General features: G+C 46.6%; 1 protein-coding gene across 1 annotated transcript; it reads right to left on the bottom strand.

Annotated features, from left to right (window-relative positions):
* Positions 1-22,080: 22,080 nt before the first annotated feature.
* Positions 22,081-118,733, bottom strand: GPC4 (glypican 4). Its single transcript, XM_090061609.1, has 9 exons — positions 118,449-118,733; positions 68,694-68,852; positions 51,500-51,891; positions 35,956-36,121; positions 28,658-28,788; positions 28,282-28,428; positions 27,593-27,729; positions 25,512-25,687; positions 22,081-24,871 (listed from the first exon to the last, which is right to left on the bottom strand). Exons 1-9 carry the CDS (start codon positions 118,597-118,599, stop codon positions 24,666-24,668), a joined length of 1,665 nt encoding a protein of 554 aa, XP_089917735.1. The 5' UTR covers positions 118,600-118,733; the 3' UTR covers positions 22,081-24,665.
* Between the last annotated feature and the right edge of the window lie 25,446 nt (positions 118,734-144,179).

Consider the following 144,179-nt stretch of genomic DNA (forward strand, 5'->3'; position numbering starts at 1 on the left):
TTTGCACAGCACCTGGTACAGCAGAGCTCCAGTTTTGGTTGGGACTCTTAGGTATCGCCATCGTAAAAAAATAAATAAAATAATAACAAGCAGTAGTAAAAATACAGGCGGGTTTAGGGTGAATATTTGTTGCTTGTTGACTTACATTTATCTGTTTTGTAATAAAAAATGAGCAAGAGCCTGAAGCTGAGAGAGTCATTTCTTTTGCGTGCGACACTGGAAGAAAAAAAAAAAAGCAGCAAGTTAGGACTTGAGCAGAAAAGAAAAAGAAAAGCTTCCCAAACCATCTGAGCTATGGAGAGGGGCTTCTCAGTCAATCAGGATAGACTGGAGTACGGGATGCTTTGAACCCAATCAGGAAAATGTCTTGCGAATGCTAGCAAATACATACGGTAGAGGGGCAAATTGTTCATTAAAATCAGCAGAGGGTGATTGATTCCTGCTCGAGGAGAAAAGGTTTCAAAATCAACCTGATTTTTGTCGGGGGGGGGGGCGGGGGTGAGAAACAGGCCTGAATCTTAGCAGAACATGAAGAACTCCATTTTTTCAGCTCCCAAGATGAACTAAGTCAGCAGGAAACCAAAAGCACATAGGTTATTATGGGCCAACGCACATTAACTATTCTCTTTCTGCGTACTGTGAAACCTAGCAAAGAATTACAGTTTGGGCGCCTAAAAACAGCTTTCCTGCTGGCGGGCTGCGCTGACTCACCTGGCATGCCCTCTGTCCGGGTTTAGCATTTGATTGTTGCGATAAACGATTGCTTTCTATTTACAAGGACCTCTTGCTATTTCGAGACCGTGTCTGAGCTCGCCTCCCCGGCTGAAAATGTCCCTCCATGCAAAATTGTAATCTCGTGGGTCAATATCCATTTTGGTTTATAAAACAGGCACGCAACACGTTCGGAAGAAAAATTGCACCTGTCAAATACCGTCCCCCCCGAGCTGCCTGGGCAATTTCACTTTTCACCTAGTAAATAGCCAATCATTTTCCAGAATAGCCCCTTTCCAGTATTCAAATCTGTTTCCATTAATATTAGAAGTTAGACGGGTTTAGAAAAGGAAGGGACTGATTAAAAGCAGATGGTGTTCATTATCTTGCTAATCACAATCCTTCAGGGTTGTTTTTTTTTTTGGGGGGTGGGGGGGGTTCCCCCTCCCCTGTAAAGAAAAAGCAAATGCGACATCAAGTAAAGGTCACGCTAGGACTTTTCAAATAAAACATTCAAAAAATAACACTTCCAAGGATTTATTCCTCTCTCACGAGAAAATAATCAGCTTGTTTCACGTAACAATTCAGCTATGCTGGGAAAGGGCCTCCCCGGCACAGCCGCGGTTCTCACACGTTGAGCCGGGACTGCCCTTCTTGCCGAACGCTTGAGAAAAATGCAAGGAAGGCCAGACGCGCAACCACGGCTGCCACGGCCCCGGCACCAGTGCCGTCGGACACGCCACGCGGGAGTCTGCCTAAATGTTATCATTGCGCCTCCGAGGAGAAATAAAGCAAACGGGCATTTTATCAGTCAGAAGCACAAGCAGCAGCAGGAACTATGTGCATTGCCTGGTTGTAGCTCCCTTGGAAAGCCTCCGCAGGGAGGATTCGCAGTACGAACGCCTGATCCCATTGCCGTTCCAGTCAAGGGGAGATTTGCCGCGGGCTGCCTTTGGAGGCAGGCGTTAGCCGGACCGATGTAATGACTTGTCTCTGCCCTGCCCCGTTAAACCCCCTAATTTCGGACAGTCCTAGCCCCGCTTCACTCCAAGATGGTCTTGGAAGAAGAGGACATGGCTCAGGAGAAGGTGGTGCATTGAAACAAATGAAGTAGGAGACCTTTCCATTTGAAGAGTGAGCATGCCTGTTCAAGCTCTCCTTGATTACATTAAATCCAGAAGCCTCCGACAAATCCCAAATACTGCTCATCCCAGAGTCAACGACCGACAGCCCTCCGTGTAGACTTAGTCTGATATGGGGTACAGGCTGAGTTGGGCTAATAAAAGACATTGGATTTGCTCAAAGAGCCTCGTCTGGTTGATATAGGGGAATCCTGGCCTGACCATTAACATTGCTGTGCAATGTTAAAAAGCAGCCATATTTCTTCCAAAAGGGGCCTGCATCACTGTTAATTTTTATCCTTTTATAATCCTGCAGCCAGACCCACGCAGATGGATTTGCATTTACCAGGAGCCTCCTGTTAAAGATCAGAATTTTTAAAATCCATTTCAAAGATACTTAGTTAGCATTGCCAGAAAAGATCCCGGGAAAGCATTTGCCCGTCATCTTTCGAAAGACAGCTCAATCAGCCAGACTCGCATTTCTTTTCTTTAGGTAATTTAGGAAATGGTTTTACTACCTGCAGTTAAAATCTTCCACATGTGGATTCAGAGCAACGCGAGCCCAAAACAGCGGAGTCCGTGATCACTCTCAAGCATCGCATTGAGGTACTTGGGGTTGGGTTTCTAGGCAGCTGTCTAAATGATAAATTTTTGACCACAATGACTCAAGATTACCCTAAATGGCAGAAGGTTGCTACCTGGCTTTGTGCACCCAATTTCTCGATAAACAAATAACATGGAATCAATTCAGCTATATTATAGGCCTTTATACCAGGCCTAGAAGAGAGGTCCAAAAAAAGATGGGATACCCAAGGTCTCAATCCCACCATTTAACTCCGTTTGAGAAGACCCTTCTGCCCGTAGAGTATCCTGCCAATTTCCAAGGAAAGCTAAATTGCGAGGATGGGTTCAAAAATGACAATATAAGAGTCACAGGCAGACAAGTTGTTTTTCGGGTGACTGTGATATCTTTTATTAGATCGACTGATAAGTTGGAAAAAATGTTCTTTACAAAAACTTTCGGCCTGTTCAGTCGATCTAATAAAAGATATCATATTTACCCAAAGACCCTGTTCTGCCGCGGTCCTTAGACCAACATGGCTACAACACCCCTGATGTAAAAGTGAGAAGGGGGAATGGAGAAGAAAGAAGATGGATCCTGATCTCATCTTCAGAGGGGAATCATGGGGAGCAAGGAAAAACCTGGTCCTAAGACCTTGCGAGTGTGCGATTAGTGTCTTAGCAGCTGCTATCTTTAGTGATTAGCGATTAGCACCTGCTGTGGTGAGCCTGACGAATTGAGACCGTGTGACAAAGGGATGCAAGATACTTCCCCCAGGATCCCTGTTAAATGCAATGATGTTCATTACAGGCTGAATTCTAGTTCAAAATTATGTTTTAATTGGGAAACTCACGACTATAGCAGATCTTCGGGGGCCTAGGGAATTGCAAAAAGACTCTGGGTCAACCCAAAGCAGTAGCCAAGTGCTATTGGTAACATCCCACCACCACAATCAGCCCAATTGTTATGTCTATCCATGGTGTTTAATTAGGAAAGGCAACGGAAGCCCGCCAGGAGAGCAGCGCTGAGAAGAAAATGCACGGGCCCATCCCTTCGTGGATGGAGCCAGGGGCGAGCTGGCTAAATAGCAGTAAAGAAACCTTTCATAGACCAACCCCAGCTTCCTCTGCATTGCCACATCACCTGGAACGGGCTCCGGTTTCCTCTGCATTGCTCTCACTGCAGGAGGACACAAAGTATTTGCATTCAACTGTAAGGGTCCATCCATCGAGCTACAAGGCCGCTGTCCCAGGGACGCATGGCCAACCCCACCAGGACCACTAAAGCAGCTCAGATTGCGAATCCCCATTTCTGCTCACTCCAGAGGAAGCAGCACGCGGCTCCAGCATGCCCCCGGCTACACACCGCTCCATAGCAGGTGGTTTTGTAGTTGCTCCGGTCTCCACAGCCAGCGTTAGCAGTCCAGAAAAGCAGCTAGCATTGGTTGTTCGCTGATACAGCTGTCCCATGGAGACCGTAGTAGCCCCACAGGGTTTCCATCCCTCTCCACTCATGGGTAGTTGATATTAGACGGTTAGTGCTGGTCATACCCGCTCTCAGCCAGAGCTCCTGCAACATCTGGGAGTCCAGGTCCTGGCCCTTTAACAAGCGGCAAAAGGAAAAACAAAAAAGGGGGACCGATGTTCAGCACAAGTCTTTAACAAGCCGGAAACAAATGCAAGAGAATTAAAGGTGGTGCAAGAGCCACCTTCTGGACTCTGAACGATGCTACCCAGTGAGCGGCCCCACCCCCAGCACAGGTCTTTGTGATGCTGAGCCCACAGAGAGTCAGCCAGAAGAGGCCAGCACACCCAAAAGCAGCAAAAACCCTCAAGGTGGTTTTCATTAACACGATTGTTTTAGTCATTTGTTTTGGCCGCTTCTAACCGGCCGCGCTAGCAAGCAACGCCTGCCGCGCCTGGTTCACCACCTCCCAAAACCCAGAGCCAAAAAGCTCCCCGCCCTTCTGTTTGCATGGTTCAAAAAACACGATGAGAGACATTTTCCAAACCAGCTCATGCTGCCTGTGTACGAGCACACGGTCGGGCACAAGCCAGTCACAACCACCACTCCCAAGACTCGTCCGGGACTATCGGGTGCCAGCGACGTACCTTGTGCTTGTGTGAAACCCCGTCATTTGAAACACCGCGTGTGATGCTCAAGCCCTGTTCTCCTTCCACATATAAAGCAACACGGCTGGGATTGTCAGGGCTGGCAGGTCGTTGCAGCACGCATGGAAACCCACCGGGCATGGGGCGCGCGGCTTTCCTCCCTTTGAAGAAAAAGGTCACTTCATCGTCTCACTGCAGAAACAGCATTTTCCCCCCTCGCTCTCGCATGTAAGAATTCATATGGCTGGATTCAGATCAAAACCGCAGAAGCTAATCTTTTGGGCTGAGACCAAGCCTGGGAAAAGTTCAGCCAAAAGGGACAACTTTTCGGAGGAAAGCCGCCCACCGTGCAGTAGGCGCGGGGTTGTGCGGAGAAAGGACAACGACCATCACGCAAGGATGAATGTTTGCTAGACTCGCAAGCCGTAGAAACTCAAGCAGGAGGCGCTTCCGGCGGCTGGGAAGAATAATGGAAGCAAACGCTTGGGAGCAATGGCAGAAAATCATTTCAGCTTCGTGTCTTCTTTTCACCTCGAGGCTTTTTGGGTGTGGGAGCTTTTTCTGACTCAATCTCTTGGGCAGGATCAACCCAGGGCATCCACCACCCATGACAAAACCTGACCTCATTCCTTATGTGCTCAGAGGACTACGTTACACTTTCCTGCAGCGATGGACTAGAGTCGTCCTCCCTCCCCATGAAGCTTGAATCATTGCAAACCAGGTCCCAAATGCCCGATACGGCCATCACAAATCAAAATGCACCCTTCGCCTGCTCTGCAACCCCCGGCCTACTCTTGTTCATCGCTGTCTGTAACGTGCCAAAACTAGGAAGTTCCCATATGGAGATATTGCTCAGGAATGCAAAAATCAGTGGGGCTCTGCGGTAATTCGGTCCCTTGTAAAGATGCAAAAAGAACAGAAAACAGCCTCTCTCCAAAACAGCAGAGCTTCCTCCTTGTGAGCAGACCGTACAGGTTATTTGGGTAGTTTACAAGTTAAAATTAGATTTAGAGAAAGGCCCTGTAGAAACGTTGCATTCACTTGTGGCTTTGAACAGCGTTAGAAAAGCCTAGACCCTGCAAAGTGCCTATAGTTAAAATTCACCAATATCTTTAATACACAGCCTGTGGCTCAGAAAAGCCAATTCTGTTTTGATTTGGCACTTTATGGTAATTTCTTCCCATTGTTTTCAATAACAAAGGCTATTCTTCATCTTCTGCTGAAGGAGAAATTTCTACAGACAAGGCCATCTCTGCAGATAGCTGCCAACTCCCAGCCCAGCCCCTGCGGGGAATCAAATATGCCTTTAAAAATGAGTCCCCATGGCATTACAAATACAAAGCACTTAAAACAATCTTCTGACTCGTTTGGTGTCACTACGGGACAAAGGCAAGGTCGCCCTAGACCTCAACAAGTTAATTAATTTCTATCATTTCTCTTATTTGACGCCCCCTGTAATTTTTAGAATACAATTTATATAGGGGTTTTGTAGGGGTCTATAATTAAAACCTCTTCACCCCTGTAAAGACTTTTTTAACCTTAGCTCGTTACACGTGCATTCAACTCTACAGCACCCAGTCCCGGTCCAGCATCTCATAGTAACTTATGACTTGCAGAAGCTGATACGGGAAGTACATCTGCTTTTTTTTCTGCTTTCTGTTGGCCAGGAGCTCAGCCCTGAGATAATCCTCGGGTCTTTGCAGGCCCTCTCTGGCTCCTATTATAGGACTTGGCTGCTACTGCTGAATAAACATGAATCTGCGTGCGATTGGAGGTTTCTCTCATTTCTCACATGCAGCCCGGTGCATACATTGGATCTCTTAAACGTCACCAGACAGGTTTGCCAAAGTTATTGCTTCGGGAACTGGACCGCCAAGCACTGAGCATGTGGGAGATTTAGTTTTCTCCAAGTTATTTTATGCTGACGTTATCTCGAGTCACCGAAGGGGTTGTTGAGGGACAAGAACCGCATGCACCTTGCAGAAGTTACAACGTGGGACATTACCTAATTCTTCAAGCTCGCTTTATTTTGGAGGCCAAAAAGGCTTTGGGGATGACAGCTGGTTGGATCCATAACTCACGGGTTTATGCATCCAACTAGTTGCTCATGCTAACTTAATCTTGGAGCAAATGCTCAGCATCAGCTTGAATTGTCTCCCATTCGAATCCGTCGCAAAGCTCACATCGTCTTGAGCGGGAACACGTCCGGATCGACCTCACGATGAAACGCAGAGTTTCCAGCTCCAGTGGATTAAGACGCGACCCGAAGCCCTTTGAAATGAATGGAAAGGTGACCTCCACCTTCTTTGCATCAGGCCCTCCGGCGAAACATCGAACCAGCTCCGCCGGATGTGGAAAAAGGAAAAGCCCCATCTGCAAAAGGAAAAGGAAAACCAAACAAGAGGACCAAGAAAGCCTCGAGAGAAAGCTCTGGTCACACAGCAGCCAAATCCGAAACAAGCCATTTCATCCCCAAGGGAAAAACTCACTGTTATTTCCCCATTGTACAAACAGTACTTGAAGGCTCACTTTAACCATAATATTTTGACACAGCACTTGGTATTTTGCACATCTGAATAATAGTTTCTCTTTACTGAAGCTAAGGGCTTTCATTGTGTCCTTTTAACCCTCCTTCTGAAGCCACTTACACTTATTGTATTACATAGCAATATGCCCATATACATGCTTCCTAATTCATCCCATTAAGGAGGAAGTTACAGATGACACTGTTTTATTTTCATTGCCTTAAAGATATTTGCTGCAGCATTTGAGGCCTGGTTTATGTGCAGGGAATATAATTGGTTAGAGATCCCATGAATCTAATGAGATTTCTTCCCTGAGTGTGCAGTAAAAATGCACATTTCCTGTCCACATCACAGCCTCGGATACAGATGTTCTGGTCTCCCTAAACAAGTCAAATTATCCAGATCTGCAGGAATACTAAGGAGCCAATTGCATTTTACGTCAGTACTGAAGACAGCCGATGTATTTGCTTTGATTGTCAAAGGTGGCCATGCCATGCCTATTTAACTCCAGGCTAAAATAAGGAAGATTCCTGCTGCAGCAGGATGGCTTAGCAGTCTGCCTAGCTTGGCATGGCAGCTCAAACAGCATTTGAACTGCCCCCTTCTTCCAGACACCCCAGCCCAATGCCATGTTGCCAAAGAGCAAGTCTGCTTCGAAGAACTGAATTCAGTGCCTGATTCAGACAAGAAACTTTCCTCCTCACCTCCAGGGACTTTGGACCACAGACGTAACAAGGTATGTCTTCCACCAGTGAACATCTGCACAGCAGGGGAAAAAAAATCCGCCAGGGTATGTATAACATTGTCACTTGGTAACGTGTACCACAATAAGGTTTTTAAAACATCCTCTTTAAAGAAAGCATTTTCTCACGGGTCACAAGAACAGCGCAGCGGCTCTCGGGAAGGGATGCAGTAACCAACAGAAGACGACGACCAGAGTGGTTTTGCAATGGGGCGTTTTGCTGGGAAGCAGCGATGCACTTCCCAAAGGATACGGTCTTTTGCATCCCTATTCCAGGTAATGGAAGCAGAGAAGTTAAGCGGGTTGCCAAAGGCCACACACCCACTCAGTAGCAAAGTAAGGAACAGAGCTGAGCATCTCTGAGCTGTGACGCATGCATTGAGCACTAGCCTGTTACCCACATCTCCTGACCCGGGGTCAGACTCGATGGCCTACTGAGGTCCCTTTCGATCCTAACATCTATGACCCACGGATGCATCTTCAAAAGCGAAGGTCTTGTCCGCTTTGCATGATCATGGGACCATCTCAACATCCCTCCTTCCTCACACCGCAGCACCGTGCAACACAAAGGGTGCATTGCAGGCTGTACAACACATATGTGTTAGCACCTGTTTCCCCATCTGTCCATGCTGATATGGAGCATGCAGCGTCCATCTGCAAAACTATAGGCGCAAACTCATCTAGAGCATCCTTGTCCTTTGCAGCGTCGCTCCAGCTTCCACGCAGCTGCAAAACCTGCTGGTCACCAAGAGTAGCCGACTCCTACCCAAATCCCCCACCTGAGCAGCATCTCCCGAACAACATCCCATCCACAGGGCATGAAGCCAAAGCCGTCTCCAGATCCCGTTAAGTCATAGCTCCGCTGCTACAAGTAAGGGAGAATATTACCTGGGCAGTGCTGGAGATGCAGCTGGTCTGGGGCAACAGGAGGGCTGAGATCCGTTTTAACCTCTTAAAATATGGTACTACAGTATATTCATTTGCTGGTCATCAAAGCATAGCTTGGCCTGCTTACCATTACTGCCACTTCCTCTGACTCCAGCACCAGCACCTGTCATACAGAAGCAGACGCCTGGGGTCTTGCAAGTGAGCTCCCCTGCAGCGATGAAACCAATGAGTCAAACTCCGGTTATATTTTAGGTGCATCGCGTTTTATTTACATAGGCACCAATGCTGAAACAGAAGTCGCTCAAACAGGATTTGGACCGTCTCCTACTTCCAGAAACCACAGCCCAACGCCATGTTTCCAAAGAGCAAGCCTGCTTCAAAGAACTGAGCAGAATCAGAGGCTAGTTCAGAGAAAAAACTTCCCTGTTCATCTCCAGGATCTTTGGACCAGAGGACTGACAAGGTCTTTCCAAGACTGAACATTTGCTCGCACATGGAGAAAAAAAATCTGCTGGAGTATGTGTACCATGGTCACTTGGTAACGTCTAGCATAATGAGGTTTTTTTAAAACATCCCATTGGAAGTATACCACATGTCAGCACGGACCATGGCTCTAGGTTTATATAGATGTGCCTATGGAACGACAACATGCATAAAAGCCACAGGAAATGCCTCCTGGGTAAAAAAAAAGGAAAAAAAAGCAGATCCCAAAGGCCATATAGGGATGGGGCAGGGAGGCATTTTTTTAATATAATAGGGCCCATTATATAATCTCCTTTCATAACCTTTGCCAAAGTCAATTCATGCACATGTGTGGTGCACGTGCCCCGTTAAACAGGTTCTCTCCAGGTCAGGGGTACGGGCGCATCCCGCACCCAGACCCAAACTACGCGCAGCAGACGTGCGATTGGAAATACACGCAAGTCCCACGGGGCGACCTCAACGTGCGGATGCACCGACCCCTCCTCGCCCCTGCCCACGACGTGAATAGCATCCGGGAGAAATCCAGCAATAGGCTGTCAGGTGGCACGAGCCTCTGAGATGGTTCGTGGGGGACAAGGGTTGGAAATGAGCACAAAATGCTAGTGTACAACAGCAAGCGAGCAATAGTTTGGCCTGCATGGTCTGCTGCAAGTTTCCTCTCTCTTAAAACAGTTGAATCCTAGGGCAAGGTCCCCCGAATGGAAGGGAAAACTAGCCCTTTTCTTAAGCAAGCGTCTAGCAAATGGGGACACCTACACTAATTGGTTTTTTCCTTGGCACGTCTGCTCCCTTGGGCGGTCATAATATTTTCTGCCCGTCACTCCATCTCTTGCCATTCTCACCGGTTTCTTTCCTCCCTAAGACAAGAATATTGTTAAACCTCCTTCATCAGGAGCTGCTTAATTTAACCCACTGGTTCTCAAGAGTTTTTGGACTCCAGCCCTCAGGAAAAAAAACAGCTCTGAACTTGCATTTATTTCTTGTCTGCAAAAAAATCAGAGGGCATGTCTTATATCGCAAAGAGCTCGCAACAGGGCAGCATGCTTTTGACACTATGGATTCCTATTAGACACCTCTGGGTTTATCTTGTGACTCATATACAGGTGCACCCTGCATGCATCACACGGCACGGCACGGCACGCTGGCTGAGTCCCTGGCCTGACCCAAGTCCATTGAGGTCCATGAAGAGGCTTCGACTGACTTCAGTGAGCTAAAATGACTCTGTCCAGTAGACAGAAGAAATGGTGGACACCACGAGCACTGTAGATCAGGCCCTAATTTCTGCTCCTCTAACGTCTTTTGCTCATCTCTTTGATATCAGTGGAAACACTTTTGTGTGTGAAGCAAGCAGAATGAGGCCCTTGATATTATTAAATCCCAGGCAAGTGTCATTAGCTTGCTCAGGCTGTACAGGTGGGCTAGGCATGTGATGCTGTATTGCTACCTTTTAAATATTCACCATGCCACAAATGACAGCCCTGTTTTTCTAGTCCATAGAGCATCTATTTAATAACAAAACCCTTCTGTTTTCTCTCATTACTCGTGGGCCTCAGTGTAGACGGGAGCCAAGATACAATAATCTCTTATGCAAGCAGGTTGGTAAGTTTAGGGACTTTGAAATGCCTGGTGCAATTAAAATTGATTACCTGTTAGTATCCACAGGAAGTTGCTCTACAAATGCATCTCAAATTAGATTTACTTTCACGCCTGAAAGAACAGGAACCTTTAATTAAAGCCTCTGCGTTTGATCTAGATTTGGGCAGAACTTCTAGAATCCATCATTATAAAATTATGCACAAGTTAGTCGTCCTAGCAAATCAAGCACGTGTTCCTGGGGAAAGGCATGGTTCGCTGCAGCCAGCCAGAAAAGCCGGAGCTCATTTTGACATCAGTTAGACACCAGGTTTTATTTTTTGAGAGCAACTCAGTAGAAACTAAACACGTTGGTCATATAGGAGCTTCTCGATTTCTCCAAACAAGGATGCGGCGCTCTCGCGAGGTCAGGTTTGAGCTCCAATTTTAGATTCTGAAATTCTTGCAAGTTCACAGCCCTCCACGTGGCCCTAACCACCCTCTGGCCGTGACAGATGTTTCATTTTTCTGATAAACACCCAAACTCATAGCTGTCTCTCAGCCTCGCAGGGCTGGGAAATTGGGCCGCAACTCAAGACGACAGACCAGCCCTTGGGGAACTTCCCATTCCTCTTGCGTGCTGTTGAAGCAGCAGCTCCACCCAAGAAAAAAGCTTTTCTTCCCAGGCTTTTAACACCGTGCTTTCCCCTCTGCGTGCAGATCCCAGAGGTACAAGAAGGGAAAATGGAAATGGTCATCTCACCATTTTTGGAAATTCAAGAGAGGCCACGTCTCAGGGCAAGAGTTCAGGACGATTCACAGCTCCTCCATCCCTATATGTTTAGAAATGCATTCAGAGCTATTCACATACACGACCCGTACTCTTATTGACCTCGGCTTTAAAACCTCCTTGGTGAATCCAGACTCCCCGTCCCACTGCTGGATGACATACCCCGATGGTCAGTGATCCCGTCTCAGGCGCACGACGTAGAAGTGAGCTCCCAGGACAATCCTCAGTGGCAAGGAGGACAGGGAGGACAAAAGGAAGAGACATTTGTATGGGGAATTAGGAGATCCGAGTTAAAATCTTGACTGTAGCTTAGATCGCCTGTGGGACTTTGGACATGTCTCTCTGGGCTCCAGTTCCCCATCTCTTCAACATCGGGTTAATAAAGCTGCCTCTATCCCATCCTTGGGGACAAGGACGCTCTTGCTGGGTAACTGCACAGTATCTAGCCCTCGCAGGAATCGGGACTCGTGGTGGAGATGATAATCTTGTATTAGACCAATGAGATTTTTGCAAATAAAAACAAACCAGGAGATTTCACCACACCTTCAACTCTCCTACGAAATATGAACTTTCCTTTCTACCCAGAAGAACTTTTACAATCTTTTCTCCTATGCCTGAAGAAGGGTGCTTGTGCCTGAAAGTTTGCAATTCAAGATCTTTTATTTTGCAAAAATCCAGTTAGATAAAAGATATCACCTCTACCATGAGATCCGATTCCTTTTGCCTCTAGACCAGGGGTTGTGAGCAGGGGGTACACGTTTGGCCACACACTCCTCCCCACCTCTTGCTCCACATCCTGATCCAAAAAGGTTGAAAACCCCTGGCCTAGACCAATACGGCTACAACCTGGATACCTAGCACTAGCAGACCCACACGAGGAGTGAAGCCTTTGCATTTTATCACACATGTGATGGTTACATGCAACACCAGCTATACGAAGCAGCTTGGCACTCGCACACACGACCCTAGCCAGCCAATTTGTAGCCGGCCAGCTCTGGATCCTATATCACAGGCCTTCTGTCCTCCCACAGGAGGAGGTTGAAGAAACCCTGGAGACACTATGCAAACAGGGCGTTTAGTGACTGAGACACCGGCCTTTATTAATGAGCCAGCGTGGTCCATGGCTTTCAAGCATCATTTAGAAAGAGACCTCAACGAAGGCGTCAGACGTGCCAGGTATTCTGTGCCCGGAAGCTCCTCGCAGACAGCTGACCCTGCCACAAGCTCTTGCTTCCCAACAGGTATTTTGAGCCAGCCTCCACACACAGCTTTTGTTCAACATCTGAGCTGAGACAACCCCATTTGCTCGTTAACTAAGTTGACGATGCCACCTAGTGCACGTCCAGAGAAACACCGTATCACGGACACGCTGCCAGCTCCGGAGCAGCCAGATGTGCAATCCTGCCCTCCGCCCCCCGAGACGGAGACGCCTGCTCTCACGGGCGTGCTTGGCCAGCCCCAGAGGAAATGACCTGCGCCACGTTTCCACGAACAGCACGGATCTCACGTCAGATTCCTGCAGGCTTGAAGGCTTTCATTTGTATGAGAAATTAGGTTTCTAGCCTGCCCGGCTGGGGGTGCATCAGCCGAAAACAAGCCATTGCTCCAAGCACCCACGTCACCATACTGGAGAACCTACTGGGCACTGCAAAACATCCACCCCAAGCCTGCTGTTGCTGACCGGTGAATAAGGGACATACTTTTTGCTTGAAGACTGGCACTGTGCTCATCCAAAAGGTCACCTACCTACGCCAAACACTCAGCTGTTACTTCGGGTGCATTTATTTTGGGACTTTGGAAGATTTCCAGCCTCCTGGTCCCAGCTCTTCCTCCTCGTGATAGTCTAGTGAACATGCAGGCTTACCAAGAAATTCCTCCTCCTCCTCTCAGGAGCGAGAAGAGGTCCCCCCATTTCCCAAAACAACTCTCCCAAAAGTAAGGTCCACGCATCATCAACATCCCCATGCTCTCAGCTCCCCGGTGCCCCAACCTGGAGGGCTAAAACTCCGCCTTCGCACCTGTCCAGTGAAAAATGACTTGGCAAGATAGATATTTTAAACGAGCACATGTCGCTGTTGAACACAAAAGGTCTCCTTTCCTGTTTAAAACACCTGCGTTTTGCAGAACGAATTATCCGCGGCATTGAGATTTTTCCATGTCTTGCAACCTTTTGCAGCTTCACTGATGCCAAGTATGTCCTGTTCCTCATGGGAGCTCGAGCAGTTGCCGTCCTTTCTGGGTTTCATTGGGTGATTATTCTAACCCATCCGCAGAACACATGTCCTGCGCGTTACCGTATGTCCCAGTATACCTCATTCACCTTTCTCCCAAAAACTTAGCTGTGTATTAAGTGGGGAAGCTGATTTTTTGCTTGCAATAGAAGCACCCTGTTGGCTTCCTGCTCCACAGGGCAGCAGCTATTGCATTACTAGTCAGGCAGCTCAAGGAGTCAGCAGAGGTAATGGCTCATTATACTTCAGTCCAGAGATGTTAACGACCACTTTTTTTTTTTTTTTTTATTGGTTTTAGCTTTCCATTCATTTATCAAGCTAAACTTCCATGGGAAAATGTTGTTACCTGTTTTTGGTCCTCCTATTTCACAGACTTGGAGACCTTTTAGTTCTTTTCAAACCATAGATCCACTCATGGAGACCAGTCTTTAGCAACAGCTAAGGTTTCAGCTTCGGTTTAGCAGAAAAGGTGAGCCAGCTGAAGATCAGGCTCTGTCCCTACTCTGTGCAGCTCTGACTCTGGGAAATATCTGCTTTTCATAAAAGAAGTGCATGTTATATTCTGGGGGGTGTTTTATACAAGACAAGATGGTAGCTAGACCGCTTCATAACCTGCTCCAAAAATGGGCTGTAATGTTCAGGCTTTGCTCACCATTGTGTTACTCATCACCCAGGTGAAATTCTGCTAAATCCACTGGTGTTGAGTCAACCCAGGAGTGGGAGGATTCAGCCTAAAAGCCATGGGGCAGGGAGAGGGGTTTGCTCACCCAGTGTTCAATTCTCACCCGTGAGCTTGCAGGATGCATGAAGGAGCCCCAAGCATCATAAACCTTGCACTGAAATGGCATGAAATGGGCGAGCCCTTCCTGAGCCCCCAGTGGTCACTGGGGTTGCCAGCTGTCTGAACGTCCCCGGGGAGGCTTCTGGAAGGCCAGCGTGCCCGTGTGCTTGTGTACATCAGTGATGGATTATGATGCATGGATGTTACACATCACGAAGGCAAATGCACATCACTATTGGGTTTTCAAAACCCACTGGGCTGCTGTATAAATCAGATCGAATGTTTCAGTTTTCTATTAATGAATGCCCTATCATTTCTCTCTCAGATGATTCTCAGCAGTCTCCTGAAGATTTATATCCAACTCCTGGAGACTCCAGGGCAATCCTGGGGGGTTGGCAACCCTAAATCGGTCACTTGGAGCTGGATCCACCGACCACTCAACAGATCTGGCCCTCAGCCAACAGCTCCCAACACTGCGCGCCGTTCTTGAATGTTTAAATAACTAATATTGTTGCGGGCCTGATCTTTAAAATAAATTCACACTCCTAATTTAATAGACGTTAATTTGCACTAATGGAACCACTGATTCATAAGCCCAGCTGGAGTACGACATAAGTCTGTACATGAAAAAGATCCAAAACATTAAAATATTGACCACATTCTTTCGAAATTAATAGTATTTCCTTTGGATTACTCATTGCGCTTAGCCAAGCTGTGCCTGACATCTGGTGCAGTTAAACAGCAACCCGAATGGCCAAAGTCTGCCACTAATTTTGAAAGAAGAAAACCAATTTAAACCGACGTGCTCTTATAAAAACACCACGCATCGCGTTATGCAAATAGTGTCTGGCTCAGACGGTGACAGAAGTGAAACCGCCACCTGCAAATGAAAGGCTCACCTAGGCTATTGTGGGAGCTCAAAGGCGGCTGCCCCACTGAGCGCACGCTTTGATGTGCACGAGCAACACTTCCCGGTGTTTGTTTGAGGATCTATTTACTTAACTTCTCCAGGACTCCTAGAGCTTCAAAAAGCAAACTGGGATAGCAAAGCACTGCCTGCTGCTCCTGTAACAAAGTACCCACAGTGCTTTGTATGGTCCCCAACCGCATCCGCTGAAGACGTAGACCTAGGAAGGGCCAAGACTTTGGATCCGAGTTCAATCCTACCTTTGCTTGATTCAACGCATCGTACTCGTCTTACGTGGGGTTGCACCACGCCTGTGTCATACCTGCCTGGCCTTGGTCCTCGATGGGGCAGGTCAGCCTCCATCCAAAGTCTCAGCACTTCCGCCATTGCATCAGTGACCGTGACGTTAACCAGAACAGAAAGGCAAGAGACCCAGCGGTAGCTGGAGGGAAGAGTTCAACCTGAATCCAGCGGAGGATACAGGATTGTCTTCAACCATTTTGCAAATAGATTCATATTAATTGGAAGGTTTTTTGGGGGGATGGGGAGGAGGCGTTCGATTTTCAAATGAAAGAGGAACCTAAGAAGGGAACTAGAAAGAAAAGAAATCACGTGCACTGAGGGCAGCTTTCGAGACCCTTCACACAAGAAAAAAAAAAGACAAGGATGGGCAGAAAGAGCCAGAGACACAAGCCATACAAAATGATTACCCTCGAGGTGACAGACCTCTTATTTTCTGTTGCGTGGGAGACTGATTCTCTCTCTCAGTGCTTTCTTATTTGCTCTGGGTCCAAAAGGATTCACGTGATCTCGCAAGTCCTTCAGCCTTGGCGGGGGGGAAATGCTCTTGGAGGTATCAACAGTGAAAAAAGCTAAGGCAGGCCCACTGCCAGGGTTTCAGACTTATTCAATGGGAAAGCCCAGGGATCATGAACAAATACATTTCACTGGATTACCGATGAGTCAACGTGGCTCCTTTTAGGAGCATTTAAAAATTATTCACAAATCCTCATTTTTAAGTCTTACTTTGGACTGCCAGGTTGGAAGATATCTAGAGCTTCATAGTTTAAGGCCAAAAGGGACAATTAAGATAATCTAGGTGGACTTTCTGCATAACCCCGGCCAGGGAAATTCCCTTTGTGGTTCCTCCATCAGACCCAACAGATTGTTATTGAAATAGTGTTTTTTAGTTTATATTACTTAACATTTGCTAATCACTTAAGAGAAGCTGGCAAGCAGTCCGAATCAATTAAAAGAGCTGACCTCCACGGTGACACAGCAAGACCAATAACCTTTAGTGACCATTTGCTTCAGACTCTCTCCTTTGGAAGGTCGGACCTCCCCGCGATGGACATGTGTTAGCAATGTGCCTATGAGAAACCTGCCAAAAGTAAATGCCCTTGAAATAAAAGTGCAATCAAAAAAAAAGAAAAGAAAAAGATTGTCATTGTACCATTTGCTCTGTTTACAAGGTCAGCACGCAATCGAGGGAAGTTGCAAAGACGGATGATGCATATTGGACCCAGCGGCAAAATGAGAAGGAAACATGCAGCAATAGAAACACAGATCTGCTCAAAAAACCCTGCCAACATCCATGGACAAAGTAGGGATTGGCTTTTGTCCTTTGGAGCCATGTGCCTTCAAGGCAGCATGCGTGGTGGGGCTGAGAAAGAAAAGCATGCCCTGGGCTTTTGTTCTCTGCTCCTTCCAGATTTTCCCTGCTTCTAGGGACCCGGGAGACCCACATCAGGGTTTCACCCCCCCGGCTTGTTTAACCCTCTTTGGATGCATACATGGGGTTGGAAGCATTCAAGGAAGCATGCCTGTGATTAGAGGATATTGTATGTTAGCAAGGAATAAAAGGAGCGCCCCAATTTACCCTTTGGGGTCTTATTTTTCCGTTCCATTTCCTCAACTCTCAGCATTTGAATGCATCTGCATGTAATATTGACTAAGCCTCTTCAACGCTTTAACCTACTCAGCCTCTCAGGTGGTCAGTCTAAAGGAAAAACTATTCGTCTGACAAACCTGGTTGCATTCTTCATGCACTGAGGGCAGCTTGCTTCCTGAGCCTAGCTGCAGCTTTGTTGCAGCACTCATGGCTCCAAACCAGGAGTATGGGCTGCAAGGTTTATATACCATCCCGATCCGGAGAGAGGGCATGTCTCTTAAGCTAGTGATCCTCAACCCACAGCTCATGACTTCCGTCTTGCCTACCAGACCCTCGGAGGCTGCTCAGGGACACGGGAAATTTTGCTTTCCATGAGATGCACGGTTCTTCACGTGGACACAGAGCAAATTCTGATGTTACCAGCTCAGTGTTGTCACCCAAAATTGGGAAACCGTTGCTGTAGACCTAGTACTGGGGGTCTCCCTATAGCATTGCAAATGCAGTCACGTGTCGATGACCAGGGAAAAAGCAGTCTCTTCATTCTTTCAGAACAAACCTGCTTTTCTTGGATAAATCCTCCCCGATTACATCTGGGCATAACTCCACTCAGTGGGATGTTGCCACCCAAACCACAGCACCCGAGCTGTCCTCATTACAATGCACCTCCATGCATGCAGCTAAGTGAACCAGTTCTGGCACCAAAGACCGTTGCTACATGACTCTGGATCATGGAAGCGCTTCTTACACAAACACATCTGCACCGATTCCTAGGAAGCAGCCTCTGCTCCCCCATGAACACTATGCAGCACCAAAAGAATGACTCTGGGTATGTAATTAGGTAGGGCTGGGTCACAGCACTGGCTTGGCCACCATCCATGCAAGAAGCCATGAATGCGGCGGGGACAGAAGTGCTGCAAAGCCTTTGTTCACCAGTCAACGTGATCCCTCATGTCAGCACATCTTGCCAGACAGTTTTTGCTGCCTGTTATTAAATGCTGTACGCGGCAAGCCACAGTATCCATCCGTCTTTACACACAGTCTGCACTTGCCTGTCTATGAAAGCATTGCTGGGTCTACAGATGGAAAGTTTCCCTTGTCTGCTCCAAGTATGATGGAGCCTCCAATCCTGCCCTCTCTGTGCAACCTTAATTGGGTCTGTCAAGTAGGAGTGAATTTACCTTGGCAGCTAAAGGCCCAAAAGATAGGAGAACACGCGTGTCAACATTATCCCTTTCATCAGGTCTAATGGCACAGTTGGGAACCAGGGCAATGTGTATGCAAAGTCATTTATCTGGTTAAGCCAACTTCAGATAACTCGGGTAAGAAAGGCCGGTACAAAAAGCAATGCACTTTTTCACACTACTAGGCAGCTGTTATCTGCTACCCCCGACGTGGCTACACTCGACATCAAGAGAGCATAATCTGGCACTGTTCAAAACCAGTTTTCTGCATCCTGTCACCATTCTGTAGCCAACAGCCCTATTTCCCACTGGGCTTTCCTATCGCTGACGTCTGCCAGCGCACCACGAGCCCATCTGCAGGAAAACACAATGTTAGATACTGTTCAAGAAGCCTTGCAACTTAGCTAAATTTGGGCATTTTTTTTTTTTGCGCAGGAACAGCTAGAGGCATACCCTTGACACAAATACAAGGGAACCCTGTATTACAGGCTGGACCCTGTGTTTGTTCCCTTCTTGATCTCATTCTCAGAAATGATGGTCCAGCTTCAGCTGAAACATCCCCTCCGAAATGCCTAAAGGAGATACCTGGCAGGGAAAACTGCAAGCAACTGATAACAGGGCCTTATTTTAAGGACCTTGAAAAAAGAGGGATGGACCCAGTGGCTTGAGACCGAGATGACTCTACCATGGGCTTGTCAAGTAGCCAGCACAGTGCTCAAGCTACGGTCAAGGGGGGCATATAAAGGCACAGGATATGTGGCACCAATTCTCAGATCATTCAGGCTTATACTACGTGCGGTTAAGCCAGCATTTCAAAAACATATGTCATCGTGAATTGGCCATAACAGGCTTTCGACCGCAAACAGCCAGCTGATGCACACGTGTATCACCTTGCCAGGACTAACGAACCCATGGAAGTTTTCAGGGCCTGATACAGCTCCCGTTCAAAGCCGGTGACTTCAGTGGTCGGTAGCTCCAGCCACTGGGTGGTAGACGGCATGTCGCACACACGTCAGACGTGGGCTATTGCCGCAGCCTCCCTCTTTTGTGGGGAGGAAACCCTGAATGGGATTGTCCCGATGATTAATCACCAGTTAAACGGGCATTCAACAAAGCTGCTTTGGTGCATGCAAATGCCAAATGACATTTTAAACCATAGTTTAACTTAACAAGTATTTTTTTTTTAACTTGTCAATCTCTCCCACCAGAAAAAACAGAAAAGCTCAGCCCATGTCTGATGTGCCAAGTTTCAGGCAAGATTAAGTTTTATGGCTAGAGTTACAAACCCTGGAAAAAAATAGGTTTATAATGGAAACACTGACAGACCCTAACCATAGCATGAAGAATAGCCACTCTACAGACCAGGGCTGCAAACGACCTCAATACTAATCCTTTCCATATTGTTAATCCTTAATTTTCCCCCCCTCTGGAGGGCACATGATATTTCTTAATAGGGAATTTAGCAATGATTATCGCCTTGGCGTAATTAAAGTACAAGGCAGTTAGTCCTGTTAAGAGGCAGGTAGCTCTCCACATTTTCAAGAAATGAATAAATAAAACCATCACCTTTCCAACAATCTCAGTCTAAGCTGGGAACTGAAGGGATTCGGGTTTTTCCTGATCTTAGCACGGTAGATGTTGCTTTGATTTATTACAGATGATACAAAGAAGAGACGAACAAGCAAGAAATAGTGCAGTGGTACAGCGATGACAGACAGACGATCAACCTGTTAGAGAGACGTGGATCATGATCTTAAGACAAGAAAAGACAGGTCCCTCCCACCATATTTCCATCCTGCGTGGTCCCAGGGGGACTTAACCTATACTGCCCTCCACGTCTTTGTAACACTTGGGGACAAAGACCATTAAGGCTTCTTCCTCTGTGGCACAACTGGCCAGATGTGGTCTGGGTTGCATTTTCCTATTGTTCACTGAAGTATCTGGGACCATCTGCAAATGAAGGCGTTGGAGACAGCAGAGCCATGTCCCCACATGGTACAAGAAAATCCTCTTTCAAACACCTGTCTGCAAGGGTTGACATTCGCAATAGCCCAAGTTGGGGGTTAGGAGAGATTGTCCTGCCCCTCGGAGGGTATCACAGTGAACATCAACTTCCAGACAGAAGCGTAAGGCGCCTCTTCGATAGAGCTGACCGTCACATTCCCTCGCATCTAGGGAAGGACTTATTGGTGCCCTCATCAGTAAGCCAGCACTAAATTTCTACTGCAAAGGGCTTTCAGGACTGCTGCACGCTGGAAGGGCTGGCTGGGAATCTGCAACCAGAACAGTGGAATATAAAAATCCAAGACTGCACCTAACTCTGACACCCCGACCCTGCTGTTGTTTGCTTCGAGACAGCAGAGCTTCACTTATCTGCATTGCCAACACACCACACCCAGCAGGCTTTCCACGCTGGCAACGGAGGACCGCACCAAGTGGTCAGCTGAAGGGGCTACCATGCACGGGAGGCAATTGCAGACACACAAATGGAAACGTCCAGTTAATGGCTGGGTTTTTCGCTCCTTGCCCCGAAACATCTCGTCCCATCAGGATGCAAGAGCAGAGGAATCGGGGGCTGCACCCGGTGTCCCAGTCCCTACACTCCTTCTAAAAAGTCATTTTAAAGAACGGTGGCATGAAAAACAGCGTCTTGAGCTTTCAGAGTTAAGTGAGTATTGAGACAACCGGCCATCTCCCCCTCTCAGAGCTTTTGTTCCATGCTACAAGGAAGACAAAAGCTGCAGGGACGTCTATGATTTTGGGGCGGGGGAGTTTGCAACCCTGAAAGTCAGAAGATTTTGATTTTAAAGCTAGCTTCGATTTGAGAGCATGATTTTGAAAGAAGAGGGGTAAACTGCTGCAAACTCTGCAGCCATTTCCCCCCACAATACAAGGGATAGACCTGGCAGCATGGATATTTGTCATTACTGAACAGCACACTTCTCTTTGCTCTGATTACCATCATACATGGAAAGGGGGAGGCTGCCGTGAACAGCCCAGACAAACACAGATGAGTCCAAATGGATGTTTCACACTAGCCAGTGCCACCGAACTGGACCACTTCTCTATCTCCAAGGGGGATTAATATGCTCTCTAGGCAGAAAGGGGCCTATTATAAATCACCTAGTCTTAGTCTGATCTCCTGTATAAGACAAGCCCCTGCTACCCAGCCAGCAACTTCAGGATTAAGCACATCACTTGTGCCCAAGCAAGAGCGGATCTTTTAGAGCCATGACAACTCTTCAAGTGATGTCACTAGGCCAATTTGAAGTTCATCATTGTCCTGTTGGTGGGATTTTTTTGTATAACATTCCTGTTGTAACAGCAATAATGCTTCTATAAAATATATCTAGATAGATAGATAAATTGATAGATATTCTTTCTAGGGAGAGAGAGAGAGAGAGAGATTCTTACTACATAGATAGATAGGTAGACAGATAGATAGATAGATGGATGTCTCGGGTTGCTAACAGTGCCATCAGGGTATCTCAAGTGGCATGTTTAGGCAGTCAGGTGTCTTAATGACTTGACACCCGGGAACCAATATCACACACAACACCAAATAAAAGCAGGAAGACAACTTCTTCTCGTTCTACATTTACGTTTACTCTGGTTTCTGTAGCCCCAGTTGACAACTCGTCCTTTGCTCAGCGGAGGGTTGTTACGTCATTCAAGTCCATCACCAGACACATTTAAAACTCACGTCAGGTCTTTGCATTGTTCTCTTTTACCAAACGAATGAATAATAATTAGTAAGCAATTAGCTGGCAAACAATAAATCTCAATTCAGAAATGGGTTTTTTTCTTAGGTACAGAGTGGGCAGACTGCCTGAAAACAGGAGCATTTACAGGGAACTTTCTTACATGCGAACGCTTATACGCCAAAAACCAGAGATCTTGGAGAAGTCAGCTGTTTTGAATACAAGGGCTTTTGTTCCATCTCGTTCTCTGAGCTCGGATGAAGTTCAGTTTTTTTTCCCTTAGTTTAATTTTGCTGGCCTGCCAGCTGGGAAGGAGCCAGAAGGGTCATCCAGCCAGACCGTGCTGCGATGTATGGACAAGGGGAGTGCATCTAAGGTTTGTTTATTGCAGGATTAAAATTCAAACGGGTAGGACCATTTAAATAATTAAAGGGCAATAGAAAAAAAAAAGCCATGAAACCAAACAAATCAGTAAAAGTCATGGAAACCACCAGCAATATTTAATTCAGAAATTCTCTTTGTTAGGGAATTTCGCTGAAAGAAAAACAGCTGGATGTAGTTGAATCCTCTAAATTAAAAACAATCTAACAAGGTCTACAGGGATAACTCTTTCAGCTACATATTGGAGACCAGATTCATTTCTACCAAGTCAATGTAATAGCACTCAAAGCTAGAAAGGAAATTCCTCAGAACTGAGGTAGTTTCTAAGTATCAGTACATTTTCCAATGCCTCACAAGGCAACTTAGCTATTTACAATCCATTTTTTTCCCACACATAAAATTTATAACTTTTCAATTTTATGCTTCCGTGATTTGTTTTCTGAAGAAAAAAAAATCTAGCCAGAATATGCCTATTCTACCAACATCATGTTTTAATAAATAACTGGCTACTTCTAGTAAAATTAAGCTTCCAGGATTGTTTATATCAGCCAAGTATATTCTGGTTTTATAAGTTTTGCAGAAATTTGGTGTGAAAATAAAGTTGAAGAAAATGCTGACCCTGAGCTAACAAGTAGTTAACGTTTCAGTATAAAAATAGAAAATTATCCTTACAACGCAAGGTTGGAATATTATCACAAGCCCTCTCTGCAGCTGGGAGGGCCCAGCCAGCTTCTGACGATGGTCTGAAGCAGGAAGAGACTTGCAGAAAAATTTTTAGTCTTTCTGAAGACTTTGTTTTGTAACGCTTTTCAAGTTATTTCATTTCTTCCTTTTCAAAAATATATATACTTATTTATTTCTGAGTTGACACAACGCTGTTCCAGCTGGGAACGCCGGAAAAAGGGATTCGCTGCACGTTTGGTGCTGTGATCGCTCGAGGCCTTGCCCGGCAGGACCGCCCGAGCTGCACGGTCTGCGCCGACACTCTTGAGTGACACCGTCCTCGTCCTACCGGGTGTAACCCTCAAGCTACAGCACCCCAAACCCAGTCGGATGACAGTGCAACGTGTGGCTGCCATACTGGCTGGTCTTTGTCCCCGTGGACCTTCCAATCCAGGGAGAAAGACTGTCATGTCAAAAACAAACCATCTCTAAAAGTCATCGACATTCTTCTAAACGAATCTGCAGACAAGACACATGTTGGCACTTGCACCCCCGAAAACATGAGCTGCTTCCAACTTTACGAGTTTAATGCCTTATACCTACTGGGGGGGGGGGCATGACAGGAGTGAAGCTACGGGGATTACAGCGAATTGCAAGAGTCTCGGGGAACAACGGGCCACACTTCTTCGCTTCGGTATCCTCTGGCTCTCTTCTAACATAACCAAATGTCCTGTAAAGAAAGTATAACCTGCTCCTGGTATTAATGCTTCATGCAAATGGGGCATATGGTAGACAGACCCATGACACCTTCACATTCTGGTCTACTGTATAATAAAGAAAAATTGCTTCCATTTCCCTCCAGATAAGGCAACTAACATAACACAGATAAATGGGAAGTACATGAAACATCTTTTGCTTGTTGGGCGATTGTCCCTGACCCCCTACTCCCTCCCCGCCCCCCGCCCATAAGATACCATGATAAATAAAACTTGCTTCTGTACAGATATTTCAGATTTCAGAAACACATATTTGTCACATGCCAAGATAGGACTCTGGGGTGTTTTTTTTTTCCTTTGTTTGTTTTTTGCTTTTTTTTTCATAAGAAATGTGGTAAAATAAAATAAAAAAAGGAAAAGTGATAAAAACACAAAAGCAGAGCTAACTACAGGTCTGTATATACACTTTGTTAGCCACCTTTCACACGGATTCTTGGTGAACAGGACAGACTAATAGTCCAAGTCCCTGTTGTTCCCAGAATAGCAAATGACAAGAAAAATCAATACTTTAAAATCAGTGGCAACATAGTAAAAACTGTACACTGTTGTCCATTAACTTAAAAAGCAAAGTCACTAGATGGTATAAAAGTGAGAATGGGTGCCTTTTAACTTTGATAATAGTCTTTTTTCCCCACTTAGGTTGCACAGTTATCTCCATTGTCTTTGCAGGGCCAAACACAAAATGCTAAAGAAGAAGGCTATTGCTGATAGACCAAGATTGGTGGCAGCAGAAGTGTTTGCAGTTTTATCATTCTTGGTGTTTCCCGTAATTTCAGTCACATTGAACTCAAACTCCAGAGAGCACTGCTGCAACTCACAGCCACTTCCGCTTTCTTCTCCGCTGCTCTCGTCACCTATAGAGAACACACGCAGTTCATTTGCATCCCTCCGCACGGATCTGAACAAAACTGCCTAACTCAGGAAAGAGCAGGAAAAACAAGTCTTGGTTTTACTAAAAGGTTTCATTTCAAACGTTTGCTGAAACCCAATTGAACTCATGGCATCTCTGGGATCGAGCATGGACTTCCTTGCGTACGTGCCTATGTGAAACGCATGCTTAAGCAGCGTCTTGTACCGTACAGGGAAAATATTGGACAAATACCAGGGAATGCATTTACAGTGCAAACTTGGCATGCCTGCCTCAAGCACTCTGCACTCCAGCAAGCTGCCTCCGTAATGGAAGTGGTGTTGTGGCATCCACACAAAGCTTTGGCTGGGCCAGTTAGCACTACAAAGCAATAGGGCCAACAAGTTAATTAACCCACTGGAGGTTGCAACTGCACACAGCTCAACTGCTCCTAGGCTTAGAGACGGCCGGTGAGGAGCAACGTGGCATGTCCAAAGGTGCCACTTCTGGGCATAGTAAGCTTTCCCCGTGGGCACAGCAAAGGACCCCATTTCTCTACCCTCCACCACTAGGTAACGGATCCCCGGTTCATATCACCTCCCTCTGGATGGACAAGGCAATGCCATCCAAAGACGACCCATACTTACTTATGTCGATGAAGTCGACATCATTTCCATTGTAAGCATTCTTCATTTTATTAGTCATTACTCGAAGGGCCATGATTTGCCGACGAATCACCATATCTGGCTTTGTGATGTCAACTTCTACCTCGGGATTATTCACCTGGTTGGCTAAGCCATTCCCTGTCACTGCGAAGTCATACCTGAAAAGTAGAGTTGGCCATTATTAGGATGCATGTTGTCATGAAGAGCGCTTCAAGGATTGGGAGAGTTTTCTTAACGTGCCTCAAACATGGGCCTACTTTCAGTCAGGACACAAGGGAAACAGGATTTTCTTTGCTACCAAAAAGGCCTGGAATTCCTAAAATAAAATCACTCATAAGGCCAGAATGGGGTTTTCTCCCATTTGGGCACTGATTAAAGAGTTTTGATCTTTCAGCTTCATGACTGCATGACGTTCCCATAGACATGAAGTGGGAACAACATTGTCTGATCTTAATTACACCAGTCTGAACCTGGAAAATCAACTGATGGTGAAAGAGGTATTCAGGATTTGCACTGGCATGGCTGACATCAAAGTCTGGACCTATTAGTGTTAAGTCTCAGGCTAAGAGTTAAGATCTCAGCGAACTGAAATCGTACAAAAGGACTGAATATCCAATTTTCTTAACTCTAGCAACAAGCAGATTATTTGTGTAATCAGATTTGTGGCATCGAGTATCACAAAGCACTGTTCCTTATTGGTTTTAAAAGGAGGATTGCATTGCTATTAGCCTGGCTTGACCAGGATCAGACCAAAAGCGGCTCGTGGGAATATGTGGTTCTGAAGCAACACAGGGTAGAAAGATGCAGTCTAGCTCTTTGGTTTTAAGTGTTAAATGATCATGCTCAAATGAAAATTTATGCTCTGCATGAAAAATCATCTTCATCTACAGAGGGAAAGAACTTTATTTATCCAGGATTTCAATAACAAATTGAGAGAGAATTCATTGCTTCATATCAACCCGACAATTAATAATTTGGATAGAAAGGGGATAGGTTGCAGCCGTGTCTGCCTAAGGACATAGGCAGACAAGGCTCTTTGTGTAAACGTGATACCTTTTATTAGACCAACTCAAATAGCTGAAAATAGCAAAGGAGAATTTTTCTAACTATTTGAGTTGGTTTAATAAAAGATACCACATTTACCCAAAGAACCTTATCTGCCTAATTTGTTAGAATTCACTTTTCCTGTTAATCTACCTGATGGAAGACTCATTCTGGAAAAATGCAACCTTGATTGTTCGGACAGCAGCTCCCAATGCAGGAAAGCATCTTCATCCAAGGCAGCATGTAAGTTCGTGCTTAACTTTGGGAGCTTGCTTAAGTCCCGCTGAAACAAATACTCCAAAGCCCTGTGGGCCCAGGGGAGGCCAGTCAATTAGATTTAAGAACATGCCTTGTGTGTGAAATGGTTGCTTAATTGCCCTTTTGAATAGAGGTGGATTTTAAGGCTATTTTTCAACCTAAACTATAGTATGAAAAATTTTGCCCAGCTCTACCCTGGCTTTGGCAGTGTAGGATCAGACCTGAAATGCCAACAAAGCTGTCCAAGTGCATGCATCTCTCCTAGTCTACTATAATAAGACAGGTCAGGTATTCACAATGCTAAACCAGTTGTCACCGGAGAAGAATGTGCTGAGGATCACCATACGCTTTTGGGAACTGGAAGAGTTTCTTCCTGGCCTGCGTATCAGAAACACTCTGTGGTTTCTTGACTAAAGTATGTGCCCTACATAAGCTACCTCCCAAGCAGGTACTGGGCAGATGAACAGCAGAATGGTCCAAGGGTTATTGCACTAGATACCCACATTCAATCCCCCTCTTTGCCACATTGTTCCTTGTGTGTCCTTAGCCACCACACAGCCTAAGTTTTCAAGCTGTAAAATGAAGATAAGAGCATTGCCCTGTCCAAGAAAGGATGGTGTGAACTATGCAAGTACTACAATGGGCACCTAAGAGAGGTACCGAAGTCAAAGTCAGAGGCAGCCAAAATGCAACCAGGCAGACTCTGGAAGGCTGAAGTAGCGTCCCGTGAAAAGACGGTGAATTAAGTCAACTCTTCCAACCTGCTCTTGGCACTCCCGTTCCAACATTTGTCCTCATTAATGCTGCCGGCAGCCATCTTCTCGTCGTTACAAATGTTGCCGGGCAGAGAGGACCAAAACTTTTTGGCCTGCTTCAGCTTTTCCTTTACATCAGTGACCTAATAATAAAAAAAAGAAAACAGAACATCAAAGTTAATCCCCGCAGAGGAAGCTGGAAATGGAGTTACATCACAATAGCTATGTGTAGGCCAGAACCTCAGTGCACGTAGGCTGGCGTCGTCACATCAGACTCAACAGCCTCTGGGCTTGTTTGGGTTTATTTTATTTCAATATAGAATTAAACCCAGATTTTCAAGAAGTCTATCTTTCAGAAGGGAAGCCAGTAAAACAAGCACTTACCTGGAAAGCAAGTGCTGATTTAGTTCCTGTCTAGACCTGTAAGTAGATTATATCCTTTCAAGAGTTTCAGATCCCTGCGATTTCCCTCCACTGCTTTTAAAGTGACAAAATGGAAAACAGACAGACTGCTGTGCACGTGTGTACACACACGCAGACATGCACACCCTTTCTTCTTAATTCATTTAAAGCCTTCACCTGGAAAAGCTACCTTTTAGGCCTGCCAAAGCTAACCATGGGGGTGACAAAGCACATTATGTGCATTATGAACAGAGCTTGTTCTGTAGCAGTTCGACAGGTCAACATGCACTCACCAGCCTATCTAAACTCGTGCCAGCAGCTGTAGTTGGCCGCTCCTCTGGATTGTAGGGTCTAAAGCGAGCGCTGAAACCGCTCTCAGAAACCGAGCGAGAGGTCCGGCCTTGGGCCAGTGTTTTAGGCTGCCCACATCCTTGGAAAACCTATGCAATTTAATGAAGTAGCTTTAGAAAACAGGCATTCAAACAAGACCTTCCCTTACGTTTCTTATCCAAATACCATCAATCAAACACGCAAAAATAATAAAACAGTGCTAAAGACACAAGAAAAGCATTTAAGGCGACATTTTCCATTAGCAGAGATGAATATCATGTGCTGGAGAAATAAAAACAGGATTTCTCTTTAAGCCACTGTAAAGCATTGACGTTTTACCTTCTGAGACACTTGCATGCTGTTCTCCTGCATGTTCATGATGGCATCGGAAATTTTCACGTCAATCGGGTCCATGACTGACTCGATGTTAAAAGGGCCCTCCAGCCTCTCAGCTACCATCAACATGGAATCTAACGTGGAAAGAGGCAGACATGAAGTGTTTTAATGGAGGAAAGGCAAGCACAGCACAAGCAAGTACAAACAGCAGCCCATTGAAAGCAAAGTCTCGAGTTAAAGAAACCCTCTCCCTGATGCCCACAACCCAGCTGTCTTTTAGCATATCGCTCTTAAAAAGGCAACCTAACATTGCATTTTGAGACTCCGGGCCATTGCACTTGGACAAGCACGTTTCGCTCTGTCAAGAAATCTTTTCGAAGGAATCTCACTCATCGGTGGTTCAACTGCCGTCAAGGATGAGAGGCCTATCGCGGCTGACGAAAACAGAGGGGACGACACGCGAGGGCAGGAGCGAGCTGTTGAAATGCCACTGCTGATCGGCATGCGTCTTGAGGAAACGTGCTCTACGCCCAGGCTTTTAGATCTTATTCCAGCAAGTAAAAGTAAAGGGATTCAGATGAAAGCTTGGGCCCGAATGTTAGAAACACTTAATGCAAACTACATGCAGCAAAATCTATATTTGATCAGAGAGAACAATCACAGTATTCTCTAATGCACTTGTCTAACACAACCTAACAACAACTACCCACATTAGAATAAACCTCTATTTATAACAAAGGGCTTTTATCTTCCCATTACACCATAAATAATTTTCGGCATTAGGACAAAAATATTGGCTTGCTTATTATTCATCCCGAAGAAAGACATCAGACAAGAGTGCCTGGAACCTACAAAACTGAAGTTTGGGACTTTTGATAAAAAGGAAGGATTTTGCACGCATGAGGAATCAAAGGTTTCTGCTCCCTGGCTTGCACCCTTTGCAACAAGGACGCTACACGCGACCACAGCCAAAAGCTTGGGACTAACAGCCTGCTTTCCTGTATCACTCAGGGCAAGCAGATGAAAAAAGACGGATGGTAGCTGTCACTGCACAATCATTCCCCAATGCACATATATTTGTCAAATACGGCATTAAACGTGTCCACTAGCTAGGGCATCTCTACCATTTTCTTCAGGCAGTTATTATTGGCAGGAAGTTTTTCTTCATGTTCAACATCTATATTTGCATTTAAATCCTCCTATATCACACAGGCCCAGTGTCCCTTATACCATGCTAGGGCCATTAGTCAGCTCCCTCTTTGGTGTTTACACACTTCAAATATTTGCAGATTGATGTTACCAAACAGACGGCTGTTAGCCAAGCCAAAGCATCGCTAACGCCAAGTCAGCCCCTCCATCCCAGTCGTTTCTGTTGCCCTTTCCCATCTCCTTCCCTCATTTTGTCAGAAGATGGTCACAAACCTGCAATTTTGTCAACGATTTGTGTTGAACCCGTAGGGTTTGTGCATTATGCAGGAGGTCAGACTCCATGACTGCAATGGTCCCTTACAAAAAGAAAAAAAAAGGCTGTGCAGGAGTTCCCTCTCTAAACCGAAGATATGGCTGTTCACTCCCATTACGCAGCAATGGGCGTTTCACGTTCAAAGAATTAATTTGTGCCAAATTCAAGTACTTCTCAGAGAACATAGTCCCTTTATTGGGGCAGAAAACTTCTGTGCTTTTATATTAGTGCTTAAAGGCCTATAAAGAGATCCCATTTATTAAACAGGTTTTAGTCACTCTGTTTAAAATAAAAATCCCAGTATAAGTACGATACCTGTACATTTTAAAAAGAACCATTGTAGAGGAAGTGTTTTAGCCCCATAATCCCAATTCTTCAAAATAGAAATAAATCTGTACAGGTCTTTTCTGAGGGTTGGCTGACTGAATAGGCAACAGCTACCACAGATCAGGAATTCTCTCCAAGGGGTTGCTATTAGAGTTGGGTGTGCACGGTTAATTTAAACTGCAATTAACTTCAACCTTGAGAATCGTGCCACCATTCAGGAGTGGATTCTCTCCGTCTCTCTCAGTTCAGCCACAATGCTAATATTTAAGCACTCAAATCTGAGGAGAGCTACAATTTATAGAAAACACAAATGTCCTTGCATGTGCACGCACACACGCATGCACCATTAATACCAGAGTTTTACAATCTATAGGAAATGCAAACACATATATGCAAAGACTGCTAACATGCACACATGCACACTATTAATGCCCGAGCTCCTACAACCTATAGGAAGTGTAAACACATAGATGCAAAGAGTGCTAATCACATACACATGCACACATGCACACAGAGCATTAATGCCAGAGCAGCTATAATTTATAGGACATGCAAACAGATACATGCAAAGACTGCTCACACACCCACACACAGCATTAAGGCCAGGGCTGTTACAATCCATAGGAAATGCAAACACATACATGCAAAGACTGCTAATAAATCCCCACCACCATCACCATCACACAGCATTAATGCCAGAACTCCTGCAATCCATAGGAAATGAAAACACATGCACACACAGAGTGCTAGTACACACACACACAGCACACAGACACACATGGTGAAAATGACAGAGGTCCTGCAACAGCATGGCTGGAATTCAGGCATTAGGGACTGCAAACAGGTCTAAACTAAATGCATTTTCCCCCCCAAAAAGGTAATAACAAATGAAACAAAGAGTCTTCGACTGTATTGTGGTGGGCTCCAATAAAGTGATGCTTCAAATCTCTGAGTAATGACTGCTAGCATGAATATACCATTGTGCTGGAGGAGAGAAAAATGCTTTTGATGTGCTAGCAAATGGAGACTTTTGTAAACAAGTGGAGCACAACTCAAATGTGTTCATCACTGTCAAAGCTTTTGGGGGGTTGCAGGCACCATAAAGAGCATCCCGTCGTAATTTGGAGGATGCCACTCACTTCGGATAAAAATATTATGAATGGACAGATAATAAACACGCATCATGTATAGTTTTTAACAAGAAAATCATTCCATTTTGTAACTACTTAATTCTCCGAGTGGCCAGGAAAGGCCCCAGATCAATAAAGTGTTTGTGAAAGACTGAAAGGAAACATAAACCCCAATTCTTCTGGCTGTTTGGCGTCTTTGTAAACTTTGAGCCGGGCAGGCCATACACAAGAGCATGGGAATGTAGAGCGAATTGGGGCCTTTGTTACTTATGGTGCCATGGCGTTACATGTATCACAGCTAAGGAATGCAGCCTCCGCTTTGACTGCTGATATAGAAAATGCATTCGGCCTCCAGCAGAGGGGCCAAAGCTGGCTATAAAAGATAAGGAAAGTAATAATTGGCCTTGGAGAATATATTCAATTGTAGCTCTTCAGTAGCAGTGATAGATCCTGACAAGAAGCACTAAAGCACATAAACTTTCATTAAAATAAAATTTAAAAAAAAGGAAAGAAAGGAAGAGAGAAACCTGTATCTAGGCCACAGTGTTATTTGGGGGATATCCGAGTAGTTCCTACCTCCTGCTAGGAACTGGCTAGTGTCCTGCCAGCAATCATAAGTAACAGTAAATCCGCTCTGGCAGCAACATTTGACATGAATAAAGCTGGCTAGGATTCAAAATAACGTTAGTGTGGCTCCACTACGTGATAGGGAACGAGTTGCACCTACCCGTAATTCGTTGCAAAAAGCGGGGGGAAGCCAGCAAGCTTCCCCTGGTTCAAAATCAATCAGGGCTCATAGTAGAGGTGATCTCTTTTATTAAACCAAAAAGATTTTTGCCAAAAAAAATAAATATAATAAAATAAAATTTAATTGCAAAAAACATGCTGGTCTAATAAAAGAGATCATCCCCACTTTGAGTCCGGAGTGCCTTTCCCTCTAGACCAATAAGGCTACAACCTGGTTCGAAATCAGTGATATTTATGAATGAGGACAAGGTGGTTGGGAGTGTGCGACATGCCCCACAAAAGGGCGGCAGGGTGCAAAACGCAGCACAGACCTCCGCTTTACTTGCAAGCGGAGCATAGTAAAGCCCGCGCTTCCTCTCCGCATGGCGGAGATGGGAGTGAATTGAAAAAACATATCGCTCCATCCCTTAAAGAGCCTTTTCCTCCTGCATAAATTTGTCCTTGCTACTGGCATTGAGATGACCCACAGCAACAAAGCAGCCTGCTCTTGCTCAAGAAAGCAATTCTTTTGCATTGTGCCACCAATAATCAGAAACCCACATCTTCAGCTTCACTGTCTGACTTGAAGAACAAAAGGCAGTTCTCAGACTTAACCTCACGATTTAAAGGGGGGAGGGGGGGGAAGGGCCTTGACCATTCATTAACAATAGTCATTTAAAAAAAAAAAAAGAGAAAAAAGGAGCTCCTGGCACACAAAGTAGGGCTAGAGAGATGTACATTGAGACTGAATTCTGCCATCTAAGAGTAAATTAAACCCTTGTGGAAAAAAAAAAAATCATGAAAAGGCAGTGGAGATCAGCATTGTTCATTCAGGCTGGGGGCTTTTTCCAGCAGCTTATTTGTAGCAAAGTATGCCCCTGTCTAATTGCTTCAGACCTGTGCCAAGAATACATTTCGGAAGTAATTTAAAAGGTGGTTAGTTGACAGAAGAGATTATAATAAACCTTGTAGGAAACACTCCAACATCGTATCAGGTTTTCCCAAAAGGTCTCTACCTTGAACTGCATACACACAGGAGGCCTGATCCTAGTAGGATGTCTACCAGAGCTTCAATCTCACCTCCTGGACAGTCCTACTGACTGCCAAGGGACTACACACCTACGTGAGTTAGGTACGCAAGTATTGGGCCAACAAAGACAAGCAGAGGAAAGGAGACGTGCAATTAAAGCGCATGCAAAAATAAGCTCTGCCATCCTTAAAAAATGGTCTCTAAAATTCTGGTTTTGTTAAGCATGCAGATTAGGAAAAGGGCAGCAAAGGCAGCCCATCATCTGAAGTCCTCTCATACTTCAATATTCAATACACAGGGGATAGGTCTACAGGCCAGCACACTAATACATGCCCCCACCCCCAGTAAATCCTATGTTATTTTCTGTATAGTTTGTGTTGCAAAACTGGAAAATTAAGATTGAAGGCAAATCAAATTCCCAGCATTTGCTCAATTATTCCGTTTGAGTGCTTAGAACTAGTCAACTCCTAATGGAAAATATTTACACAGATCCATTAAAATGTGGCATTTTGCCTCTTGATTAATGAATCCTTTCTGTTTCTGCAGCAAACAAGATAATTTAAAATTTGTCTACAGAGAGCACATATTAATGTTTTCAAAGTCTGCCTTCTGCAGCAAAAGTAACCAACCCAGAAACAAGTAACACAAAGAGTTTTGGCAGTAAATGCATTTGCAAGCATAACATCAAATACTTAAGCAATGAGTGGGCAGATAACATTTGGGGATGGGGGGGAGATTATCTGGGGAGAAATGACACTTCCAATCTGTTTATTTTGTCTTGTGTAATAATTGGGATTTTTGTATGCAAATCCTGAAGACGCTCATTCATATAACATGGCTTGCCGCCTCTCCCCGACTTTACTTTTTAGTTGAATACAACCTATAGCAATTAGCTATCTGTGCTTTTGTCTGTTTTCTGGGATTATGCTTTCCCTTTCATGGGATTCCTCTTTTCTACTTGGACTAGTTGCCTACATGTCTTCCAGCTTTAAGCTATTTCAGCTACCATTGTGGCTGAAATAATGTTCTCATGAGAGAGTGTCAGTGTTCTTGAGGATCTCTCTGAAGCCTAATTTAATGTTGCACTTGCAAATAGTGTTAAAGTGGTAATTAGCTCCCTCCATGAAACAGGCAGGCGAAACCTTCCTCTGAAAATACCGTGCATATATCCAGTTAATGTGGACAATTAAGCAAAAAATGTGTGTTTAGAACTGGGCATAACTATAGCTTTTAAATGAAAATCTAGCTTAAAATATTAAAATACGCCAATTACCAGACACTTCCTTTTTCCCCCTACATATACAACCTAATGAGTGGGAAATCTTTTCTATGCAAATACGTCTTCAAACGTCTCATTGCTATAGAAATGCACTGCTGCCTTCTCAATGGTGCAGTATACTTCACATCTGTGCTTTAATCTGCATTATGAGGAGAGAGGTGCTTGTCCCTAAGGAAGTGTCTGACAAACAAATCCAGAGTCCTCTTGAAAACATGCTCTGAGCATTAGCATTTGGGGGGCTGGATAATATCAATTATATCCAGAAATGGTAAAGGTACATCACCACCAAAATCTGTCCCAAAATGAGATCTGACATTTCAAACTCAATTTGACAGGATGAACAAAGAGGCCCATAAACATGGAGATGAATGGCCAGAGATCAAGATTTGCAAGATGGCGCAGACCTGGTCTGCTCTGAAGTTTGGTGCATATCCATCACCTTTGCCAGCCTTCAACTCTTATCAGAGAAAACAGGACTGGAAGAGACCTCGTGAGGTCTTCTTGCACGGGCCCTTGTCTCAAGGCAGGATCAGGAACTCCCTGGAAGGAATGAGCCTTTAGGAAAGACAGGAGTGTGATTAGGATGGTGGGGAAGGGCAGCCCAAAGATAAGAGGAGCCGCAAAAAGAAAGTGCATCTATGCTTTGCAAAGAGAGTGGTTATGCAGATGCCATAGAAAAGGAACACAGCACATGCATTAGAAATGCCAGCGATAAGGAGGGGAAGCTGCAGTCACACAGGGGAAAGCAGGTTACAGTCTCCCACCTATGGGTGCAAAACAGCAAGCCTTGTTAAGCACATCTGGGGGCGTGAGAAATCTTGGGAGACTGCACCTCTCCATCACAAAACACGTTGCTTTGGGGCAGCATTTTTCTTACAGACCGCTGTTTGGCCATAAACACTGCTCCTGGATACCATGCCAGATCCCGGCTACCCCCCCCCACAACCAAACAGAAGGATAGACAGGACTTCATTTAGACGTGAGGGCTCAGACAGGAAGAGCTGCCCAGATGCATGGAGTTGGTCCGGTTGGTCTCTCACCCATACAGCCTACTTTTTTCCACCCCCATTAAAAAGGCTGGCCTTTCTATTGGTGACTGGTACATTGTAAGTCAGCGTCCTTGAGGAACAATGTGAATGGGAGAACGATTGCGGTGCAAAGGTTTGCAGGATAAGGAGGCAGTGCAACCATCTTGGTATCTCCTACAGCCACTTGAAACAAAATAGTTACGGTCATTGTGTAAAAAGCAAAGGAGCATCTTCAGGACCACCCGTAAAGGCAGTTTTTCACAGGTAACAGCCATCAGACATCTACTTCCGCACTCAGTTTTAGCCCCTACCATCTCACCTATGAAGTTATTCCACTCTGTGTCCAGGTCCCCTTGATTAGCTAAACAGCCTCTCATGACGTTAAAACAGTAATTGTAACATGGCTTTATGGAGACAAGGCCTCGGCAATGTGGACAGTACATCATTTTCAGCAGCGCCCGGGTACCCTGGGGAGTCGGGTTCACCTTTAAGAGAGCAAAAGAAAAAGAGACGGCAATTACATGTCAGTCACAAAAAGAAATCACATTTGTACCACTGTAGGAAAGACCATCGGAGGAGAAACGCCAGGGTCAGGTCTGGTTTCCTGGCTGCAGCTCAGCTGTTAGAGGGTTCAGCCTTAAACCACGGTGACTGCAGAAAGTTGTTTTACACACCACACCTTGGGGGTGTAAGGCTATTTAGGAGGTCCTTTTGCTACAGAATTTAAATCAAAATGGAACAGCACCAACCAAAAAAGGTAACGCAACATTAAACCATGTCCGTTAGTTTGCAAAGTCAAGTGCTCAAAAGATGGGTGACTGTAGATCCGGCATTTCCCAAATAACCTTACCTCTGCCCCTAGTGTTAGTGTCGCAGCTCTTAATGAAGCTGGGACCTCAAAGGAAATTAAAAAAAAAAAAAAAAAGGGCGAGATCAAGCAATCCAGGACCGAAACAAAGTGCCTGGGCCCATCCCTACATGCAGCTACAAACAAAGCAACCTCTGATGCAAAAGATGGAAGCTCAAAAAAAAGCTAATAAAAGAGCCTGAGCAATGGAAAGCAAAAACTTTTATGTGCAAGTTACTGCCAACTCCCTCTTTAATTGACCAGCAGGAAACATCACACCTGCCGATTCCTTCCTTCGCCGAGCACCATGCTCCATCCTGCTCCTTCTCTGGGCAGGTTTTTTTCCAACTCCAAACCCTTGCACACTACAACATTATACCCAGGTTACTTTACAGCAAGTACTCAGCCACATTAAATAATACAACTACTTTCATGTCTCAATGAAGTTACAGCTGAGCTTTCGGCACTTCACACCAGAGTTAGGACAGAGAACAAATTCAGCTAATTCGTTCCAGGTCTTCTGCTCATGTTCACCCCGGCACTGGTATCTGAAGTGGGCGATGACAATCCCAGAGATCCTCTGCAGTTCTATTTTCAAGAGTGACACACGGTCATTCACATTTTATTTGCTCTTTGGCAAAGCTTCAGATTGGTAAGTGAAAACTGTCACATAAAAGGCAAGCCTGGTGCAGATGTACATGACTTGCCCAAAATACCTTCACGCCAACACAACTGTGTGCCTAAGTGCTACTTGCCAAACAGAACTATACCCTCCAGAGTCCATACGAGCATCAATTAAGCAATCATGTAGAGTGTATTAATAAAACAAGAAGGGTAACAGCTAAATCTCTCCAGTGTTTTAACACTAGGACTAAGATTTTTTTAAACAATAAATTGTGAGTATGAGCCAAGAAAAAAGACAGGGTTTTAATTTTTGGATTGCTTTATGGGGGGAGGGGGGACACGATGAGTGTTGTGATCACTTGGTAAAATGCAGCAAGTGGTATCATCTGCTAGAGGACTGGAAACAGAAGTTTGATGACAAAGGAGTTCAGAAACCTCGAAAGAAGATTTGATTTATTTAAATCCTGGCACCACCAGATGAGTGTAGGTCTTGCAGTGACTAAGGTTTGTTCTAGCAAAAGCACCTCGATGACAACTAGCAAAAGGCAGCACTCGATGACAACTGGGATGTCCAACAGCAAGAACTTGTCTGAACAAATGGCTGAGTGGTTCCCTACCACATAACTTGCAGAAGGAAGGCTATTTTTCTGCCCATGAAGTTGGCACAATCCTAAGGGAGCACACTCCAATTTTGGAAGATGACAGCTAGGCTTTCGGACTTCTTGGAAATACAGTATCTTAGCCATTGGGAAAGGAAAGATTATGAGCCCTTCTTCCCCCTTGACCCTAGATGATAACATCCAACCAAAGCATTTCTCTTTCCAAACAGGGCTGTGAGAGCTCTGCATATGTCCAAACTATGCCTTGGTTTTTCTTTAAGGTGAGCTGCGCCTGGGCACAAGGATGAAGGGTCCATTTCACTTGCTCCATGGAGCAAAAGTGTCCCTCGATGGCAGGACAGCGGGATCAGGTCTGATTACCACTTGGTGTTTATGGAAAGCACTGTATTAATTGATATGCCAGGAACACTGCTCCTGACTTGCAAAACCCACACACTGACACAACTGTTTTAGAAAAGGCCACCTTAATGGCTGGAAAATAATGAGACACCTTCATGAGTGGATGTCCCATGATGACATGAGAACCAGGTAAAGATCCCAGGAAAGGGCTCTGAGAACTTCAGGAGCATGAAGAAATGAAGATGCTCTCAAAAACGCTGCACATTTGACCAAAGAGAAATCCTCTACTTACCTGCTGTGTTCAGAATGCAAAACAGAGCAGAAGCTTGTCTTCCACGTGTCCAACCTGCCAGGCCGAGTCCAAGACCATCTTTCTGAAGAAATCTGCAGACAAGGTTCTTTGGGTAAATCTAATACCTTTTATTAGACCAACTCAAATAGTTGGAAAATGCTTCCAACTATTTGTCAGGCTGCTGAAGAAATCTGAGAATTCACGGCCAAAGTGCAGGTCTCTCAAATATAAGTTAGGAGGTTTCTTTTTGGAAAATACATGTGTGGAGAACCACCTGAATCACCTCTTCCACTTCTAAAGCTCCACTCAAGGACCGGTCAGTTGGGCTTAAATTCAGTTGATTTCAATGCACGATCAAATGCCCTTGTACCATACTACTCCGGCTAGATGGAAAGCAGATGAGAAGCTCATCAAGACGGTTGGTGAACCAAGACCTCCCTGGCTACAACAGGTCTACCAGTACGATGGACTACAGCATCTCCCCCGACCTTCTGCAGTGCTCTGGTGAGAGGATGAAAGGGTGGGAAGTCTTCACGACAAGCCAGCTGTGGCCATGAATTTACGATCTTGCTGGGGATCCCCGAAGCCTTGTGATTCAGGTAGGAGGAAAACAGATCTATTGTTGGGAGACCAAGTTCCTTCTCCAGGAAACGAAACACCAGCGCATACAGTTCCCGCTGTGCGCGATCTGACTTTGTGCCTACTGCGCCACTCTTCCGTAACGTTCATCTTTCCTGGATGTGGTTTGGTTAAGAAAGTTGTCCAGGAAGGTATAGAGACATGGACCTCTTGAGTCTGCAAGAGGCTATCCCCATCACCAGCATTTTCAGAAACATTTGCGGGCATTTAGTTATAGGGAGGGATATAAGAGTTTCTGACTTCCCTTGTTTTCCTGGCTTTTTCCATCATGATGCACTCCAGATGGATGAGCGGGGGGTATAAAGAAACCCCAGTGACCAGCAAAGAAAGGCAATCCCCTTTGCTCATAATCACAGACCCTGAGGGCCTGGAGATGGAAACCAATGTTTTTCTTCTGTGGGAGGAAGAGCTGGAAAGAGAGATGAAATCTGAGCAACTCCTCCTATGTGGAGCCATACCCATGCTGATCGACAGCCCTGGTCTGCCTCCACATCTTCAGAAAACAGGAACCCAATGGCACAGATCCACAAGCCTCACTGCCAAGAAATGATGGCTGTTACATGGGCTCTGTGATAGCCAACACTGCAATAACACTGAAAAAGCAAATCAACAATGAACAGCAAAGCGCTACCTCCTAGTCACATGGAGATATTTCTTCTGGCCATCCATCATATACAGAACCATAGAAAATTAGGGCTGAAAGAGACATTCAGAGGTCATCTAGTTCAACCCCAGCCATAATTTCAGATCATCTTTCTTAAAAGAAAGCAAGGATCTGTCAAACACCTGTGCACGTAAGCAATATTCCTTAGTGTTGATTCACTACAAAATTGGTGCCTTCAGATGAGTCTCCAACACTTCCAGAAGATGAGTGGTCCTCAAGGGACTTGGTTACATGCATCTGGTTCCAACCAAAAAAACCCTCTCGTGAAACTCCTGATCTGGGAACAATCTCTGGATTAAAAAATAGACTTCCATAAATTGGTTCCAATACAGCTACTTTCAGAGCATTCGAGCTCTCTACAGAGAAAATCAAGGCCAACAAAAGGCAATTTGGCTCTGCAGAAAGTAGGATAGCAGAAGTATGAGAAACGACTCACGAGGAAAGAAGAATCTTTGGATTTTAAGGCTGGACTTGAAAGATTTAGCAGGGGAATACGTTCCATAACAAAGCAGCTTATTAGGCAAGAAGCTCTGCCTTAACAAGGAACCAGTTCAAACACCGAGAAGGAATGATGGAGAAGAGCCAAATCAGATGATTTATGGTAGAAAAATCAAAAACAGAATGTCACAGAGGTATCATCTGCCAGCCAGATGGGCTATAATTGCCTAAGTTATTCTGGGGAGAATCCACACAGTATTCCCACACCCAGAGATTGGGGTCACCGAGCTCAATTTTTCCTTTGACAAAAAAAAAATCCCCCTATTTCAATCCATTCAGTGGCAAGCGCCTTCTCACTGGAGATATCACCACGCTGCCTTCAGGACAGCACGTCATCTATGCCTGCCGGCAGCGTTCTTCCCGTTTTATTATCTAAGCGTTGGGCAGATGCAAGAGAAATCTAGTGGCATCTAGATTTTGAGGTTTTGTATCCTTTATGGATTTTCGAGGATATGTAGGCAGGGCATTGCAAACAGAAGACGCCTTCAGATGTTGCACTCAAGATACTTCTCCTTTTATCGCAACCTTGATTGCTTGCTTAGATGATATGTGGGTGATTTCCACACCCAGCTCTCCGGTTTGCAACAGATGCCCCCAGGTATCCTCGCAAACATCTGGAACCAACGCAGAGCTGAGGAAACACAACACTGGCCCAACCTCAACCCATTGCAATGTCATGACTTTATCATAACTAATCTATACTATGGAACAAGTGAACACACAAGTATTTTGCGAGATGCAGCCGGAGATAAGGGAGTCAATGAATCCATCTTTCTGGCCCTTTTTTTTGCCTTCAAGAAAAAAAAAATCCAGCCAAAAGATACAGGTAGAGATCAGCTCTAAGAGACTGTTTCAGTGGAGATTAAGTAATTACACCTCATTGCCACAGCAGCAAATGCTTAACTGCTGCATATTACCGCAATGAAAACCTTATCAAGCTCCTGGCAAAAGGCCAGTACCAAGTCCGGCCCGATTGTGAAACTGCAGCAGGACGTGCCAAATGCAGCGCTGGCAATTCTTCACAAGCTTTTAATGCACCCTCCACAATGCCAGGTGCAAACCCTTAAAGCACAATTGTATGTAACCATAAACCCAGATCCGCTTTGTTCTGAGGTTGTGTTTATCTTGGAAAGAAACTCAAGTTCATTCAAACTCTACTCCAGAGTGACCCTCAACACCAAATAATCCCCTTTCTAATAAAGCAGAGTTCCAAAGAAAGCTTTATTTGCTGAAGAGGATTTACTTGAGGCAATGCCAGCTCAGGTAGTACACTGCCGCACATACTTTGGAAAAGCTTACAATGAGAGTACATGCACTCAAAGACCTTCCTTTTATCTTGTGAAACGTATTTACTTTCTATAACGTTCCTTGTCACTACAGCAATCCATCACCTCTGCGGTTTCATCATGTAAATCACAATTTGTCCATGCTGATACATTTTGTCAAACGTGACAATTAAAAGCTGTTAACAGACGTGCTTTGGCACCAGTCTCGGCATTTGTCTCAAGCCTGTTCCCTGCAAACGGGATTTCACACGAGCAAAGTCAAGTGAGGAGCAAGCTATGTTTTTTTTCTTCAACTACTTTAAACACTGCACAGAATTACCACGGTCCAGAACCCTCCTACCCTCATTCACTAGATTGGATAAAATAAATTTTTAACTAGCCTTTTCTTTTTTTTTAAGTCATTCAGAAATTTCCTGTCAATTAAGCACAGTTAGTTACTTTCATCCTGGCTTACGGTCAAATGGCTGGAGTGGGTGGTTTGTAATTGCATCTCTAGCTTGTTTCCAAATCATTAGTGAAATGCCTGGTCTTACATGCAGATGGCTTTTCTGCTAAGAAGTTTCACCAGTCAAATGCTCACGTCTCCCAGAAAAACATCAGGCCAAGAGCCTTATCCGTACAACCAACCGACCGACCAACCAACCCACCCAACGAATTTGCAAACAGCCTGACAACCAAGGCCACCTTCAAAGAGACTGAATCTACAGGCCCAGAAAGCAACAAGCCCCGAGCCAGGCTCTATTCCTCAGGACTCGTAGTTTAAAGCCTTGGCAACCCATGTGCATTTGGGTGGGTCTCTGCTGTTGAACATCCTAATGAAGCATCCCAGGACCCCAGCCCTGGAAATGGATATAGCTCCCTGGCGCAGGGCTTTGTACATCCTTGCTCTCTCACGAGAGCCAACGTGAGTGGGGCTGCATGCTTCACTCTGCTTAAAAGATCCAGGCTTTATTTTTCCAGTATTTGGGTTTTCACACAAAGCTGTTTGGCAAAGCTCGTATCTGCTGGAACATTCATCACTCGGTTCATCGTATGTGTTATCAAAGGAGGCAATTGCACATTTGCAAATTGCTCTTTCTCCAAAACTTTGAATACAACTCAGATGGGTAATTTGTTTTGCTCCAGTTTTCCTCGAGCTAAGCAATATGTTAACTCGTAAGCAGGCCCTGTGGATTCATTCTGCAATCGGGGCGACAGCAATCGGACCGTACACCATTCTGCAGGAAAGATTTTTAAATCAAGTTGTAAAAAAATTTCCTTTCCAAGCATCAGAGCCTTATGATTTGACCCAAGCACTGGCAGCAAGAACAGATGCACCCATTTTATTTCTTAAGTGTACACTAGCACAGCACTGGTGTATGGAAGCACACATGACAGGAGAATGTGTAAAATCCAACATTTTTAAAGAAATGCCATGTCAACCTTTGGATTAGTATTCCCTTTCATACACCAGCTCACTCGCAACACCTCATTTGGGGCCAGTTAGCTTCCACTTAAGTTACCAACTATTCTGGAGAAAGCAAAACGTCTTGATCTACAAAATGAAAGTTGGCAAAATGAATGAAGTTGTCCTACCTCCAAAACCCATTTTGTTCTTTTAAATGCTTCATGGGCAGAAGCCCAGGTCCTTCCTTACTGGAGCAGTGCAGACAAACAAGGCCAAGACTGAAGCTCTTAATATATTTTCACTTCTACAATTCATGCTTCAGCTCAAGGTGTGGCTAATAACAAGGCCAAGGTCCTACCCCATGGAAGTCCAGAAGATAAATGCACAATAAAACAGAAGTTTAATTGAGTTTTGCTCCATCTCTCTCTCTCTTTTTTTTTTTTTTTTACTGTCAAACAAAAATATTTGGAAACTAAGTCTTACTCTGCAATATTTTAAACCAACGCCGCTGCTCCATCTTAGCCCGAGTAATTAAGAAAGAAGCCAGCATAACTATGCAACTGGGTCCACTCAAGTCTTGTGCAACTAAACGTGCACACTGAAGGAAATGCTTGCGCTGCCTCCCCGACTCTGCACCTCTCCAGTAGTCTTCGCCCATCCCGACATTCTGTAGATTTCTCTCTGTTTGTGAAGTTCACCTCTTTGTACACGCAAGATCAAACATGCACACTATGCTTGATTCCCCACTTCTAGTTCTTATGCAAGCAGATGTCAGGCTGCCAGGTAGAAACAGCAGAACTCTTGCAATTCACAACATTATTGGTTCAACCTGCCCAGTTTAACACGAATGCGTGCTAGGCAGAGCAGTGTGCTATCCCTAAGGGGTATTTAGCATGAGATGGAGCTTCAAATCAACAGCGTGCCTACATCATCCTAAACAGTCCCATGTATACTTGTCCTGTTTCACACTGAAACCATCCAGTCAACCCAAGGTCCTGACAATGGCGATCATGTGGCATGAGCAACTGCAACAAGAGAATTTGATATCATGCTTTCCTTTCCTCCTCTCTCCCAATTTCTGGCAACTCCAGATGGAGCCCAAGAATCCATATGAAAGCAGATCAGATCTCATGGCTCAGACACAGAATAGGAAGCAGGTGCTATTTCAGCAAATGCTTAGAGAGCAGCTAAGGGGGGGGGGGGAAAAGAGAGAGACAGACACTCTGTCCACAGAAATGAAAAGATCCCATTAAATGGTCTTGCAAACCTATAATGAAAGACAACACCTCTTTTCAGAGCCGCTAAAATAGAAGGCGACTCCTGTTGTGATGCTTTCTTCACAAGTGCTGAACTTCCCCAAAACACTCTTTACAAAAAAAAAGTACTCTGCTGGCCCCCAAATGCAACAGACTGGTGATGGTCCATATTGGTGCCATCAAGAGCAATTAGTAGCCTGAAGTAAAGCTGAGTTTCTCAGGGAGGACTGAACACTGCATCACCCTTTGCCCAGAAGTACATAAAATGAACATTTTCCCTTTTACTTGCTCAAACACACAACACAATGGGAACACGATCTCAGGGGCTACACTCAAAGAATGCTTTAAGTATCCCTTCATAACAGTCCAACCTCTCTTTGCCTTTATTTCTGAAGCTAGCAAAAAAAAAAAAAAAAAAAAAAAAAAAAAAGAAAATACAACTCACGATAGACTAAATCTGGTCAGGAGGCATCATCGCTGCCAGCAGACAGACACAAACTAAAGCCACACACATGCAGACACATGTAGCCCATTAAAGCCATCAAGACTGCTGCTACAACATACCGCAGAGGTTATTGCCTAGCACAGTGCCTCAGATGGCCAATAAGTCTGGTGCTAAAGGCACAGATGAGACCACATTCTTGGCAGGTCCACTCAGGGTCATCTTTGATGTGGGGAGCTGCTTGGTATTGTTTTCTGCCTTGATGTTTGCCCTTGGCACACAGGAGATGATGCCCTTGCAACACAGCTGCCCTCTATTCTGCTCTCTTGCTTGTGACTTGCCCCCTGAGTGACAGGGCAGGGTGGCTGCGTTTGGACTGCCCCTTGCAACAGCAAAAGGGTTTCTTCTAGTCCCTGTGGCCAGGTTTTTCACGAAGCATCTAGCTTTGGTAGTTTCCCCCTCAAAACACCTGAGTGGGAAGGCTGCCCCTTTTTAATTCGGCTGTGATTTCAGTAGGAGAATTTGTGCAGAGGACTGGACTGTCTGGGTGGGCAGGGGGAGCACAAATTTTGGAGGCACTGGGCATGTCTACATGAGACGCTTACTGCACATTAGCCTAATAACACTGCACAGTAGCACATCGCAGCACAAACTGTGCTAATAGCCTACTGCGCAGTGTTATTAAGCTAATGCACAGTAAGCATCACTAAATACTCATGCGCCAGCGCTACTGTGCAGTAACTCTAGGTACTGAGCATTTAGTTAATACTTTATTAAGGAAGTACTAAACTAAGGGCACGTCTATATGAGACGCTTTAAGGAGCATTAGGGCACATGTCTACATGTGCATGCCCTTAATGCACTTTAAAAAAGGTGATTTTGGACGAACTGCACCCAAATTTGATACCTGCAAATGCAGGTGTTACATTTAGGCACGAATAGTTAAAGCGCATTAACACGTGTTTAAACACATTAAAGAGCATTGACACTGTGTAGGTGGACTGACTTGGGACTAACTTCAGTCTCAAGTCAGTCCTTATGCAGTGTTAATGTGATTTCATGCCTGCACGTGTAGACACCTGACTAAACCCGCTTAATGTGCATTAAACTAATGCGCATTATATTTAGGTGCACTTAAATGCATGTGTAGACATGCCCTAAACGTGCAGTAGCTAAAGTGCATTAAAGAACATGTAGATGTGTCCACCCTACTCAATTCACAACAGAACTCGAGACAAAATCAGTGCTACATTTGCTTCAAGTTTCCTTCTGCCACTTTCCTTCTTTTGAGTCAAACCATGACCTATAAGAAGCATTCTGGATGGAAAAGAAAATAAAAAGCCAGGTCTCTATTCAGACCCATGGTTCTCAACCATTTTAGGCTCAAGGCACACCTTGATAGACTTGAGGCCCCTTGGGATATGCCAGCTCTACATTTTCACTTTTTTTTTTTTTTTTTTTGCAGTCAAAAAACATATCACCAAAAGAGTCTGTCTTCTGTTGCAAAGAATTCAAAAAGATCACAACAGGTCAGAGTGCTTTTAACACTAAATTCCTGTTTGAAATCACTGGGTGCATCTTGTGAATCACTTTTGTACTCCTAACAGTGCTAACATTGTGTAGTAGTCTGCAACATCCTTGAATGGATCTCAAGGCCGTGGCACCCTGGTTGAGAATCACTGATTTAGAACCATATCCGTTCCAGGAGGCGGGCAAGCAAAAGCAGCAGCCGGTTCGGGCTTTTCTCAGGTTCGGACCCTTGCCTCGTGGTTAATGAATACCTCATTCAGGATGAGGCAGCCCATGGGAGAGGGCTTAGGAGACAGAAACCGGCTGATTTTCTAGCGTTGGACTCGTTCGAGGAAGGGTGGGCGCCTGGCACTCAAGCAACTGTTTTCAATGAAAATTTGGGAGTGAATTCCATCCAGCCCCCCCCTGTGCACTTCATTAGCAGAGGTGCCAGAGAAACCGCTCCTAACAACCGAGCCCAGGTTTCCTCTCCACTCTCTGAATTTCCTCGCCGGTGTCGTCAGATGTTGTAAAGTGGGTGGGTTATTGAAAGAAAAAACACGCCCGTGTGGTAGGCTTCCAAACCTGGGGTGACTTCCCTACAACTTCAAAAACTCTGCTCCGTTCCTCTACCGAGAGGAGAGCTCTCAAGGACCGAAGGAAAGGCCTGTTTCCAAACAGCTCAGCTGTCTTCCCCAACACATAACTCTTTGCTGCTTCAATAGCACAAGCTTCTGGAGCCGAAATGTTTCGCGCACATTTTCATCATTCCCAGCGAGGAGTGGAAAAGTCACGTGGGACAGGGGCTGGCAACTGTTAAAAAGCTGGCGTAGCCAATGCAAGCCTTCACGTGGTCCCTGCAGCACAGCTCAGAAGAAAAAGAACATATTCTGTATGCGAACATCAGGCATTAAGGAACAAGACCACTGTTTTGTAAGTGCTGTAAACCCAAATCGTCTATTTTCTGTAATGATCAAATGAAAAAAAAAAAAAAAGTGGAAACATTTCTCTAACGGTCCAAAAAAGATTTTATACAGGAAGAACCTTTGCCAGGAAACCATGGACTTATTGAAACAGCTTAATTCTGAACTCATTAGATTCAAAATAAAGAACAAAAAAAGGTGATTTTTTAGATAGTGTGAAAAATGGATGTATTAGTCCCCACTATTCAGACACCTTTCAAAGGGGGTTAAGGTATATCCTATTCAGTTTAAGGTTATATTACACCTGAGAATTAGCTGTAAGAACCAGTCCTCATTTATTTAATAGATAGCAAGTGTTTTGTTAGCACCCACCTTAAAAAAAAAAAATCATCAAACTCAGAAGTGAAGCTTTGTTCAATGGATAGCTGCGCGGCAATAATGGCAAGTGCAAGGATGTTGGTAGCGCCTCACATGGCTTCACCCTCCGTTTTTCAGCACATCCTAATTTTGGCCTCTGTTCCTACAACCATTCCTGCTCTGCGCTTTGTGGGTCCGACTGACTCTTCTTCAGGCCAGCATTTACTCGAGTCGCAGCCGCCAAGTACTCTTGGGCTAGGTGGCCATTCATTTGCACGGGGCTCATAACCACTAACAAAGTTTTAAAAAGCCCTTTTGTGCACGCTGCCCTTGAAGGCAGAGTTGAGCAAGCGAGCTGGTAAATAGGCAAAGCATCACAACAGATGACAGGGCGGACAAGGCTCTGCGAAGGTGGTTGGCACTACTGCACACTTGCACCATGTGTTACTAATTAAGGGGAATTTTCTGAAGTCCGTGAATCGCAAAATATCAAGTTTGAGCCGTCCTTAGCTGCTCTGTGCTCTGACTTCGACTTTTTTTTTTTTTTTAAACTCTTCCAGTTCAAAAAAAAAAAAAAAAAGGAGAAAAAGACAGACAGAAAAAGCCCTCATGGTTCCAGGCAGGAAATGTCAACGTTTGGCAGCAATTTAACCCTGTTGAGTTTAATGCTTGTCAGGGGCTCAGTAATAACCGAGTAATTGCAGGATGACTGGATTGCTCTCTCCCACCGCTCAGGGGAACGAGGGTTGGGAAGAAAGTACTAATCTCCAAGAGATGATATAAAGATCAGATGCTGACTTTTATAATCGTTCACAGCCAACGGGACAAAAAAACCAAAAATCAGTGACTCAGTAAAACATCCATCTGCACCCAGGCAGGCAGAAATGACACCTGCCTCTTCCTCTTGGGCAGTGCTTACTGTTCCGGACAGATCTGGGGGACTTCAGACCTTGGGCCAGGAGGTGGAAAACCTCAGCGGTGCATTTCCTCCAACTTCAGAGGAAGAAGAGCCGCATTTCTCTTTTAAGACCACAGGGCAGCACCATACAACTTCCCAACATGCTCAGCTCAGGAAGAAAGTTTCATTACTTCTCTTCTCTTCTAGTATTTTTGTGCTTCAAAACGAAGCCTCTCCAAATCACTTCTTCCTCCTCCCTACAAGAATATTACATTCCAGGTGCATCTATTTCCCGCAGAAAAGGTCTGAAAAGATATAGTGCAATTAAAAAGTCATACAGACCACGCTACTGTAAAGCACTATGCGGAAGGGAAGGAACAGCTGGGCTGCACAGCATCAAGCGTGTGTGCCTGCGTTGGCCTCGTCGAGCAAATTCTCAACAGAGCATTTTTCTGTCTGCTGGTTACAAAAAAAAAGGATAACATAGAAAGCAGTGCTGGCTTTTCCTACTTTGTCTGTTTTTAAGCAAGAGAACTAAAAAGATATTTTTCTGTCATATAAAAAGTGCTAGTTTTTTCCTACTTTGTCCATTTTTAAACAAATAAAAGACAAGTCTCTGTCACATAAAAAGTTCATCCTCACTATAAAGCAGATCTCATCTCCTCTCACATGAATGAAATAGTAGGCAAACAACAAAAGTCAACAGAACGGTTATATGGAGCTCAGTAACACTGAAGTAACCTATAAATAAGATGAAAAAGCAACAAAAAAAAATAAAATAAAAAATAAAAGATCCAGGGCCACCCAACAATCTCTTAAGGGAGTGATGTAGCAAAATATTAAAGTTTTAATTTCAATAACAGAGTTTTTGACCACATTTTGCTGAAACACAAATTACATTTCCGTAGAACAAGACCAAAAATGTCACTGAAAAATATTACATCTTCCAGCATTGCAACTAACTTTGCCATTTGACTGAATGGCAATTATTAATGTGGGTTTCTTTCAGTTGTCTAATTTGCAGCAGTAACTTCTAAAATTTAAGTGGAAATCCTGGGAAGACTAATTCTCTATGGAGTGGAAGCTATTTTTGCAGCTGAACATTTTCCTGGATCCCTCTGTAAACCCAAGCAATTCATCGTAGACTTCAATGCAATTCTATACTCAAGTAGCTTCAAAGAAAAAAAAAAAAAATCACAATGCCACCTTGAGTTTGATTCACAACAGAGGCAGGAACTATATACAGTGTTGTGTCTAAAGACATTTTGATGAATTTTGAGCAGATGCAATAAAAGAGATAAAGAAAAATCTCTCCCTTGGACACATTCCCTGTCTCTATCAAGTAAAGGCGTGTTCCCAAACTCTTTGCCCAAGCATACCACGCTGCTTATGTCAGAGACCGGCCATTGAAATCAGCTTTAATACAAAAAACCCAACCGGCTCCATGGACCAACACGGACTCAATGTACAAAAAGCCCCTTGGTTCTTGTCTGCCTATGTCCTTAAACCAACACGGCTACAACCTATGCCCCCAAAAGCCTCTCTCCATTTTCCCTGTCCTTTCCTCCCAGGAATACTGACAGTAAATGTAATGAAGATACAAGATACCAGAAAGGCAACCACCAAAACTGAAACACTATGCCCACCCAGGAAACACAAACTTTCTTCCATCTGACCCAGACCACAGGTCTGATCCTTGACCTGAAAAGGAGTACAGCAGCTCAGCCTCACCCTCTCCCGTTCAATCCTCGGGCATTTCACTTGAAGTTATGGGAAACTTTATTTCTTCTGCAGACTGACAGTTGAATGCACGTAGTTTATCATCAACTGAGAAGTGTCAAGATTTTGCTGTGTATTGCTCCACAGTACTTAACCTTTGTGACAGAGAAACGATACGGCAAAGGGGAAATGTATGTAAAGCATTAATCCTAGCATAAAAACAAGCAGTGAAGGTGTCCAAATAAGTATGACTGTTTGCCATACATCTGCAACCCCCCACTGAAATCTGGAGCATAGTATGCTTCCTTACTAATATTTTATCTCCATCACGCACACAGCTTCCTCGCAGGGTACTTTTGTTGCCTGTGGGGGGGTGAGAGGGGTTGCTTAAGAAAAATGAGTACAGCAACAGCTTTTAGGACTGCTGAATATTAATACGGAAGAATCTGAATGGTTACCACATCATCAAAAGATACTGTTTGCATTGCTCCCCATATTGCATTTCTCCTTTTAAGAAAGCCTGCAGGATATCGAAAGTGGCTTTTTAACACGTCCGTCACTCAGTGTGATTCAAACTCTTCTATCTGGCTTTGTATCTTAACAAGCTTTCAAGTGAACCAGGCACTTGTAACCACATAGATAGGAAGAGAAGCCCCCCTGTGTGATTAAATGTTGATATTAGATTTTCCAGGCTGTGGGAAATGAAGTGAATTTTTGTTTGACTGGAAACCACTATTATTATTACTACTACCACCATTATTATTATTACTATTATTATGGTGGTTGTTATCACTATTATTATGAATAAGAACAGCATTAATAACAACAATGACACTACTACTATACATGGTCATTTTAACAAGACCATCTAATCAATCTGTTCCCTATACTGCATAATTCAGGTTCAAATACACTCCTATCTTGTGTAAAAAAAAAGTGCTTGCTTAAACCACCCCAATGCAGTCAAGAAATAACCTTTTAATGACTGATACCATTCCCACATGAAAATGCAATACAAATTGAAGGTTAAGAAAACCAACTGATAAAAGCCGCACTCCCAGGAGCAGGCTTTGTTCCAGAGGAGGAATTCTTTCAAGCTCTCTACAACAGAAGTTGAAAGCTTAACTTATATCATGTAAGCAACACCCAGGTCCCATCCTGAGAGCTCCTGGGTGCCACCGTAGCACAAGCAACAATTTCCTTTTCAGAACAGACGAATCTCCAATGTACTCCTGAAATGCAGAGCGAACAAAGAGAGCAGACGAGGCAACACCAACTACTGCATCCTTAATTCCCACATGAGGGAAAGATCTCCACCCATGGAGCATCCCTAGATCATAACAGCATCACACGCAACAACTCACCCAAATTTGCCCCGGTGGGATGCGCTCTTGTCCATTTTCAAACATAAAGAAGGTATTGATGCACTTAAGCACAAGCTTAAAGTTAACTGCATGCTTAAGCGCTTGGACAAACGAGGGCCAGAGTGGACCATGCCATACCCTAATGCCATACCAGCTAGCATGCAAGAGGTTAAGAGATCAAGCACCAATTTTTGCTCACCGTGGACACTTTGGAAATGACATCTCTGGCCACGGCCAGGCCTTGTGCAAAAGTGCGGGCAGCCACAAACGCTCGTGTCACTTGCAGCTTTAGCTTCCGGGGCACGTCTCCAAATGGCTTCAACTGCTCCGTGTACTTGCTCACGCACTCCAGGTACTCGTCCGTGAAATGGTACTGAGGGTTCACTAACCGGAACATGCGTTCCAGGAGGCGGGCCCAAAAGTCGTTGAGCATCTCTTCCAGGTTCACGTTTCCACCCACGTAGTAACGTTTCAGCTCTAAAAAGAGATCCTGGAACAGCTCCGAGTTCTGCATGTACAGACGGCCATACGTTCGCACGAACATGTCGTTCAAGGATTTCTCAGCATTTCCGAGCAGTTCTTTGAAGAACTCTGGGGAAAGATCAACAAAAGCCCATGGTCAATGGATTTCAGGTGAAGCAATCTGCAATTTTACAAGCTTTTCAAATAATGCCTTGAACAACTCCATGCACCAGTGCTACCTGGTACACAGAGCTGAAAGCTAAGAGGCTGCACTAAGGCAGGAGTCAAATGCTGAAATCTCTCCTTGAGGAGTGGTTCCCGTTTTATAATTTTTGTTCAATATTTCATAAATGAAAAGAACAGATCCTAAGACATGGATGAGTGAAATCCCTTTCCATGCTTCATTGAATATCAAAGCAAAGAGGCAGCAAAGTTGAAAAACACAGCAGTTACTTAAGTTTCAATTGTTCTTTTAAAAAAATTTGGTTAGGAAAAAAAACCAGACTAGCCTGAACAAAAAATGTATTTAAAATGGGTGTTCACAACCAATGGCTCTTCCAGCCCAGGACTCTCTACCCCATGAGTTCAAAAACAAAACTAAATCACATCTTGCTCCAAAAAATCTGTATTTTGGCTTGTTTGGGGTTGGGGTCTTTTTAATAAGAATTTTTTTAAAACTAAAAACAAATTTGGGACTCCTCTCCTTGCCTTCTGCTTCTGACAACAAATGCTCCCTCTTACAACATACATGCAACCTCCAGAAAAACGGGCCATGAGATGTTTGCTGGAGTACAAAAAGCTACAATACTCTTAACAGGCTGGAATTTGTCCCGGAACCGAGAGCTAAAAACTCTCCCAAAACAGCCAAAGGACTTTTTAACCCAGGCAAACACATAGGATCTTTGTTTTCATCCTGGTCAAAAACCAGTCCCCGCAGCAGTTCCACGACTCCCAGCAAGACACTCAACCAACTGGTTCACAAATAAGTGTCCAACTCATGAATCGCAATACTTATCCCTTCCAAAAAGGTCTCGTCTATCTACTGAGCGTAACAGATGCTGCTGAGCATGGGGGACATGATGGAATCAGAGTGTGCATTTTTTTTTTAACAACGCTAAACCAGGGCTGGCAGCAGAGGCACCCACTGCCTGGGAAGACTTACCTCCACTTTACTTCATTTAAGACCTACCTATAAAAAGAGGTGGTGCAATGCAACGTGTGCACATGGAGCACGTTGCCCAATGGCTACAGTAAACTGTGACCAAATCTGTCCCTGAAGAAATGGCAACACTTTTCAAAGGAGGGAGGAAGATAGCATTTATTTGTTCTGATCAAGGAGTGGTATGACGGTAGAAAGTTTGGCTTGGCGGCCTAGATAGAGATATGCAAAACCACCTGGGGTTTGTACATACAAAACCAATTTACATTTGTGACCATTTTCATAGTTTCATAGTTGGTAGAGCTGGAAGGGACCTAAGCAGATCATCAAGTTCGACCCCCAATTTTGGTACCATACTACTTTTTCTGTAGATGCAGGTACCTATATACTGCAACGGAGCCATGGGGGGGGGGTGGGGGGGAAACATGATTACTGAACTTCTCAAAGACTACATGATTTTATACGGATCTGCCAAACCAAAATTTTGCTCACCCTATCTTGGACAGGTAAGTACAATTTTGGTGAGGGCAGTGTAAAAGGGAGAAAAAGCAACAACGAAGGATGGGGCATGAAAACACATTCAAACATCCAGATGCAATGTGAGTGCAGGGTCCAAATCTAAAAAGGATGGTAGTTACCTTGGGATGCATGAACGCCTGGGCGTGGATTTACCCGCTTTCCCTCATGCCACTTGGGAAACACTTTTCTGCAAACCACCAGCAATTTAAAATTCTGACCTGGGCTTGTCTGTGACTCATATTCAATAAATAATTTTTACTAAAACACACCTTTGTGTTTTAATCCTCAAAGGAGTAATGTTTAGAGTCAGAAGTTGTTAGGAGGATTGGAGTTGGGGGTGTGGGGGGATATTTTTGGCCCGGTTTGAATTTAAACCTTGTTAAAATGTATGAAGTATGCTGAAGTTCAGATTTTCGTCTTCAAAGTGCTCCAGTACAAACAAAGACTAACACACAGAACATTTTCTGGAAAAACTGAAACATTCTTTGAGTTCCTTATTAACAAAGTCATGGGGCTTGGTGGTTGACATAGCTGTATATAATGCAGCCTCTTAGGAGTACAAGAGAAATGATCCAGGGAAGAGGAGATTGATTTCAAACACCCGACATGTCCTCTGTCCAATATCAGCATGAACCTCTACTTCAGTTCCCATGACTGGCATTTCCTGTCTAGGAAGATTTTTCACTTGAGTTTATACTATCGAGATTAGTTTGGTGTATATTAATTTCTAATTCACTTAATCATTCTGAAAGCTTACTTCCTCCCTGCACCCCCATCTGCCAGATTTGTTCAGACTCTTTAATATCACCAAGAAGACTGTTTGTTTAAATACACCCTTGTCCTGGGCACGCCGCTACCAGATGCATCAGGAAACTCTTCAGAAAGGATTATATTTTTTAAATGACACTTATGTGAGAAAGCACTAAATGATCCCAACTGTCAATCAAATGATAGTGTCGGGCACTGTTTTAAGCCAGGAAAATCATTTTGAGTAATTAAGTCTTACCCCCATGGCCTATTTAAGTCTTACCCCCCATGGCCTATTTAAACATGGCCCGCAACTCATTTCTTTGCAAACCGGCACAGGGTTGCTTAAGAAATATTAAAAAACGAGATTTGAAAAAATATATATATATTGTAACTGTTAAAACAGTTCTGCTCCCTAGAAACATGCAGCGATTTTTATTTGGGGAAGAGGAGGGGGTGCCTTGGCTCCCAGATGTATCCGTTATGCTGAGAAATGGATTCCAATTGGCAGCAAAAGTCTTCACGTCTGCAGTCTTGCAAATAGCAACCTTCCTTCGCCAAAAGAAAGGAAATGAGGGATTAAGACATCCTGACAATAAAAGCGGTAAATTCCAAAATGTCTACCAACCCACCAGTTGGTTGCTCAACGAATGCCTGGCATGAGGCACTCAGACCGAGCAGAGGCCGAGGGTCTGCTCCCGGCTATACTTAGATCCCACGTACGGCCATGGAAAGGCAACTTCCCTGTTCTGTGCCTCACTTTCCCCATCTGCTAGCAGGACCTAAAGCCACTTGAGTAAAAACAAAATGGCAGAGACCCTTGCCAGGAAGGGACCACGTAAGCACAAGTCACTGCAATGGTTTGCAATGCCAAGAACTTAATTTTTAGAAAAGAGGCTGCTCTGAAATGCTGTTTCCCAAACGGAGGGGAGACAGGGGTGCAAAACACAAAAACGCCACCATCTCTACAGGCCACGGTTCAACTTCAAGCACTGGAATAAACACGCTAATGAAGCTGTTGTCATCACCACAGCTGGTCTCACCTGCTGCAAGGAAATCCACAGCGCAGTCCCTCCCTAAAAACGGGCTTGCAAACACTACCTGGCGATACAGCCCACGAACTAAAACGTAGTGACAACTTCGGGTGCGGGGGAGAAGAGGGATATGGCACCGACCTGAGAGCCCTCCTGGAATTTCAACAGACGTGCTGGTGGCTAAGTTGCCCATGTGACGTTAATTGACTCTTTCCCAATTAAAGGGCACGAACAAGAAAACAGAGAAAAGCAACAGATGTCACGTAAAAAGATACGCGCGTCCCTGGCGAAGCAGAGAGCCCTGCAAAACAAAGTGCTCCGTGGCCAAAAATAAGAAATGGCAGGCATGCTGCAGGATCCGATTACGTGTCTATTTAGAGGGGCGGTCGATATTTGGGCAGCGCAGGCAGCAGGACTCCTACGAGCAGCTTTGAGGACGCTGAGCTTATTATGCAGAGGTGTCAGAACCGAACTGCACTTGTGGAAGGAGTCGTTGGAAGGCACCGGTGTGAATGAGGGAGGTCTAGCACCATCTTAGAGACTCAGGGTACAGAACAGAACAGGGCGGCAGTAACGTGAGAAGCAATAGGAGGAACAATATGCAGAATAATAGCGTGTGGCTCAAATGGTGGATAGTTGCTGAAGAGCATGCCAGTAACTGTTTAGCAAAGACCATCTTTTTTATGCCTGTATCCTGTCACACCCATTGCGCCAGCACTTGTAATGCATTTAGCAGCAGAGATTTAATGAAAGGCGAATTTTGCTCACTATTGGCACAGGGGAAAGGGGTTGCAGTGAGGAACTCTACTGTTTTTGGCCCTTGGCATCCACACTGGGGAGAACAGAAAATATGGCTCTTTTCTCTCCGCACCCCGCTGGCGGAGGATTTATCTCGGAAAGTCGAGTTCTTCCCATTGTGTTTCAGAAAAGTCTTCACCACCCTTCTCGCAAGAAACTCACTCCATTTAGTTAGATATTAATTCTGCCTCTCAGCCATTACCAAGCTGATTAGCAAGCTACGGTGCACCTGGAATGGACCTTGCCACCCTGAGAAAAGTAATGCAAGTTCCTCTCCTCTGCCTTAACTGTTTGCCAGGCAAAATAAATGACCACCTTTCGCTTGTGTTAGCAGTCGGTTTGTTCTCAAAGCACACAGACAAAGGCTTACTTTCTTATTTTACAGCATTGTAAAAGCATGCTTTACAGCTGTGGTGCAATCAATCTGTACTCATTAAATTATCACATTGACAGGCTTCCTGAGAAAAGCTGTCAAACGCAAACGCTTTTCACAGATGACAAATTATACTTTGCCGGTCCCTCAGAAAGTCTACTGTTTGGTGAGGACACAGGGTCTCTACCTGCCCGCCTCTCCCTTCTACTCTATGAAAGGGAGACTATGTTCCCATTTACCTACCAACTGGGAGGATCAGAGACTACAACCTCAACGGTGAGTTTTGAAAATAAAACTACAGCATAACACAACAAGCTGCATCTTGTAAAGGTGCCATGCCATAACCCACCTCTACAATCCAGGCACTATCTTGCCAACTCGTCATACTCTGAGGCAACAATACAATGCTTTGAGTAATGGCTAGATTGACCTTTAAGAATCGATTTATCTCTAACCACTACTTACATGCGAGTCCGGTCAACAGGAAGGTTTTGGCCACCGGCATAATGAACCACAAACAGGAATGGTGATGTGCACTGGTGCAGCCTGAAACAGCATCCCTGGCGTGAACGACAAGTTATGCCAACACAACGTACCTATACTAGAGGCCGGCACTAAGACAAGTATATCAAGTACCCCCTAAAGACAAGGCCTTCTTTTCAAACATTGCTCTAGCCTGGTGCCATGGCAAACCTACTGCAGCAAGTGTGCTGATCATTGGGTGCATCTACACGAGATGCACACTGTGCAGTAGCGTGCCGGGCAAAACCCATTCTAATACACTTCTGCACGGTGTTATTCAGCTAGTGCTCAGTAAGCGTCACTAAAAACCCGTTTGTTAATGCTACTACACCATTGGCAACTGTTGCCTCCCAAGTCTGGGGGGGGCACCAGTGGCTGATCACCAACTGAAGGGGAGTCCCCAAGTGGCCAACTGCCAACTCCACAAGAGCCAGCGGCAAACCAGAAGTGCTGCTGGCACTTCTCTTGGTGCCCCCACTCCCCAGTTGGTGAGAGCTAATCTCGGGGGGGCACATGCCCCCCCACACGTCTCCTATGTACTGCACAGTAGCACAAATTACTGCACGCTGATTTAGTACTTGGTTCTCCAAGTACTAAACTTAATGCGCAGTAACTAGGGCATGTTAAGGAATGTGTAGACATGCCAACTGTGTATTTAAATTTATCCAGAGTTTTAATGAAAGCAAGCAACTGCATGGCTCCTGGTGGTTACATACAACCTTCACACTCAGTTCAAGCAAATCAAATATTCAGCACAGACTTATGCCAAGTTAAATTCTTTGCATCTCGCAGTCAACTGAGCTGAACCAATTCCACTGAGACAAATGCTGCTTTCTACATTTAAACAGGATAGGTTGCCAAGGATAGCACCAAAGGGAATCTGGCTCGGTAGAACTGCCTTACCAGGTTCAAATAGGCAAGCAAAATCAGTGTCTGCCACAAGGTAGCTGTAACGGAGGTAGCCCACAGAGGTCTGTCCGAGGTATAAGGTTTCCCTAACATCAGGATTTTACTTTTCATTTTAAACAGAAGAAGAAATGAGTCTGGTCTACCCTGGAAGATTCTGGTGACTCAAAAACCAGTGACTTCTCTTGCCAACGGACAACTCCACTTCAAAAGAGAGAGGGAGGGGATCGACAGCCAGATGGCTTCAACCTTGGTATTCGGTTTGTTTTGGTTAGCATCTATTTCAATTCCAGTGACTAATTTCAATGACGAATGTTTACGGAAAGTGCTCCAAGACATCCTGAAGCACCAAGGGGAACAAGATTTGATGTTTCAGATATTACAGTAAGAAAATTCGAGGGCAGGGGACATGTTTTAAACGAGCCCTTTGAAGCCATCCTTATAAACCAAACCGTAGAAAGATTGTGTCCATGCTTACTTGGCCATTTGCTTTCTTTGAATAAGAAAAGCTAGGAAGAGGAGGTCAGACTAGGGCAAAACCAGACCTGTCAGGCAGTAGTTCCAGGAAAATGCCAAGCTTCCCACTAGTCCCACTACCTGAGATAGCCTCTACAGCCAGGCTCGTTTAATGCTACTTTCTGCAGAATTACAGATCATGTGAAAAATACTTCTTTCATCCAATACAGAGCATGGGAATTTATTGTCTAACAGCAAACCTAACTCTCTGGATGTCCGTTTCCATCTCAAATCTGCAGGGTTTTTTTATTTGAAGGAACATAGGAAAATCAGGATGGAAAGGACCGCACAAGGTCACATCTAGTCCAGCGTCCTGCTCAAGGCAGGATTGTCCCTGACGAAATCATCCCAGCTAAGTATGTGTCCAACCTGCTCTCAAAAATTTTCAAGGATGGAGATACCACCACTTCTCCAGGTAGGTGCTCAACTACCCTCATTAGTCAGCAAGTTCCTCCTAATCTGCAACCCAAATTTCTTCTGCTGCAACTTGAAGCCATTGCTCCTAGTCCCTATGAGCACAGAGAAAAGGCCATCTCCATCCTTGCTATAATTGCCCTTCAGGTATTTGAAAGCTGTTACCAAGTTGGTGCTCTCCCCTACCCTGGGGGTCTTCAAGAGGAGGTTGGATGGGCATCTGGCTGGGGTCATCTGAACCCAGCACTCTTTCCTGTCTATGCGGGGGGGTCGGACTCAATGATCTATTGAGGTCCCTTCCAACCCTAACGTCTATGAATCTATAAGTTATCATCTGTTATGCAGACATGACCTAAGAGCACAAGTCTATACTGAATCTGAGGCTACGCTGCATTTGCATAGCATTTCCCCTTCAGGTATTCCAAAGCATTTTACAGCTCCTTGAATCCGATCTCAGCAGGAACAGGCTGGTGCCCCTCCATAAAACTGGGATAAACTGTGACAAAAGAAAGAGAAAAAGTTTTGCGCCCAAGGTTGTGGAGTGACTGTTAACCCTAAACCACTGCTTAAATGCAAGCTTACTTGTTGAACTCCTGTAACCCCAAAGGACAGTAAAATAATTACACTGCACTTTTATGTTAGAGAAGGCCTTTGAACGTGTTAAATTTTATATACACCAAGCGCTACGTTTGTTTATTTTAAGGTCACGTTTTCACCCGGCCTTTAAAACATGCGCTGCTTTGCATATCTGAGTTAACTGTGCAAACAAACACCAGCTAGACATACAATTCTCCAGGGCACATCAAAACCAGGGATTGAGCATGCAAAGGGGTGCGCTCCATTTTATGGGCACAATTAGCGAGGGCTTTAGATAATTCAACACCCAGCACTTTGGGTGTGTTTTTAAAATGTCATTCCAAGCGTTAGGAATGAAAGATTGCCCACCGTATCTAAGCCCTTAATTACCTGGTCTTGACAGGGCATTATTATACTTGCGATTGTTTCCAGAGTGGCATAGCCACATATATCTTTATATTGCATAGATAGGCTCACAGAGAGAGAGAGACTGAGAGTGTGCGTGTGACGCTAAGATGACAGAGGAGTTCTCCAAAGCACTTTCTGGCTTTACTTTGACCACTATGCTCTTCTCCCAGGTGCATTTGGGGACCTGACCCCACCGGGCAGCTGGCTCCGCAGCACAGCGTGGCACTGAGGCGTTTGAGCCCGAGAGATAAAAGAGACAAGACACAAGGACTCCCCAGCTTTAGCTTCATCTCCAAGGCAAACACATCCACAGCTATGCCACTTTCTCAGCTTTCTGGAAAAAAAAAAAAAAAAAACCAACCCAAAAACGTGGCTCATTACTTTTAATAGGCGTTCACTTCCTTTATTGCATATACCACATTTGTAATTTCCACTTGGGGAAAAAGCAAACTGCAGTTTAACGACCATTTTTCCCGAAGTGTTGAGAAACTGATGAATACATAGCGTTAACACATTCACTGAATATGAAGTAAGGAAGGGAAGGGCAAGGCCAAAAGTGGTTTCTCTGTCCGGTTTTCAAACATGTGTTAGCACTTACTGACATGGGAAGAGTTTTTCTGCCTAGTCTGGAAAAAAAAAAAAAAAGGAGGTTTAAAAACCATACCCATATCACAGTAACAGCCCTCGTGACACACAGACCTCAAAGAACTGGGAAGCAGAATTTACAAAAGCACCCAAGAGCCCACATAATTATTGCAAGGTCTTGAAGGCAACAACAACAACAAAAATCCTGAACTCTCCTAAGAACAGCCCTCCTGGGATTCCTGGAACGTCCTGTTTCTGGTAGGTCCAGAAACTGCCTCGCTCCATATTTTTGGGGAGTCTGCCTTCAGCTCAAACCCAAGACAGCAGAGAAAAGCTGAAGAGGCATTTGCAACCACCCTGAGGTCAAGCAAAACCAAACTCATGGAAGAGACAGTCGAGATGGAGAGAAAAGGAAAGTGCTGAATTACATGGGGGGCTAGCCACGAGCCAACCCTCCAGAGCTTGGTTCTCCCGGAGACCTGGAGCCATGGGGCCCTCCCCAATAGAGACCTTGCCTCCCCCCTGTGCTCCTGCACCAGGTCAGGTCCTGGTGGGGTTTTTCCCCATTTTTCCACTTCCAACCCCTCTCCCCTGCTCGATCCCCACTGCCCTCCCCACCTTTCAGCAGGCAAACATCCACCTCGATCTGTCCTTGCCCCTCCTTGTTCTTCTCACCTCCTCTCCACCCGAGTCTTCCCCGATTCCAGCTCCCATCTCCCTCTCGTCTTAGCCTAGTGCTCTTTGGCTCCCACTTCTCACTAGCCAAGGAAGTCCATCTCCACTGCCCTCTTCTTCGCTGCTCATGCTTCATCCCATACCTTCCCCTCGCACCTTGGTAGCAGCTCCCTGTACACTGCCCAGCTACCTCATCGCTCTCCTTGCCCCTGCCTCCTCTGCTGTTTAACGGTGGCATTTGGGAGGCTGGGCTGTGCAACAAGGGTCAGAAAGCGGGTCCCCAAGGCCCCTATTGCACAAAGTGGGGTTGAAAACACACTAATAGGCTGGGAGGCTCCTTGCAAGTCCCTTCAAGTTTGATGCAATAGTTGCAAAACCATCGCCACTATGGCTAGCCTGGGGATGCGCCACAATCATCACCCGTTGTGTTGACCTGGCCCATCTCAGTGGCTTTCTATGTCTGTCCGGACCTGCCTGGCATCTCTACTCTTATACTTGGCCTGTAATCTCTATGGAGCAGGCAGCATCTGTGTTTAAGCCACATGAGCACAATGGGGTCCAGGATCCATGACCAGGGCTCCTGGGCACTACGGCAACATAAAAACCAAATGTAACGCGTATCATGTTAGGAGACATAGACATAATTCATACAGTCACCATGGAAATGCACAACAGCATTTGCTCAACCACTGTGCAAGGACACAGGCCAGAATCGCACCTGTAAGCAAAGCATGCACGTGTACACAATGGTTTCCCCTGAGGAAAGGAAGGAAGGCCGGTGGGAAAAGTTAATTTTAAACCAGAAAACAATGGCAGATTGATTGGCTTATAGCAATTAGTAACGAAAGAGCATTACACACGCCGTTCCCTTCTGGCAAAGAAGCGTGAATGCCACATCCCCTGCACAGCTGTGCAAGCCACAGCATGGCTGGGGGCTGTACAGGCACGGGGGAAAAGCATGCACTTGCACCCAACCAGCCCTGCCTCGGAGCATCAGGAAGGATTCTGACCACTCGGTTCCCAAGGGGGGAGCCAGCGTTTTATTTTATTAAGCTTTTTTCATCATTGATTTAATGGATTTTGCAGACAATCCGCGAAACCACAGACTAAGTCAGTCCCTAGTTCTATACTGTGTGGCCCGCCCTTGTTAGATGCTGTCACCCACCAGCATATCAGCACCAATTTAGCGTGCAAGTATGCGCCCACCTCACAGCTCATTTACATGCTTAGAGAGATGTTATGAGCAATGGTACAGCGTTAAGGGCAACACACGGGCTGTCTGGAGCCATCCAGAGGCTTCTAAACTGGCAGGGATGAATTTGGTCTCTGTTCACACTCTTGCGATTTCTGTGGTCCACACACCTACAAAGCATGTGCTGCAGGCTTTCTGGGACAGGGCCCTTGCACACAGGAGCTGCACCAGAAACAAGGCTGCTAGATCATTTTCTGCATTCTCTGACCCCATAAAAAAAAAAAAAAAAAGAGATATAGCTGAAGGAGGCAATAAAACTACCAGAGGCCCCACCAAAAGCCTGGCAAATCCTCAGGAGGGGTGAGGAGGAGCAGCCTGGGAGGACAAGCCTAGACAATGCATGGAAATCCAGCCTGGGAGATGGAAATGCAGGAGTTTCCCCTATTTTCCCAGAAGCACAAAGGCAACGATTCAGCACATTATGCCAGCCTGAGCAGCCCATCCAGTACCTGTGCCCCCAAACGCAGGGCAGCATGGGGTTCCCAGGCCCATCCTCCCTCCATGTGGCACTCAAAACTTCCAGCTCCCCATGGGAGGCTGAGCAAACCCAGGAGGGGATTCAACAAGGCTGAGTTTCAGGCCATAGCCATCTTTAGCTGATGCTGGAAACCACTGAATAATGGTCCAGCCTTTTTCTACTTCCCGTGAAGTCAGCAGCAAACTCGCCATTGGCTTCAATGCTCAAGCCCTCCACGCAGCAACGGGAGGACGGGACACAGCTGACTGGGCCGGGAGGCGAATTTCTCGCCTCTCTAATGCAATGACTATTCCAGCCGCACCCCGTTCCCACATTCCCAATAAATGAGAGACTCCTGCAACCACCCAAGCAGCTGACAACTGTGTCCCGAGATGGGAACCTTTCCCTCCTGCCATCTCCCTCGACGGCATCCTCAGCTAGTAAAACCCAGGGCACTGCAGCATTTTTGCTCTCGAGGACAATCTGGCTACCAAAGAAGGAAGCCTGAAATTTTTCTCCAGGGGGCTTAATAACAGCAAAAGAATCCGCTTCGCCGGCACTGCAGAACTCGAACGACCTTTAGCAGGCAGAAAAGAAATAATCCTCATTAAAATAAATCTGTCTAGATGCAAGGCTTAAAAAACAAGGCTGGAACAGCTCCACTGAATTACCGGACCCCTTGGGCTTCCAGCCGGAGCGTTTTACCCGCCAAGTCCTCAGACTTGAAAGGGGCGTGGGGCACCTGAGACTTCTCCGCTGCGAGCCAAGAGCTCTGCTCATGTTTTACATACAGCCTCTTGGTGACCGGTGTGAGAGGTCCCTTCACTCCAATTCAATTACTTTCCAGTCCACTGTCCCAAAGGGGGGGTCGTTTTACTCCATTCATATTTGGTTTATCTTGAACATTAATGGAAAGTGGTGGGGCAGCAGGGGAGGCAGGAACTGGAGCTTCTCAGTGTTTAATAGCTTCCCAGATGCAGCGTCATATGAATTACTTTGTCGCTCAGGCGCCAAGCGCGCCGTGTCTCCTGCCAACCCCGCTGGGGGATTGATCAGTGTGTACATGCTAGTCTGGAGAAGAGAAGACCGAGGGGGATTGAGTAGCAGCCTTCACCTCCCTGCCGGGGGGCTGCAAAGAGGACAGAGCTGGACTGGTCTCAGTGGGGGCAGATGGCAGGACAAGGAGCAACGGGCTCAGGCTGCAGCAAGGCAAGTTTAGGTTGGATATCTGGAAAAACTCTCTCATGCGGAGGGTAGTGAAGCACTGGAACAGGTTACCCAGAGAGGTGGTGGACTCTCCATCCTTACAGGTTTTTAAGGTCCAAGTAGACCAAGCCTTGGCTGGGATGATGTAGTTGGAGCTGGTCCTGCTTGAAGCAGGGGATGGACTGGATGTGACCTCCTGAGCTCCCTTCCACCCTCATTGCTTATGATTGTATGATATTATCTGAGCACTGTTTGGGAAGAAACTGGAAGAGCTGGAGCTCACACGCCTTCCCTAACCCCACGGTAGGTCCACGGGAAATGACAAGAGGCGATCAACTCAACTGCACTAGTAGGTGCTTGGCTCCCCATAGGGGCAATGACTAGCCAGGCACCAAAACGCACGGTGGCATTGGTTTAGATGCACTATTGTAGCATCCAGACAGCCCAGGGAGCTCCACCATGCTCAGCGAGGTCCCTGCCCAGCTCACTCCAGACTGAAAGGCCGTAAGATGTGTACTATGCTCCAGTTTCAACTTGCATTCAAACTGCATATGCGTGTCATCTATCAGCCTCTCCGTGGCTGGCAGTGGGTACCTGGGTGCTGTCCTATTTAACCATCACATCAACACAGCTTTTGCCCTTGGCAGGAACCATTTTAAGCCTTGCCTGCACCTTGCAAGAAGTAAAAGAAAGCAAGAGAGGAAGTGCCAAGAAATGGAGAACAATCTAAAGGGAAAAAAGGGGGGTCCCACCCATACTCTAGTGCCCCAAAAAGCCTCTGGGCCGTCCCCTCACCCTTCTGAACACGTATCTCATTACCGAGAGACCACAGCATAGAGGACTCCCACCTGAGAGAAATTCATGAAGTCCAAAGCTGGGCTACAGGTTTGCACAATCTCCAGCACAGTAATTGCAGCGGTTGCCACTGCATTATTCATACATTTTTAAGGTCAGGAGGGATCACAATAAATTATTTCTGGGTTTGCACCTTATTGCTATGCCTTATGCCATGGAGACGTGTGGTTTAAACCATTTGGACCAAAACAGAAGTGGCCTGCGGAGGTGGAAAAAGTATGGTGTAATAAAAAGTACAACACTGGCTAGGAAATTGGGTTTCCAAGTCTTTATGCACTCTGGTCCCCTGAAAGCTGAACACACACATGCCTCGATCTGGAGTTTTAGGGGACTAGGAGTGGAAATTGCTTCTGATTTGTCCAGTTAAAGACAAACATCAAACACCTGGTGTGCCTGCTCCGTTTCCTGCAACGTGTCACTTCAGTGTCAGATCGATGCAACTCTGATCCTCCTCAGATCAATGCTCACAGTGTATAGCGCTTGAAGGATGCTTTAAAACGTATGGAAAAATACCTAACAACCATGCTACACTGCACCATCCATCACATGGACAACTCTACTGTCATTGTATTATGGCCATGGGTACGTCAAGTGCATTAGCAGCACTTTGTACTGGTTTGTCTCCTGTTCAAATGTGAATGTCAAGGCTAACAGATTAGTGACAATACTTCCAAAGATGTGAAAAAAAGGACTTAAATCCAAGGCCAGAAACTGCCATTTGGAATGAGAAAGATGCTTGCTACAATGCCTCGTTCCCAGAGCAGTGTTAACGTGCTATTAAGCAAGAACGGCCTTTGACCTGGCAGACAAAGCGTGCATTCCTGTTCAGAGAGATGTATGGCTGGAAGGGACCTCAAGAGATCATCTAATCCAACCAGCGTTGCAAACCTGCAACTTTGGTATTATCAGCACCAAGCTCTACCCAACTGAGCTAACAGTTGTCCCTTTGAACTTGACCCCTGCATGCAGTTTTGTTCAGTAAACTCAGGTCCTTAGCAGCAGCCTGCATGCCTCCACAGTGAACAGGACAGCTGCTATCCAGAGGATTTTATACGAGGCAGAGGAAAGCACACGACTTGCTTGCTTGCTTGCTGTCAACCCTATTCTCGGTACGATCTGGGCGATGGCAAACTTCAACAAGGCAGCCTGAAGGAGTTCCAAAAAGGTGCGGACCTGCAGCAAGAAAAAGTGAACTTCCACGAGGGAACAGCTGCTTCCTCAAATCTGGTCTGAAAAGGGCTGCATCAATATTTGGGTCAGGTGTTTCTCTTTCTGGCTTCAGACCATGTACTGCTAATCTGCAGACATGGGAATTTCAACCACGTCTGAAGCATGCATCATTCTATTTTCCATTTTCAACACACCTCCACTGGTTTCATTTCACTTCGGCTATGGGATTTTTTAAACTTTTTTTCACAAAAGGTACCCACAGGTCAGTGCTTAAGTCACTCCCCAGGTAGCAAAATGGTTGCAACGCAGGCCAGCCACTTGAAGCACAAGTGCTCATCCTTAACTAGCCAGGCCTAAAAATCTCTGCCCTGTCGGAGCGGAGAATCTAACATACTCTATCGAAAAATTACCCCCTCTGCCATTGCCAGATTTAAGGATAACAATGTGGTTCCTCCTTCACCGGAGGTTAAGAACAGCTTGAGAAATATCTCCCAGGATGGGCTAGATCTACCTCTCTTGCTTCAACTGCAGAAGCTAGACAAGGTGACTTCAAGGGTCTCCTTCTGCCCTACCATGTCTTCAATTCTGAACAGAGGAGCAGCAGGACTCATTGTGATGGGACCCAGACAAAGACCCTCTACTTAAATTGCATGCTAACCTCTACCACAAGGTGCCTATCAAAGGTGATCATGCTCTCTTATGTTAAAAGCTTGCACTTTGAGGATTCCAGCTACTTGCATCTTTTTCAAAGAGAATTGCAGCATCTTGCATCAAAACAAGAAGCAGGCACACCTTACTGTACTCCTTACACTCAGCCGACGTCTGCATCCGGTTAGGGAAAATCAGGCAATCAACTGTTGCATCTGAAAGCAGACATGTGCACACAGCGCTTCAAAGAGTCTCAGTGTTCATTTAAGGGGACGCAGATGCTTTTCCTCTGGTCTTCTCTTAGGGGCTTATCTATGGGTTGGATTACACCCAGTGTCTGGTTCAGTGTTTAATGAGTCTAGAAGTCCAGGCACTGCGGTTTTGCTTCTCTCATGCCCTTTCTGCACCAGGAAGGAGACAGAGGAAACCCCAAAAGGCAAAAGGCAAAATAGCTAGGGCAGGTGTAATTTCCTGTCAACTTGCTGACAAGTTGCAATTTCTTTATTTACCCCAGTTCTGGTGTATTTTGAAAGAAAGCGCATAGGAAAATAGGACTGGCAGGGACCTCAGGAGGTCACCTAGTCCAGTCCCTTACTCATGGCAGGACTGTTCCCATCCAAACCTTCCCATGCAGATGCTTGTCCAAATGATAACAAACAGCTCCGTCACACAACTACAAGGCACATTATCGCTGCCCTTGAGGACTAAAATGCATGCACAGAGACTCCCAGACACAAAGTTTAACATACGGGCTCCTCCTCATAGGCCTTCAAAAACATGCCCTTTTTAAGCTACAGCCAGCATCCATAGAAAAATCCATGCAAGCTGCACCACTGATTGAATGAAAAAATGTTCAGAGGAACTCTGCAGTACTGTGGAGCCAGCAACTGAGACCACAAAAATAAAAGGTGGGACAAAACCAGATGCAACACTGTGAAAGCTCAACAGAGCTCTGTATCCATCCAACTCATTTCAAGATTTTTTTTTTTGCATGAAATGGGCCCCACCTCATGTTTCCAGAACAGGCAACAGAAGATGTATGTAAGTAGCTGAGAGCCAGCTCCCTCCCCTTATATGCTCAGAGGGTATCAGAGCTTGTAGAGGGATGCACACAAGAGCTGGATTCAGACAGAGCTGGATATAATGGAGCTTCCCAACCCAAGGCTCTCCCAGGAAATCCTTGTCCTAATGATCTTGGCACGATGCTACAAGAGTAGAAGTCACCTGCATAGCCCAATTCAGGAGACTCACCCACGGATTAACTCTTGAAAAGCAGCAAATTCCCCCCCACTTGAGGACAGCTGGGCTTTTTTTCCATAAATGATTTGATCAATATAACTACTGGATAGCAACATGCAATGGAAGTAACACTGACTGACCCGGGTGAGACGGGGCTGGGGACGAGAGGGCACTGGTGTACAAGTTTTCAGGTGTCTCTTTTATGTGGTACGCTGTAAGTGAGGGTTGTCTTTCTATTATTCCCTAGGAGCTGGATCTACCCCTAGAAAAGTCAACCTGAAGGGAAACTGCAGCAGACTTCAGGTGGACAAAAAAAGAAATGACATCTCCCACTTATCAGTCGCCAAGACGTGCTCACTTTGGCAACAGTTTCAGAGACAGGAATTAGGCAGAGACTAGACATGTCTCACTTGAACCCAGGCCCCTGACGGAATAAGGGCGCTGTATATGCTGAAGTTCAACAATGCTGAAGCAATGCTGAAGTTCAACGGGGAATAAATCCATCTAGTTCCTGGCACGCTGGGAAAGTGGAAGCATTCGTGGAGATCAACACTGCAAGACAAGCACACTATAACTACACGCTCTGCGGAGACAAAGCTAACTGCAGTCAATGTATTTATGGCAGAGTGGATTAATCAGATAGAAAGATGTATCCCCTATGGGGAAATCAACAACCACAATCAGCAAATATTTCTATCAAGCTGGACTGCAAAACAAGCAATGCTCTAACCTCACCGCCACAAGTTGAGAGTCGCGAACCTTCCCAGCAAGCAGAAAAAGACACAGTGCAAGTCGTCTGCCGACAAAAGGAAATAAGGGGAGGATTTCACTGTGTCTGCATCAGAGAGGAAAGGCAGAACTCCAGCACTTACCATCAAACTTTTTGTATCGGGAGTTAAACATGGCTTGCAAGTGATTGCTAAGCTCCACAACTGCGTTTCTGAAGTCCTGTTTACTCTGCTGGCTGTACTTCTCTTCCATTTCTTCAGAGCAGCAGGTGTAGCCTTGCGAACATACTTTCAAATGGTCACCTGAAAGATCAAGAATGAAAGATCAAGAATGAATCATTCAATTCGACATCCAAGAACGTGCCAAAGCCAAGAAAATAAATGTTGCTGATGCAGGCACACGCGCCAACCCTGAACTCCATTACCTGAGCCCAACTCCCCAGATCAACAGGATTTTACCTCAACGAAGAGTGCAGGATTTGTACATAGGAAAGGTCAAATCACCGGGGAAATACAGCAGTACCCACATGAACACCCTTGCTCTGTCTCTCTCTCAGTATGCTAAAAATACGTCCTCAAGTTTTATTTATTCAGTAAATAAACTCTTCACATAGCTAGCTATTCATTATAAACAATACCACTTGCAACAAAGGGCTGGCTAAGTGGCCTGTATACATTTCTATATTTTATATAAAAGCAAGGGGTTTTTTATGTGGATTTTAATTACTTTCCATTCATTCACTTAAAAGGACTGGTCACGCCTCCTTGTGACCAAGAGGTACTTTCTGTAAGCATATAAATACACATACACATATGTCTTGCACAGGAAACATACCCCCAAAATGAACACCACCGGGGTATTAAAACACAGTGTGATTTGGAGTATTGCTTAGCCCAGCACGTTACAATTTCCAGCTCTTGATTTCCCCAAGTTTGCAATTACCAGCCTGAGCAAAGTCGTGCACTTGTTATAGGGAATCCACATGGAGATTTGCCCCCTGCCTTAAATGACAATTCTGCGCCAGGCTACTCGGAAAACGGCTCAAGGGTCGGTGAGTCACAGGAACTATAAAACAATCTGATATGGCTTAATTTCATTTTACAAAGTAGAAGAGATTGGTTATTTTGTTCATCCAGAACTAATTCAATAACAAAACACAATCAATACCCACCTCTTCGGTGGTGCAGTAGCTACAAACATATTGCAGCATCTGATAGTTGCCCTTCTCACGGGCTCGTGCAGTTGGGTTTTTTGCTGTAATTGAAATGGCCAACACACAATTTTTAAATTACAGGCAAAGAATGCCTTGCCTACTTAAAACATTATTGCTTCCAATAAGGAAGCAGTTTAAAAGGTCAGCAGACCTTCAGGGACTGCCTAAGATGGCCAGATGTTTTCCCAAGTGACCAGCAAGTTGTGAGCTTCGATCGTCAAGTGACGGCCGAACTCTGGTCTCAATTACACTTCAGTCGAGTTACTCCAGACTTTCGAGCAGATGCATGGACAGAATTTGGCCCTACATGTTTTGATTTTTAAACATCCTGATGCCTTATCAGATTGCCCCCTAGCCTTTTACCCGCTTTTGTGAACAATTTCTTTGAGGCCCCACAATTTGAGAGCTCTTCATGTTGAGAGCTGTCAATCCGGCTCCTAAATGTGCTGCCCTGGTGTCATATGAACTTGTAGGAAGGGGCTCAGGCAACAGGATGTGTGGCCCCGGGGATGCACCAGCTAGGAGTACCAAGATGTGGGAAGGACGGCAGATGCAATCAACTATCTACTGCTGGGGGAACTCAGGATTGCAAATCAGCTAGGAGTTTTAGGACATAGAGGCTGCAGCTGAATGATAACAGCGCTATCAGTTTTACAGTCTCAAAAGCACTACCCCCTAACTTGTGGTCTAAGGAAGAAGATGGAGAAGACAACAACTTTCTAGCATCACCCGGTGACCTGAAAGCCAGAGCAGGTTGGCAGCAAAAACACACCGGTCAAGATTCCCACACAAGTTCAGAGCAGTCTTTAACTCAAGCATTGCAATACCACTGTGGGCATTTATACACCTACATTTTCGGGCTGGGATGTCCCAGAGAGCCGGCGCATTGGAGCAGACTTGATTGATCGATAAGCCTGTAGCACTTCCACTCTAGCCCGATTAATCGAGTCTCCTCTGCACACAAGCTGACATGCGTGTACTGCGTCATGTCGGGTGCAGTTGTGTATGTGGCAAAACATGAGCAGAAAATGGAGGGGGTGCCCTTGTGAACTAAAACACCTCTGATGCATTTTACTTCAAAAGCCTGCAGCATCATTTTCTCAGTGCCGATGTGCAATTTGCCCTTTATACAAATGCATGTGCCGCAAACATGTATAAACATGTGGCATGTGGCGCAAACATGTGTACGGATGTCCTGTATGACTTCCTAACTCTACAGGAGACCATGGCCACTTTAAATATGCGCTGTATGTTTTTTGCCAGAGGTTCTCAACTTTTTTGGACTCAAGGCACCCGTCCATACCTTGCGTGAATTCAGCGGTACCCTATTTCAAAAACTAATTAATATATTTCGTGCTTATTTCCTGGAAGAGAGGCCGAGCATAGGAAATGGAGGCTCATCCAGGCAGAGACAAGCTGGAGCCTGCACATATATGTTTATCTCCTAATGCCCCATTTATTTTCTCACGGCTCAGGGCACCCTGCAAAAGATCTGGAGACACCTGGTTGCAAACCACTGATCGGTTCCCTATCTGTTGATAGAAAAAAGCGTCTACATCTGTTACACAGCCAAATAAATAAGTAAATAAGTAAAAACATTTAAAAAGGTGTGTGCTGTGTGCAGGATGAAGTCTGCCACTCTCCATCCTGCATTCCCGTAGCCAGCTACAATCCCGTAACAATGCTATAATTTGCCTAACTCTGGAACTAGATGTACAATTTAGGTCAGCTTTGTAGCCAGACTAAATACCTTAATGCGTGTCCTTCCAACAGTTATGAAATGTCTTTATAAATAAATATCATCCTCAATAATCTGTTTTCCTAAATCTACTCTTCTGGTGCACGATGGGCTTGGTTTGTTTGTTTTCTTTGGCAGTTCAGGAGCCTTCGGTCAACAGGCAATTCTGCAGCAAATCATCTGTTGCACAATACTGTCTGATGCTCTCCAATTACGGAAAGCCTGGGGTCTTGTCAGTGCCGGAAGCAATGCTGCTAAAACGCGGTGTTCTGGAAACAAAAAATCCTCCCCAACCTAACTCGGGGATTGTTTCTCCAGCTTGGCCCAGCATTTTTAACCACTAGTGTATATGACTTACCCTATCTGAATGGATGCCAGGCACCTTTAATGATTAACATTTCATTCAAAACAGAGAAAAGAAGAATGACCACCAACAGACGTAGGCACACAGAAGCGGAGATCAGAATAATGGACCCGTGCCCATATTCCACCACCTTCTCTTTGGCAACAAGAGAGACTTCGGTCAAATTTCTATGAAATGATGATGCTGAACATCTCTCACTACATTTAGACTTTATGAAGCATCTAGATGCAACTCTGAGCTATGTTGGAAGAGCTAAATGCCATAAGGCATCTTCATACATATGTGGTAGAACTGCCCCGTTATACACTGCTTCTAGATATCTGTACGGAAAAATACTTGCACAGCAGCTGGCTTGTAGGCCCCGTGTTTCACCCAAATTCTTCCTTCTCAGGATATTTTCCAAGCTTCCAATCACAGATTACTACAGATCCCTGTGCATCTACCTCGTCTCAGCTGCATCCATGGGATTACCAAAGCATAGAAATGGGCAACGCCACCTAACAAGGGAGAATGGATAGAATGGAATATATTCACCGTGGAAAAGCAATCCACTTTGCTAAAAACAAAAGTATGTGGACGTGTATGCCACCTGATTGCCATGCTACAACTACCTAACAAAAGAGGACTATGGAGGGCCAGTTATATTGTAATGTGGAATATAAGTATATCCAAAAATCAAGAGGTAGCATGAGACAGTCCTTTCCCTCTTCTGAGCAAAATCTAATGGCCAGTGACTTTGAGAGAAGTCACTGAAACTTGTATGTAGGTAATCACAAGCTTGTACCCCAAAATACTTTTTCACTTTATTGTTCTTTATATGTTTTCAATGTGGTGACATAGTTGTGTTTATAAAAAAAGCGGGGTGAGAGAAGAAGTTGCAACACTGAGCTATATAACAACAGCAGCCCTATCTACCTGTCTGATCATTTTCAGCAATATGCTCCACATACGGGGATCGGAAGGGTTCTACATCTGCATCAAGACCACCCCAAACAGAGGACCTTTCGATCCCGTATCAGTCGCGTCAGCCATCTTTGGACTCACATTCATGGAAGACAATCATCCTTGACTGCAAGGGACTGCCGAAGAAGATGACCTCTCTCATTCATCCGAGGTCAATGCTTAGAGATGGACCTGTTTTCCAGCCTCCCCTCCCATGACTTAGAAGCACAGTTTCAGAATAGGGTACACCTTTGTCTCAAGCCTTTGGCAAGTTTGCAAGATGGGAGTAAAGTAGGTAGAGCTTAATATGAAAATAGGAGCTGTTCAGTTCAATTAGCAGCTTACAACAGTTGTATAAAGGCTGCATACACGCCATAATAAGAAACGTGTTTGGACACCCTACGTAAATCAGTCTTACTGATGGGCAAAGTAGGGTTTGGATGAAAGATCTGGCAGCAGACAATAAAACAGCTCATCAGTTATCATCTTTCTTCTAAGTTGTCCAGCACCTATAGCCACGAAGTCCCAGTCCATGACCATGGATTAACATCGCTGTTAGGACACAGCCAGAAACTAGCAAACCTAGTTTTGTGAAAATCTCCTAAATTACAAAAGCAGTTTTATTTCAAAGCATCTCACCTGGTCTTTGTTAAATTTTCACAGTGTTTTAGATTCTACCCCCACACTGTTAGTGGTAATACTATCAGAAGTCTGTTCCCTGAATTAAATGAAAAGAAGAAAACTTTTACTAACAGCTTCCACATTTTTATCAATATGTCTGAAGATGGAAATGTGAGTATTTTTCACAAAAAATAATTAAGTAGCTGATTTTCCCTTTTTTTGCCATTCCCAACATGAATTCAGACTCATTTCCATTAGGAAACTACATTACCTATTTTACAACATCCTTTTCCACTACCTTATGGTGTTTTGCATTTCTAAATATCGTATGGGAAATAATAATATTCTGATGGCACAAAGTAGTAACATTTTTTTCCACGATCCTTTTTGCCTTTGATGTGCAAATGGTGTTTCAAGAGCACATGTGCAACACCCATAGCAAAGAGAATTCCTTTGGTAGACTTTATATAGATTTGAATTTTTTATTCCGTTGACCATTAGCAAACCATGCTCTGAAATGAAACGCAGACATTCAGAAATAAAATGACCGGAGGTCTAATTTGGGGAGATATTTCTCCATCATGTCAGTGCTATGCGGTCTTGGCTTATGACCAGGTATCCATTCTGTTTGGAGCCTGGGAGCTCCCAAAATTAAGTGCTAACACAGCGGAGGATGCAGCCTATTACTCAGCGTTACAGAACTGATACTTATGGACTGTGGGCTGCTTTTCCTAATATTAAATTTTCTGCCAGAGGGGAAGTGGCAAATGAGAATCCTAAAAGATATTTTGAGCCACTGGTGTAACACTGAAAGTATCTATCTTTAGCGCCTCCATGTTCCAAATGAAAATAAATTTTCACATTCCCGCTTCCTGCCTCTCCTGCCAACCATGCCCCAAACTAACATGTTTTGGAGGAATTTCATTTCTTACGCAGGGTTTTAAAAAAAAATAAAATAAAAAAAATTAGCTAGTAAAGTTACTTCTGGGAATTACTTCTGGCTCAGTGTTCGTCTGTGGGGCAGGTTTCAAATGAACTTGCAGGGAAGGAAAGGAGGGGTGGTGGAGCAAAGCCCATCCAAACAAAGCACAGGATCACCCGACAGCGCACCGGGTTCCCAGTTGTGCTACACTCACTATCCCTAGCTTTAAAAAAAAAAACAAAAAACACCTCTTGGTGTCTTGTGCAACTCCCAAAAATGAATTTTTTGCTAAACAAAAAGGCTTGGGGTTCAAGTGGGCTAGGACGGCTGCACACGAGGGAATGGAGGCAGGACGCTCGGGGAAGAGGACTTCGGCCAGAGGAGCACAGATCGGGAAGGAGGCAGCACTGCGTACAAGGAATACCTCAAAGCGGGGAAAACTACGGCAGTTCCTGCTGGGAAGGAAAAAAGCCTAAACCACAGCAATGTCTAGATCTACTATCAGAAAATAAATGGACCCACACTATGCACCTCACGGTTTTTGAGGCTCTATTAATGGTGGTTATTCAGTGCTGTCACGATGGATGGAGGCACGTTCTGCTGTCATTCATTCTGGTTAAAGCCCAAACCACATCTGTACAAGAGAACACTTGATCTTCTGTTCACTTTTACATTAATACTTCTTGGCCTTTTTCCTTTTTTTTTAAACTTACCAACATGCACTGCTCTGGGTTCGCCTAGACCTGCAGTGGCTTCCATTCAAAGCAGGCTTAGCATGCAATTCAATAAAACGTTCCAATAAGCACTTTGGGCACTTAATTGAGTTGCTATAACAGTTGGAGATGAAGAAGTGAGGTAACACAAAAGGGAGAATGTTAACTGCACGTTCGCACTGAAGTGGCTCACACAGGGGCTTTCAATACGTATTTTCCATAGGATCCTACAGGTACCTGCACGGCTGCCCGATAGGAGGGCCCATAAAGGCTTGCTGCTAAGATGTCTAGCAAAAAGTAGGAGCATGCCTCTTTGAAACACGTACATTCATGGTACCAGGTTTACCAGATGTTGCCTATCCATACATCCGCAAGATTGAGCTCAAAATAGAAATCTCACAAGCCCATGCTGTCAAGAGCAATGGAAATGCAGAACGGGTAACATCAGGAGGAGACAAACGTCCCTTAAACTACTGAGATTTCTGCTGCCAGTTGGAAAACTTGTGTTTCTTCAACTCAATTAACATGGGATCGAAAGCGCAGGGGAGGAGCCAGCTATCCCAAAAACAGCTCCCTTCACCCACATACTTTCATCACCTCTCCACAATGACGCTGTCTCTGGATTTATAGCCTAACCTGTCATCCCATTATCCTGCCTTTAATTTCCAGTCTGGTGTTTTGTTTCTTGATTACTGAGAAGCCTGCCCAGAGATCATGTTTTTCATGAACGCACCATGTTTATATGGTATATTCATATTCTATTCTATGAAAGCTATGTGATATGAGATACGATATATCATACGATACAAAATATATGATATGATCTACAATACGATACATGATATGATACACGATACAATGCAACACGATGCGATACGGAAATTATATATTCCAGTATAAAGTTGCAAGGCCAGAAGACTTTTTGGGGAGTCACTAATTAGGCTCATTATTTCTTTAATAAATGCAACTGTGGGCAATCCATCCTTTCACTGCAATTTAACATTCAGTTTCCAAGGCCATTCAGAGTGGGATACATGCTACCACTGACAACGATGCCACGTGGAGCCGTGGTCCTCTCATAAATTAGGCTGGTGAAATACTCAGGGTTGAAAAGCTGTTCCAGGACAGATAAGTGTTGCCAGTAGCTCAGACTCGTAATACTGTCTGTCTCCTTCCTGTAACCCACATCAGCTTGTATCATCTTTAAAAAGTTTTATGACTTCCTCTAAATCAACTATAAAAAGAACCCTGGACAGCAAGGCCGGACGCTAATCCAATTTCACACTAGACTTGTGTCTAATCATCACAGAACATTAGCCCTCCACTCGTCAGTGATAATTGGCATGCTGCTTGAAGAAAACATAACGATGACAGAAAACACTGGCATCACCGTTAAAGGTGGGGGGGACCCCAAACTCGCCCAACTCTTCTCATGCCTGTTGATAAGATTGGATAAAAGCAAAATTTCAGGTCCATCGCACCAGCTCACAAGGGGACCTGGAGCAAAGACAGTGAAGCCGGTCACCCACCAACTCTGAAACTATGCAAGGTCGGGGGGGTCCAGCTCGCAATCTTTTGGGTTAGATTTGGGATGGTTCACACAGGGATGGTTCCCTGGAAATGCCCAGGGATGGAGATGCCTGCCTCGAGCAGGGGGCTGGGCTATGACTTCCTGCAGTCCCTGCCAGCCCCACATCTCTACAGAGCACTGAGCACCTGCAGTTTTCCCGACTCCACATGTTAAAAGTCCTCAACATTTAGCAAACGCTTGGTTTTCGGCCATCGCTTCTCTTTGCCTAGTAAACTGCGTCTATTTGCAGGACCCAGGTCCTGCACGCTATATATGCGCAAAGCAAAGACTGTCCCTGCTCTGAAGAACAGAGCTGTGAAGTTCAATTGCTGTTTATGTTCCTTTCAGATTTTCCCAATGAAAGGCACTAAAGAAATATCTTGGTCTATATTTTAGACGTGGGGAAAAAAAATCCACTTGACATTAAAATGGTTAAAGGAAAGCTCCTGCTCTTGGGAACACCATGAGTTCACAGCAGCCTCTGAAGCTACCCCATATGTGCGTCCAGGTATTTGAAATCAAAATGTTACTTGCAATGTGAATTTGGAGCTTAACCATTTGATTTACCCTTTCCTGTCAGTCTTTATGTTACACTTTGCTGTTACTTCAACAAAGCGTTGCTGTGGGGCACTCTTTCGTTTTAATAGGGAAAAAAGCTCCCCATTGAAATGTTCTTGTGCCAAGAAATAGATGTAAAAAAAGCAGTATAAAGCCCAGTGATACAGGCTGGGTCTTAGTGAGCTGGTGGGCAAAAAGTCTCTGTTGCTTCAGAGGAAAAGAAAACAGAAGCAAATAAACTGAATCAAACCTAATTATCCTCATAAGCATCAATGTAGCTTTTTCCACCATCACCTGGAGATGCTGAGCACACTCTCTGCCTGCATTTACTGGAATTATAACTAAATCCAGCTCCTTAGAGCAACTGCTCCTGAACATTTTGCAGCTGCTAACCCACAAAAATTTCCTGTGAATCACCCTTTTTTAAACAAAACAGGCTAAAACAGCACCCAGACTTGTTGCAATATTGGACTGTACTGACCAGAGCAGAGTTTGGGAGCCTGCTGCCCTAGGCTGGGGAGAATTGAAGGTACCACCGCTGGCAACCCAAGAGTCCACTTCTCCCAGATTTGGGATATGATTTGACATTTGACTCCGGCCTCAAATGTACTTGGAATTTTTACCATCTGGACATATGCGAAGTAGCATCTCCAATGCACAAAGGCTTATCCTCCCCCTGCCTCCCAGAGCCATGTTTTGGAAAGGATCTGCAAAGTTTCCAAGTTTAAAGGCCACATCTACTAATCCACTGAGGTTTACAGGTTCTGTTCTTGAGTAACCGTGTTGAATTCCTTGGACAAATATTTACAAAAGCTTCCTTTTCATCCAAAGTAAAGTTTACTGCTCTAATAAATACATCCAGAAGGAGAAAAGGTTTCAAAAGATACATCTCCACGTACATCTTGTGCAATGGTTCATGCCTAGCCTTGTTGCTTTGCGAGGCCAAACTCAGCAAGGCACATAAGCATGCCCTTCACTAAGTGACTGAGCTTAAGAGGACTATTTTCAAGCTTAACGGGAGGCTGATGTTTAAAAAAGTTGCTGAAATGGAGCCTAGGCCTCTGCTTCTCCCAGTGCCTCTGCTTATGTGCACAGACCAACTGGCTTAGGAACAAACAATTGGCAAAAATGGCCTAGACCCGCCCTTCACCGGCATTTGGAGCAAGGAAGAGATGCAATCCCCACTTCTCCCTGGAACCCATCTGAAGCAATTCCCAAACAGTCTACAGACGCCAAAACCTAATTGCTTTTGCATAGCACGCGAATCGACTCGCTCAGCAGAATGGCAGTGCAAGCTGGAACAGGCCACCAGACTGGAGAGAGACCAGCGATTGAGCAGACAAGCACGCTGCTCCCGCTTCCTTCGCCTCTGCTTTTAGTCTTTCCTTCCCCCAGCCCCCTCGTCCCGCTGTCTTCCCGTGCCTTCCGGGATAACCCCCTCTTTGTGCACCACCATCCGCTTTCACACCTATGGGTACAGGTGTTCCCTGGCTGCCCTGCCTCTCGGGGCCATGCCAGTGGCGCTCCCGGTGTTTTGGTACATCCAACACCCAACATTACTGATGTCCTCGGTAGTTCAGAAAACTTTGGGTCCCCAAAGGTAGCTAGAGACAAACCTGCAGCTTAGTAGCTGATCACGGTTCTCTCTTTTCTACCTTATTTTTCAATGCATTTGAAATGCTCCAATTCCAGAGAGGCTACCGGAGATGCATAACAAGGCGATGCTGAATACACAGCAATGGGTGTAGGCTGCAAAAGAGGATCTACTGCTATGCTCAGAGCCGGCGTTAATCACTGAAGCTCCAACAAGTCAATGCAGTCATGCCAGGTCACACCAGCTAAAGAGTTGGCTCAGGCTCCGCCGTGATAGGTGTTGGATCAGGCTCAGCAGCAGACACCCCGACGCTTTCCCCTTTCCTCACTACCCAACACTTGTTGACTTTCTGAGCATGCACAGCTAGTTCAAGGAGTTCACTGTCTAGGCTGTTATGTTACTGGGTTTTCCTTCTTTGTTTAAACAAGGAAAATCCTGCAGTTTACGTAACATCCCAGCCCATTAACATAGTTTCTTCCAGTTCTTTCTTTGCTTTTTTTAATATGAAAGCTGCTTTGATTTTTAATCAGTAGGCGTTTCACCTCTGCTCAGCGATTACCCTGACAACATGTGAAATTTCCCCAGACGCGTGGAGAAAGGCAACAATATTGAACAAATTGTTGCAAACGTGCCAGGCTGTTAAAATATACCGTTTGATACCCGAACGCAAATGCTTTCACCTATGTCTAACAACAGCGAACTATGTTCGGTCATGCTTTACTGCATCTGTTAACTCAGCTGGTAATTTATCTTGCGGTCCTGGAGAACTACTCAGCCTACAATGCTCCAACAACGTATCTCCCTTAGCACAAGTAATCCTAATTATTTCCATAGAGCATACCTACAGTTTCTTAAAATATCCTATACAGCCAAGGTTTGCCTGGCTTATATTTTTCCATTTTGCTTTGTTGACAGCTTTGGGTCCGTGGATTTACTGCCATGAGGGTTGGAGACTGGGAAGAACAAGAGATTTATATCCATGCGTACACTAAGCCAAATGCACATTAGAAACCTTCATTTTGTCCTGGCAAGAGCAACTTTGGGCAAAGAGAAAGTCCTTCTACACAGTCTAGGCCAGCTTCCCATTGCAACACTTATTTTCTAACCCCAGGACTCAGCTCGTTACCCTGCACTGACGTGAACGATGGCCAGCTGGGTAGAGTAACCTTCCCAGCATTGATCCCCAGGTCACAGCGAGATTTCTGGAACTCGACTTATCCAGCTGAAACAATGGCAGTCCAAAACACCATTCCCCGCAACATGGCCAGTTGTTATCGGCACCAAAACTGGCTTCCTTGCCTACAGCTTCCATCATTGCTACAACCTACCGAGCCCAGCATGCTGGGCACCCCTAACACTACCATGCTCCTAATAGCAGCAGTCCTGGCATCTTCAGGAAACTCAAACGAAGGAGGCTTATGTCCCACGTGAGTGAATCCTCCCTTTGGCTGAAGAGAACAACTGCCTTTTCTTCCTTACATCTGGGCTTTATCCTACTGCCCACCAGCATTGCATCCCAAAGCCTCCCATTGCAAAGCAACAGCAAAGCTCCTGGTGAAGATGCCCTGGATGCTCTGGGTAGCCTCAGCTCCAGGGGTATTTTGGTGTGGCAGTGTGCTCATTTATTTTTCTATTTAAGTTCATGGCAACGTGAGAGGCAGTGTGTGGGGCTAGTCCGTGGCAGGTGCTGTGAGCACCCCGACCTGCTCCGTGTGGCCCATGCCGCGTGCATGCTGGATCCAGCCCCAAGGGCCATGCGCAGTGTGTGGGCCCAGTCCAAGTCGCACAGGCAGCACCGCAGCGAGGCACGGCGGGCCAGATCTCTGACCCCTGCTCTACGGCAGTAAGAACTTATATCTCCCAAGGAAGTCTGACGGTAAGAATGAAAAATGAAGCCTATTTTTAAAAGTTATGTTTGACTCCAGGTATGCGAGTCTCAATCTAATCTCCTACACTTTATTCTATACTGAGGCTGTACAGTTTCCTTATGAAACTATAAATTAAATCCTAAGCAAAAGCAGAGGGGGGGGAGAGAGAGAGATCTCATTACTCTTAGCCAGTTTTTAAAAGACCTTGCACAACTACCAGCTATTTATCTCAGGAAAAATATGATCATCATTGTACTTGTGTGATACAACCAAGCATTTCTTTAACAGGGCAGCCTGAATATGTAAAGTCTATTAGCTTTGAAAAAAAGACGTTACATCGCGTGCTCCCTTTTATCAACAAACAAGAGATGGATTCAATTAGGGGACCACCAAACACAAGCCAGAGAGGCAAAGAGAATTCATTTTTGATAACATCAAAAGCCAGAGAGACACTGAGCAGACTTACATGTGCAAATAAAACAAAGGAAGAGAAAGAGAGATAGCGCAAAAACTAAGTTGTTAGCACTTTGAGAAGAGCCCCCTGCTCCCATCAATCACCCCTTATGTAGCCTTGACATTGAAGCAGTCAGGCCCCGGGTAACTAAAGGAGCCTCCCTCGATCTGGTTATGGAGAGATCAGACTAGGATAAACTTTTGGCAAAAGTTACAGAAAAGGAAAAAAGAATCAGCCTTTGAACTGTCAAGCGAGAACTCACAAAATGTAGTCGAATCCCAAAGACTGTGAAAGCTGGTTCATGCCTATCGGTGGATACAAGTCTAAGCAGGGACGCGTCAAAGAACAGGTAATTTGCAATGAAAATTATATGCTGCTTTTCACTCATCTCACATATGGGAGATGGGGGGAGATGCACACAGAGTTCACAACAAGAATTACACATTGAGGGTTATTCAGGGTGACAGAAACCTCCCCACCCACCCATTAGTCACTAGCAAAAGCTGCGTTTGAAAACCAAAGGAAAACATTCTTGGACAGAAAATCTGGGCGAGCACGTGAAGGAATGTCTCAGGAATGCCCAAGAGTCGAGGGAAGTCTGTCAAGGCAGACTCCTTCGCATCAGACATTTGTGCCGATTTGGCTGCAGGACTTGAAGGCGATCTGGTGTCCAAAAAGTTCAGGAGACCCCAAGACCCATGCACGTAGTAGAAGGGAAGGAAGACAGATGTCGATGGAGAGAAGAGAGAAAAAAAGGACAATCAGAAGAACAGGGCTGGTTGAAAAAAATGCCAATTTATTTTTTCTTTTCTTTTTTTTCTTTTTTTTTTTTGGAGGGGAAGTATTGTTTGTCCCAAATTTTCACAAAAGCTGTTGCATATTCCACGAAGGAAATAACTTTTTTCAAAACATAATGATTTGGGGAGGAGGGTGAGGAAGACTATTCCAACCCCAAACAAAAAAACTGCCCTGTAAAAATTCTCATTTTTGGTCAAAAAGCAAATTTTGAAGTCACAAAACACATTTGGCCAATCTCTGTGGAGCACAATTTCAACCTGCTTGCTTCCATCGTCTTGGGAATTGGCTACAACTGACATGCCTTATTTTCTGGAATACAGTAAGAAAACGTTCACGCAAGGTCTGAGCAGGAGAAACACGAAGCCACCTCTCCAATTTTTGGTTTTTGTTTTTTTTTAAACACACTTGATGCAAGTGTTCGTGCAGGTTTGGATTGCCATTCTGAACTGTGCTCCCGTGCTCTTCTCCAGTTCAGCCCATGCAGAGCTCATTGCATTCACTGGCCTGCCAGAAAACTAAATACCTATTGAAATGCTGAGCTCCAAAGAGGCATTAAGTAGATCTGGGCAATACCTTCTACCAGTCTCAGACCTGCTCTAGGGTCATGCAAGTCATACATTTAATGGGCATAAAGTATACTTTGCAATCAGTGCTTTTATGGAGGCCCCCTCCCCAGTAAATATTTTTTCTAGCTGAAGATCTACACAGCTGCATAAATGCTGAGAGCTCAAAAACAGAGTCACCAGTCAACTTCAACAGAAGGATTAAGGAACTGGACACACGTACAAACATACGTACGGAGAATGCCCATATGTTACTCTACCCACTTGCCGGATGTACATCTGGATACAAGGCCCAATGAAACAGCCATTTTTCCATCAGTCAAGCCCAAGCTGGCAACAAACTATGTCAGATAATGAAGCTGGCATATCCTTGTGTTAGATGCACTAACAAATGGCTTTTAAATTGGGTGCAATGAATGCCCCAAGCAAAAGCAAAAACAGACTGGCAGAGGCTTTCACTTCTTAAATAAGAAGTAAAGCTCACAAAAATTCAGCCACAATTTCCTGTTTTCAGCTTAAAAATAAAATATACTGGACCTAGCACAAGAAAACAAATCTAATCTGCAAGCTGGAATGCAAGAGATCTAGCAGGAAGAAGAAAAGGTAGTTAACTTTCACTGAGATTAAAACTCTATTAACTAGCCCCAAAATAGATGGCAAGTACAGACCATGACTGCAAATCTAATCTATATATGCAACAAGTATGTGAAAAGAGCTGAACCAAAAGAAAAATTAATTATAGAAAGACTAACACTGGCAATTTGAAAAGGTGCCGTTTTCATGACCATATTCATTTACCTCTCCCATTAAATTGACATTATTATTGGACTTCAGTACACTCCTAAATACAGATGTGTGCAGAAGCAACACACACATGCGCTAATGGATACTGCGCAACCCTGACCAGTTATAGGCGCTTACATTTTTAATTGGATTAAACAAAGGATTTTTGCATGAGGCTCATTGCTCTAAAGGGACAGATAAATTCCCGGCACTTAACGTTCAGTTGTGAGCGGTCTCGAGGAACAAGCTCACAGATGCTAATACTGGGGAAAGCTTCTCTTTTGGACCAAAGACGATGCAGAAAGGGAGACAGAGCAACATGCTCTGCTGCCTGGAAGTGCTTTACAAACCCTGAAGAATCCAAATATTGTGCGTCAACAGCTGCCTGGACAGATTTATAAGTCTGGTCTCATGGAAAGTAGATCATTGCAATTAGCAGCATGCCCCGACAGGACAAGATAAATCCATCTTTAGTCTCTAAATAAGCAGAGAATGTGGATCCAATTTTATTTCCCCCCAGTACCAAAACTCTTAGCAGCCTACATCCTCATCATATGGATGGATCAATTCTGATTAGTCTTACAGAGCGTCTTCAGCAACGAATGGCCTGCGGTACTTCTCTTACTAAACCAGGATTTACTTTCCACTCTGCAACTTGAAAATAGAGTCGTGTAATCAGGAAGCGTCTGCGTTTCAGAATGGTTCACCTTTTTCTTGTCCGTTTCCTCCTACCAACAAGCCTTCCCATCCCACGGGTCACTGTGAAAGCAGCACACCGGTGTCCCCCAACCGCAGTCATCATCCCTATGGTTTTATTTCAAAACATCCTTTAGACAGGGTGAAACACGGCAATGATCAGAAATATTTCAGCCCCGTAGTTTGGCCAGGCTGGTTGTACTATTCTGGTTTACAAAAAAAAAGAGCCACCTTGGAATATTTAAATCCAGCCACAATTACAACAAATCGCACCATCAGGACAACACCTCGCACTTCAGACTCTCCCATCCCCTCCAGAGATCTCCCCTGAAAGCTGCAAAGATTTAGGCTATTTTGGAGCAGAGATGGACAAACCCCAAAGGTCAGGACAAAAGCCAGTAGCCAATAGCCTCAAATACATCAGCAACACCTCATCTGAACGGTATCGGAGGCAGCTGACTGATTTAATATGAATCATCCCATGATTTAATAGGAATCATCCCACATCATGAGACAAATCGCTGAGAGAAGAAACCAATGTGGTTTCTGTAACGTGGTCAGGTTTGAAGACAGGCTGAGAAGGGTTATGGAGAGCAGAGACAGCCAGAGACCCTCCCAAATGCCCTCCCAAAACACAGGAGAGACTAGAGAGCAGCCCTTTGCCAGCCACCTGGTCACCTGGAAGCTATGACTTCTTGGGCAAACAGTGCAGTCAGGCCTCTATCAGCCCTCCCCAAACCTAGCCCCTCTGCAAAGGACACAACACCAATGGCCCCAGCAAGAATAAACCTCTTCCTCCTCACCAGTCTTCAACCAGCAAACAAAAAATGGATCTCAGTACACGAGCTGTCATCCAACAGCCCTACAGCATTTACCAAGTTTCAGCCTGTGGAAGAGTCTGCATTTGCTGCATCAGGATGTCACTTCTTGTCCACTGATTTTCACCCAGCCTTCGTATGTGGGTCATTCACAACATTAAGAAATGAAGCATATCCGATTTTTATTTATTTATTTGGAGGGCCGGGGGGGGGAGTCTTGTCTCTTCATTGCATTTCCTTTGGCACTGAGATACCATGCCCCTCAATAAGAAAATGAGGGTTGAAGGGAGCTCAGGAGGTCACATCTAGTCGTGCTCCAAGCAGGACCAGCCCCAACTACATCATCCCACCAAGGCTTTGTCTACCCGGGTCTTCAACACCTCCAAGAACAGAGATGACACCACCTCTCTGGGTAACTTGTTCAGGTGCTTCCCCACCCTCCTAGCGAGAGAGTTTTTCTTAATATCCAACCTCAACTTCCCTTGCTGCAGCTTGAGCCCATTGCTCCTTTTCCTGTCATCTGCCCCCACTGAGACCAGCCCAGCTCCATCCTCTTTGCAGCCACCCTGCAGGGAGGTGAAGGCTGCCATTCAATCCCCCTCGCTTCTCTTCTCCAAACTAAATCAACCCAATTCCCCCAGCTTCTCCTCACCAGTCCTGTCCCCCAGCCCACAAACCATTTTCACTCCCCTCCACTGGACTCTCTCCAACGTGTCCACAATTTCTTAGCTGCAGTTCACATCTGAACTTCTCGCTCTTCCTTTCAGAGGGGACAGGGCTTGAAGGAGCTCTGGAAAACAATCCAACTTGCCTTTCTGGTGCCAAAACATGTCTTACTCTCCTGCTTATTCTACTACTGGATTATACAATCTTGGTACTTCGAACCATTCTTACGCAGGATGAATCCCATGGATTCCTTTGCCTTTCCAATAAACTCATTTTATTTATTAGCATCATCCATTTTTACCTTCTACATCTTGTCATACCACTCCTCATCATCAGCCTCCTTCCATCTGCACCACGTTGTGCATCTAATGGCTTTACATAGCAAAATATACCTTTACTGAAGTATTTTGTGACTCCATGTGCTTCAATCCTGCCTTGCTCAACTTCAAGAGGAGCCCATTTTCAAAGATGGTTGTTTGATGCTGTCTGAAAGCCAGGCCACTCCGAAGGATTTTATAGTTCAAAATGGGCCCATTGTGCAAGAGAAAGTGCAAGAAAAGGTGACTGTTTCACTGTTTTTTCTCCAGGTCACTGCATCCATCCTCAGATGAAATTTATAGTCTGAAGTGTTATGGAGGCAGAGACAGCACGGACTGCAAACTCTGTTAGAGGGGGGACATCTGGTATCTAACTTGTCTTGGTAAATCCCTCCCTATACAAACCGCAACGCTGGCATATACAGAGTTGTGTGTTCTTGCCCTGTTTTGCAAAGGTGTAAAAGAAGTAAATAGAAAACAAATCAATATTGGGCTTATTTTAAAAAAATAAGGAACCTGTCATAGGATATGAACAGATGGGACAACTGCATCGGTGTCAAAATAATATCAATAGACACTGCTACAACAGAATGGTTACAAGTTTCCATGAGCGATGCAAAGGTAGTAAAAGATCACTGCCATTCTGGGTTAAAATGACCCCGGTTTAGCTCACTTGTGTTGCATAATCCTGTAGGGATACAACAGAGGCATCATAACAGCTGATGCACACTCCTAAACAGAAGCTCCCCATCCCCATTTCAAGTGGCTAAAACATACAGCCCTCTACCTCCCCAGAGGACCCTTTCATCAGAACTGGATTCAGAGGATTTAATTCTAGCATATATTCCTAAGGACAGGTCCTGTCACTGTAAAACAACGTAAGCTATGCCAGTCTCGGCGGTATGAATTGTGCCTCCCTGGAAGCAAGAGGGTGCTGCCAAGATTATATGAAACATTTTCCCCTTTGCTATGTCAGCAAAAGCATATAGCGTGGACTTAGCCCCAAAGTGCAGCATTTAAATAACATTTTCTGCCAAAAAGAGATGTTGCTTAACAAGCTCCAAGAGTTTTGTTGGTTGTGGGGGGGTTTTTTGGGTTTTTTTTAGGGAGACAGAACAGCAAAAACAGGAAATATGCAAGATGCGGCTATTTTGTTCTGAAATGCTGCACTCCGTCTCCTGACAGCGTGCTACCTACGACAAAACTAAATCATTTCATGCATAACCACATCCTGCTATTTCTCCGAGAATCATGGCAAACAATTAGCCTTAATCCTTGTTAGTTCTGTATGTTTCCTTTAAATCCTGTTACTGCATTCCTTCATGCAATCAAGTGCCCTTTAAAAAAAAAAAAAGTAGTATCAGTTAAGCCTGCCTCCTCTGAGAAAGGTTATGACCTCACTATACCTCCAGGCTTCTGACCTTCAGTTCCTGTTTGTGCCATACCGTTCAGTAAAGTTACAGAGTTCACAGCCTAATTCTTCTCCACTGATTATTACTTAATCACAAAGTCAGACATCAACTAAGAGTCCTGTCCTAACACAGATTAAAACAGAAAAAAAAGGAAAGGAAAGGAAAGAAAGGATGCACTCCAATCAACCATTCCCTTCTGCTGCATTAGGAGACAACTATGAAGACCTTGTCCAAAACCCAGAATACTTGAAGTTGAACTACTTGCATATTTATAACGCTTGAGTCATTCCAGAATATCTTGTCCAAAGAAAGCTGAGCTGAACTAATGTATTAATTTATTTTGGACGGTTATCCAAGCCTTTGGCTGAAGATGCACACTCCCCACTGCATGCAAGATGAATGGTGAAACTAGGATGCTTGAGCTGTAGGAAACTTCCACAAACCTTTGATATCAATAACTTGTTAGATTATAATCAGCCAAATATATGGTACACTCTGTTTATTCCGAAAATGGGAGAAAGGAAATTGCTAAGAAATTAATGTTCCCCCTTAGGAGATGTTCTTGCAACATGAATATTTCGCAAAATATTTACCGCAGGCATTCCAGACATGAATCGGTGCATTTAAGTCTAAATGAATTATTAAAAACTGACAAGTCTTAGCTACGGGTGAAGCTGCAGTCCCATTATAATTGATCAAGGGGCGTTTTACCATGGACTCCAGGATGGCAGGGAATATTAGAAATCCCACTTACGGTTTTCTGGATACGTGGGGAATCTCTGCAAATTCATCTTTCTGTTCAAAGCATTCTCAAGCATCAATGACAAAATTAACCTTACACACCTGAAAGGTTTCCCAATGTACCTCAGATAGCCCCAAACTACTTATGCATCACAAGTCAACAGGACTGGGGCAGGGGGAATGTTTCAAGTCACAGTCCTCAACAAACATAGATAGACCACTCTAAAAAGAACAAACTGAACTCAATCGCAGCGATGCTTTCTTTCAGAGAGCAGTTCGTGCAATCAGAAAAATGCAAACAACTGTTTGCAGACCATCACCTTCTTTTGAATAAAAAAAAAAAAACCCAACAAGCTAGGAATTAAATACCCTCTTACAACGTGGCTACCAATGAACTGGAGCATGAGAGGTTAACGTATTACCAAACAGGGAGGTTCCTAATGACATGGTCACTTTGGCTTTTGGTATCCTAAATAAACACAAATGGAGCTAATCAATCTAGAAAATGTGTTTTGTGTTTGCGGGTGTTTTTTTCTTTTTGCTTTCCATTTCCTAGCCCCTCCTTGGCCTAACCTCTAAACAAAGATGTCCTGTTTACTAGGAAGCAAATAACGATACACACATTTCCCACCTTCAGCCAATTTAAACCTTGACCACCTTGCACTGAAGACAAGCAACTGCTTTCAAACTCATCAGCCTTATTAATATTACAGTAGGCACCCTCATTTTTGTCTCTTTGCAGCAATGGAGGGTTTTGTCTGTTCATCAGGAATAATCCGGGGTCTAATGTTTCCGTCTGAAACGTGTGCTTCAGGGCAGACGGATTTCTGCCTGCCTTAGGTCAAATGCTGCAAAGGTTGACACAGGCCATAGGGCGACACTGGTTCTAAATCAGTTTAAAATTTGGCACCCAGACTCTTTCGAATGGGAATTATTTGCCTATATCACAGGTCATCAGGAGGGAGGAAACAGTTTCCCAGACGTGGTTTTCATCACCTCAACTTGACCTGCTATGAAATTTACAAACCCCCTATTTTTGCAAATGTTATCAGATCACAGCAATTAGAAAAGCTTCACTTACAGACTCAAGAGTCCCTATAAAACCTCAGTTTCAAGGTTTATTTGGTCTTGGTATTTTTCAACTTGAAGAAACAACTTGCAGGCGCAAGCCCTTTTCCCGGTAAGCTCTGACTGAGCAGTCAGGTGGCAAACCCTATCTGAAACCACGGCTGCATTCTCAACTAAATTCCATAAACTCACTGACCAAGAGATGGTCTTTTAAGACTCGCTCTCCAATAAAAGCTTGCAGCAAAAAGGAAGTTTCAATTACTCTGTGAAGTGAAGCAGAAAAATTAAGATCCAAGCAAACTTTATTAGCTCTGACATTCAAACGTTGATGCTTTTGTTTCCTGTGTGTGCAAAAAATTTCTTCTAGGATTTTGGGGTTTTTTAGGCCAAATATATATCCTCCTTGCACAAAGCACTGTGTGGCAAGTTTTTGATAAAAAGGTACACTATGTTAACAATTCTCTCACATGCACACACTTTATTTTGTGTTTTTATGTAAAAAAGAGTGACTATAAAGTTAAGATTATTCCCATCACTGCTTGCTGCAAGTTTTCCCAACAGAAAATGCTGTGTGTACACACTAATTCTACTAACGATTCTTTTCTAAACAAATAAATACATCAGCTGCCCACGCAGCTTGGGACAGCCATGTAGAGACGACATTTGACAGGCATACAGCTGACAAATTCACAACAGGCCAAGAAACACTAGCAAAAGGTTCACGCAAAAGGGCCAAGTTTTCAAATGTGTCCAGCACGCACAACTGGGGAGATCTTCAGCAGAATTCAGTGGCCAGTGGGCACATAGATGGACTGGCCCAATTTTCTTCAGTACTGAGCCCTATACAGCTCCCATGGGAAAAATAAATCTTGCTCGTGGTGCCAGTGCCTCAAAGAATCCAACCAATGAAGTCTAGAAGAGGAATCTGACAAGCTAACAGGCTATTGATAAGTTAGGAGGTGCACCTTAAGAATCAAAAGAAGATGACAAAAATAAAATAAACTATAATATTTCAGCCTAAAAGACTGCTCTGGGCTAACTCAGAAGACAGCAAGAAATTTCTGAGGGTTTTGCTGCATTACAAGAAGTGGAAAGGCTTCCGCAAAACAGCTCTGTAGCAACCGGACCACGTGAAGAGCCGAAAGGAGAAGGTAGCAACAAGAGCCTCTTCCACAAAAAGTTCCCCAGTAAGCAAGGAGATGTCAGTGAGCTTGACCGAAGGCCCAATTCAACCTCAATAATGGCAAATACCTGTCCAATGGGAAACAAACCCTTTTGTCTATCCGAGTCTGTGGCTTGAACGCGAGGCAAGGAAGATGATGTGATGTTTCCTGTTGCAGAGAAAGGGAGTCGCATTTGCCAAAGCACCTAAGTGACTCATTCAGGTGCTTCTGGAAATGCTGCTCCAGCTCTCTCCTGGTCACACCACAATTTGGTCTGTGCTTTGACTTCAGATGCTTGCAAAAACGCCGCTGCTTGCAGTTACGGAGTTTAAGACTGGATCGTCTATAAGATATTCTCTCATCTTACCGGCAGATGGGATTGCCTTCAGCACCTAAGACCCCAACTCAGCAAAGCATTTCAACACCAGAGTAAATGTAAGCAATTAGTCTTCACACACTTACTTCAGCTCATGGCTGGACTGGAACCTATCAGCAGGAAGGCACGTCCCCACAGAGACCCCGTCCAATGAGCTCCAGACAGCTGTGTGCTCGAGTCCCCCACTCTTTCCATGCAGTATGTCAAGGTTTGTCTGCTTCCCGGACTGAAGAGGGCAACACAACTAGCTTCTCCATTCTGGTTTCCAGGAGTTCAAGCCAAAGCTACTGCTGGGCCTCTGCAGAGGTCACCTGGTTTCCTCGCTCCACAAAAGGCATCCACAGATGCTCCCGGAGCCCTTCCACACAACCTTGGAGCAGGCTGCTCTGCTTGGCCCTCACTGGGCAGGGGAAAGAGGGGCTGCATCGACTTACCCTTAAAAAGTCAAGACACTCGTGTTCACTCTGGGATGCACCTCCCATGTTGGGAGGAGGAAGACAGGGGAGAAAGCAATTGCCCAAATCAGTTTGAAAGAGGAGGCAGTCAGTCCAAGAGAGTATACAGTCTGTGTGCTCTGGGACACTGTACTGGCAGGACCACCCCTCCCAATTCATCCCATCCCACGCGCATGCACATGTAGCTTTTAGGAAGTCTCTGTTTACCATCAAGAACATCACACGCCGCTAGCTTTCTGTCCAGTTTAGTAACGACGGCATGGGAAAGCAAACTAACCTTTTGAGTGCCCAGCTCTCCTAAAAAACCACCTAACCCATGGGCAGAAATCCTTTCCTTCAGCTCTCACCACAACTGCCATAAGTTAGTCAAGTATGCTTGAAGAGGATAGTGCCCCTTTCAAGGATGCTTTGCCACGTTCATCAGAAGAAACAGGACTGGGGAGGGGAGCAAGCAAGCCATTTGTGTAGGACGTGGAAGGAAAACATATGCCCCTTTGCAAATTGTAACTGCAATTTAAAATTATTTTCCAATTGCAAAGCTGAAAACACTCTCACAAATTATTCCTGGAAGACGGTAAGAAAGAGGCTATTTACCTCAAAGGAAAAAAAAAAAAAAATCAGCACCAAAAAAAACGCCCTGAAAGGCATCAGATTCAAATCTAAACAGGGCCACCATAAATTTGTCCCGAAGTCACTGTTTATAAGCAAAGCCAGGCAACTTTATACACAAAACTTGTCCACTAATGGTTACTTCTTTTTTTTTGCTAGAGGAAAAGCATTCTTTTAAGCTGAACTTTCTGAGAACTGTTAGTATAAATATGACAGACCTTTGAGAAGGCACATGTCTGAGCCTGAAATTGTATATGGAGAAAGGCAAATAAGCAGTGGAATTAGAGACATGGGAAAAGGGGGCGGGGGGGGGGAGAAGGAAAAAAAAAAAATCAAGTGGCTAACTTCCCAGGAACTTGGAAATCCTGGCTCGAAATCAGGTCATTATGCATGACTAGGGGCAAGGGGGGATATAAAATAACTGGCCCAATTCATTCTTGCAAGAACCAATTGTCCCCAGCCAAAAGGATAAAACTTCAGCACCAAAACTTAGGATCATAGGAAAGTCAGGCTGGAAGGGACCTCATGAGACCATCTAGTCTACCCCCTTGCTCAAGGCAGGATCATTCCTGACAAACCTGTCCCAGCCATGTCTCTCTTGAAAATATCCGAGGATGGAGACAGGCTGCACCCTCCTAACCAGAAAGCTCTTCCTAATCTACAATTTCCTCTGCCATGTCTTGAGGCCACTGCTCCCTGTCCTACCCCTACAGCCACGCAGAAAAGCCCATCTCCGTCTCTGTAACCACGCCTCCGGGATTTGGAAGCTGGTATCAAACCCCCGCTCAGTCTTTTCTGCTCCTGGCTCTTTCAGCCTTTCTTCACAAGTCTGGTCTCCCAGGCCCCTAATCAATTTATTTGCCCTTTCCAAACTGGCCACCATCAAGTGTGGGGCCCAAAACTGGACAGTGCTCTAGGTGATGCCTCACCAGTGCTAACAGAGGGGAAGAAATACTTCCCGTGCTTTGCAAGTGGCACTCCTCTTAATACACCCCAGGATGTCATTGGCTTCTGTTTTTACTATTGGGTCCTATTCAATTTATGGTCCACTGTAACCCCCAGGTCCTCCTCTGCAGTACAGCAGCCTAGCCAATCCTTCCCAAACAGGATTTGTGCATCCAACTCTTCCATCCCAGGTGCAGGACGTTGCGCTTGTCCTTGCTGAATTTCCTCTGGTTCATCGAAGACCATTTTTCCAACCTATCCAGGTCCTTATGCACCCCAGCCCTGCCTTCCAGAGTGTCTGCAACTCCACCCAACTTGGCGTCATCCACGAATTGGCTAAGCATGCACTTGATCCCATCATGCAAATCATTAATGACTTCTTCATTCCTGCTAATAACTGTGAGATCCACTGAAAGCTGCTGAGTCTGCATGTTCCCAAAATCACTGAAGAAGCAAAGAGAAGGGATCAGAGCAGTGTTTTGTCTCTCAAGCACATCCATTTCTGCTAATATTTGATCTAGGAGACACGTGGCTAAAGTATGTTCTAGAAGATGTGATAGCAGGATCTGCCAAGGGTTGTAATAGTCAACTGTCCTTGAAAACAGACAGGCTCAGTGTTGCATGCTGGACCACAGACAGAGACATCTATCACTTGACCACCATACCACCTAACTAGCCCGGTGCAAAGGAGGCAGGAACTCAATGGACATGTGAAGAGCCAAGGTGTGAAGCGGTTAACTGTGTCAATTCAGCAGAGCCTGCAGAAGCACATGCTTAACGTGGATTTTCAGTGCAATGGACTCAGAGCAAGCAAAACATCCCATCCACCCCCGTTTCATAGCTGACAGAGCATCTGGAACAGCAGCAGTCTGGGAAGTCCCAAGCAGCACACTGCTCTCTTTATTCCCGTCTCTTTTCTCTAAAAGAAGCCTTAATGTTCCTGCTGGCAGCAACTTCACTGAGCGAGCCTGGAGGCAACTTTCACCTCTGCCCACTGTCTCACTCTATTCAGGGTTATGCAGGGTTGTTCTGGGAGCTGGCCCCTTACCAAAGGTCTAGGATGGAACCAGCGAGAAAAATGTCTCCATAAATAGGCTGCCACCATGTTTGCATCGTCTCCTGCTTGCTGTTACGGTCTGTCCCATCGACCTCAGGGCTCCTACCAGGTTTTCCAAAGGAGAGATGGTCTTCAAACCACACTTGGACACCCCTGCCCCTCATCCCAATCGCGCATGTCTTGCAGGCAGAGGCCAACAATCAGAAACTGATAAGAGCAGCTCAGTCCCACTGTAGAAGGAAATCCAATTCCACCTGAAATCTGAATTTCTGCCCCAAAACCAAAACCTTACAGACTAGGAACAGTGGGTCTACCTCCTCCTCTCCTATTGCTCAAGAAGTTGAGCAGAAGCCATTGCACCAATTCAACCCAGCTGCTTATTTAAACCTGCTTTCTCTCTTCAACAGCAATAAGCAAAAGACGCTGCAGATACAGGGCAGCTGTCAGCCAATTTAAATCTCGCCTGCCTTGCACCGAATACAAGCAACAGCTTTCAAACTAATATTGAGTCACCTGTCCTTTGGGGAAGATGCTTCCTAACCTCAGGCTGTTACACTGGGTTGACAAGCTAAGGATTAGCACTTCTGCTGCTTTTACATTTTCGCACTGTCATAACCATGCATTTCTTATTCGCAGCTTTTTTTTTTTTTTTGCAATTGAAGCCATCCAAAGATATTCACCATTGCATGCAGCAAACACGCAAAGGTAGGTTTTGAAATACGCCACATGCGATGCTACCTGATGTTACATCCAGTGATCACGACCAGCTGGAGATCCCTACAGCACCAGGCCTACACATGCACAGAGTGAGTGACAGCACGTGTCCCAAACTTCTTATGCCCCAGTGCTTAATCGAGCAAGACCAAAGGCAAGGAGGGGAAAGGAAAGCTTTGCAGGTAGGAATGGAGGCCTGGACAACTGGGTCAAGGTCACTGCGAATTTGCAGCTAGGAAGGGAACCCAGACCACCCATGCTGTCTGTAAAGTAACCCCAAACCCACAGCATCCATGATCAAAATTAATCCAAAACCTGGGAATTTTTTTTTTGTTTAAAATCGCAGAAAACCAGGATCCCTGCTCTGCAAATGGGAGAGACCCTGCTCTGAGCCAGACAGAGCCAAGCCTCACCTGGGGTCTTCTGCATCCCAGGTGAGATCCCAAACCCCCAAGTGACAGAGTAGGTCTCAGCAGCTCAATGTGGGTTTTTTGTTGTTTTTTGTTTGTTTGAGGGGGAGGGCTTGCGGGGGTTGTTTTTTTTTTTCAAAACCAAATATCCTTCCCCAGCTTCCCAGTGAACTCTCATCTCAGCCAGCTACTGGGGAGACATTTTCTGTATGCCTCCAAGGCCATCACATTGCACTCATAGGGAAAACTGAGCAAGAGAAGTCACCTAGCAATTAAAACTACAGCTCCATTTGTAAATAATTTTGGGTTCGTCCCCCCCATAGCCCCTCCACCCACTCCGGAAAACGTGCTCAAATCCCTGCTAGCTATTCCCACCGAGGGCTACTATGCCAACAGCCCGGGCACCAGTTATACAAGCAATCCAGCTCTCACACAAGCGGGTTACTGTACTCCACCAGCATAATGTGACCTATGTTAAAAACAACCTTCCTTTGCAGCAGACCTGGGAAGCACGACATTCCCCTGGCCCTAATCTAAAAGCCTCTCAGTGTTTCTGGTTAAGCTCAGATTGGATCCCCTTCATCTCACTTAGAAGAGAAAAGGGGGAGGGGGACTAAAATTAGGATGCTACAAAAATTAAACTTTCTTCAACCATCAACAGGTCTATCAAGCATTTTGGCCTTTTCATTCTCCCACCGTCTCAGCCGCCCCAGGCTGAGTTGCCCTGTCTGTCCGTTCATATGCACTGCCATGACTCACCCTCATCACATCATCAGGGAGATGTCTGAATATTGGGATGCAATCTTTTAAAAGCCACTTCTCTGCTTAAAACAGGTCTTTCCCAGGGCAGGCACAATTAAAGGTCTAGGACTGTATCTCGTTAGCTCTTCCCTCGTCACAAACAAGAGCCCATTAGCCCAGTGGGCTGAAAGGGAGGCACAAAAGCTTTGCCCCCATCATCCCCCCTGCAGGTAGACACTGGGTCGTTGGCCAAAGCAGCACTAAAGGCGTTTCAGAACAAGAGCAGCAGGGGAGAGGGGCAGGATGGATGGGGGACGCGTCCCATCCTGCAGTAGACACCGAAGAAGAGATGCCACCAGAGGCACAGCCCATCAGCATTTGAAAACCTGTTTTAAATGAAGAGCACATCTCCGCCTGGAAGGATTTCTGGGCTGCTCCAAGGGAGAGCCCGGACCTGCCAATCGTTTCGTTCCTTGGTGCGTATCGGGTATTTAGGCAAACAGCTCTTGGCTTGCGCATAAATGGCTTTCCTGCATCTGTTTAAGATAAGAGCCTCTTCTCAGATTTCCCCAGCCCACTCCCAAGCATGCATGCCATTCCACACGTGCCCCCTTGCCCAGCGAAAGAGCCCGTGGCTGTGATGGGGAAGAAAACGTTGCAGCTGCTCCACACTGGCTGCAGAAAGGGAAGTATTTTTTCCCTTCGGCAGCCTGGTTGAAGGCAGCTTCATGCAGTTCAGGTGTTATAAGGACTGTGCTACCAATTCCAAAGCCCCTTGTGATGCCCGCACATTTGCAGGGCGCCTTCAAGCTCTTGCCCTGCTAACAGAGTCCAAGAGGAGGGACAGATCCTATCACACTAGCACAGGCCTTGATATCCAAGGGACGTATTTTTCCACTGCCTACAAAGCCAAATGCATCTTCTTGGCAACCTCGAGCTGAAGACCAAAGGCCTCTTCTCTCCACAAGCTAGCCTGACGTTCGTGGGCACTTCCCACACTGCTGCAAACCCGCTCGTCAGCCTTGTCTGCTCTTGAGAATTTGAAGACCTGTGTTGGAGGATTGGAAACTACTACCCCTAGCCCTTTCCAAGCTTAGTTGCAGTTAAACAAGTACTCACATCAGCACAACTCATTTGGGGTTAGCAAAGCCATGCACGCTACGTCTGTAAAAGAGCCTCGTTAGAGTAGGAGTAGAGTAAGTCCAGTCACAATGTGCCACTGGCTGGCAAGGCAATGACCACGAATGAAGCAGCCTGGTAGATCTGGTCACTGCCTTCATCTATGGTCATTGCCAAGCAGGGCAATGACCATAAATGAAGCAACCTCGTAAATTAGGTCATTGCCTTCATCCACAGTCACTACTAGGCAAGGCAATGACCATGAATGAAGCAGCCTGGTAGATCTGGTCATTGCCTTCATCCCTGGTCATTGCCAAGCAAAGCAATGACCATGAATGAAGCAGCCTGGTAGATTAGGTCATTGCCTTCATCCACAGTCATTGCTAGGCAAGGCAATGAAGCAGCCTGGTAGATTTGGTCACTGCCTTCATCCATGGTCACTGCCAAGCAAGGCAATGACCATGAATGAAGCAGCCTCATGCTAGTAGATTTTAGGGGCATGGAAGCTCTTGGATAGCCCTGTTTGCAGAAGTTACCAAATCCCTGGATAACACAGCAAGTGGCCTGCTCTGCTTTGCCATCATGTGGCAACTGCGATGAGATAGGATGCATTTCAGGACACAGCCAGCAAACGTGGTATTGAGGATGCATCTCGGACCTTCTATGAGAAATGGGAGCTGTTTTGGAGGGGAGGGACAGGGCAAGAAGAATTGTTAAGAGGTTCATTAATCTTATTACTGTCTTCAAACACCCAGTAGCAGCCAAGGAGGGGGAAAGAAGATCAAGAGCAGCCCTATTCTCTTAGCTCAAGGGTGCACATGGGGTATAAAAGTCTTTTCCTCCAATACCTGAAGAAGGGTGTTTGTGCCCGAAAGCTTGCAATTAAAGAATTTATTTTATTTTTTTTACGAAAATCTTGTTTGTCTAATAAAAGTTATCACCTCTATTATGAGTCCCAATTGCCTCATGCCATCTTTGCTTTGCCCTTCCCTTTGGTGGAGTCTATCACAGCCAGCCTGGAAACAACCATCAGCCCTCCCCTTAGTCCCATATCCCAGCCCCATCTCTTTTTGGACCAGCTCTGCAATACAGTCTGAAAGCATCACATCGCACAGGCCCTAGTGACATGACCGCCACGTGGAGAGCAGGCCAGTCTCTTCACCACCTCACTTTCGAAACACATGCTCTGTTTGTTGGTTGAGAAGCCCGTTCCTAAAAGAAGTTTAGCAGACGATGGAAAAGGAGAGATGTGGAAAGCAGCTGCATCAGCACCAACAAAAGACAAGGACAGAGCAACACTAGGGGAGCTGCTGTAACGGGCATGTAGACTCGACTGTGCAGGATGATGCTATTCCAGGCCTCCTTTATGAAGGCAGCAAGGTGCAGGGGCCAAGCTCCAAGAGTTTCCACCAGCAAATGCTCCAGGAAACAGCATTTCCCAGGGTCCAAACGGTGCCATCATGCTCAGACAACAGAGCAGCAGCCGCCAAGGAACAGCTGCTACCAACAATACTTGCTAATTGCAATCAGCCTGCAGACCTGGCCCAGCATCCCAGGAGGGGCAGGGATTCTTCATCTGCCCAGCAGGTGAAGGAGTCACCAAGCCGTCCTGGGTTTTTACCACTTTACCCCGTTGAAACGGCAACATATTGGTGCACAAATAACTGCACCATTTCCATTCGCTGCCCATGTCTGGATGCCCTTGAGATTGCATGAGGGCCTGTCTCCCTCCCTCATGAAGTCTATGGAAATAAGAAACATCCTAAAATAATGTAAAAATAAACATTACCCTGGAGTCCTGTGTATGCTGAGGGCCTCCTTCCTCCTTAGGAACAGCTGGTGGGGGCTACAAGCTAATGCACCACACCACAGGGTCAGGGCTTTAGAGCACAGTGCTTGAGGCAGGACCACATTCTCTCCTGCACACATACAGCACCTAGCACGCCAAGCAACATCCAGCTCCACGGGTGCAGAAACCACTGCCCTGCTAATGAACAGCAGCGACTGGGGAAACTGTAGTAGCATGCACAGAAGGAAGACATCCGAAAACAAAGAGGAAGTGAAGGACTTTTGGCTTTTAGCTACCAGGTCACCCTCCAGCTGTTTCTCCCTCCTGCCCCGAGGACGAAGCCGCTCTCCCTGTCCTCCCACCCACGCCCTGCTGGACAGTCGCTCTGAAATGCAGGAATGATTTTGAGACAATCTCTGAGTGTCGGATACTCAGCTGGAAGGGAAGCAGAAATTCAGGAAGGAGACAAAAATGTAAAGGGGGAGAGACCCCAACCTCTTCTTCCTTACAGGCCACTGTCTCAAGACGGAGAGGCTGTCTAAAAGGTCAGCCGCCAGTGGCACTTACAGTAGTGCATTTATCTCCAGTCCCACCCCATCGGTGGAGGACCACCCAGCATGATGGTATCTCTGCTTCTGCACAGTGCTGCTTTTGTGACGATGCCAGCACTGCCATCCAAGCAGCCACTGGCTCGCTCTTCGCAGCTCATGGCACTGGCACCGGAGGAGGAGGCTGGCAGGATTAGAAAGCCCAAATAGCAGCCGCCGCCACCCTCTGAACTTTGCCAAATTTTGCATTTTCTCCATATGGAAAAGGCCAAGTGGGGGTGTACGGAGGGGGGGAAGGCTTCCAACAAACATGTTCTCATCCCATTTACTTCCTAACATCTCTAAACACCGAGCCCTTTGGAAAATGGAGCAGAAACAAGATTGCACAAGTCAGCACCCCGCTACGGAGGGCAAGCTGGTTAATGGAAGGCTTTGCTAAGATGCAGCAGAGGATGAGACATTTTCATCGCAGGCAAAACATGGAGTCATTAAACTATTGAATCATTTCCACCCCATCCATTCACCGCCAGCAACAGCCAACGCCAGCTCTCATTCCTGGACGAATCCGTCCGGCACCGCGATCAGCAGGGGCAGGACTCAATAGGCTCTCCACTGAAGGGGCACCACCGGCCATTGCAACTGCTTTGCCCCCTTTTGCCTGGCTGCAGAAGAGAAATCGTGCTTTGGATTTGCTGTCGGGCTCAAGACTGCAAATGAGGGGCTTCCAGCAGCATATTAGCAGAGATGCCGAACCAGGCAGACTGTGCACGTGGCTTTCAATTCCAGTCTGCAAACCTCCTGGTGCATGGCTAGGTTTGTCTCATACATATGACAAACAAGTAAACCCTACATTTTCTATCCGTGGGTCAAAGCAAGCTCCTTTTTTAAGCAGTTTCCCACCTTCCACCCACGCAGCAGGAGAGGGAACACCATGCCCCGGTCTTGACTCTTTGCAACAGGAAGCGCGTGCATTGATATTGATAATAAAATGAGACTGGAAACACACATAAGAAGGGGTCCATGCCCTTCAGAGGAGCTTGCACTGGTTGCTTTCACTGCTGCTCCCCTCCACAAGTCCCCCACACTGGCCCGCACCGCCCCCACGTATCACCGTTTTCCGAAACACAAAGCACCGCGCAATTCCCAAGCAGCTTCTCACTTCTAAATCGGAGACAGAAATTCTCTTCATGCCTCATTCAGTCACGAAGCAGACCCACCAAAATAACTACCAGTGCAGCACACCCGCCCACCCACCCAGGCAGCTAGTTAAGAGCTCATTAAAACAAGAAGAGAGAGACACTCGCTCCAAATCCTCCAAACGCTCTCTCCAAATGATCTAGTTGGGGCTGGTCCTGCTTTGGGCAGGGGGTTGGACTAGATGTGACCTCCTAAAGGTCCCTCCCAACCTGAATTTTCTATTAAATACCCCAGGTTTGGGATTCCCAAGAAGCAGAGCCTGGGTATCCAATCACAGCGACACACCAAGAATTGTAGACAGCTAAAGAAGTGACTGTGCCCACACTGGAAGAACCCCTAGCGGGCATAATTCAAGACACACAAGATGGGGGGGGCGGGAGACAACACATAGAAGATGCTCAAGTTGTTCAAAAAGTTGGCCAAAAAGCCTTCCACTACTAAAAAAAGGGGATAAAAATCATACAATCCTAGAGAAGTCAGGCTGGCAGGGACCTCCAGAGGTCACCTCTAGTCCAACTCCCTGCCTGGGGCAGGATCATCCCTGTCCAAACCATCCCATACAAATGCATCATTTAAACTTGTGGTTCTGTGTCACCCGAGTCAATGAGATACTCTGCTTAGAAAAAAAAAAAAAAGAGAGAGAAAGGAATAAACATGAATCAAATCCCCAAGAAAGCTGATTTCATACTACATCATCCTATTTTCAGCTGCCCGGTCGTCTCCCTCACCAGCAGCGCAAAGGCAATAGAAAGCAAAATTCACATTCTGTGGTCATACACCCAGACATCTGGTGCAAAGACCGGCTCTTGAAAATAAAAGCTCTTAAAAACATTTCTGGAAAGATTCATAGTTACAGGGCAAGGGGAGGAACAACTGAACCAAACCACGGTCTGAGGCAAAGCGGTTCAATCATAGAAAACACACTAATCTCTGTCGCATGTTCCTGCCGATGCTAGGCACGCAGTTCAAAGGGTTAAGGCTGGTGATGGGCACATGTTGGGCGACAGTAAGAAAGGCCTATCTAAAAAGAAGAAGGAGAAGGAGTTTTGCCAGTTTTTACCCCTGATAAATCTGCATTCCAGTCTGTCAGCTATCTTGTTATCCCCAGAGCTGGTGAAGTGTCTTTGGCTGTAACTATGCATGACTCTTGCTTTGAGTAATGGAAATAAAGTATGTGCATTAAAACTATTCACCGGTCCTTTCTCAAACTCGGGGGGGGGAGAAAAAACCCAGCAGAGCAGAAGGTTATCCGAAAATAGCACAGAGCATTTTGCACAATAAAGAGGAGAAATCTGCCCGCCGTATTTTATTCACGTGGCCTAAGCAGCCATAGTCCAACACAGGATGGGATAACAAGCAGCTGTGAACAAAAAAGGTGGCCCAGTGCAGAAGTACTGTCCTAACACAGCAGTTATTGTCCATAAAAATAATACTCCAAACACATGGGTCCCATGTAGCCAGCAATCCATAAGCAGCAAACATTTGGAAGCAGTATTATAAAATTAAAACAGAGCTATCATTTACAGGAAACCTTGCCTCAAGTACAAATTATAGACTTGTTAAGTTTATCTGGCAATGTCTTGCCCCTAAGTACTGTATAATTATTCCTAAATCTTCCAGGAAATAATGCAAATATTTTAAAGCCATAATTCATTAACAAGGAGGAAATCTCCTTTAGCCTTTTGTGCATATTTGGATATTTGGAAATTAACCTTTACTCGCCAGACCTATTTTTCAGTTTCCTGCTAAGTTTTCACTTCAGGGGCGGGGGCAGAAGAGGACTTCATGAGTATGCTTGCATGTCTAAAATGCTCCCACAATGACCACCGAGGTCCCAGTTACTCGAGCCAGACTGATCTACTTACACGTTGCATTTTAGAAACGGATGCAAGACATGAGGCTGCTCTTATATCTCCAAGAAGAGCATAAGCATTTTTGAACTGTCCTGGCAGAGACGGTGGGTTTCAGCCCTCTGAAAAGGCTGGCTGTTTTTGCGAGCCAAGACACGTGGCCTCATGCAAGACAAGGAGCCTTTAAAAAAGGTAGAAGGCGAAATTCTAACGAGCCTGCAACACAGGATCTCGGTGAGGACCCCCACATGCTTCCCACCCCCCTCAAACGTCACGCTTCTCCCCCTCCGCTGGATCAGGGCCTGAACAAGGGGTGGGCATTTGCATTAAGTGACAGCACAAAGTCTCAAGTGAGTTCCTTGCTACTCACTCTGTCGACCAGTTCCCAAAGCACAGGCCTGTGGGGGCAGGGATCAGATTTTGGCCCAAACTATTGCATAAAGTATTATGGCTTTGCTCCAAGCTGGCTTTCGCCACTCCTTGTACTTGCACCTCCTTTCCTTATTGATCCCCGTTATCAGGAACGAGCAGAGCGCTGTATCAGCAGTCGCCCAAGATGCCGTGCTGATCCTCCGGTGGATGTCCACACTGCTCAGATGCATCACTCCTGCCTTAGGGACCCTGCTGGCAGTCAGACGTCCTCTCTTTCCTCATCCTAGACAGGAAAAGGGATCATTGCAGGATTGGGACCTTGGTTCATTACAGGATCAGGACCCTCTTCCAGAAAGAGGAACCGACGGTCTGAGCAAGACTGGCACAAAAGCTGCAGGAACAGAGCAGAGCTGAGGCCATGGAGGACAGAGAGTGTTACCAAGCCCGACCTGTTCCCATCTTCCGTCTAATAACTGAGCCGATCATTTTCCACAGGCAGCACGTCGTTCCAAAACAGATGGGTAAAAAAATATAATTAAAAAAACAGTCGTTTGATGCCAAAAGGAGGAAGGCACATGGTTCCTGCGGACTCAGGTGCAGATGCTCAAGTCCTTCCAGTTTTCCAGCTGCTATTCCAATATGTTAGTGACTGCCCCATTACGGGAGATGGACCCGCTGGCTGCATTTGACTCATGTGGCCTAAGCAGCCATGGGCCAGGGTAACGCAGGATAACACATCGGGTGCAGAGCACCTCGAGAAGACATGCACTCATCAGTCATTCAAGTGTGGGCTCCATCAAGCGTGGGCTGGTGTTTTGAAATACTGACGAGGAGGGAAAATTCATGCTTTTGCCTTCCTGACCCCTGAAACCTGGCGCTTTGCTTAATTTTGTTCATTAAAAAGGGCCAACAGCAGAAGGGAAACCTTTTAAGGGGTCTATACTTATTCTGAGTGAGCAAAATACCGCAGTGACCATGACTCCTAGGTACTCAACAAAGCTGGCTTCGACGTAGCAGGCTGAAGCCGACTAGCAGCGTATCCCTGGCAGCAAAGATCTCTGCACAGGCTCCAATGCTCACCCAAGAAACCAGATACGTACTTGGGTGGCTAGTCCAAGCTGAGCCATGGGCTGCGTGGCTAAACTGCCCACAGCGCCGAAGCTAGCTGGCTCAAGTCAAAAGGACTGGCCCTTGCTGCAGCATCTATGCAGCCACTGTAGCTCTTCTTAGTGCCCTTAAAAATTAGCTATGGCATGAGAGGCACTGACCGTTGCGAAAGGTCACTGAGAATATTGCCCTTTCCTGCACTTAAAGAAACCATGATCTATGTTAGATTTTCACCCTCCGGTATTTATGGCAGTATCTGGCGAGACCTTATCTGCAGCCCAGCCAGCGTAAAGGCTGTTAGTAACAAGCGGTAAACCCATGATACGGTGACTCCGCCATTCAAACACAGCGAACACACAAGTACTACATCAAGGTCAGGCCGTAACAGTCAGTCTAGCAGTCTAATATACACAAACAGCATCCATGATGTATGTTAACTGTCAGAGATTAGTGCTTCTGAAATTGTGGATCTCAGAGATAACGTTTCCAGACTATCCTCCTACAGGCTGATGAAATTTGTCCGGAGATTTCCCCTCCTGACAGTAGCTAAAAGTGAGTTTATTATAAAAGGATTAGAATTGAACGGAGTGATTACTCAAACTGGATTTAACACAAACCTCCGCGTCGATGCACTGTTACACCAAAACGTTACCTAGCTCTTGCAGAAACTGGTTCAGCAACAGAAGGCAAATTCATTTCCTCTCCCCCAATTAAAAAGCTGCTATCTTGGATCTTTTGGTGGCAAGGAGAAGGTCAAACTTAAAAGCATGTTAAGCAAACTGACCGGCAAGGAAAAAGCCAACTTTTTTTCTACCGAAGGCACTGAGCCTTCTGCACAGCAAGGATGGAAGTACACGCAACAGCACTGACACACCATTGCACTGAAGAAAAGTGATCTCATTAGAAGAGCTCAGGAAAGCAAACCAGAATGGTTATATTAATACTGCCCAGTCATTAAGGGAGATGCTACAGATGCTATTTTCCCTTCCTCCCCCAGCAAAAAAAAAGAGAAGCGTATGGTTTTATAGGGCCAGGAGTTTTCCATTCTGAATAGACTAAATATCATTACGTGCGGCTCTGCCCCTTATTGCTGCACTGGGTTTCTTCCCGCAGAGGAGAGTCCCAGGGTCTGTCCAGGCTATGATAAAAGCAGAATTTTAAAACAAACAAACAAACAGAGCCTGACAGATACCAGGTTTTCAAATCCTACCTTCAGCAGAGCCAACTACACTTGAACAGGCATTAACCGCTTGAGACTAATATTTAGCAGGAGAGCTGGTCATCTCAACCCATTAGCACCACCCGCTACTTGGAAACATAGGAGCTATCCTGTTTTAAATGCATGCTTTTATCCTAGCATGTCTGGTCCAGGGCTGCTCCCTCCAATTGATAAATGATGTCTAAAATGTCTTCAACAGGCCAGAGCTGCACGGGCCATGCTCCCATTCCACATCGCCCCGTGCAGCATGCACCAACGCCGGCCATACCAGGCTACTTGGTCCCCCAGCAAAGCCCTTGTGGGAACCACTCTGCAAGCGACTCGTCTCCCCTCCCACGTCCGATTCCAGTTACAGGTAGTAGAGGCAAGAAAAGGGTAGAGAGGGGCTGAATTCAGCAATAGGGAATTATGGGATTGCTGCTGGAGGACTTTTAAAAAAAATTTCCGGTTAGACATTGCACATGGGGTAGGCTGGAGTGGTGCCGGAGCTTGTCAAGCTGGTCAGGAGGTGGAGGCTTGAGGGAAACATTAAGGTCACCACTATAAAGCAGTGTAGACAGAGCCCTAGAGACAACTAATTAAGGACACCTTCTTTCCGCAAAACCCAAGGGGGGAAATGGGAGCTAGTAATACTTCACACACACTTTACATATAGATTTTGGAATTTTTCTTTAATTAAAAAAGTTTAAAGGAGGACTTTGCATTGATTTATAATCGCCCTAGCTCCTCCGCCTACATAGTATCTCACCTTCCTCTTGCACGGGAATGGCCCAAGACAGCACAGCAAGTGTAAAAGGGTTTCCATTTACAATTGTAAGAGGAGGAAAAAAGGGCTCCCTTCATTATAAGCAAATCTCCTTCCTTTAACAATGCTCATTCTGACTAGAGTGAGTCAACTTTCTCTTTAATCTTCCCAGGGTAAAGTTACCTTTAAAGAAAAAGTCTCCCTAATATAAAGAACTCTTCTGGCCAGTTGGTTATAAAGGCATTCAAACAAGAGTCTCGTGTATTTAAGACAGCAGAAACTACCTTTCAGCCTGGCTTGGCCTTTATATTCCAGGAATGCTGAATCAAAACAGGTTCAGCTCTGTGAAAACAGAATCCACAAAGGACAGTCTAAAGAGGTGAAAAGTTTGCACTGAAATCCACCTCAAACGTTCAAAATCAATTATTGAAACCTGGTGCATCAGACATGAGTTATCGCCACCCACCAGAAAGGCCTGTGATCTAAAGCTTTGGACCCGAATGGTGACCAAGCAAACCCAACCAGGCTTCCTTGATGCTAGACTCTCTGGCCAGCAAATCCTTCCCGACCCTGTGATATCTGGAAATAAAAGGACTGCAAGAAGAACCTCCTGACTGATCCAGTATGTTAAGAAAACCAGGGCTCACCCTGCAGCTTGGTTGCGATGCCTTTCTTTATTTGTGTCTTCCTTTCTTCACATCCTCCTTGGAAAATGCAGCCAACTTCTCACCCACTCCCAGCCGCCAGCAAATTGTATGACACAGCAGCAATTCCCATACAGTCACAGTGAGACAGGACGTGGACACATGACAGTTACCATGGAGTAACTTACCCCAGATTGTACCGGAGATACATGCCCAGCTCTCCCAAACCAGTTACCCATAGCCGCTAGGTGCCAAAGCAGCCCATTTGCATTGCATCACCTAGTGGGTACATTACTATAACTCACACAGGCAAGAAGTTAGTCCACACTTTCCAAGGGGTAACTTCCCCCCCAGGCACACATCAATGTAAGACCAATCCCATACAAATGCATAATTTAAACTTGTGGTTCCAAGTCACTGCCGTATATTGCTTCCACATCCACCCCAATCAAATGACTAGAATAAATGCATCACACATCCATGCAGGATCAAAGACTGGCTTCAGCAGCTCTGCAAATACCCTGCTCTTTCCAATGTGCTGAAAGATTCCCTAGACTAGTGGTTTTAACCTGTAGCCCGCAGACCCCTGGGGGTCTGCACATTATGTCTAAGGGGGTTGCGAGACATGACTATGATCAACCAAAGTAAGTGAATACTCACACTTACAATTCAAAGGGCTCTGCCCCTCCATTCAAAACTTTTTAGGGGCCCACAAAAAAAAAGGTTGAAAACCACTGCCTTAGAGACAAACTGCACTTGGGATGCAGCACATCCTCAGCTTCAAATGGCAGATACATCAATACAAGCTTTGCTATGCAAAACTATCCACTGGCAATCACTACAACAGCTACCAAGCAGGACAAACAGCAAGCGAGGAACATGGGAAAAGTACGGAGCATCCTAATACAAGCCAGGTTTTTTGGGTAGACCTAATATGTCCTTAGACCAACACGGCTACAACCATACTGTCCTTAGACCAACATGTGTCCTTAGACCAACACGGCTACAACCATACTGTCCTTAGACCAACACAGCTACAACCAACAACCCTGGAGCATCGTAATGAATTTGTCCCATGTGACTCCCCGATCCACCCTGTTCAAGCATCTTCAATATTGGGGCCACTTCCCTCAAACCAGCTGGTACCATAATGCAGCTACACCCTGCATTGCAGGGTGCTTTCTCAAAGCGTGACAGCACCCAGCACCGGAAGACAGGCAAGCCAAATAGGTTTTGAGCCCTTCAGACACCACAAAAGCTCGGCATAGTGAAGATGAGCCTTGCACGTTAGAAGCTGCAGATCTAGAGGCCGCTGCTGAAGGACCAGGACCAGGACCAGGACCTTGTTTGGACAGCACATGAAGAACGGCACAGCTTTCCATCTGCCTGCTGTGCCGATTTCATTAGCATTCATGCCGTTCCTCATTCTCTCTAAAACAGAGATACATCCCGTCCTCACATCCTCCTGCCTTCGAAATGACTACAGCCTTCTCCAGGCACAGCACACAGTGTTCAGTGCTCGCTGCCACGAATGCAAAAAATACGACACAGGCCCTATGTCAGCAGAGCCTAAGGAAAGCCGGATATGGCATTTGCTCCTACAAAACCCAGCAAACGTGCAAAAGTGGCAGAACTGTGCCAAGACCAATAATGCCAGGACAAAGAAGCACCCTCTCTTGACTAGATGTTATAAAGTCAGTGTAGTTAATTTGCAGATATTTATTGCAGGTGTACTCAGAAGAATGAAATTAGCAGCTAGACCCTTTGTGACCCAAGTTATAATAAGCAGGTGCATTCATTTTTGACCAGAAACACCAGGAGACCATCCAATTCTCCTAGGATGGGTCCCTGGAAGGCATTTCAAACTGGACATCCAAAACTCATGAGTTGCTGCCGAAAGCATCTTCATCTGTAGAAGAGCAATACCAACCCCGAGGAGTTAACTACACCGTACACGATTATAACTAACCCAATGGTGACCTGGGGAAAGAACAGCTATTGGTTCCTGTGGTTCGGTAGAAATTCAATTACTAAAGCCAATTTCCCTTGAATATTAAAAAACCCAGCACCAATACTGACGATGTTTAAGTCCCAAATACTTATACGCCTTCTGAACACGGCAGTGTGCCCCACACAAAAATGAGCCTTATTCCCACAAAAATGCTGAGAAATTTTTTTAAGCTTTTCTCATCGTTTGCCCCATCTGAATTTGTTTAAAACACCAGTCAACTCTCAAGTTTTAAATTGGAAACATTAAGAGAATTGCTTCTTCAAAACATTTCATTCCCGAGCTACCTCTCCCATCAAAGCACATTCCCGCAGTTGAAGTTATAACGCACCAAGGGAAAAGTCAGCGATGACCACCACAAATACGTTTGCTCCTTTCTGGTTTCCAAATTCAACAGCAGATAAAGTCTGTGCGAAGAAAAATGCACTATCAAGGCTGAAGGAGCAGACGTGCGTCCCCCCCACTCCTCGAGAACTACTCCACGGTGGAGGTATGCTTTGCAACCTGCTTGATTTCCAAAAAATCTGAAAAGCTGGACACCAAAACACTGTTTTCAGAGAACAACCAATACTGGGCAGCCCTCAATAGCATGCCAGATGTTTTGAGAGAGGCGTGCATGCTGCTGTACCCAGAACAACACAGAAGTGCAGTCTCTTCTCAAGACTTTGCAATGCAGAGAAGTGTTTTTTAGCACCCACCTATGAGCACTGAGGCAGTTCCCGTACACTGTATGTATGGTCACTCCGCTTCATCCAGCCTGCCTTGGGATGTTCGCCACTGGGACCCTCCAGCCTTGGGGAACATATCCAAAGCTGCAGTCTTTACCCTCTTTACACTTTGCTATTCCCCCAACCACCTTAGGGTCCCATTGCTGGCCAGCCCAGTGCTCTGGCAGTCATAAGAAATTCTCCGTTAAGCAAGTGCTCTTCCATAGCCCCACAAGGGCACATCAGACCCCCAGTTACACACACCCGGTAATGCAGGGGCCCCTCCTGCACCAGGAAAGGAAGAGGGTGGGAAGACTCTGGCTCTATCCCTCCCAGCACCAGCCAAGCTGGGAGAAAAGGTGTCGCCGTCCTCATGCAGCCTGTATCGTTACACCCCTTGACACACTAGGGGAGCATCAACACATGTGCCTTAATGTGCACTACCTTATTTTAATGCGCATTAAAGCGTCACAAAAAAGCTGTGCATGCTAATATGCATTACAATAGGCTAATGTGTCTTTTTTTTTTAGTAACCTGTCCATGGAGGTCCTTAATATAAGGTGCATTAGCAAAAACGTATTAATGAATGTGTAGAGGTGCCCAAAGAGATTTCAGATGCCTTTTACCAGCTGCTCACTAAGCTGCTCTTTTCCCCCTGAACCCTGCTTGCCAACTGCTGCCTTTGGCCACTTTGGTGCTATAAACATCCCAGGAACCCAGGCAGCATTTCAGCAGCAGCTCTGCCCGAGCTACCCGCCACACAAGGACTAGGAGAGGGCAAAGGAGAATCAAGACAGAACAAAAACGCCCCACAATGCACGAAGGAAAGCCCTTACCAGGCTGAGAAGCAATTTCCACGCAGAAGACCGCCCCCCAAGAAACCCTTTTGTTTTCCTGCATTAATGAAATGCCTTGCATTAATGAAATGCCTTCTTGTAAACCCGGGCACCGTGAGCTGGAAGAGGCACGGGTACAATACACTGCATTTCCTCTCCCCCCGGCACTGCAGAATGCAGAACAACCTGGCAAAGCACAACTGATATTAAGGATTTTGTGGAGGGTGCGTGGGGGGGTGGGGGCGAGGAAAAAATAAAGAAGTGAACAGCTCTCCTGTAACATTATATCAGACATAGGGGGAGGGGAGTTTTCTTCATAATCCCAAAAGAAAGGCAAGGCACCAAGAATGTCAAGAATGCCGAGAGATTATTGCCCCTAGTGACTAACATTAAACAAAAAAATATCAAAGTCCTCGCTGGGGGGGTGGGAGTCCTCTGTGACCGTGCAGTGCTTTTCTCTATGCTGCAGAAAGCTGGGAGGGCCTCTTGCCATTACTCCATCCCTTTGCAGGCACACAACTTTGCTTGAATAAGGAGGGGCTGGTCACGGGTCCTGGACACTTCCTTACTGAGCCACAGAACAGACTTTAAATCTGAAAGAGGCCACTCACAGCCTCCCGCCCGAGTGTCTGCATCTAGGTTGTACCTGTATTGGTCTAAAGGCAAAAGGAATCGGGACTGGTGGGAGAGGCGATATCTTTTATTAGACCAACTAGATCTTTGCAGAATAACGAGAGGCAATTAAGGATCTTTTTTTTTTTTTTTTTGCAAAAATCTTGTTGGTTTAATAAAAGATATCACCTCTACCACCAGTCCTGATTCCTCATTACAGACCAGGCATCTTCACCAGCACTTCTCACGCCCAGCCCAAGCACACACTTTCTCCAAGGGAGCAAATCAAATTCTCCTTCCCCGTTCCAGCTGTGCTTTACCACATGTACTGCATTTCCGTGTGCACCCTCCCAAGCACACAAGCACCCTACGGGTCCCATGTCTCCCAATGCTTCCATTGTGTCCCCAGGAACAAAAAGCATTGCACCACCCATCTTCTGCCACACCTTGGCTTTCCTATGGGTCCTGCTAAGTCACGCACCAATTCTGACCGCTGCTCCCGCCAGGTGAACTCCAGGGTATTGCACAGACCTGCAGCTCATGTTATGCTTATGGGACTCCTGCAATAAGTTGAATATTGGTGCATTCATTAGCCAGAAGCGAACAGATATGCACACACCATTACACCAAAGCCCAGCCCTACCCCAGTTGTTGGAAAGAAGGAAGGGGCTAGGAAAATGATTGTGGGCCTGGGGCACAAGACTAGTGAGGAGAGGCTGAGGGAAATGGGCTGATTTAGTCTGCAGAAGAGAAGACTGAGGGGGATTGAATAGCAGCCTTCACCTCCCTGCAGGGGGGCTGCAAAGAGGATGGAGCTGGACTGTTCTCAGTGGGGGCAGATGACAGGACAAGGAGCAATGGGCTCAAGCTGCAGCAAGGGAAGTTGAGGTTGGATACTAGGAAAAACTCTCTCATTAGAAGGCTAGCAAAGAAGTGACAAGCAACCAAGACCTGGGATGCTGCTTCACAGCCAGGTATTATGCACAAGAAACTGGAATGCAAAAGCATCCTCCCCTCCCCATTCCCCTGGCTCACCCCAAAGCTGACGCCGCCCCACTCAAGCCAAGCCCAGCATCCTGAGGTTGCTGGCAACCCCGGTCCTGCAGCAATGCGCCTAGCACTTCGCCACTGTGCTGGCCTTGTTCTAGCTCATTTTCGGCGGAGAACGAAAAGCCTGTTGACATACGAAAGCCACAGAAAATCTCTCTGAAATGACAAGATAGGGCTAAAAACATTGTGTAGCCAAGGCCTCCTGCACAATGTACACACTCCTATTCAACCCCTCCGAAAACAGCTCCACGTCTAAGGAAACATCTGATAATTAAGGCAATTTTAACAATAGATAATAATTGGACTATGAATGGTATGGAATCCAATGACTGCTTATTCTGGCACCAGGAACAGGCCTTTCTATGAAGCGTCTGCCAAGGAAAACGATACTCCCACTCAGACTGGACCACTGCAAGCAGTTACTGTTCACCAAATGCTTAACACTGCAGTTTGCTAGGACATAATGCAGCGCTATAGTCAAACAAAACACCGCTCTTGAAGACTTCGGGGAGAGAAAGTATCGCTCCATGCAAACAGTCCAAGAAATTAGCTAGTCGGAGCCTCTTGCTGCCTGCAATCGATGGCTGCCAAACGGACGGGCTCTGTGCATAGCGAGTGGTCCACAGAGCACTTGTTGGTGGTCTGTGGAGAACAAGCTAATCCCATGAAGCCGACTTCCCCCCGCTCCTTGTTTCCAGCTGTTGAACAGCATCAGCTAAAAATACGAGCAGTGTCCTAACGTTGCTTTCCCATCCTATTTGCTGCAAGGACGTTTCCCGACGGGTGGGGACGTTAACAGTCAGAAAGTTTCTCCACTAACATGCAGGGCCATGCTTGCAAACCCATGTCCTCGTCTCATGGACAGCTTCGAGTGGACTGCAAGAGTTGTTTTGCACAGGGCCAGCCCTCCAGAGCAGGGGCAGCCAAGGTTAGCGAGCATGCCTTCCAGAGGGTCAACATGTAAACCTTGGAGGCATTAATGGGAACCTGAGATCGGTCTCATAAGAAGCTTCAGCAGAGGGACCGGTACTGCTAGAGAGCAAAAGAGTCATGTCTGGAGGGTGCAAGAAGACAGGTGTCTCCAGAGGAAGAGGTCGCATGAAAACATCGGCAGTCAAGCGACAGAGCAAGTTCACGAAATCCGTTTCAGAAACCCCAGGAGTAAGAGGGTAACTGCTGGGATGGACCAGGAAGGTCCAGCGAAGCAATCTTGTGGCAATATCACCCAGTCAATGACGGGTGCAGCTATAAATAAACAGCCTCAAGGTGACACAGGAGCAAAACAGCTGTAAAAGGTAAAAGTGGGTAATGCCCTGAGCAAAAACGGACAGTTCAGAAATCCCCATGGGCTAGCAGGGAAGCACCACCTAGACCTTCCCCAGCTGGCTAATGCTGACCTGGATCCACATGAAAACAGGTGACTAGCTTTCAGCCAACGCAGAGGAAGAAGTGGAGCTGTTATGCTCTGTCAATACAATAAAAAAGTAACATCAATCAATCAACTCTAAGCATCCTTATTAACTATCCAAACAAATGCCCTTGGAATAGGTCTCTAATGCTGTTTCCCAGAAGGGGAGACTCAAGTCTGTGCTCTGTAATAGTGTACATTTTTCATTTTCATCCACCTCCAAGCCATCATGGAATCCAAGGAAGATGCTAAAATATCCGGAAATGTTTAAAACATGTCCGCGAACAACATTTTCAGAGGTTAACGATTACATTTTCCACAAGCAGGCCAGAAAATATTTTGATCAGGGAATAAAAAAAGAAAAAGGAATTAGACCACATTAACCGCTTTGCTTCCTAAAAGAGGGAGGTGAAGGATGGGAGTTTTGCACAGACACCCAGACAAGCGTTCAGCGTGCATGCACGAGCAGGGGAATCCCTGCCAGGACGAGCTCCATGCTCCTCTGAAACAACTCTGTGCTTCCCAATTCGAAGTGTCAACTTCACAGCCAGCTTTCCTCACAATCCAGAGCCACGTGGACTCTGCTTCCACGATGCTTCCTGGGCAGTGCCAGAAATGAGTCGTGTGCCCTGGGCCACGGACTTAAATGCCTAACAAGGGGTATCCTTTTCTCAAGAATCACATGCATGTGCACACACAACAGTTGGTGAGATCCTAAGAAAGGATGTGCAACTTGAACAGCAGCTTTGAGCTAAAGAAAATGAAGATGTCATCCCTGTCAGGTCTGGTTTAGGTATATCACCCCCAGGGGGGAGAGGGACTGCAGGTGAGTCACACAACACAAGGACTCAGAACTCCAGCGCAGAGAGACGTGCTCAAAGGAGCCTCTCCCGGACAAACCGGAGCCTCAGTTTACATGGGCAGAAAGCAGACCGTTGTCAGGAGGTGCCATCAAGGTCCTCAGCACTCAAACCGAGCTGCAAAATCTTCACAAGCCACCAACCATGCCCGCATCCAACATCCTTACCTCTCCCAAGGAACGCGAATGTCCAGGAACTGGTCACGGTTCCTCTATATATCAAAGGGGCTGGTGATGAGAAGGCAACGGCAAAGCTTGCAAGGACTTTGGTTCCCATTCGGTTCATTTAGAAAAGGTACATATTAGAAACACGTGGGCATAGGTCTGCATTCCCTTCCCAGGCTCTGCGGCTGTTCCCAAAGAACTTGAGCTGCATTCTTGCGGCTCCGCTGATGAAACAAACCACAAGCGAATTACAACCTTGTGTTCCCTCCGTCCCACCTCGGCATTATTCTCCATGTCATTGAGAGGCCAAGCAAAGTTTCAGCCAACACACCGCTTCCCGAGGGACAGCCGCGGTCCGACAAGCACTGCCCTTCCAACCACCCAAGCGGTGGGGTTACACCTTACACCCCACTTTTAGCTTCAAACCACCCACAGCCTCAACAGGACGACGGGCGACATCTGGAAGAGGGTGCTTTACATCTCGCGGATACAACCTAGCACAGAGAAACCCTCCCAGAAGGATCACAGACTGCCTCTGGACATGTTTTAATAGGTAATAGCTGGCTGCATCTTAAATTAGCGCTCGAAGAAGCTGTGCATTATATATTCTACTCTGTTCTTAACCATATCAGACCCCTTTTATCAGCACTATGTACCAGCCGATCAGCTGTTTTAGAAAGCGATACTTGTGACTAAGGACCTTAGCTAGATAATTACCTACCATTTATGGCCACCCTAATTAAGTTCAACACTTGGTCTAAGCCAATTGTAAGCCAAAATCCAATATAAAAAAAAAAGAGATGTGAATTGTATTTCGAGGGGATACTTATCTTGCTGGGATCATTTGACCCCAGCTGACTTCCTGCCCCTGGGGCGGGGGGCTGGATCTGATGATCTTGCAAGGTCCCTTCCAGCCCTAATGTCTATGAAACGTATGAATTGCATTTCAGAGCAAGGAAGAAACGAAGCAGTGACACCCTAGTTCTCCCACACAACAGATGCAAGGAGAGAATACCTAAATTAAAACCAAGTGCTTTATTATGGGACTCAGAGCTAAGGGATGCCCATGGGGGTTTCCTTGAAGGTTTCCAGCCTCAGCATTTTCTAGTTTATGTTCCCAGCATTTCGACTGCAAAGGTGGGAGTGCAAAGAGATTAAAAAAAACCCCAAAAAACTTTCCATAAAACTTTTTAGAAGCAAGAAGCACTGAAGTGAGCCAAAAATCAACCTGTCAGGTGGGAAAATCACCTACCAGGCCAACTTCGATCACTGGAAACACAGTACAACGACAGCTTTCCGCCTCCTGTAACCTGTCCCCTGAAAATCACGGCCTGCCGAAGCTGCCTGCTACAGCGCACACTTTTTAACCCACGTGGTTGTGCCAGGCAAGGAATAGCTGACAGGCCGTGCTCTCAGCACTTCACACCGGCCATCCAACATCACACGCGTTCAGCATACAAAACCTGCTGTTACCACTGCATAACCAAGGTTATCGCATCCACGGTTTTCACATCCCTTTTCCCCACAGCGTTCGTTATTGAAGTAAAACCAGCGCTCCTAGAGAATGAGCATGCTAAGTCCTTTTCAGGGGGTTTCCCATATGGTATCTAAGGTTATTGCCACCCCAATTCTTCCACTTTGTTTATCCGGCCGCACTTTCCCTACAGTCACTTTCACCATTTCCTTGGGAAAGAACCATTTGGCCCCAGACTTGCACCAGATCTATATGGAGAGATTCTCCTACCTAGGCAATGAGAGACTGTACCTTGATTTCCCCTGCCTGAGTGCAATGTTTAAACAGGAACAGGGGAAAAGGAGGGGGGAACACATGCATTTAAATATTATTATTTTTATTTAGATATACATACACATGCACACACATATATTTAATTGCATCTGTTTCCCACCCCCCCCCTTCCCCTGTTCTTGTTTAAATATTGCACTCGGGCAGGGGGAATATATACATTTATATACACACACACTCCCTCATATATATATACATACATACACACACACATACATATTACATACACACACACATATACACGTTTATATACACACACACACACATATATAATACACACATACACACACAAAAATTAGAACAAGAAGGGACCTCAGGACATCATGTCTGGTCCAACCCCCAGGCCCATCCAATTGTGAAAATCACAACAGTGGCAGAGGGACTCAATCCCAGGGATCCACAATTAATTTAATTTACTCCGGAGTAGGCAGGAAGGATGCCCTGTGCTTACGAAAGCTTATGCCCCCCACCTCGGATCTGGTCAGCCTACAAAGGTGCAAACCCACCCTGTCTTCGGACGAGCACAGCGAACTACCTCCGTGCAGGCAGCACCTATGCAGAGCCTGCAAATGCATGTGCTGGTGCTTCAGAGGATCCTTGGGAGTCTCCTCCGAACAGCCGGCATCGCAGCGTCACTTGGCAAGACCTGTCACTGTCCAGGCCTGATACGGCGATTTTGTTTATCCTCCGAGAGACGGCAACACAATCTAATGGAGGCTTTCGATGAGCATCCTAAACCAGAGAAAGCCAGCTTTTGGTTAAATTCTTGAAGTTCTCTGACCTCTTATTTCAAAAGCCAGGGTCAAGCTGACAGCCACTTCAGGACAAGTCCTGCCAGTGTGATGCCCTCTCGACACCTTCCAAAGCACATCAAATCCCTTTCATTATGATATATAAAATAAGACCTAGATCAACTCCTCAAGGGGACAGGGCATTCTCCTGTCCCAACCCCTGCATATGACACTGATCCAACTTAAAAAAAAAAAAAACCCTCAAAAAATCAACACTCCCTTATTTATTGCAAACCATTAAAAAAAAAAACAGCAAAGGGGAGCAGAGCATTTCAACTCAACCCATTCAGATGTTTCTCATTAAAATACTTCTCAAAGAAGTACAAAGGGCCCACGATTTTGATTCAAACAGACGGATGCTAAATGCACATCATTACTCTGACAATCTCAAAGTCCGGAGGACTGAAATCACTTCGCTTTATGTCAGCCAAGGAGACAATATCTGCATCTTTCGAGGGGAGAGCAATGGTAGAGATTACCCCTGCCTCTGTATTCGCCGTCTAAAGGTATTTACTTGTGTCTGTCTGTGTTGTGACAGTGTCCTAGACTCAAATGAATGCCTCTAACACTCCACATTTTTGAGCCATTCAGTCATGCATTTTTGTTATTGTTGAAAGTAGTGCGAAACTGCAGCGCATGAGCTGAAGTCCTTGGTGGTCTCCCAAGGGATTCCAGCTAAAAAGGCACTTCCTTTGTTCCCCTGGAGAATGCAGTCCAGTAGGTCATTCAAAAGGGGAAATAAAAGCAGCAGCCCTGGGAGGGAGATGAAGGATGAAACAAAAAGAATAAAATGTTTTGGGTGTGAGCACATTAGCTACCATTTCCTACCGCCGGCCGCTAACGGCACTCCCATCCCTGGAAAGTGTAAGTCCACGAGGGAAAAAAAAAAAAAAAAAAAGGGCAAAATTACTCCTCTGAAGTGTCACTTTGCAAGAAGCCAATTCAGCTTCACGTGACAGTGCTGAAATCTTATTCTGGAGTTTGGCGAGAGGCCGACGTTGAGTACGTACCGGCTTTGAGGAGTCTGAATGCCAAGGCTCCTACCTAGGCAATACGGGACACAGATGCCTTTGCCACCATCATCTCGGCTCACGTTTTACTCGTGAATGAGCGCTGGGGATACAAAAGCCATTCTGCGCGTCCCGAGGCGGCTCGCACAGACCTCTGCTCTGAATGAAACCAACTTGGAGACAGCTCTATTCTTTACCCCGACTGCTGCAGAGGCAGAGCCTGGCTTCACACCACTATCCCACCGCCATGGGGGGGAAGGGGCCTCCAGGCCTGAGCCACCAGTAAACTGTTGCAACACCCAGTTTGCAAAAAGATTCAAGGGCACAGAGCCGTGCGCCCAGCATTTGGGGACTGCCAAGGTACAGCTGGGGGCTCGGGAGCGGGGCCCCCCAAGCGTCACTGCCTGTGCAAACGTCTCCCTGCCAAGGACTCTTCCCCTCTTTCCAAAAGAGCCTCATGGGGGGGGCACTTCTCCTCTCCAAGGGCTCTTCCCCCTGTTTCCAAAACAAGTCCCCTCAGAGGGAAAACTTCTCTCCTCCAAGGACTCTCTCTGCCATTTCCCAAAAACTTCCCCCCACTTCCAAAAAAGGCTCCATTAGCGGGGAAAACTTCTGCCCTCCAAGGATTCTTCCCCCAATTTCCAAAAAAAGCCCCATCGGGGGAAAACTTCCCCCCCCCCCAGGACTCTTCCTCCTATTTCCAAAAAAGCTCATCAGAGAGACACTCCCCCCTCCCAGGACTCTTCTCCGTCCCCCCGCTTCCAGAAAAGCCCCGCTGAAGGGGAAAGCGTCCCCCTCCCCTCCAAGGCGTCTTCCCCATTTTCCAAAAAGCCCCATCGGGGGGAAAACGTCCCCCCTCCAAGAGAGGGGACTCTTCCTCCTAGTCCCCCCAGCCCAATTCAAGGACTCTTCCTGCCGTTTCCAAAAGTGCCACACTCCCCCCTCCCGCTCCTCAGAGAAGAGACCTGCTGCCCGCCGCGGACTCGCGCCCGCGGCGAGAGCCCCGCGAGGGAGGACAACTTCCCCACGAAGCCGCGCGGGAGGCAGCCGGGCTCCCCCCGTGCTCCGCAAGCCGCCGCCGTGCGCGGGGGGTGCCCGGCCCGGCCCGGCGCGGCCGTGAGGAAGGCGGCGGGCCGGGACAAAGGGCGGCGGGCCGGGCCGGGTCTCACCGTTGATCTGGTGGCTGGGGGCGTCGCTGAGGCTGAAGCCCTTGGCCACGTAGAGCCGGCGCACGTCGGAGCAGGGCGCGGCGCGCGGCGGGGCGGCGGCGGCGGCGGCCAGGCTGAGGGCGGCCAGGGCGCACAGCGCGGCCGGGGCCATCGCGGGGCGGCGGCGGCGGCGGCGGCGGCGCGGGGCAAACTTGGCCGCGCGGGCGGAGCAGCCCGCAGCAGCAAAAGCCGGAGCCGGGATCGCCTGTGAGCGGCCGAGCGGGGCCCGGGGCGGCGCCTGCTCTGGCCCCGCCCCCGCCTGCACGCCCGGCAGCCCGTGTAGACGCGCCCAGAGGCGGCGCAGGACACTCCGGCGTCGCTCCAACCGCCCTCTCGGGGCGCCTCCCGCCATTAGGACGTGAAGGAGCCCGACCGCGCCTGACTTCGCTTTGAACTGCTCCTTCTCCTCACCACGAGCCGCCCTCCACTGGGCCCGGTCGCCCGCGCCGGCCCCGCTCGGCGCGCGCGTTTTGAACCTAGGGCCTCGCTCCCAGCCCTGTTTTCTCTTCAGTTGCCCCCCCCCCCCAAAATCAACTGATACAGGTTCACGGGGTCAACCCAGAGACTCCCGGGAGGAGCCGGTTCAGACCGGGGCATGCTGCAAGGCAGGGAGGACGCCGCTACCCAGCTGCTGTCAGGAAGAAACGAGTGAAATCCGGGAGCCGGCGTTTTCTGAGGGGACCTCGAGTCGGAAAAGGCCGAGAACTGCTCTGCGGCGAGCACCATGGGGCCAAAGACGGGTTTGACAAAGTATTTACTTGCTTGTGTTGTTCAAAAGTTTAAATATGCTCTCCAAGTGAAGAATGAGTTTCGTAACTTTAAGGAGAGCACCTAGACGGAGGACTGGGGGGATCCGTTCCCTGCTAACGATGCGGAGTACCCTAAAAGGCTCATTTGATGAAAGGTATTCTGTGTGCAAAGTAGTACTGTTAGAGCCTTATACTTTTACAGATCTGGGACTTTGGCTGATATGTGTTTGCTATAGAAGAAAAAAAAAAGCCAGTGCCCATCTCTGCCACAGACTGCCTTCATCTCCTTGAGCAAGTCATTCAGTCCAAATGCATTTTCTGCAGAAGGGGGACGATTGTGTCTTTCCCCCTTCTTTGTCTCAGTCTTACCACGGTTATAAAATCTCCAGGCAGTGGCTCTCTCTTACTGCCCCAACAGTGCCCAGCACAATGGAGCCTTGAAGCCAACCAGGGCCTACAAGAGCTATCGCGGTACAAATCATACACACGCAGTTATGTTACGCTACCATATTTTGCATTCCTTGGCTCCAAGGTACAGCTGGAAACCATATACCTCAATACAACTATGAATGAATGCATTCACCCGTTAAAACGTAATGACCCCCTGATAATATCACGTGTAGTACTTTGTACAGCAGACACAATCGTTTTATATAAAACATATGCATTTGTTCCTATGCCCGTTTAAGAGCTCCCGTCCCTACGTAGTAGCATCTTTTACCCCCTGGAAAAACAGCTGAAAAAGTTAGCATCCTCCACCCTCACGCGTAGTAACCCTTTTGTTAGTGAAATGCAATGCCTGTGAAAGGTTAAGACTGTCAGGGCTGGAGGATGAAATCCTCTATTCATTTCCCTGGCTAGGGCCACTGATACAGTAAAGGCATTGCCATCCTGCCCTATCCTTGACCTCATATGGGAACAAGATACGTGTTCAGCTCCAAGCTTTTCATGAGCAAAGCCGGCAGATCGCACAAAATTGTGTGGGGCACTTTGTGCACTGCGGGCTATTGTCATCTAGGAATTACACTAAAAGCACTGGAAAGTCATTATACCCCACCAGATGCCACTGGGATAACAACGTAAGGAGGCCACAGCCTTTTGTCATCCAGCCCACAGCTTTCTGCTTGGACTAGGCAAGGTAAGCTGAGCTTCCCTTTAGTACAGAACAAGTCTTCAGCCTGCTCCTGCACGATAAAGGGCCGAGCGAGCCTTCTGCACAACAGGAGGTTTTATTTTTTAGCCTGGATTAAGTTGCTCCATGCTGCACGTTTCGGAGGCAACCCCTGCAATCCCTGCTTGCAACCCCTAAGTCCACAGCAGGCCGAGCGTAGAGTGGAGGGATCTCCTGGCATGGACGCCATCCTTTGAGATCAGCTGCGATCTGCTTTTTGGGTGGGTAGGCACCGCACAAGGATCTCGCCTTGACGTCAACGGAAATTGCTCTCACGTGTCGGCGGGGACAAAGTGGGCCATAAGTTCTCATGAAGTTATAAAGTGCTCTAAGAGTGTATAATCCTCCAGTGTCTGCTCCTGAAAAGTAGGAGTGAGCTCCGTTTTTCAGAGCACCACCTCACCCTCCCAGCCTTTATTTGAAGAGACAATGCGAATTTTAAAGGGAACTCAGCAGGGAGCGCCGCATTTTTTATTCCAAAGCGAGAGAGAAAATGAGAGTGAGAAAGTCTGGAGGGTCAGAGACAGCCTGCCATTTGTTGCTTTTTAAATCCTGCAGAGATACAGGATTACGAGAAACCGCCTGAAAAACGCGAAGGGTTTTGTGGAGAGCCGAGAAAGTTCCCAAATCAAAGGCCGCAGCGAGACAATAGCCCCGATTGAAAATTTCAGCTCATGACATTTTTTTTTTTTTTTATGAAAAGTAGCCAGTTTTAAACAAAAGAATTTTCTTTCTTAATTTTTTTTTTTTTTGGAGGTTTTCTAATGTCCTGAAGGGAGCAAATCCCCACAGTCCCAAGAACATCTTGCTTTCCCCTGTTTCATCCTGTTTCAGGCTGGGAAGGAGAGGGGAAAACTAAAGAAAAAGAATGGGCTTGGGTTTCAAAAACTGACAATCTGAGTTTTCTGCTTGAAATTTTTCGATGAGAAGATCCTCCCAGGTTCTCACCCACTGCCCTCGCCCAGCTCTGAAAAGCGTTTTATGGATGTTAACGGCTGGCTTTCCAAGCACCTGCAGCTTGCAGCGGTTTCCAAGCCATGCGGGCACTCGCTGGGCAGAGGATGAAACCCCCAGGCCTGGGCACACCTGGACAGGAGGGCCGTTTGGATCCAGCAACTGGCTCAGCCTCGATCTCTGGTCTCGATGCCAGGAAAAGCAGACAAGGTGACCTCATGCACATTGCATCCGGGAGGCGTTGCTTCCAGCAGATGCCATGGACCTTGCACAACTTGGCATTGCAAATTTCCATCGTCTCGTTTACTTGGAAAAATGACAGAGCCGCCAGCGCTTCGAGGAGAAGAAAGGGAAGGTGAGGACAGGAGGCGGGCTGGACTAGACCCCGTTTCCTTCGCTGGCTTCCTCTCCCCACCTTGCACTCCATTGCCCCTCTTCTCTCCTCCTTGCCCTGAATTTAATGTCCCCCTGGATTTCAAATTGTTCTGCTGCTTCTGCGGCGGCCACCACTACTCCAGTGAGCCCTCGCCCGGGTCAGCAAGCCGCATCACTTCAGGTAAAATCAATTTTAAATCAGTTTAGATGAACTGGTGCAAACGCCTCATGTAGACACACCTGAATCAGTATAAACCTTGTTGCTATCGATCTGGTTTGCATTGGCAATTTACCAAATGAAACTGGAAAAAAAAAAATCAATGCGAACGATTTAAGCCTGCACAGGTTTACCTGGATCAATGGTACAAATCAATCTGGTTAAACTGGAGTTGTTTCCTCTGCCGGCAAAGTGTTGACAGCAGGGGCAGAGCTGCAGCCTAATTAGGGCCAAATGTGCCCTTAGACAACGTCCCCAGGAGAGTCCTATCAGGCCCAAAAGTCTCTGTTAAATAAAGCCTGGGTCTAGGCCAGGAGCCCTCCCAGCACTGTCGCCTTCCCAGTCATTCAAATTAATGGAAGATTTACTTAGAAAAGGACTTCAGGATTCATCCTATTAGCAAAACCTGGTGGAGTGGTGACCTTTGGCTGATAATCAGGACAGGGCAGTTAAATCCCGTAGTCCCTCCAGAGGACTGAAAGGGCTAGACCATGCCCCAAATATAGATCATCAACCACAGAAACCTTGTGCGGAGCCTGGACCCAGCACGGATACACCCACGCCACAAAGCTGTGAAGGGAACTCAATCTGAGGCCCATTCCAGAGACAGAAGATTTTGGTATCTGCAGGAGGAGGATCTTAGTTCGGGATCTGATTGGTGAGATCTGAGGTTTTGGTCTGGGCTGGCCGCGACTGCATTATCATTCAGGAAAGACTGGGCAGAAACCCCATACCTACGGATCAGGAATGGGCTGCAGGCCCTCCTTCGGGATCAGCTTCAGAGACCCCTGGAGCTCCTTGCACTCAGGACAGTGCAATGTCTTGTCATGTAAATGCAGGCAGGATGGAGCAAGTGATGCAGCAGAGGCTGGGTGAGGGGTGCGAGGACACGATCTGTGGCACATTGCTCACACCCAGCCTGCTGCTTGCACAACCCTCTCTGATTTCTAAAGGTCAATGAAGGAGAGCAACTCGTTTTGCTGCAACAGATACAGTCTCCAGACCCCGTCATCTTCTCACCCCCAGTAGTGCAATAAAGCTGTACCTTGCACCACTCTTCAGCCTCAGCGCGGTGGAGACACGTGGGCACACTGCTGCGAGGGGGACCGGCTTTCACAGGTTTGTCTTCCTCGCTCTCACGACGTGATGGTGTGGCAGATGGCTCCGACGTGCGTCACGCTGACACTCAGCAGACAAAAATATTACCCGGCAGATTCCCTGCCAGCTCACGTCGGCGTTTGCCACCTTCCGCCCCCGGCTTGGCAAGATGGGGCAGCAAAAAACAGGGAGCCAAAAGCCCCGAACGTATGTTGTCGGTGGTTCCCTTTGCTGGTTTTCCCCACACAAGTGGGGCTGCCGTGGGAAAGCATGCCAATTCATTCAGCGTGACCCTCCGTGGCCGCTGTCAGTGGGGTTTGTGCCATGCTGTGTGTGGTTATATGCTGTGCCGCTGCTCTGTGTTTCCTCCCTGTTTTGGATGGCTGTGCATTTTGGGTGGCCAGAGCAGAGGAGGCTGCACGGCAGTGCTGTGTAGCCACGTTGGCCCAGTTTGGCCTCCAAGGGCACCCCGTCGCTTTAATAGCCCTGAGCAAGGAGGGCGGGAGGCAGAATGTGGGGAGGCAGTAGCATAGTGTGCATGGCAGGATCCAGGATTAACAGCAGAACTCAGGAGTGACAAGGGAAAGCAGCCCCACGAGTCACGTCTGCAGTTTCATCTCTTCCAAGCGGCAATCCCTTATCTAATCCTCCCCCTTGCGTTCTGGGTTTTATTTATAGCCGACTTCTTCAATGCATGCTTTTTTTCCCCCCCTTCCACCTCCTATTTGCCACGGATTCCCTCCGTGCCAATAAAAGAGAGCTGGGGAAGGCAGAGCTCTGCATTTAGCCCCAGCCCAGCTGGGAGCAGGGCAAGTTTTCTCCATGCTGTCCCCTGTCCACTGCCTAGGAAGAAAAGGTCCTTTCAGGTCTGTGGCCAACAAAATCTGTGAACTCAGGGCTGCCACTGACCCCAATGGGAGGTGCTGGACTAAGCAAGGGGGCTGCATTTCTTCGCAGGTAAAATTGAAACACATGCAAAATAAACAGTGAGCCTGCAGCAACGAACTAAAAGCCACGGCAGCAGAAGAGGATCCGCGCTGGAGAAAAGCTGGTGCGCAGACAGGTCTCGTAGCTGGCTCGGCTGTTGCCTGCAGCCTGCGTGGCCGTGCATCTCTTCCCATCACATTGCCACATTCTCCTGTCCCACATTGGGCGTTTCAATCCAGCATGTTTTGGTGTGCGTCTTCCATTAAACGTGGGATGTTTTCCCCGCAAAGGCCGAAGGAACTCCATCACTTTTTACTTGCAAGTATATCAGGAAACCGGTGCCATTCCAGCTTCTTAGCGCGGGTCTCAGTGTGCCAGGCCCAGCTCAGCCGGAAAGAGAAAAGCCAGTGGGATGGCCAAAGCCAAGGGGACAATGTCATGATGGCAGAAAGGCTCATACAGGAGGGGCTCCCTATACGCACGTGCGCCCAACAAGACTTACTCGGAGGCCGTGACGGTGCATTTCCAAGTCACAAACTGACAGTGACTTTTGTTCACTACTGGCCCAGAGTCAGATGCAAAAAATTCAGTGCACCAGTGATAACAGGCAGGTGAGAATCAGACAGCCGTGCATGGCCATAGGTAACGTAAGCAGAGACATATACTGATAAAAGCAGGCAGCATCCTCTCACTACCTGAGCCCTCCCAGACCCCAATTTAGGAAGCCACACTGCAAAGGCTGAGAATAAGGCCGGTAGTTGGATGCTCCTGGGATTGCAAACCTGGAAAACCAGCTGGGGACCGTGACGGTCTCTACCACACGTCCTCTTGCCATTGCTGGAGCAGCTCTGCGCTGTCCCCAGGCTGGCACAATTCAGTGCACTGTTCTTACTGGAACAGGCGCATTGGAAAGGGCCAGACTCTGGTTTTCCATGACAGCATGCTCATGTGTGAGAGGAGACGGGTGGAAAACTGATCTTGGCTTTATTTGACCCAGGGCGGAGCTAAGTCAGGACAGATGCAAAAGCTTGTTTCTTGCCATCTACAAATATAAGTACACAGGCATCCTCATCAAAGCTGTTTGCAAAACCCAGCCTGGAGGACCGAATGCATGGACCCCTGCTGCACACCCCTGGGTCTGCTTTTGCAGCAGTGGAGTTTAATGGATTAATCCCATCATCTAGCCTGTGAGTGCTGCTATGTAAGACCCTGTACTGCAGATGGGGAAACTGAGGCAGACCTGGGGTTAAATGGCTCAGTCAAAGTCACACAGGAAGTGGGAGAAGAGAGACAGGCCACATCTGCATGTACTCATCTGCTCAGGGCTCTCCCCCACACTGCTAGACAGGATGCTTGCAGCAGCACCTGAATTCAGATTCGTTTTGAGAGAAATTATAACAGCAAGGGGGGAACACCCACGTTCGAGGAAACCCAAGAGAAACCAATAAGTTAACTGCACTTCCCACCACAACCCTTTCCTGTCTCAGCTATCTGCTCTGTGTGCACCAACTCACCCCTGCCTGCAGCACAGCCGAGCTCAGGGTTAGCACAAGGAGACCTGGCCTTTTTGAAGTCTTTGCTGACTCCTCCTTTTGCAACAAGCAAGTTTAGCATATTCTGAGTGAGTGCTTTTTCCTGACACCATGTATTCCCCTCAGGGCATGCAGGGATCTCCCAGAAAAAACAGCCACTACTAATGCCAACTGTGAAAAGCAGCCCTGTGGGGTGCAAGAAGCAGAGGCTATTTAGCTGAGCTGAGCACGGGTATGTGGGCTGTCCTGGTCCCATGCGCTAACAGAGTTCCTTTGGTTTCAAACCAGGGCTGATCAGACCTTCCCTGGGGGGATGCATGGATGGAGGGACCTCCCTGGCGCAGATAATGCCTGGGACACACCTGCTCCAGAGAAAAGGACTCAGGAAGCTCTGGGCTTGATACAGCAAAAGAGTTTGCTAGGCTGGGGCAGCCTGCCAGGTCCATAGGGACCCAGGTGTCACTGCCTGGGCTCTTGGCCCTCCACCCCATCCCATGAGCTCCTTCAAGAGACTTGCTGCCATTAGCCAAGAAAGGATGGCTGCAACAAATGTTCCAAGCAGGACCTGCAGCTGCTTCCTCAGCCTGATGAAGGGTATTTATACCCAAAAGCTTGCTAAGAAGAATTTTTCCAACCATTTGAGTTGGTCTAATAAAAGACATCAGATTTACCCAAAGAACCTTGTCTGCCTGAGCAGGACCCGCTCTTCCTGGGATTTCCAAGTGTGCTGCAGGGATGTCCAGCAAGAATTGGGCCTGCACGGTGTTTGGCATCCTCCTCCACCCTGTCCGGCCCCGGACTCTGCAGAGTGTACATCTTCTCTGGCAGGACCTTGGGGCAGGCGGGACGGTGCCTTGGAGATGGTTTTCCTTCCGCTGTCTGTCCATCATTGCGCAGACAGCAACAAGGCAAGCGTCAGCCCTGATCCCACTGCAGGCAACTGGAAGATCTAGCAAATTTCAGAAACCAGCGTCTTCATTTAACTGACTGCCTGCTGCCCTTGGGTTTCTCCCTGGGCACCGTCGCAGGCGAGATCACAGCACTCTCCCGATCTGGGTGCCATGCATTGCATGGGGTTGCAGGTGAGGGTAACTTATTCATCTCCCAGCCAAGACCCAGCTCACTACTCTACCCCAACTACAGCACCTAAACTTTCTGTAGTGTGGAAGAAATTAAACTCTGCGTTGTGGTTGAATCAGAACGGACAGAGCCAGCTTTTCTTTATTTAGGGCTATACCGTGATCACAGGGAGAATCCCATACAGCAAGGGGAATCACCCACCTGTCTGTTTCAAAGAACTCTATAAGTTTACAAGCATATTTATACTTAAAACAGAGAAAGAGAAAAAAATACGACCTTGGAGAAACAAAACAATAGTAAATCACACACAGACATACAGACAGTGTACTTAAAGAAAACATCCGTGCACAGGGTAATAGATCAAGACAAAACAAGGCATGCAGGATTCCTCATCTCAGATCAGATAACTGAAATAAGCAGTATCAGCACCTCTGTTTTCCCAGTCAAGCAGGCCAGAAGCTCGACCAAATGCACTACCACAGTAGCCTGGTGGAGAGCGGGCCAAGAGGTGCATGCATTTACTGCGCTGTCTCTGGCCTTCCCTTGCCCAGCAGACGTCGCTTCACTTTGCACCAGTCTTCGGCCCCAGCGCGGAGGCGGCACAGAAATTGGGGGGCCACACAGCTTACAGACCCAGGCAGTAATCCCAAGGCTGCTATCATCATTCTGTTGCTTGCTTGTTGCTTTTTAAAGTAAAAAAGTAAAAGGTTTTGGGTTTTTTTTCCCTCAAGAGCCCCAAAACAAAACTAATACCCGCAAAAAACAAAACCGGGCAAGCTGTAACTTGTGGGGAACAAGTCGGGGCTTGTGGGGAAGGTGAAAGAGGAGGAGGGGCAGGGAGTGCCAGTGATTGTTCTCATCCTTCCCAGGCAAAGGCAAAGATCGTGCTATTTGTTCAGCATAAAGTTCCAGATTTTCAGGAACGAAATTTGAGAGCACCGCGTCGACATTGGGCTTGAACTGTCTCGAGAGCTGCAGTGGATGGTGTTCTTTGTGCTGGGAAACAGGAGGGAGGCCAGTGAGCTCTGCTGATAAAAAGGCCCCATTCTCACATGCTAAAGTGGTGGCATTAGATATCATCCAGATAATGGGTTCAGTGCCTGTCCCCATTTCTGTTTCCAACAAAATGCCCTGGGGTGGGTGGCTTTGATGTGCTTGCTCACTTGTTCCTTGATTTTTCCCAGACAATATTTTTTTCATCGTTCTTCTGGCTTGGCCTTGGGGAAGCGAGAAAGGGGAAGAAAATTCAATCGTGTTATTGCTCTGGTTGATCAGACAAAGCAGCCGGCTCCTCCCATGGACGATTGCTGCTAGCACCTAGTTCAGAATTCAGTTTCAGAGAAATCCCCCCCACACCCCCACCCCCACGTGCTAATTACTTGCTAGTGATAAGTTTCTGCAGGGTGAAGTCTGTCTAGAGCAGGCAATGGTGGGGGAGCCCAAACTAGGCCACGAGCCCAGGCATGCCAGCCTTTGCAGCCTCCGAACTGGTGCTGTCTAGGCAGAGTCCTGACAGGGATGGTGGCCAGTCCCCAGCTCCTGGACACAGCCCAGGGGTCACCCAGGCCTGAAGCATTTACCCGCTAAGCCTCTCCCTATGCCTGAAGAAGGGCGTTTGTGCCCGAAAGCTTGCAAAGAACAATTTTTCCAATATTTTTTTGGTCTACTAAAAGATATCCCATCCAAAAAACCTGGTCTGCCTACACGCTAGGCAGGTATCCAGGTTGTACCCGTATTGATTTAGAGGCAAAAGCAATCAGGACACATGGCTGAGGATTTTTTTTTTGCAAAAATCCAGCTGGTGTAATACAAGATATCACCTCTACCATGCGTCCAGATTGCTTTTACACTCTAAGCAGAAAAGATTCAGAGGGGAAACAGCAGCAAGTCTGGGAGTTCAGCCCCTGGCTTCCTGGTGGCCAAGCTCGGGGGACCCTTAGCACAGGTTTCCCGCAGCCCCCAAAGCAGGAAGGCAGCGAAAGCAAGCCTGGCCTCTCAGGCCAGCAGCTGGCCGGCTTCCTGGCTGCTGCCTGTAGCCTGCTCCTGTCCTCTGCAAATCCACTCCACAGGTTAGGAGCGACTGCGAGCTCCATCACCATCCAGGAAAGAAGGGGGGGAAAAAAAAAATAGAAAAAAGCCCTCCTCCTTCTAATCACCTCCTTCAACTTTCCCAAGAACCACCCGCCTGGGAACAGCCGGGGCACCTAGGCATTTGCTGGGCTCCCCTTTTGTTCCTCCTCTGCCTTTCCGTCCCCGCCTGGTACCAGGGACCCAGCTCAGATTGCAGCCGTGGGAGGGGAGTGGGTTTTGCAGAGACCGGTGGAGGGAGTCCAGCTCTGGGAGGGTTTCTCGATACCCTGGGTGCTTGCACGCTGCTGGGTGGGGGGGGCCTGCTCCCCACACCATGGGGCAAACCAGGCCTGCCAAGGTCCTGCTGCTGAGATATGCAGGCGTGCACGCTCTCCCAGCTGCCTCGAGCTGTGGCAATGTGGGAGGGGGATGATATTTCAGCTGCCTCCTGCCCCCAGCCTTGCCCGGTCTTGGGCAGAGGGGCTGCCCCATGGCCCATCCCCAGAAGGCACCGAGTTTCTCCCACCCTCAGGCCCACTCCGTAGGCAGGTTCAGTATTTCAGCAGACGCCCCCCGTCTCTCTCCTTCCCGGCAGCGACGTGATTTTCATTCCTCATTGTTTGGAAATCTGGCTCGTGAAAACCGTCACAGCTTGACAGCCCTTCTCCACCCAACGCGTGCGCACGCAGTCTTGGATCGGGTGCGTCTACCTCGGCAGGGTAGAAGAAATCCTGATCCGATGGCTTTCAGCATTAATACCCAGGTACCAGTTATCACCGGCCAGTTTTGCAAAATGCCACTTAAACACCTTCGTTTAACTTGCTGAAACCCACCCGGGCACAGATAAAAGCAAGCACCGGGTGATTCTGTGCGAGCCACTCATCCTCAGCTTTGAAATCAGCATCGCCAACTCTGCATCTTCATCGCAACACTCTCCTGAAAACTCCCTGTAACGCTCCAAGTCGCAGTTCCTGAAGCCATGTCGTTACACGCAACTCGCCACTTCTGCTTTTAAATACAATACAAAGGTGTTGCTCTTTGTGGTTGTAGAGGACAGCTTGGAAAATGGGAAAAATAAGCCATTATTTTGAAACTAACCTCCCGGCAGTAAGGCCCCTGTGATTTTGGCCTGGCCATTCCATGCCATTCACTTGTGACCCGAGTCATTTAGGAACGCAGGCCCAGGGGCTTTCGGCGAGTCGTGCACTCCCAACTCAGCAAGCTTTTGAAAATGCCGAAAGTTCAAGCACTTTCCTTCCAACCCTTGTCTTCAGTGGCTTGCAGCCTTCTCCCATGGCTCCTTCCTTCCAAGCTAAAATAAATACAGCAGGATCTACTTGCCCACATGGCACACTTTTCAGACTTGGCCTCTTCAAAACACTAATGGCAGACGGTTTATTTTTTTCACTAAATAGACTGCAATGAATTTTCTGCAGACTGCGATCAGCTGGTTCAAATTCATGGAGCACGTGTTGTCTTTCTGGGGGACTCTTGTGTCTCCCGCCCCCCAATTTGAAACAGCTGGTCACTCCCAAAGGCACCTCCACGTTGGTGGGATGCAGAACTTCATTCTTCACCAGGGAACAGGCGCTTTGCCACAGACCACACCGGGTGCATCGCACGTGGCCACACGTCCTCTTGATAGTCCAGGGCGAGTGCGCTGTGGGAGCTTCTGAACCAAAGCACAGAGCTACGGAAGTTAGCAGGTATAAAATCTTACCCACATTGTCAGGGGCTGGTCCCCGGTGTCACCAGCTCTTGCCAGTTCATAAAAGAGTCTCATAACACTTGCCATTTTTATTAAAGGTCCAACTCCTGGAGTCCTGTGAAGGCAAGGGAGTTGCAGCCATCATTCAAAGGGCATTCCCAGCTCTCGCAGAGGGAAGTATGGCAATGAGACCAGACTGCAGCTCAAAAATCAAATCAATACATCCAGGACAATAAAAGGGACTTGGGTGTATTTTTTTAAACAACTCAGGATTTTTTTCCGGGCAGGTCTCATGATATTTTGGGCCTTGACTCGTGATCTCCGAATGCCCGGGGTTAGCTGCATTGGTTGGGGAGCACCTTGCGCCACTTCGCTGCTATTGCATAGCAGTGTTAAACAGGGTTTAGGAAGTGCATAGGCTTTGCCCCTGCTCTCAGCACCCCCATTGGTTCAATTCGTGATCATGCATGCAAGAAAGGCCACATTTTGGCTGGTGGCTTGAGCAGCCGTGATTGAATCCTCGTAGCTGCGGCTAGCAAGATGTACCTCGTGCCCAAGTCACGCGCTCCCCCGCGCTGTTTCCAGCTGCTCCTCTGCTGACTTTCACTAATTTCATTGTGAGGCTGGGAGTTACTTCCCACCTATAAAAACCCTGCCATTTACCCCAGCTCGGGATCACGGCTACCCTCCTGTCTGCCGCGGAAGAGCAGATGGCAACCTCTTCCAGGCCAACCAGTGCCGATTCGTATCCGTGAGGCAATTCAGTCACGGCTGGGTAATAACTTGGGAGCTTTACAGACTGGGAAAATGTAAAATGAATGCAGGTTGCTGACAAGGAGCAGCATCCGCATAAGCCAGGAAGCCTGGCCTAGTACCTCTAGCATGAATATCTGACGGCTTGCCCACCAATGCCTTACAGTGGCCTTGGTCACATCACCTATTCCCCAGTCATGAACTGTCTCCCCCAGAAGGTTTTGTTGCTTCCCTAGCCAGTGGAGTGGAAGCACTCACTCAGCCCCCTCAAAGCATAAAATATTTAAAAAATAGCAGTGTCCAGACTACCAGCGCCCATCTCCGAGGGAGCCTTTTAAAAGCCACTATTGAAAAGGTAAAGCAGAGCGTCCCAGTCATCTACCAAATATGGTCTGGTGCATTCGTGCATGGGAGTAGCCCTTTCCTAGGGTAGAATGATGATTAAGGGTTGAAAATTGGCTAAGGGAGGATGGGGGAGCATTAGCGGCTTCCACAAAGGATAAGAGCCCTGCCACTAATTACACCCAGGGATGCCTCGCAAATTCACTTTTGTTTAACACTTTGGCTAATTTAGAATAAATCCTAGAAATGGGCAGGGCAGGCTGCTTATCACACAGGGGGCCCCTCAATAAACATTGCCTTGAGCCGAGTAACCCGTACTTCGTTTATCAAGGGAATTAGCGCCCGGCGCCCTGGGGAGCAGATCTAAGGAGCCCTGTGAAATGAGAGAAGCCGTCATCAGGCCGCATGGCTGGACTGGCAGAGGCAGAAGTCAACACCCCTCATCCTTTCACGTGCATGCATTGGACATCTTTTAAAAAGCCTAAGGGCCAGAGTCGTCTCTTTCTGACACCGAGAAGCACTGCAATGCATGGCATGAGACCGCTACAAAGAGTGGAAGTATTAACAAAAACCACCGATTCTAACTGTTACTCTAGGTTTCCAGCCTTGCCTAGAAAACCTGCAGTACAGCTTTGCATCAAAGCCTCTCTCATAGGGCTTATTACTACTCTGGCCTGAAATGATTCATTCACCATAGAGGATCTATAAAGAACATTCCTTTGTATTAAGCAATCAAAACTCGTGGTAGAGGGGACCTCTTTTATTAGCTCAACTAGATCTTTGCAAAAAACTTCTTTAACTACAAGCGTCCCGGCGCAAACACCCTTTAATGGTGCCCAAAAGCTTGCAATTAATACTTTTTTTCCCCAAAAATCTAGTTGGTCTAATAAAAGATATCACCTCTACCACCAGTCTTGATTGCTTTTTCCTCTAGACCATTATGGCTACAACAAATACCTTCCCTTGTATTTGCATTCTTCCCCTTGCCACCCATATGAGTTTCTTGGTATTGGAAAACAAACCCAGTGGCAGGAACACATTCAACTACCCCAGAAGCTACTGATTTCATCGGCTGCAAAGGCGCCCATCCAATTTATAGCAGAGGCTCAGGCCCCAGTTCTCACAAGAAAGGTAGCGAGGGTTTATTTTTAAATAAATAAAACCAGAGCCAGACTCTTTTTTTTTTCTTTTGTTTTTTTTTGCAGACCAGGTTTGGATCCAATTGACAGGCAATGCTGCCAGCCCTGGAAACCACCAAATCTACATTTTTATCTCATGTTATTAAAATAAGGTCAAGAACAAACAGCAGAAAGTTGAGCGAAATGTCAAGTGAAGCCGTGTAAAAGACCCGGTAAAAATTCACCTAGCTCCATTTGAATAGCGTCTGGCAAATCTCCTTATCTCCCACCATCAGAGAATAGAGGGGGCAGGAAGCTGTTAAATTATTCATTTATAAATTGGATTAGGAGATTGCAATCACAATAACTAGATGCTTCTATCAAATATTTGTCAAATGTTAATGCCCATCACGCTGCATACCCAGGAGCAAGCTTCCAGGCACTCCGGGACGCTCCCATCTTTTTTTTTAAAGTTCAGAGAAGTGTGAGCGAGCAAGGACATCTCAGGCTCCCAGCGCAGGGAAGGGCATTTCCCAGATCCTGCAGCGGTTATGAAAGATGCTGCATACTACAGCATGCGTGGAGGCTGCCATCCCAACACCTGTGTCTGCTTGCTTTTCCCATCACACTTCATCCCAATCTGCCAACACTTGGGGAAAATCCCAGCCCCATAGGAAGGGGAGAAATGCAGGCCGTGCTGGGCCAGTCTCGAACAGGAACTCCAGGAGCCTCTGCTCCAAAAGGGTCATCTCCCACTGACTTCACCCAGCCCCTGCAAACGTGGGATTAGCCTGGAGGTTAAGCTGTTTAAAGCGGGATAGGGCCAACCACCCTCTGCATTTAAACAAAGAGAGACGCTCGACAACCTGCAGATGCTGCTTGGGCTCCGATCAAAACTAAACCCTCCCTAGCCGACCTCATCTGGAGAGCCAGCGAGATGCCGGTGCCAAGGATAACGGTGCAATCTTGCACGCTGCGGGCCTCCTCCCCATGGGAGCGGGGGGTGTTCAACAGGCTCCATCTCTCTCCTCGGGCGTCCCAGCGCAGCCGACATGTTCTGACACTTTTAAATTAGCCGCAGGCGTGCAGCTCCCTGGCTTGGGGCCTGCAGAGACCTGAGCTGTTGACATGTGAACCATCGGGCCGAGGAGGCAGCAGCCGGCGCTGGAGGAAGCCGAGCATCACACAACGCCTGCCTCTCGATCCTCGCCACAGACACCGGGGAACTGTCTACGAGGGGAAGTGCCTATTTTTGTGCCCTCCTCTGGGGTCGCGCGCTCAGTGTCCGCAGAGCCCATCCAGTCCATGTGTCACAGCATCTGCCACGCGTGCCAGGATGGACAGGCGTTCGAAAGGCGCCTCCACGCACGCCATCATCTGCGGCGAGGCAGCCATTTGAACACCCCGTTCCCCAGCTCCTCCCTGGTGGGGAGCGAATATGCTGTATCAGCCATAGTTATTTTTCCAGTCAGGTCCTTCCACCCTGTCACAGCAGAGCCGTGGGGAAAGCAAAGGAGCCTGCGGTGTTTTTGCCTTTGATCGGAGCCTTTCATTGCAAACCACATAAAGCAAGCTGTGAAAGGGCCGGTCCCTGTAGCTTCATGAACCGACACCTCAGCCCACGTCACCGTTTTTATACCGCCGGCCTTCAGAGTCAAATGAGCCACTTCGGCACTCGCTTCGCCCCATCGCACGAGCAAGTGGAAAGGGCGATGCGACACATGGGAGAGGTGGGAGACCGCATCCAGCCCTCCCTCCTCGCAGCGCTGGTGCTGAGCAAAAGCCCAACAGCCGTGTCCATGCAACCGTGCCCAACAGCCTCAATCGTCCCTGCAGCGCTGGCACCGAGCAAAAGCCCAACCAGGTAACAGCGAGCTCCATGGAGGGTGTGCGACAGGTCAGGGAATGCCTTGTGCCCCTGGGAAAGCTGGTTCCCACGACGCGGGCGTGCACCCTGACGCCGCCCTTGCACTGTCCAGAAACTGAGGGCCGAAGCAGCTCCTGGGTGGATTTGATAAGCAGGCTTGGATTCCCACTGGTCCTCACTCCCTGCACCAGGCCTTGTGCGCAGAGGCAGTGCCCGGCCTCTTGCACCAGCTCTGGTCCGTTATGATGCACTGACAGCAGCAGAAAGGGGTCAGGACAGGGGACAAAGCCTCTGCTACTGCAGAGAAGTAGTTTTGTTACAGCTTCGGGCCCAGGGAGGGGGAATCCTGGGGGCAGAAAGACACAACGGGGCGCTCCTCTGCCTTCCACCACTCAGGCAATGGCAATCAGGCCAATCTCCAAACCATTAGTGGCCACTGGCAATAGGGTCTGGGCAGAGCGGGGCCAGACAGGTTCCTGCTTGGTTTTACCTGGGAGCTTCTAGCCCAGCGCGGGGAAGCGCACACACAGGATCTGCCGTACCCTGCAGGGGCAAAGCATGCAGCCGCAGCAGGACGCGGGCCTGGCGGCACATTGAACTGCACTGTCACGGCAAAGAGGCACCTGCATCGGCCCCCGAGCGAGATGCTAAGCATGAAGCCCCCCCGTCCCCCGTGAGCATGTCTCCGAAGTGAGGAACGAGCAGGAGGGTTAAGCTGGTTTGCAGCCCACAAGAGCCGACTCCCTCCCCTGTCCAAATCCCAGCCCGGTCCACGGGGCAGCAAGAGAAAATCCTCCCGTGCCGGGAATGAAGATCTGATCGCTGACCGATGCGACCATCGCATACCGCACTTTGTTTTATGAGGCCCTAACTCACTTGGCGGCTGGTTGCAAGAACACCGGGACAATGTAAATTAATCATCTCTTTTCTCCCATATGTTTGACGGTAGAGGATGATTCATGTAATAATTCTCTGCTTGCTTCTAATGCAGCAGCAAATTGGCCTTATCCTCTTTCTAATGGCTCCCGTGGGACTCCTAAACAATAGGCCAAAATAATGAATCCCAACGCTGCTCTCCGCACGGTTACGAAGCCCCGCTCGGATGCTTTGATGTCGGGCTGGAGAGGGCTCCATGCGGGCACGCTCCATCCGTGCTTCTTCCCTTCGCTCTCTAGTTTTGGGAGGGGAGACGCAGGAGAAACATCACGTATCAGACCCAAGCCAAGTTCTGCACTGACCAAACCGGGTCATGGACTTGCCCAGCGATCGGCAGGAGACGGGCCCTTAATACACCCCGAGCACGAAGCAGCAGGGTGGAAAATGCGTGGTCCTGGCCCGGCAGCACGGTGGAGGGAGCAAACTGCACGCACAAATGCAGCCTGATGCATTGCATGGGAAGGACACAGCAAACGCCACTGTGTGAGCATCCTAGTGCAAAGTCACAGCCGTGTATATAGGAAAGAGAAGCCAGCTATAGGAGTACTAGAAACTCTGTGCAGTTCAGACCTGGTATGCACAGATCACACGATGGCCCAGCCACACAAACCGTCACTCTCTTCCCCACATCACCAGCTAGGAACTCAGTCTAAATGCCACTTTTTGGCAAAAAAAGCCAGGCCCTTTGGAGCAGATACATGCTGCATTGACCTGTGCTGTATCTGCTCCTTCTTCAGCAAATCATTGGGGATTAGGAAGTCCTTTACTGAAGATAAAAGGACATGAAGGCTTGCCCACTGAAGACATAATCCACGCAGAAGTGCATCAGAAAAAATTGTTTAAAAGCAAGGGATACTTTAAGGATTACAAGGGAGAGATATAGGGCTAAGCCTTGGTGTGCTGGAGCGAGCTTTACCCTGCTGTGGGAGCAATTATACTGTAAGGCTGCCCCCATGTCCTGTGTGAGGAGCTGTGAATACCTGGCAGCACTCATGGCTAGCATGGGACTCTAGCTACTGCCGTCAGATGTTGGATGTGGCGGCTCTGCTCACCCACCACCGTGGGCACGGGCCATGCTTGGCTAGTTTGCAAAGACAGGTATTGTTTAATATGCAAGGCTGTGGTCCAGATCCTGTGGGCATCAGGGAAGGGAGCCTGGCCCAGGGTGCTAGAGGCAGCAGAGCCTTGTCCTGCATCATACCCTCGCTGTTTCCTGCAATGCAAAAGGAAGTCGGAGAAAGTAGCATGACCCCAAAGCAAAGCCTTTAGCATGAGTCAGAAACCTGGACCGCAGCGCTCCTCCCGCGATTCACTGAGTGTTATTGCAAAGCCAAATGCATCCTCGAGATGTTCTTGGCTCCACGGTGCAAAGCAATGAATTAGCCAGCTGGTTCGCCTCACTCGGTTCATGAGCCTTCGGGAAGGTGGGGTCCGTACTGGACAGACAGGGCACTGGGCTGGGAGTCCAAGGGCCTGATTTCTGTTTCCAGACCAGCTGTGGGACATGCAACAAGTCACGTCTCTCCCATTCCTCCCTGCTTCTTCCGTCTTCCTGGCTATTTAGCTCAGCAGCGTTTCTCAAGCCCATCAAGAAAAGAATGGGAATCGCATCATGGCATAGCTACCTATTTCTCTACCCCCAGGGCTGGGGTGCTCCTAAATTATACTGAGAAACCTCTCTGAGAACACGTTGGTGGGTCTAGCTCGCGTACAGGGCTTGTGGCCGAGTCAGATCAGCAAAGTGGGGGCAGGCTCATGTCCTACACCATCATCTGGATGTATTTAACATCACGGGTTGCTCACTGAGGATGCCCTTGTCTCCCCGTGTCTTTACCCGAGGCACGTTGTAGGTTTTTATACCTGTCTGGTGACCGTGCATATGAAGGGTCGGAGGCGATGCACTTTTCAGGACCTTTTTATTTAAAGGGTGGGCTGAAAAACTCAGGGGTCAGGACTCCCTGACTTGGGATGAGCCTCCCAAATCCTACGTTCCTCTGAGTCCGCTTTACCATACTGCACCACCGAGATGCATCTCATAAAAGCTCAGAGATGCAGAATGAAGACCAGGACTAGGTCTGGCATCCCATACTCAATACTGGGCAATTTTTTAGGTTGGAAAATCAACCTGCAGATTCTTTCTGCTGCATTTCCACAATGCAATTCAAGAAAATTTTTGGTTTTGAAAAAAGCTTGTTGGTCTAATCTCATAGTCAGCTCTACTATGAGTCTTGATTGCATTTCCAGAAGGGGGGTTTTCAGTTTATTTTTTAGGTTGTGTTTTTTTTTTTTTTTAATTATTATTATTTCATATTGGAACAAACACACCAACGGCTGGGAAAACAAAGGCTGTTCTTCTGTGAGATAAAGTCCAGATGATGATTTTTCAGGAAAAACCCAGTGTCAGCTGCAAAGCTTTAGCTTGGAGAGACATTGCCTAATATTAAACATAAACATCGAGGGCAACAAAGTGCTTGGCGGATCTTGAGCTGACACGAGATGCCTGCGCCGCACAACAAACCCGCTTCACACCGAGCGAAAGGTCACCGCTTTAATCCGCGTCCGCGTGGAATGTACACAGCCGTCATTCTTCCCCACGTCTGTAATTAAACAGCCCTGCGTCCCCGTTTCCTCCTGTGTTTATTTTCCCATTTGGGAATGCAGCGGATGGTAATATAGTCTGACACTGAAGGAGTACAGGCTGCTGCAGGCACGGGCTGGGTTTCTCTGTCACTCGCAAAGCCGGTGGCCCGCCGGGAGATCGATTCGAAGGTCGGGTCTGCATCGTTTCAGCTCCGATCCATCAGCTGCTTCTCTTTTGGGAGGCTGAACAAGGGCAGGGTCTTTCAAGTCCCTGGGAATGACGGGGGCAATGCCAAAAGCACTGAACAGAACGTGAAAAGACCCTAAGGCTTCGTGTCTCTGCACCCTCAGGCCAAGTGTTTCTGCCTGTACACGTGTGGCGAGGCTGCGCCGACGCGCTATAATGACAGCGTAACCTCGATTCATCGAGCCTGCAGGAGCGCGGTAATTACCAGTAGACACCAGTGTCTCGGGCGTCACGTGGAAATGGTGGCGGGGGCGCTTTAACGAAAGTTCATTTGATTTGCTTTAAATAAAGCACCCCTGCCACCCGTTGCAAACGTGGGGATGTTGATGCACGAGATGCTGTGGCTGCTTTAATTAATGCGGCTCTCAGAGCTGCTCTAAGCAAACCACGTCCCCCCCCACCCCGCTCTCATGTATAAACACCCCTGATTTTAATAGAGGCGTGATTGGCAGGGCATGGGATGCTGGGAGACTTGGACCAGTGAAGGGATGCTTTTCCCAGTACTGGAAATCCCAGCACAATGTAATGAGAGAGCACAGCAACCGTGACGCCCAGAGGCGGGCACCGCTATTCAGCTGCACGATAGAAACTTCACGGCAGGCAAAGCCGGTCCAGGAGAAAACCGGCAGCAGACAGGTGGCAGCTTTTAGAAACCAAAAGGCCGGTGGTTTTAGGCCACAAGCAACAGGAAACATCCACGGGGCGAGGCTGATAGACGAGTCCCCCCGCCAGACGAGCCGGCTTGCGTGGTCACCGGGGCTCGGAGGAGACAGCCGGACTCTGGATGCGATGACAGACGCAGACATTTACTTCCATTAACATGAGACCCTTTTGCACCATTGACCTTCACATCCAAATAGCCACGGTTCCCATCACTGCGCAGCGTTATTGCCCGGTTCCTTGGTTCCCAAACCGAGAGCCTCTTGCAGGGGCGCTCTTCATGGAGGACATAAATGTGCCCTCCGATAAGGCCTTTGCCCGAGCTGGGATTTCAGTCACGTCTTGTCAAAGGGTCTTCACCATCACACGTTGGTAGAAGATGCAATCATGTGGCCAGCTGAGCATCCGGGGGAGACGCAAAGCCACATCGCATGCACAACAGGTCCCTTTTTGGGGGAGAAGTAAAAAAAAAGAGAGATTTTTCTCCCAGGGTTCTCTATCCATTACAGCCATCTTAAGAGTTGTTTGTAGGTAGAGCGGATAAATATCACGCGGTGCACATGTTAAACACTTTAAGAAGTGAGATATGAGCAAAGAAACACAAATATTTTCAAGGGAATGTTTCAAAGCAGTAACGACACATGTGTGAGACAGCATCCTAGAGCCGAAAACGCATAAATATGCACTTAGGACCCCGGCATACTCCCAGCAAAACAGCATCAAGCTGTTTATTTTCAGAGGGCTACAAAGTTTGACAAAATAAACTCCAGCTGATTAATACAGCCTGCTTGCTTGCTTTTTTAAACACAGTAAAATGCCTGGCTCTACATCTGCCTGCATCACCATCTCAGTTACTTCACCTCCAGGGAATGTCCTTAAGGAACATCCTGACAAACTTATTTAGTTGGGTTTTTTGCTTTCACTTAACTAGCAAGGTCTCCTGTGAATAACAAACAGGTCGGAGGCAGCTGCCGGATCCGTCCAAAATCATCTGCCCCTCTGAGCACCTTCCGCCGGGCGCCTTCCTGACTTTCTGGCCTTGTTTAGAAAGGAAAAAGATCACGCACAAAACCAAACCCTCCTTTAAACACCGTGCTCCCAAATTCCTGCTGGCTTCTTTACTTATTTATTTTTTGCCTATCTTCCGATTCTGCTCCACCCAAAATGTTTGCCTCAGTGTGCTTGCCATTGCTCCCCGCCCCGCCACCTTTTCAGTCATGCAAAGCCGGGGGACGTGCCATTCCTCAACCCCAACCCGTGACATTTAATGCGTGACAAATGGGCGCTTTCAGCTCCAGACCTGGACCGAGGCCTGGATTTGCAGATGTCCATTGAAATCCATGCGAGTCAGGCACCCAAATGCCATAAAGGTTTTGGGGGCGATAGCTTCTGCCTGCCAAGGCTTTTCTCCCCATGCCAGGAGCGGATGCTAGGTCCTTTCCGACCCTAACCCCTATGAGTCTATGACTTTCTGGTGCCTCCCTCGCTTTAGTTCTTGGTCCTCCACAAATACAGAGAAGTTTCATTGCCCTAAATATCCCTGGCCAGGCTACCCAGAAGAGCAGCCTATGCCCCATGAGGGCTACCTAAAATAGCACACGATTTTTAGGTGCGCGGTCATGACTTTGAGCTCAGAGGTGACTGTTTCCTGCAACCTGAGTCACAGTTTGGGGGAGTCGGGGTGGGAATTTAGCACTGGGCATACGGGGCTGGATTTTGGTTAAACTTGCCTGATCTTCACGGGTTAGTAAACTATCGCATTACTGGCAGGTCAAATAAATTGTTTTCAATACACAAAGGTCTGGGAGTGGATGAAACTGGGGGGAGGACACAGGTGTGCGGGCAGCTCAGTGTCTCTATAAACTGCCCAGGCTTTTGCACCTCGGAAGGGTCATCCCGCTTTGCTTTATCTTTCATGAGAGGATTCAACAGGGGAGAAAAGAAGAGCCCAACATGCAGAGGAAGGAAGAACCTGCAGGAAAGACCCCTCACCGCCTTCAGGACTGTTGGACTTCACCGGTGATGAGCGCGGAAAGGACCGTCACTCAAAAAATGGGCTCTACAGCCCAATTTACAATATTCACCTCAAAATAACCAGTGCCCACTGCCTCACCGCCGCTGACCTCTGCTTACCTAGCCAAAGGCAGAAGTCGTTAGGGAGCGTTTCTCAGTAGGAATTTAAGGCTTCGATATATGGGTACCTATGAAACTTTGCTCCGATTGGGTTTAATAAGATTAGTCGCACGCTTAATTCTGAGCATATGCCAGTGGATGAGAGCAGCCAACAGGGTGGTTTCAGAGGGAGTTTACAGGAGGAAGCAGGGCTTCTCATTTAGGTATGGTTCTGGACCACATAGTGCATAGAGATGGTTACCCGCCTTGGGTGTATCCCAGTTTTCTTTCCACCTGAAGACAGCAGAGGTTCGGGGTGCTGAAGTGCACGTCGGTGGTCACGCTGGAGGAGAAGATAACTGGTCTGTTGGCACAAGGTTCAGCACCGCACAGCAACCAGGAAAACGAAGAGTTCTTGGAAAGCCGAGCCCAGATGTCCGCCTCAAGGGAATTGGGAGCACAGAAATGACACATGCAGACTCCAGCTCAGTCATGCATAAACTCACCTGAAGGGCAAAGGATACATAGGGAAGAACTTTTTCAAATTGCTTGTTGTCTGGGTAACAAGGAAGGAAAATGAAAATTCCCATTGGTGAGAAATTTGATGTTAATTGGCATGGCTGAAACCCAGTGGGATAATTTGCATGACTGGAATATCAAAGGCATTATTATTACTTGGTTAATAGGTACGGAGAGGGGAAAGGGAGGCATGGAGGTGAGCATATTCCACTCTGACGCTAGCAAAATCGGCTTTACGGTGGGCACGTCTACACATGCACTTTAACGCACATTAGCCTATTTTAATGCACATTCAAGCGTCACTTTAAAAAAAGTGCTCTTTAGCTCATGCACATTAAGACAGGTGAATGAGCATTTTCCTAGTACCACACAATGGAGGTACTAGATTTAATGTGCATTAACTAAAGCACGTTAATGCATGTGTAGATGTGCATAAACTAAAACATGATAATGCATGTTATGGAGAACTCAGAGCCACAGAAGCCTGAGTGCATAGGGATCAATGTGCTAATTAACAAAGAAGATGCTGCTGCTGAGGTCTGTTACAGCCCACGAGAGAATAAGCCGAGTTATTCCTTCCTGCAATGTGTGACAAGAAAACCAGTGTTGTTTTAGAAGACTTGAGATGGGGAGACCAATGCTGGAGATCCCATGCAGCCAGGAGTAAAACATCATTGGTCACTAACTATTATAGCTGACATTTTTCTATACAAAAAGGGTTTGCATGCAACATGAGGCGGCTGTGCTGGACGCCTCACCACAAATTCACCACTGGTCCAGGAGGAACAGAAATCATGACATGACTCGTTCAGTCCAAGCAGACACAATGAGTCCCATCTGATAAGAAAACAGCCTTGATGTTTCAAAGGGAGGGAAAGATCGACAGAAAGCCGTGAATGAAAATGGGAAGTTCTTTAGGAGAGTGCATCGGCTAGACAACTCCACAATCAAGAGACACGACAGCTTTAGCTAAAAAAACCAACGCTGGTTCAGCGGAAAGGCAATGGTAGCAATTAGAACAAATGTTACAAAGGGAATGGATAGCAATTAATATAAGAAAGAAATAATTCATGTAGAAAATTCAAAAGGAGAAATCCAGAGTTAACAGCGCTAAGGAAAATACAAAGGCATTTTAAAATGCATTAGGAACATAAGGTGTTTATAGACGTTACGTTTTTCTGTGCTTAATGTGGACTACAGCCACCACCACATCATACATGTGGATGTCTGTCATCTGAATTAAAATTGGCTCTAGTCCCAATTAATTAATCCCAATTAACCAATCCACATAGCTGGCTCATTGTGCTAGCAATAGTATTCCTACTTGGTATTACCCATTATAAAAGAGACATGATACAACCATTAATAGTGATGTTGAAAAGGCATCGGTTCACATTTATGTTCTGCATCTGGAAAGAAACAGGATGACGTAGTCGCGGCGCAGGCAGATGATTCTGTACTTCCAGCCCACTGGTAACCAAGAAGGATGTTAAGCAATATCTACCGGGGATCCCCATTTTGAAATCAGGAGGTGAAGATCAGAGTATTCCCGCCCTAGACTACTTGAAGACTTAGCTGCAAGTCTCTCGGAGGGTAATATTTGATATACGCTGGTATATTGGAGAAGTTCCAGTCTTGGACGGTTGTCAATATTATGCAAATATTTGAAAAGGGCCTGTGAGATGAACCCGGTAATTATAGAAGATGAACCTGATACCTCTGAACTTTTAAAAATCAGAACATTTTTCAGCACTAAGCCTAACACCGCCTGACACATTTACACTATTACTTGTCTCAACCAACTTGTAATCCCATTAAAAAAAATGAAATCAGGATTGTTTGGCAAGATCTGCTTTCCATATAGCTATATTGACTGGCTTTAATTATATTCCCCATGCTTTAATCCAAGGTCAACTGAAACCCATTCCAGCTTTTTCCATTATTTTGTCTGGGCTTGATATACAATAAATGGATTATGAGCTGGCTAACTGACAGGTCTCCAAAATAATTACCAGCGAGAAACGGGAGAGTGTTTCCAGTGGGGTTCTGCAGGGATCAGCACTAAACCTGATACTGTGCAAGATTTTTATCAATGAACTGGAAATAAATATCAAATCAGGGCTGATTAAATTAACGAATGGCAGGGCCATCTTAAGGTGGGTGACATAACATACCGTTGTGTTAAAAATGTAATTGGGATTAAGCCACAGAAAACTAGGCTATTAAGGATGTTACAAGGCTACTGCACTTAATAGAGGTTGCTTTTTCTGACTCTCCTACTCGAAGCCAGCAGGCAGGAGAGAAGTGTTACACCCTAAAAGAGCCCATAGAAAGGTCTTCTCTCCATGAAGGTCACTGAAGGAAGCTGGGATGGAGCAGTAGCTGCTACAACAGGAGCAAACACAGGCTATTGCACCACCCGCTGCAAACTAACATTGCACTGGGAGGGAGGTCAATCATACGTGCGCGTAAAAACCGAAACACTTGAGTCAGCTGCTTGGGCCCTGCAAAAGGATGCTGGCTAATGAGCCAATTCAAAGGGGCAGGCACAGCTTTATACCCCAAACCAGACCCCTGAAGGGGTGCAGCCTCTCTGGGAGGCAGACGCGGCTCTGCAGGCAGAGAGCCAAGCTTTGGAGGCACGACTGGCCGAGGTCTGCGTTGGCCTTGGGGCAGT

Source organism: Crocodylus siamensis, chromosome 8 (genome assembly GCF_052110815.1).
Source record: "Crocodylus siamensis isolate JL-2025a chromosome 8, ASM5211081v1, whole genome shotgun sequence".
Lineage (NCBI taxonomy): Eukaryota > Metazoa > Chordata > Crocodylia > Crocodylidae > Crocodylus > Crocodylus siamensis.

What these genes read in the sequence shown, in the direction of transcription:
- GPC4 (XM_090061609.1), bottom strand. Translation starts at nt 118,599, where the DNA reads ATGGCCCCGGCCGCGCTGTGCGCCCTGGCCGCCCTCAGCCTGGCCGCC. An exon ending in GCATGCAAGTGTCTCAGAAG is followed by an intron (nt 28,429 to 28,657) that starts GTAAAACGTCAA and finishes TAAATTGCATAG; the next exon opens with GTTTTCCAAGGATGTGGGCA. An exon ending in TGTCGACTTCATCGACATAA is followed by an intron (nt 24,872 to 25,511) that starts GTAAGTATGGGT and finishes TGTTCTCTATAG; the next exon opens with GTGACGAGAGCAGCGGAGAA.